The sequence below is a fragment of the Cervus canadensis genome, chromosome 7 (assembly GCF_019320065.1).
Source record: "Cervus canadensis isolate Bull #8, Minnesota chromosome 7, ASM1932006v1, whole genome shotgun sequence".
Taxonomy (NCBI): domain Eukaryota; kingdom Metazoa; phylum Chordata; class Mammalia; order Artiodactyla; family Cervidae; genus Cervus; species Cervus canadensis.
This window is the reverse complement of record NC_057392.1, coordinates 13,578,085-13,699,980: the sequence shown is the minus strand read 5'-3', so window position 1 is coordinate 13,699,980 and position 121,896 is coordinate 13,578,085. Positions and strand designations below refer to the sequence as shown.

General features: G+C 44.0%; 1 protein-coding gene and 1 non-coding gene across 3 annotated transcripts; one reads left to right on the top strand and one right to left on the bottom strand.

Annotated features, from left to right (window-relative positions):
• Nucleotides 1-404: 404 nt before the first annotated feature.
• Nucleotides 405-73,097, top strand: BFSP2 (beaded filament structural protein 2). Of its 2 annotated transcripts, none has more exons than XM_043474388.1 (7): nt 405-963; nt 49,046-49,128; nt 54,013-54,169; nt 55,132-55,293; nt 68,133-68,264; nt 70,438-70,690; nt 72,830-73,097. In XM_043474388.1, exons 1-6 carry the CDS (start codon nt 475-477, stop codon nt 70,681-70,683), a joined length of 1,269 nt encoding a protein of 422 aa, XP_043330323.1. In that variant the 5' UTR covers nt 405-474; the 3' UTR covers nt 70,684-70,690; nt 72,830-73,097. The 2 variants fall into 2 exon arrangements, with proteins under 2 accessions (XP_043330323.1, XP_043330324.1); XM_043474389.1 differs by having other exon boundaries at nt 406-963; nt 70,438-70,658.
• Nucleotides 73,098-112,445: 39,348 nt separating this feature from the next.
• Nucleotides 112,446-112,579, bottom strand: LOC122445656. Its single transcript, XR_006270615.1, has one exon. It is a non-coding gene; the product is annotated as a U8 small nucleolar RNA (small nucleolar RNA).
• Between the last annotated feature and the right edge of the window lie 9,317 nt (nt 112,580-121,896).

Genomic DNA, 121,896 nt, shown 5'->3' with positions numbered 1-121,896 from the left:
ACAGCGCAGGTAAGGCTGGTGAGCCCTGACGGTAGCCCTGATGCACCTGGAGTCAGTCCTGGCCCAGCCGCTCTCTCTACTTCTGATCTAATGGCCCTGAGCTTCAGTTTTGTCATCCGTGAAATGGGACTGCTGGGTGCTGGCCTTGCCCTCTTAGGTAGTGAAATACACAGGCCCAGATGAGCCACCCCCACGGCCTACACGGATCCAGCCTCCCCACCACCCGCAGAAAAATCTAGGAGGTCAGGCACATGATCCTGCTGAGAATGCCTGAGCGCCTCTCTGCACACAGCCCTGGGCGGGCCGCTTCCCTTTCAGCTTGGTGAATGGTGGAAACTCATGGAAAACAGCAGACAAAGCAGCCCTGGCACAGGGAAGCTTCCAGAGAGGCCCAGTCACGGGGATGCTGGGGCTGGAAACCAAAAACCACTGGGCTCTGTTAGTCCACCAGGCACAGCAGAGGCAGAAGGGGAGATGAGCACTCGGCGGGTGGTGGTGGAAGCGCCCGCGGGGGCCGGCTCCAGCATGCCTCTGCAGAGGCACAAGGTCTCCTTCAGGGCAGCTCAGTCACCGTCCTCCCTGGACGGCCTCCCAGCTTCCAGGACCATTGCCGTGGGTGGTCTTGTCCGAACACCCAGGGTCTACGTAGGGATGACACCCAGTGGGCCCACAGGTGGCCTGGGCGCCCGCGTGACCCGCAGGGCCCTGGGCATCAGCAGCGTCTTCCTGCAGGGCCTGCGGAGCTCAGGCCTGGCCACAGCACCCGCTCCCAGCCTGGAGAGGGACCTCGGTGCAGTCGAGGACCTGGGGGGCTGCCTGGTGGAATACATGGCCAAGGTACACGCCCTGGAGAAAGTCAGCCAGGAGCTGGAGGCACAGCTGCGCATGCACCTGGAGAGCAAAGCCACGCGCTCAGAGAACTGGGGCGCCCTCCGGGCCTCATGGGCCAGCAGCTGCCAGCAGGTGAGTGCCTGAGAGAGGAAGCTGACTGGCTGCCTGCTGCCCCATCTCTGGGGGGCATTAAAGAGAGCAAGGGTGCTGAGGCGCGGTGGGGGTGGGGGACAGGGAAGTGAGTGGCCTGAGGCCAGAGAGACTGACCATAACCCCTTACACTTCCATGCTAAAAACATTAATGACCATGATAAAAATAATCAAAGGGGGCACTATTTATTAAGGTGCCCTCAGGGCCGGGCCCATGCCAGACCCTCTGCAGACACTGTCTCCTCTAGGGTTCAAAGCAGTACTGTGCAGAGAGGATCGTTCACTGGTTGCATTTTTAGACGAGAAAATTGAGGCACAAAGAAGTTATGTGCCCCAAACCACATAGCCGATGGGGAAACAGAGCTGAGATGGGAACCTAAATTGTCCCAGCTCCAAAGCTTGGATTTCTCCCCTCAGCCTAGGCTGACTCTGTAACTTTGTGTTAAGAAAGGGTTTTTACAGCCATCATCAAGCGGAATGGTTTTTACAGCCATCGTCAAGCCATCATCACCACCAAATGGCTGTGGCATTAGAAACGATGGCTAAATGGAGGCGTGTTCCTACTTGCATCAATTCAGGGCTGTCCCTTGGAAATCTGAGCCATGCAGGTCATTGACAAATTTACTACCCATGGTAATAAAAGTAAAAAGAAACATGTGAGGCTCATATTAGTATACTTTATTTAACTCATTATATTTTAAATGTTATTTCAACATATAATCAACACTAAAATTATTACTGAGATAAGTTACATTGGGATAGAAGTTCTGCAATGATGGAAATGTACTGTATCCATACCACCTAGTTATCTCTGGCTGTTGAGCACTTGATGTGTGGTTAATGAGACTGAGGAACTGACATTTCTCTTTTATTTCATTTTCATTCCTTTAAATTTAAACAGCCACAAGTGGCCAGTGGCTACCTTATTGACCAGGGCAGGGCACAGAGGTTTTCTCCTTGCTTGGTCAGGACCTCTCCAGGGTGGTTCTGCAGGGCGCTGAGATCATCAGTCACATCTGCTTGCAGCCTGCGGTTCTGACACTGGGCCCGCAGCCAGCTTTGCACATTTCATCTGTCTCTTTGTGGGTGGCTGGCTTCTCTGTTTTCCTCCTCCCACAAATGCTGTCCTTGGCATCCCTCTGAGCTAAATCAGCCTCTAGCCCAGCCAGGAACTGCCAGCTCAGACCCCTTGCACCCTGGGGCTCAGCACACAGCCCACAGCGGGACGTCACAGACCTTCATTCGTGTGTGACTGGGTGATGCTGGGCAGACACACTCAGGCGCTCCTCATTTGCCCCTCTTGCCTCCCACTTCACCCCCTAGAGGCTTCTCCACTGCCAGCTGGTGCCCGCAGACAGCACAGTACACACGACACCCAACACTGTCCTCTTGGCTCTTCCTCAGAGCTGCTGTTCCGCTCACATCCATCTGTGTTGTGAGGAGAGCCATCTCAGAGCAGCCTGGGGCCTTGAAGCTGACAAATCTCAGCCAGCCATTCCTCCAGGGTTCTCTCCAACAGTAATAATTCCAAATATTTGTGTCCTACAAGCCACCAGAATGCCCCTATTCCAATATTTCTTTATTGGAATATTCCAATATTTCAGCTCCTGCCAGATAATTTCTTGCACTCAGCTGCCACACAGACTTTTTATAAGTCAAATGTCCCAATTCCTAAGTCAAAAAGTACAGTGACTAAACTTAGTCCGTGTTCAACAGAGACTGACTTATTCTGGCTTCAGAGGCTTCAGCAGGTTGCCCAACTTCTTTGAGCCTCAGTTTCCTTATCTGTAAAATGGGTATAATAATGCCATGGGTATTCCAGCAAGTCCATAGATAAATAAGTTGCATAGGTCCTGCCCATAGGTAGACTACAGATCAGAAAAGTGCATACTGAGAGTGTACAGGTACAGTGCTGTGGGCTGGACACCAAGACAGTCAGCCCCCAAATAGAGGTCATTTTCATTTTAAGTGACTTGAGATTCTAGCTATGAATATAGAGTTCCCTTTTTCCTCTTTTACGAAACACAGACTTGAAGATACAGTTAGAACAACCTGTAAAATGGAATTATTTCTGTTCCACATGGCCCAGTCCTCCAGCCATATCTAGCTCTGTTTCATCTACAAAAAAAAAAAAAAAGAAAATCCTACATATCTGAGAAAGACACACAGTTTTTCCTCTGCTGCTGTTGCAAAACTGACCCATGTGGGCGATCCGACTCCAGGCCTCCGCCTTCAGCTTTACTAACACCTTCTCTCCACCTCGTATTCTCCACCCCATCACCAGAGTGATCTTTTGGACACATGCAATCCATAATGCAAATTCTGCATTATGACCCTGCCTGAACCCTCTGGGCTTCTCCTCACCGATGGACTAAATCCACAACCCTGAGCTCAGTCCACAGGGCCCTCCAAAGTCACCTCTGTCCCAGCCACACCACCCACCCGGGAGGCCATGCACACACCACGTGCCCTCGGCCTGGCTCTGCCTCTGTGGCCCCGTGACAGCCTGCACACACATCCACTGCGGCGGTTGCCATGTTGTCCTGTGTCATTTGTGTGTCTAGGCCCTCACATACTAGGCTCACTGAGGCACATGGAAAGGTCAGGGGAACCTGAATTTGGATGTTGGCTCTGCTACCTTCCAGCTGGGTGGCTTTGAGTCAGTTACGTAACTTCTCTGAGCTTGTTTCCTCATTTGCAATTTGGGCGTCACTGTATCTACTGTGTGGAGCTGTTAGGGGGTTAACTGAGTGTCATGTACTTAGTAAAATCAGCTACTAATAGCCTAGAAAGACAGTTTCATTCCTGGCACTGCAGATCCCTAGAGGCACATACACAATCGAAGGTCAACACTGAGAGGGACCTGTTCCCTTCAAATCCTGGCTCTGGTTCGTCCATGTGAGGGGCACATCCACCCCACACCTCCCTTTCCCTGTCTTTGAGATGGATGAACACCTCACCAGTGGAAAGGGGCCACTATGAGCATGAACTGAAAGAAGATATGACAGGGAGCTGCATGGATTATGAAGGGCTGTGTGTCCTCAAAGAGGACCTGCCCCCCTGGGAGCTGGGCCACGGGCCCTGAGGTTGCTATGGGGACCATAGCCCCCTTCAGGGCCTTAAAATGACCTCTTACTCCCCCATCCCCAAGCAGTGTCCTCATCACCCAAGGGCCGCGGGAGATAGCTTCCTCCTAAGCCCCATCTAGCCCCAAACAGCAGGCCCAGCTTCTGGGCGCTGAGAAATGACGCCTTTCCCTCGGGGAGTGGGGCCCACTGCCTCCCTGGGTGCAGGTCATGGAGCCCTAGACTCCCACCCGCCAGTCCCCATAGAACTCAGGAGGGACCCATCCCCCAGGCACTGTCCCCCTTCTGGCCTAGAGATCAGCCCCCCGCAACCTCCACAGTCCATTTATTTCAGAGTGTGCCGCCTTCTCCTCGTGGGGGCTCAGAGGCAGCCACGCATGCCGAGTGCTCCTGGGCTCCTCTGCCCTCACTTGGATTTCGTGGCCTGGAGCTTCCTGCCTGTCTCTCCAAACACCTTTTCCCAGCATTCCCGACACTTCACAACACTCCCTTACCCTCTCCCCTTGGCAGCCCACTCTCCTCCATCTGCAACCACTTCCTCCCCTCTGTGCCCCTCCTCATCCTTCATGTCTGTTTCAATGGCACCTCCGCTGTGAAGCCCTCCCTGATCCTCTTTGGCTCCTCATGACCAGCACTGTGCTTGAGGCCTGGGGTCAAGCTCTCAGTAACTGAACACTAAAGGGGCTGAATGGTGGTTGGATACCTAGAGAAAAATGTCACCTTCTCCCTAGCCTGGGCCCCCAACAGAACCCAACATGGACCCCTGTCACCCAAGAGTAGGTTGGGCTGGGAAATCCATTTCAGTGACACTTTCTCAGACTCACCTATAGGAGCAGTGGAGAAGTTCAGAGCAAGGACCAAGCATGATTTCATGTCCAACACTTCTATAGCTGTCTGAGAAGGAAAAAAAAAAAAAAAAGATTGAGAAGGGATAGTGTTAATGGAGAGCTCCCAGAGCGTTTCTGGGAAGAGGCCCCTCTGCCCCGGAGCCTCCCACGCCTCTCCACCTCCACCAAGAGCTTTCACCACCAACCTTGAGGAGACACAGGCGTACTTTCAGAAGAACCAGGAAGAGGGCGAGGGGGGAAAGAGAGTGCTGTCCCTGCAGACAAAGCCCCAGCATGGAACGTGACCCAGGACGGGTCTCAGGAGTTCACACCAAAGCAGTCCAGCGAGCAGCCTGGGGAGATTGTCTCCCTCCCCCTTCACTGTGTAAGTTTATCAGCCTTGGAAGAACTCATGGCGGCAGGCCCACTGCCGCACTATGGAGCCCAAACTCTAATAGGCCCCAAAGTTGAGGTTTAAGGCTCAGTAGCTGCTATATTGAAACTTTCACTTGCTGTTTCTTTGAATTCGTGTTTTGTAGGTGAAGTCCAATGGCACAGTGAAGCGTGTGTCAGGGACTTGGAGCCTCGGCTCCCCTGTCTCTCTGGGACAGCCAGGTCCTATGACCCCTTGCAACTCAAGGCCTCTTCTGACCTCCCCTTCTTGTCCCAACCCCCAGCAGAGGCCTGATCACAGGGGCAGGGAGGGTCAAGGTGGCATCTCAGGGGGACAGATCTGGGACCGGCAGCACCACGGTGCATTCAACAGGCAACTGACAGGAGACAGGTGAGCCTTTCACCCACCCTTGATCCAGGTGCATACAGAGTAGTACTGAGGTTCAGTACTCTTAGGGGTCCCTTGTCCTCCATGTTAGGGTAGCCAGTCAATAGAACGGGAGATGCCTGGCTGGACTTCCCCACCCCTGGCCAGGACCTAGCACATCAGTCCGGTAGCTGGCAGGAAGGGCAACCCTTCAGTAGTGGGCCTCACAGCACCCCCAAATCACAGGGCACGGTCCCCTGGGTGCCTGTGAGGGTTGCATCTGTGCCTTGATTACACCTGTACTTGAAAGATTACAAAATTAAATCATTTTAAGATTAAATCATTTTAAGATGAAAAATGAGCATGACAAGTCAAGAGAAAAACCAGAAAGAAAGGAAAATTCTAATACCTTTCAAGGCACCCCTTTTCCTGCTTTTTGAAAGCAGGAAAGCACAGGGAGCTCTCTGCTTTCATTTTGCACCGGGATTCACAAAGTATGATGCCCGTCCTGGTTACAGTCAAATGTATGTGAAGTTCTTTTTCATGTTCAAACCTCTCTCTCAGTGACTCAGCTGTGTTAGAACAGAAACTCTCAGCTCCTTCTGCTCAGCAGTAAAACAGATGGAAGCACTCCCAGCTGGCGGCCAAGAGGTCAAGGAGGACCTGGGCACCAGCTCAGGCAGAAGGTGGTCCTCTCCCTCTCTGCCTTGGCTTAGCGCTCTGACTTTTCTTGCCAAGTGAATAATGCTGATAACAAGTTCTGGCGGCAACATCAGGCCCCTTCATCCTCAAATAAGCCAACCGCAAGCTTGGAATTAGGCAGTCTGCCTGCCTCAGAGCTGCTCCTGAAAGAGGAGTAGGAGCAGAGGTGGGGCAGCCGCAGAGTCAAAGACAGGGAGTGAGCAGAGGCCAGGGCTGTGGAGAGGCTGCGGGGGGAAGAAAGGGGACCGTCTCCACAGAAGTCTCCACCGAAAGTAGTGGTCTCCATGAGACAAAACAGCGGCTTATACCTCCAACGGCAAGGGCTGTCAGCTGGGGGAACGGAGAAGTCAAAACTATCGAAAGACAAAAGGATTCAAATTTCAAATGGGCCTGATTTTAATATTTTCCCCATTCTCACAGTCTCTCTTTCTGTCCCTTGCAGAGAAAGAGTCCATACTCTGAGGATCTACCTATTTGGGGAAATTACCAGAAACAGGGACTCTAGATTCAGGCCAGGTTTCTCTCCTCACAGCACTTGTGGTCCTAGCAGTTTTTGTTTTGTTTTGTTTTGTTTAAAAAAAAAAAAAAGATATGAGAAGAACCCTCCCCACTGAATAAATGAAAGACCACAGGGTCACTGTTGTGAGTGACTACCTTACTGGTTAGTCTTGGGTAAATGTCCCTGAAAGGTGGAGAGAGGAAGAACCTGAGCAGTTTTAGAACCTATAAAAGCTTGAATACATTTACCCAAGACAAACCATTCAGTCTGTTTCTCGATAGATACAATTTCTGAAGTGACAGCAGGCCAGTAAGGTAGTCACTCTGTTAGCAGATCTATAAGGGACACTGAAGTATCATTAGAAATGTAACTAAAGAGAGAGAAATACATTGAGAGTTCCTCTGAGGGAGAGTGATGTGTAAGATTGGGAAAATTCCCTGGATGGAGCAGGCAAGGGGAAGGAGGCCTGAGGCTCTTGAGTAATATAGGTGGTCAGTAACTTGCTTTCTAAGAAAAGTTGTTTTTAATTTCTTGGGGGCTCTTCTTTTGCTACATAGAGTCTCTGAGAGGGAGCAGAATTGCTGAAGAAAATAAGGGAAGAAACCGAGTCCTGTCATTTGGGGCCTCTGGGCCCTTCCCACACACTAAGTTTCAGTTCAGTTCAGTTCAGTCGCTCAGTCGTGTCCGACTGTTTGCGACCCCATGAATCTCAACACACCAGGCCTCCCTGTCCATCACCAACTCCCGGAGTCCACTCAAACTCATGTCCATCAAGTCGGTGATGCCATCCAACCATCTCATCCTCTGTCGTCCCCTTCTCCTCCTGCCCCCAATCCCTCCCAGCATCAGGGTCTTTTCCAATGAGTCAACTCTTCGCATGAGGTGGCCAAAGTATTGGAGTTTCAGCTTCAACATCAGTCCTTCCAATGAACACCAAGGACTGATCTCCTTTAGGATGGACTGTTTGGATCTCCTTGCAGTCCAAGGGACTCTCAAGAGTCTTCTCCAACACCATAGTTCAAAAGCATCAGTTTTTCAGTGCTCAGCTTTCTTCACAGTCCAGCTCTCACATCCATACATGACCACTGGAAAAACCATAGCCTTGACTAGATGGACCTTTGTTGGCAAAGTAATGTCTCTGCTTTTTAATATGCTATCTAGGGTAGTCATAGCTTTCCTTCCAAGGAGTAAGCATCTTTTAATTTCGTGGCTGTAATCACCATCTGCAGTGATTTTGGAGCCCAGAAAAATAGAGTCTGTCACTGTTTCCCCTGTCTCCCCATCTATTTCCCATGAAATGATGGGACCAGATGCCATGATCTTAGTTTTCTGAATGTTGAGCTTTAAGCTAACTTTTTCACTCTCCTCTTTCACTTTCATCAAGAGGCTCTTTAGTTCCTCTTTACTTTCTGCCATAAGGGTGGTGTCGTCTGCATATCTGAGGTTATTGATATTTCTGGAATCTTGATTCCAGATTGTGCTTAGTCACTCTTAAATCTCTTAAGATCTGTTAAAACGTCAGGTCCATGTTGAGGAAGCGGGCAGAGGAGTCTAGATAATGAAAAATAGGGTTGTGCTGCAAAGCCTGGGGATTATTAAGCCGGGGAGACTGAGGCCCCACAGACCTGGAGGCAAGTTCTTCCTTGATCGCTCTACATCTCAATTCCTCATCTGGATAATGAGGATATTTGGACACTTTCTTCAATGATAAATTGTCTCTAAGAAGAAAACACTGGTAGCCTTCCTGCAGAAATTAAAAAAAAAAGGATGAGTACTATCTCTACTACTGTGTAACACTGGTCAAAGGTAGTAGTCAATGTGATCAGAAAACAATTGGAAAGCACCAAGAATTTGAATACAAGAGGGAAAATGTTAGTCTTTCTGGAGTATCCGAAAGGTTCCATGTGAAAACTTTACCACAAACAATAACATAGCCTGGGGTCGCACAGGGTCGGACAGGACTGAAGCGACGCAGCAGCAGCAGCAGTAAAGTACCAGGTTACTAAAAAATTAAAAGTCAATGCTATTGTATCTATAAATAACAAAAAAGATACAATGAAAGAGAAAAATCTTACTTATGATAGCGAAAAATAAAATGAAATGCCTTTAAATGAACTTAACAAGAAATGTCCAAAACCTATATAAGACCACCATAAAACCCTCCTGAAAGACCCAAATGGAAAGAAGTACCATGCACTGAAATATAAAGACTTGAAAGCATAAAGATGCCAGTTCTCCCTATTGATTTATAAATTTAATGCAATTTCAGTTTTTAAAATAGTAACATTGCTTTTTTAGAGCTAGATGGGTTCATTATAAATTTCATTTGTAAGAGGAAAAAGGCAAGAAGAGCCAAGAAGAAAAACTAAAAAAGAAGAAGAGAAAGCTCTTCCAGATAATAAAACATACTAGAAAGTCTTGATCATTAAAGTAAACAAAGGATAAAAAGGCCACTGAAACATAAGACAAAATTTAAAAGTAAGCCCCACTGCATATGGAAATTAGTATTGATCAAGGCAGGCTTTGAAACCAAGCCTTTTCAGTGAGTGGTATTCAGGAAACTGGATAGTCATAAGGAAAACAATAAAATTGCATCCATCCCTCACTATATTCTAGGATCAATTCCAAATTCATTCTATATTTAAATGTAAAAGAGGAAGCCATACAAGGCTAAATTCTTTATAACTTGGCTCTGGGGACATTTTTTCTTGATATAATTCAAAATCTAAAAGCAAACTTATCGATCTTTTAAAATATTGATAAATTTGATTACCAAAAATTTTTTAAATTTTGCATTCTCAAACAACAACATAAGCATAACTGAAAAATAAATGGCAAACTAAAAAATAAGTCTTTGCAACTTAGAATATAAAGGGTTAATATCTCTATTATATGGACAGCATTTAAAATTTGAGGATTAAAAAAAGTCAGCAACACTCTTATTTTTAAGTGGGCTAGAGATATGAACAGACCGTTTACATAAAAAATTAAAAGAAAAAATTTTATAGTCAATTAATTTCTTTTAATTGGAGGATAATTACTTTACAATATTTTGATGGTTTTTGCCATACATCGACATGAATCAGCCACGGGTGCACAGGTGTTCCCCCATCTTGAACTCTCCTCTCTAAAGTTAAAAGAAAAATTTTTTAACCACATAAAAGAATGCTCAATTTCAGTCATAATAGTAAAATACAAAAAAATAAAACAAAACGAAAACCTCCCTGAGATACCATTTACATCTATCAGATTGGCAAAGCTCCACAAATGTGTCGTCTATTTTGTTGGTGAAGCTCCGTGCTGTGCGCGGCTCAGTCCCTCAGTCATGTCTGACTCTGTGCGACCCCATGGGCTATAGCCCGCCAGTCTCCTCTGCCCGTGAGATTTCTTGCAAGAATACTGAAGTGTGTTGCCATTTCCTACTCCAGCGGATCTTCCCAACCCAGGGATTGAACCCGCATCACTACGTCTCCGACATTGTCATGAGGATTCTTTACCCCTGCACCACCTGGGAAGCCCAGGTGAAGCTCTAGGGAAGTTCACATAATACTGATGGGAATAGAAAATATTGCAACCACTTGTGAAGAAGGATTTGGCAGTATCTATACAAATTTATATGCATTTATGTATATTGAATTTGATCCAGCAATCCCACTTCTAAGACTCTCTCCCAATGACACACTGGCAAAAACATGAACAAGAAGTATGCATAAGGCTATTTGTTTCACTTCTACGAATAATGGCAAAAAATTGGAAGCAACCCAACTACCTATCAGTAGGGGACTAGTTGAATAAGCTTTGAATGATATGTCCACAAAAGAAATGAGAAATAACTCTGTAAACTATTATGGAAAATCTCCAGGATATATTGTTGGGTTAAAAAGCAAGGTGGAGAGAATATGTGTGTTATTTACCACTTGTCTAAGAAAGAGGAAGGGATATGAGTACATGCATACATATTCCCTTATAATTGAAAAAACAATTTTTTTAACATGCTTTTAAATGATCACTTACAGGAAGCAGGTAGAGGGAAAAGAAATAGACACTAGAGTTGTTTTAATTTATCTTGTTATGTGGAGATGACTTTGGGACCATGCAAATACTTTAGAGAATTATAAAACAAAATTAAATCTTAAAGAGAAAGCTCTAAAAATCAAAAAGAAAAAGAAACAAATGAATCCAACTATGTTTCAAATTTATGGTATAATCACACAGAGAAGAACTATTCCAAGTGACTTTTGAAATCACAGTAATCCCTAGTGGGGATGCAGAAGAGTACTGCAAAAAGAATTTCAAATCATTTCAGTAATCATGTTGTTGGTTGTAGGTCAACATAAAATAAATATATACCCATTTCCTAACACTGATCAGTGAAAAGACTTAGAAACTATGGCCAACCCAGTGGTACTGAGCATTTTTAGCCTCTGGTTTTGGTCTCTAACCACCATCTTTCACTATAAGAACAGAAGCTCCTTGGAGAAATGGCTGGATCCAGGTTTGGGGGCAATGAGTCTGAGAAACCAAGGAAACTATAAAGAACTACTAGAGTCACAGTAAAAGACTTCATAGCCAATTTGAATAAACTCCCACTAACCAAAGATGGCTAAATACCAATAAGAATATTAACTATAATAGATTGAAATACATAAAAATGTTTAAATCTATGCATTCAGTATTGTACTGTTACCCTTCAAAAGCCACCTTGGAGTCTGCTGGGGAACCAACTCAGTTTTTTGAAAACTGGTAGATAATGAGCCAGACATTTTTCCTGACTTTCCTATAAGAACTGTAGGTATATCATGGTTATAATTTAAAAAAAGAAGAAGAAAAGAGGAAGCATCATTTTGTAGAAGTATTACAGTTAAAAAACAAATAAGAATGTAATTACTAATTTTATTTGTATATCATAAAAGTCATTCTTAAAACAGAATTTGAATATCACCACTTTGCAAATAATGTATCTAGGCAATAACAATTATCAAATAGCTACTAATCTCACAACAAAAGACCAGCAGACTTGTACCTTCTGATGGAGCATGCAATACCACCTATGAGTAGTCTTGCCAAAAAAAATAAAGAGACAAACAAAAAAGAAAATTGCAAGTGGTTAAGTCTCAAGAAAGAACTACGGGAAATACAGAGGTCAGATGAACATGTTAACTGACACAATGGGGATGAAGTCAGCAAATCCAGACAGTAGGGGACTGCAGGGCTAACCATCCAATTTTTTCAACAAGCAAAAATTACCAGGGGAAAAAGGAGAGATGGGGGGATCTATAAGTTAAAAGAGATTCAATTGACATATCAACCCATTGAAATGGACTTTATTTGGACCACTATTCAAAGAAACCGTAAAAAATATATCAAACATTTGAAGAAAGAGGAACTGGATATTTGGTGCTATTGAAGAATTGTATTTACCTTTTAGATGCTATGTATTTTTAGATTTGTAGAAGTTATGTGGTTTTTTTAAATGCATGTTTATAATTTAGCAATACCATACTGAAATATCTGAAGAAGAAATAATATCCAGGATTTGTTTAAAACAATCTGGGACAGAATGGAAATGTGAGGGGATATTGGTATAACAAAAGAAAAAAAAAAAGCCATGTGTTTATAGTCATACTGGTGATGGGTATATGGGGATCCATTATACCATTCTCTTTTTATGTATGTTTGACATTTTCATAATAAAAATGATTGATCCATAGGTATAACATGAAATAATGTATGTACATTACTGGGAGCATACTTAATACCCAATTAAGTTTATAGAATTGAATAAATGAGAAGATACAGACATTAAGTGGGTGGTAACATAAACAACTATGTTTACATGAAAGGTTCAAACCACAGACACTGCAGGAGTTTAGAGAGGAGTGGGGTGCTGACTAGCCCTCAGAGGTACCCTCCAAGAAATGGAGACCAAATGTGACACCCAAAGAACCTGCCAGAGGGTGACCCTTCAACCCAGGCCCAGCGTGGACCAAGCTGGGAGTTAGAACCAAGTGTGACCGACTGCAGGGCAATCTGCACTTGGAGCTGGCCTCCCAACTGTCAAAGGGAAGGTCTGTATTAGACATTTGTTAAAATCAGCAAAACAGGTTTTATTAATATTCAGACTACGGCAGTAGGAGAGAGAGACTTCAGAATAGAACTGAGCTCAACTCCACTGCAACAAAAGGTAGGAGGCTTTTTAAACGCTCTTGTGCTAAAGGAGAACACTGAAGGAGGTTGAGGAGGGTAGTCTAGGTGATTTGGCCATCCATGTTCCAAATCCATGGCTTATCCAAAGGAGAAGCACAAATCTCACATCTTTACGACAGGAACAGACTGGAGCAAGGAGCCCCCCGAAATTGGCATCATACCCTCCCACAGGAACCAGGAGAGGGGGAGCTATGTCCCCAGATGTTTGCATTTCACAGAGATGGCACCTAGGTCCTAGAGGAAACATTCTAGGTTGTAGGAGAGTCATATCTCAAAAGAGTAGAGAAAAGATTTACAGTTTCATGTTTCCCAAAGTAATAGTCTAAGAAAAGGTAGAGCAGGGACCTGTTGTCAGGCTGGAACAGTAAATTCTTCAGGGAGCTTGAGCCCTCTCAGGAAGGCATTTTAAGAGGGCTGGGGTCATCCTAGGGACATGCTCTGATGCAGATGGAAGCCATGCTAGAGTTTTGTCAGGTCCCCTAGTTGGAGGGTGGTGGGGGGTGGAGAGTGTCATGCAGTTTGCAGGTCTCACCTCCAAGTGCCAAGCTCTCCCAGGCTGTGTCCTGCTCTCTAGTCCAAGAGTGGGTGCAACACAGCACACAAAAGGCAGCCCACAAAGGGTAGGGCAGTGAGGGCTGAATACAGAATCAGGCAGTCTAAGGTTTCAAATCAGAACCCTGAAGTGAAATGCTAGAAACAGCCCAATTGCCCCATAAAGCTAAGTAATGCAGCAGACTCCTCTGCAGTTATAAGAAAGAAAGAAGGAAGCTTGTTAAGTACTAATAAGAAACTATGGTGCATGCTCAGTACCTTAGTTGTGTCTGACTCTTTGCCACTCTATGGACTGTAGCCCGCCAGGCTCCTCTGTCCATGGGATTTTCCTGGCAAAAATACTAGAGTGGGTTGCCGTTTCCTTCTCTAGGGGATCTTCCCAACCCAGGGATTGAACCTGCATCTCCTGCTTGGCAGGTAACTTCTTTACCACTGAACCACTGAGAAACTAAATATATGTATTTTTTTAAAAAATTAAAAGGCAGACTGTAAAACCTATCTATGTTATGCTACTGTTTGTGTTTAATGCAAAAGAAAGAGAGAGAGGAAGAAAGAGAGGGAGGTCCTTAAGGAAGGAAAAAGAGGGGAAGGGAGGAAGGAAAGAAGGGAAGGAGGGAGGGAGAGAGGAAGGAAGGTGGGGGTGCAGCCCGTCCCTGGAAGCATACACAAAGTGGTGGCAATGGGTGCTTCTAGTGTGGAGCTGGGTGACTGGAGACACAGATAGGAGCAGGCTTACTTTGGGCTCTTGCACCAATTGAATGATTTATCTTAAAAGAAAATAAAGTTATAAATAAAACTACCAATGACTTGGGGCGAGTTCCAGTCAGGTCCAGGGCTGGTGAAGCCCCCACAGCCTCAGAGAAGTACCAAACCAGGTGTGAGGGAAGAAAACTTTTCTCAACAGCCTCCTCTCAAAACAAAACCCCAAGAGCAATGGGAGAGACCCTCTACTGATCTACAGTCTCCAGAAGAACTAAATTAAACCAATCCAGGCAAGTGCCAAGGACAAATGTGGTGCCTCTTTCCAGGGAGTTATTAAAAAAATGGTTGAACCCGGCAGAATGTAATCCATGCCCACCACTCCCCCAAAGGGTTTATGCTGATCTACCAAAGATGAGGACTCAATTTAGGAAAATAAAACCTAGTTTATCGCTGTCTGGCTAGAGAAAAGCACATAAAGGCTCATTTACCTGGTTGTAAATGAGATGGTAGAGCAGAGTGTCACAAATACATGATTTAGCAGAAATGAGACGTTATGTCAGCCATTATCAGTAAGTAATGAAAAGCAGTGTGCACAGAGTGGAAAACCATCACAAAACCTACCAACTGGTAGTTTTTATTTATCTGTTTAAGGGATCAATGAACAACCATCTAAATAATTCTTAGGGGAGACATGGAGAGAGAAGTAAAGTTAAAAGGGGCCCCCTCTCAGCAGACGCTGGGCAAAGTTTCACCCGAGGCAAAGACCCCTCACCGCCCACACCTGCTGGAGCCCTGTCCCCCAGCACCAAGGACCAGAGGCCCCGCCCCCGGCACCCAGGCCCCGCCCTCCCTTGCTCTCCCTGGCTGACCAGAGTACATCCAGGCCTCACCCCCAGCCTTTAATTGTGTTATTTCTTCATCATCTCTGACCACTTCAGGTAAGGGCCCTCTGCTCAGGCCTGCTCCCAGCTAACTCTGAGGAGGAAGGTTATCTGATAAATGAATTGACTGTTACTTGGGGAGGGATGTGACTCAACTTACTAGCGCTGGTTTGTGCTCCTAATAAAGGTGGAAAGGCTCTTTGCCCATGGGTGGCTGTGAAGTGTGAATGAGACAAGGACGACAGGTTCCTGGCCTGTCCCCAGGAGCACCGCCTGCAGAGTGAATTGCACCTGGTGGGATTTTAGCTCCCGCAGGCACCTGGAAGCTCAGCCAGGGCCAGCCAGACCAGGCCTTCACTGCAGGGGGCACCCCTGGGCAACCCCCACTTGCCAGGTGGTTCACCCAGGTCCCAGATGCCCTCTGGAGCAGGCATAGGTGCCCTGGGAGTTCTATACGATTCCCACCTGAGAATCCTGCTCTCTGATAAAACCCATGGAGATGAACTGTGTGCACTGTCACTATGTGCCGCTCAGGTAGTGCCTTCATGTCAGTGTGACACCTGCAGATAGTAACAGGAGCTTTTATTCACTGTCTCAGTGGGTTCTCTCAACGGTGTCTGTGTCACCCAGAAAAATGGAGGTCTGCCCACTTGATCAGTCTACCAGGGCTGCCATAGAAAATTACCACAGACAGGGTGATACTGGGTGGCTTAAACAACAGAAACTTGTTCTCTCACAGTACTGCCGGCTGGAAGTCCGAGGTCAAGGTGTCTGCAGGATTGTTCCCTCTGAAGCCTCACTCCTTGCCTGGCAGGTGGTCGTCGTCTCCCTGTGTCTCCACATGGTCTTCCCTCCATCTGTTCAGTTCAGTTCAGTTCAGTCGGTCAGTCGTGTCCGACTCTTTGCGACCCCATGAATCACAGCACGCCAGGCCTCCCTGTCCATCACAAACTCCCGGAGTTTACTCAAACTCATGTCCATCGAGTCGGTGATGCCTCTATACCTGTGTCCAAATTTCCTCTTCCTATAAGGACCCACTGATATCAGACTACCGCCACCTCATTTTAACTTAATCACCTCTTTAAAAGCCCTTTTCAAATGCAGTCACATTCTGAGGTACTAGGGGTTGGGACTTCAACACACACATTGGAGAGGGGGACACAATTCAGGCCATTAACACCCACTTTATAGACAAAGAAACTGAGGTCCACAGAGATGAAGTTTCTCCTGGAGTTAGTGCCCTGGTCAGGACCAACTCAGTGTTGCCTGCCCAACAGGCAGTGTTGTCCCCCCCTCCCCAAATTATGAAAAGCCTCCTATTAAACTCACTGAAAAGATCCCAGGGACTTCCCTGGTGGTCCAGTGGTTAAGACTTCGCCTTCCAACGCATGGGGTGAAGGTTTGCTCCCTGATGGGGGAGCTAAGATCCCCCCATGCCTCACAGCCAAAAAAACAAAACACAAGACACAAGTAATAGTGTAACAAATTCAATAAAGACTTAAAAAAAAAAAGAATAAATAAATAAGAGACCCCAGACCCTGAAGGGTAAACTGGCCAGTGATCCCCTGAGTGCCCACTGTTTGATAAGATGGAGTCATGGTCAGTGACAGCCCTTCTCTGAGAGGAGATTAAACTCTGGGATATGCTTCCTTTTTCTCTGCTTTTCTGCCTCTTCTAATTTGGGAAGAACTGCCAGAAACAGTGATTGATCCTTACCCAAGCTCGCTCTAACTGGAACGAACTGCTTTAGCGAGGACGCACGAGGCTGGGTGCCTTCCAGCTGTCAGGCCGCTCAGTACTGGGACTTGAAAGTTTAATAGCTTGGCTGTCGGGGAATGGTGCGGCCCCCCAGGGATTTCTATTTTTCTTCTTCAGTGATTTTTTAATGCTTAGAAAAATGTGTTGAGCAGTCGGCCCTGAAGGCTGAACCTCTTTATCTGAATGGAGCCGAGGAGCTCCGGGGGGAGCCTGTGGGGGAGGAGAGGGGGTGCTCCTTGGAAAACGCTCTCCCACATCAGAGGTTTCCACAGACTGCGGGGGTGGAGCCACAGTCTCCCCTGCGGGGGTGATGGCTGCCACCACACCTAGGTCCAGGGGGCCCCTTGAAGTGCTGAGGGGTCTTCCCGGGAGGCGAGAGGCCACGCCCAGTGGGAGGAGCCCCAGGGACCTGGGTCTGGGAGTGAGGCAGGCACCAGTTACAGCCAGGCTGACCACCAAGAGTACACAGATAGGGGGACAAAGTCAGGTGGATCACTTGCTGAAGCAGGAGAGAAACACTCTGAGGGAACCTGGGACATCTCAGGAAGAGGGATTGCAAGGAGCTTGTTGTGAGGTGTAGGCTTGTACTGGGCAATTTGGGGGGAGTTAAGAGCAAGGACTTGTTCTGTGTTTGATGCTGTCAGGAACCAGGGGCTCTTGGATGATGGGGTAGCTTACAGTTTGGACCTAGGGAACAGGGTGCAGCAGGCCTAGAGCTGTTGTGAGTAAACAGTGGTCCCTCACAGCACTGACTGGAAGGCGCCCATTGAGTTTATGTGGTTGTAGAGCATTGACCTTGCCTCTTAGTTCAGATACGATCATGCGGAGGCCTTGTCTCTGTCCCCTCCCACCAGGATCACAGAGCAACACTCTGGTGGTCGCTGATACCCTGTGAACGTTTGTATGCAGGTGACCGTACCACGGCCCAGCTGTTAACTGCAGCTGCCTGCTGTCAGGGCCAGGGTTTTACATCCTCCACCCAAACGGGGCCTCCTGAGCAGCCCGACCTCAGTGGGGGAAGGAGGGACTTGAGACAGAGCTGGCAAGCCGAGATCTCTGCCTCACATGTGGCTACGCAGGGCTCTCCAGGCTGGGCCAAGGCGTGGTTTCTTTGGGAGACAGGACTCTGACCTCAGAAATGCTGGGGGCCCACACCCCTGCCTGTCTCACCTTCTCCCTGTAAATGAGGTGGAACAGAGTGACAGAGACCAGGCCCAACTTTGTCCTTCCCTAATGTGAGGCCCTTATCTCAAGTTGAGGGGGGATGACCCTATTTCATAGAATTGTGAGAATTCTGGGAGATAATGCAGGGAAACTAGAAGCTTCCAGAAGGCAGGAACTTGACTTCTCTACTCACTGATCTTTCTCTGGCACCCTAGACAGTGCCTGGCACATAGTAGATACAAAATGAACATTGATTAAATCGACAGACAAACATGACCCACAAAGTAACTACTTAATAAGAGGTTTTCTATTATATTTGTTTGCTGGCTGCCAGAACAAAGCACCACAAAGAGAGTGGCTTAAACAACAGAAATGGACTGTCTCCCACTTCTGGGGGCTGGAGTTGGAAATTTAGGTGTCAGTGGAGTTGGTTCCTCCTGAGGGCTCTGAGAGAGGATCTGTTCCAGGTCTTCTTCTACCTTCTGGTGGTGGCCCGCCATTCTTGACCTTCCTTGGCTTGTAGATGTATTACTTCAGATTCTAACTTCCTTTTCCCCGTGTGTCTGTGTCCAATATTCCCTCTTATAAGGACACCAAGTCACACTGGCCTAGGGTCCACCCTAATGACCTCATCTTAACTTGAATGCATCTGTAAAAATCTTATAATTCCAAATAAGGTTGCATTTACAGGTACTTCAGCATGTCTTTTGGCTGGTACACAGTTCAACCCATAGCATCAACTATTGTTTTTATCACACTGTATTCCTGATTTCCAACATTTTATCCTGTTTCCTCAAATGTCATTTAAAGGTTCTAGAAATGCCAATATTTCCCCACCTATTTCTCTCACTTCACCCTCACTTCCTTTTGCACTTGAAATCAGATCCCAAATCTGTGTGGTGTTTGAAACTACACACATGGTACAGAGAACCCAAGAGAGTATTATTTATGTATTAGAAACACAGTAAGTGTCACTAAGTTGCTGTTTGATCTTGGACAAATCATTCCACATCTCTGAACCTCAGTTTCCTCAACTGTTAAATGAGATTGGGTCAAACTGACATCTTGCAGACACACAGGTAATAGGTCAGATTCCATTCATATCACTTCAATCCATGGACACGAAGACAAGTACAGGTGACTCCCATGTCTGTCTTCACTTCAGGGCTAAAGGGCTGTGTGCCCTGAGGCAAACCCATTTCACTCCGAGTTTCCTCACTTACAACAAGAGAGGGTGAAATTCTCTGATCTCCCAAGCCTTGGCCCTAGACCTTCTGTCACTGTTCCTCATTATCCCCAAGCCATAGAGGACGCCTAAGAGAAGAAACCGCCCTCCCATGAGCCTGGTTCCCTAATCTTTCGTGGCTCTGCTAGTTGGCCAGCTGGGATAGGACTGTTCAGTATATGTTGACCACCTGCTTCATTTTCAAGGGTCAAGTGGTGTCTGTGCTCCAGTACTGATGAATCAGTTTTATTGACCCCCACACACACACACCTGCCAGAATATTTCAAAGGTCTTGCTAACTGACAGTGAGGGGAGAAATTGGCTTATTGAGAGAGCACAGAGTCCACACCTGATCCATGATCACAAAAACCCAGATTAAATGTAACCAATAGACACCTTGAATTTTCAGCTTGAACACCCCTCAGCATCATGCCTGACCTAAAGGTGGTCCTGGATACAAGTGAATATTTTTCCTGTTCTCAGGCAGATGGGAATCACGCTCCCATGGCCCACTGCTGTCATTCATCCCCAAGAGCAGAGGTTTAGTCCAACAGGTCCTGAATCTAACCCCTGGGACAATGCCAGGTACAGCGAGCAGAGGAGAGAGGGCAGGAGGGCAGAAGGAGACAGAGCCTCACAGTGATTGACGGTACAAACTACAGAGTCCAAAAAGAACCGCATTCAAATTTGACTTTGCAATTGACCGGACTTGTGATGGTAAACAAGTTTATTTGCCTCTCTGAATTTCAACACATCCTCATCTGTAAAATGTGGATAATAATATATACCCTACAGGACTGTCATGGGAATTAAATAATTCACTTAAAGCATTTAGCTTAGTGTCTAGCCAGGCACGTGCTCAATTAACTGTAGTGGTCGTTTATGTCATTGTGTGTAGTGGTTAAAATGATAATAACTGCCTGGATTGCAAGGCCTTCCCGTTACCATCTGCTCAGCTAACTCTTCAGTACTGCAGGGGGAAGGAATTAGCAGTTGCACAGGGGCAATCAGAGAGGAATACCTTTTATGGGTGTCAGTTCTAGAAGGTCTTTAAGTCCTCATAGAACCATTCAACTTCAGCTTCTTCAGCATTACTGGTCGGGGCTTGGATTACTGTGATATTGAATGGTTAGCCGTGGAAATGAACAGAGATCATTCTGTCATTTTTGAGATTGCACCCAAGAACTGCATTTCAGACTCTTTTGTTGACTATGAGGGCTACTCCATTTCTTCTAAGAAATTCTTGCCCAAGTAGTAGATATAATGGCCATCTGAGTTAAATTCACCCATTCCAGTCCATTTTAGTTCACTGATTCCTAAAATATCAATGTTCACTTTTGCCATCTCCTGTTTGACCACTTCCAATTTACCTTGATTCGTGGAGCTAACATTCCAGGTTTCTATGCAACATTGCTCTTTATAGCATCAGACTTTACTTACATTAGTAGTTACATTCACAACTGAGCGTTGTTTTTGCTTTGGCTCCATTTCTTCATTCTTTCTGGAGTTATTTCTCCACTTTTCTCTAGTAGCATATTGGGAACCTACCTAGGGTGTTCATCCTTCAGTGTCATATCTTTTTGCCTTATCATACTGTTCATGAGGTTCTCAAGACAAGAATACTAAAGTGGTTTGCCATTCCCTTCTCCATTGGACCATGTTTTGTCAGAACTCTCCACCATGATCCATCTATCTTGGATGGCCCTACATGGCATGGCTCATAGTTTCTTTGAGTTGGACAAGACTGTGGTTCATGTGATCAGTTTGATTAGTTTTCTGTGATTGTGGTGTTCATTCTGTCAGCCCTCTGACATATAAGGATAAGAAGCTTATGGAAGCTTCCTGATGGGATAGCCTGACTGTGGGGGTGTTGCTCTGATGGGCAGGGCCATGTTCAGTAAATCTTTAATCCAATTTTCTGTTGATGGGCAGGGCTGTGTTCCCTCCCTGTTGTCTGACCTGAGACCAAACTATGGTGCTTGGAGATAATGAAGATAATAGCGACCTCCTTCAAAAGGTCCCAGGCACCCACCACCACTCTCAGTGGCACTAACCCTGCAGCAGGCCACCGCTGACCCACACCTCCTTTCTGAGACTCCTGGACACTCACAGGCAAGTCTGGGTCAGTCTCGTGTGGGGTCACTGCTCCTTCTCCTGGGTCCTGGTGCACACAAAGTTTTATTAGTGCCCTCCAAGAGTCTGTTTCCGCAGTCCTGTGTAAGTTCTGGTGGCTCTATAGTGAGGTTAATGATGACTTCCTCCAAGAGGGCTTATGCCACACCCAGGTCTGCTGCACCCAGAACCCCTGCCCCCTGTGGCAGGCCACTGCTGACCCACACCTCCACAGGAGGCACTCAAGCGCTCAAAGGCAGGTCTGGTTCAGTCTCTGTGGGGTCTCCTGGCATGCACAAGGCTTTGTTTGAGCCCTCTGAGTGTCTCTGGCAGGTATGGGGCTTGATTCTAAACGTGATTTCACCCCTCCTACCATCCTGCTGGGGCTTCTCCTTTGCCATTGGGCATGGGGTATCTTTTTTTGGTGAGATACACCATTCTTCTGTCGACAGTTGTTTAGCAGCAAGTTGTAATTTTGGAGTTCTCACAGGAGAAGATGAGCTCACGTCCTTCTATGCTAGAACTAACACCCAAAAAAGATGTCCTTTTCATTATAGGAGACTGGAATGCAAAAGTAAAAAGTTAAGAGATACCTGGAGTAACAGGCAAACTTGGCCTTGGAGTACAAAATGAAGCAGGTCAAAGGTTAACAGTTTTGCCAAAAGAATGTACTGGTCATAGCAAACACCCACTTCCAACAACACAAGAGAAGACTCTACACATGGATATTACCAGATGGTCAATACCAAGATCAGATTGATTATATTCTTTGCAGCGAAAGATGGAGAAGCTCTATACAGTCAGAAAAAACAGGACCACGAGCTGACTATGGCTCAGATCATGAGCTCCTTATTACCAAATTCAGACTTAAATAATGAAGAAAGTAGGGAAAACCACTAGACCATTCAGGTATGACCTAAATCAAATCCCTTACGATTACATAGTGGAAGTGACAAATAGATTCAAGGGATTATATCTGATAGAGTGCCTGAAGAATGGAGGTTCATGACATTGGACAGGAGGCAATGATCAAGACCAGTCCCAAGAAAAGAAATGCAAAAAGGCAAAATGGTTGTCTGAGGAGGCCTTACAAATAGCTGAGAAAAGAAGAGATGCTACAGGCAAAGGAGAAAAGGAAAAATATACCCATTTGAATGCAGAGTTCCAAAGAACAGCAAGGAGAGATAAGAAAGCCTTCCTCAGCGATCAATGCAAAGAAATAGATGAAAACAATAGAATGGGAAAGACTAGGGATCGCTTCAAGAAAATTACAGATACCAAGGGAACAGTTCATGCAAAGATGAGAACAATAAAGGACAGAAACAATATGCACCTAACAGAAGCAGAAGATATTAAGAAGAGGTGGCAAGAATACACACAAGAACTATACAAAAAAGATCTTCATGACCCAGATAATCACAATGGTGTGATCACTCACCTAGAGCCAGACATCCTGGAATGCAAAGTCAAGTGGGCCTTAGGAAGCATCACCACAAACAAAGCTAGTGGAGGTGATGGAATTCCAGTTGAGCTACTTCAAATCCTAAAAGATGATGCTGTGAAAGTGCTGCATTCAATATGCCAGCAAATTTGAAAAACTCAGCAGTGGCCACAGGACTGGAAAAGGTCAGTTTTCATTCCAATTCCAATGAAAGGCAAAGAATGTACAAACTACCACACAATTGAACTCATCTCACATGCTAGCAAGTAATGCACAAAATTCTCCAAGTCAGGCTTCAACAGTACATGAACTATGAACTTCCAACTGTTCAAGCTGGATTTAGAAAAGGTAGAGGAACCAGAGGCCAAATTGCCAACATCCGTGGGATCATAGGAAAAGCAAGAGAATTCCAGAAAATCATCCACTTCTGCTTTATTGACTACACCAAAGCCTTTGACTGTGTGAATCACAACAAACTGTGGAAAATTCTTAAAAGAGATGGGAATAGCAGACCACCTGACCTGCCTCCTGAGAAATCTGCATGCAGGTCAAGAAGAAACAGTTAGAACTGGACATGGAACAACAGACTGGTTCCAAATCAAGAAAGGAGTAAGTCAAGGCTGCATATTGTCATCCTGCTTACTTAATTTATATGCAGAGTACATCATGCAAAATGCCAGGCTGGATGAAGCACAAGCTGGAATCAAGATTCCTGGGAGAAATATCAATAACCTCAGATATGCAAATGACATCACCTTTATGGCAGAAAGTGAAGAGGAACTGAAGAGCTTCTTGATGAAAGTGAAAGAGGAGAGTGAAAAAGCTGGCTTAAAACTCAACATTCAGAAAACTAAGATCGTGGCATCTGGTCCCATCACTTCATGGAAAACAGATGGGGAAACAATGGAAACAGTGACAGACTTTATTTTTTGGGCCTCTAAAATCACTGCAGATGGTGACTGCAACCATGAAATTAAAAGATGCTTGCTCCTTTGAAGAAAAGCTATGACCAACCTAGACAGTACATTAAAAGGCAGAGACATTACTTTGCTGACAAAGTTCAGTCTACTCAAAGCTATGGTTTTTCCAGTAGTCATGTATGGATGTGAGAGTTGGACCTTAAAGCTGAGCACCAAAAAATTGATGCTTTTGAACTGTGGTGTTGGAGAAGACTCTTGAGAGTCCCTTGGACTGCAAGGAGATCCAATAAGTCAATCCTAAAGGAAATCAGTCCTGAATATTCATTGGCAGGACTGATGTTGAAACTGAAACTCCAATACTTTGGCCACCTGATACGAAGAACTGACTCATTGGAATAAACCCTGATGCTGGGAAAGATTGAAGGCAAAAGGAGAAAGGGATAACAGAGGATGAGATGGTTGGATGGCATCACCGACTGGATGGACATGACTTTGAGCAAGTTCTGGGAGTTGGTGATGGACAGGGAGGCCTGGCGTGCTGCAGTCCATGGGGTCGCAAAGATCCAGACACAACTGAGCGACTGAACTGAACTGAATCAGAGATGTACCCTTGGTGTCTCAAAAGCATCTCACTTTGTGGTGGAAACCCAACAGTAGACTCCAGGCCAAATTAGAGCGTCCAGACTCCCTTGTAGGCGAGGCCGGGGGCGGAGGACCGGCGGGGTCCCAGGCTGCTGCCTGTGACCGGATTATCTTGGCAAGTGGCGCCACCTTCTGGCTTCTCTAGGAGCTGACTTGAACTCCTAGTCACCCAGCTGCAAAATCTGATTTGTCCAAGTTCTGGATGCCTATAATCATCCCTTCATTGCTAGAGCCACCCTGATCCAGAGAGGCCAGCCACACACTTCATACCGCCCCTCAGTCAGTCCATTCATGTCAGCATTTCCATGACAGCTGCCAATTTCCTGAGGATTATAAATCAATCATAAAATTGCACTTTGCCCTGAGACTTTGCATATTATTATCTAGCAAGTCTGTTCTTATTCTTTCCTGCTTCCATTTGTGGTGGGAGAAACCACCCCCTCCTTTTCTCTTTCAGTTGCATTCTCTGTGGCTTTGGGTTTTAGGTGAGAGCTTCAGTTTGCAGTAGGGGTCCTGAGTCCCACCTGGTCTCAGCTCACCAAAGACTTTGCCTGGGTCCCTAGTCTCTCCACCTTCATCTTCTCATCTACCAAAGGACAGACAGAACTACACCTGCCATCATGGCCCCAACTCTTTTGAAACTGGAGGAGAATAATATGAGTAGGGGAAACGCCCTGTCAGTGTCAGAGATTAGGCTGCGGCTCCTCAGCCTGTGGGTGTAATTAGTGTCACACGTAAGTACAGAATCTTAGTGACAATGGCGCGTGCTGGCCCCACCCCTTCCTCAGCCGCGGGCTCCACAGTGTAACCTTTGTCATGGTGGCGGCTCTGGAGCCGGCACAGAACTCATTTTTATTCTGTTCATTCATCAGGCACTGATGGGTCTACTCTGCACCAGGCACTATGGGATTCAGATATTAAAGGGTCAAAATTCTTGGCCTCTAGGACCTGGAGAGCCAAGAGGGATGAGGAGTGAATAAATGAATCCACACATTGTTGAGAGCCTGCCGTGTGCCAAAGCATACCGCAGGGTGTGTGATGGATGTCACCGGTGTGTGAAACAGGAGGGCCTCGTGAGGTCCGCTTACAAAGGCAGCTTTGGTTTGAAAGGGACCTCTTCCAAGGTCCCTTTCAATGTATTCAGTGGGAGGTAAAGGCTGTCTCCTGCCCCTTGTAGAAAACATGAATGGTCTCAGGATTTTTCTGATCACTTATAGGTGATTAAAAATTCCATGCTTATTTTAAGTCCCAAAACACTTTCTCAATCCAGTAAACAGCATGACTGGTCAATATGTTATTCAACCCATGGACCCATGTTTTCCCTCCTCCCAGGTGGGCACCGCCCCCCGGCCCCGCCCTGCCCTCCTCTCTGCTGTTTCTGATGCAGTCAATGTAAGCAGGAAGGAAGGAGAGGAAGGGATGGCAGGAAGGAAGGAGAGGAAAGGATGGCAGGAAGGTTCTTCCTTGAGAGACACTGTTATAAGGTGGCTTCACAGTGTCTGGGTGTGGCTGGAGTTCAGACCAGGTTTCTTCTCCTGAGGACACTTTTCTTAGCTCTTCTGAGACTCCCTTCCCCCTCTGCAGGACTAGCTGCAGGGAGAGGCCTCTCCTCTGCTGGTGCCCCCCACAGCAACCCCACCCCCAAAGGTGCCCTCTGGTAGACCCCTCTCAGAGGAGCCCAGGCTGCCACAGCTTCACAGGTTCTGCCTCTGCTGCTGGGGCAGGTGCACCCCCGGCACTGAAAGAGGGGTGAGCAGCTTCCCTGTCTGGGCTCAGACAATTTGACCTTCTGTTACACATGCACGTCATTTAGTCCTCTTGCTACTCTGGGGAGAAAGTTTCCTTATTCCCATTCTACAAACAGGGGCTTTTAGAGCATCACACATCCCCAGGTGACAAAGGCGGGGTTTGAAGTCCTGTCTCTCCGATCAAGGCCATGTTTCTCCCATGAGTCCTTGCCATGGTCACTAAAGAGTGGAGGGACCGGCCATCACACACTCTGGGCCTTGGTTCTTCATCTTGCATGATCTCCAAGAGCCCTTTGCATTCTAAAACTGCATCATGAAATGTCTGAGTTGAGGTTTCCTGCAAGCTGTTGGCAAAGAAATCTGCAGGGCCTCAACCTCCAGTGTGGGAGGCAGCACAGCTCAGCGCTCCACTTCCTGCCCTAAGGCCCCACGTGTCCTGCACCTTAATCAGTGCAGGGAGAGACAAACCCCTTTTAACTGGTGCTGGCCTTCTTCTCCCTCCGTGAGAATGTGCCCTGTACTGAGCATGAGATAAATTTGCTTCCTCTTCCACAGGCTCAGTTCCCACCCCCTCTCCTGCTGAGAAGGTTCTACCTTGCTGAGCAGGATGCCGTGTTTCAAGAGAGGAACTTTCCAGATAGCATAGCTCTTCTTCTAAATCAGCTATCTCATCTGGAGAAAAACCCCGGCTGTCCTGGATGTGTTGGTTGTCGGTTCCCCAAATAGTGTCCTCCTAAGGGAGGACTCTTGAGAGTCCCTTGGATTGCAAGGAGATCCAACCAGTCCATCCTGAAGGAGATCAGTCCTGCGTGTTCATTGGAAGGACTGATGCTGAAGCTGAAACTCCAATACTTTGGCCGCCTCATGTGAAGAGTTGACTCATTGGAAAAGACCCTGATGCTGGGAGGGATTGGGGGCAGGAGGAGAAGGGGATAACAGAGGATGAGATAGCTGGATGGCATCACCAACTCGATGGGCATGGGTTTGAGTAAACTCTGGAAGTTGGTGATGGACAGGGAGGCCTGGCGTGCTGCGATTCATGGGGTCACAAAGAGTCAGACACGACTGAGCGACTGAACTGAACTGAATTGAAGGGATTTCCAAAGTTAATCTGGGCTGTGCAATGGCCCTGCTCTCCTAACACTTGCTTTGGCGCCATCTGTAGGAATCAGGGCACAGCAGTGCACGGTACCTGGCATGTTCCCTGCTCTGTCTCCACAGATCCTCACAGCCTCTCTGTGGAGTCAGATCCGGTGTAATTACCTCCTGTTACTGATGGGGAAACTGAGGCTCAGAGGTGAGAAATACGTGCCTGGTGAAGGCCAGAGCCAGGACTGGAACCTTGATTTCCTATTCCAAGTCTAATACTTTGAGTTCTGTCCTCTCTTTTTTGCTGGTGCCCTTCTGTAATTGTCTCTTTATCAAATCCCATTCCTGGACACAGAGTCCAAACCCACCTTCCTGCTCCTCAACCAGCCCCGGGGTTAGAAGGTGAGATGGGATCTCAGACAAAGGAAGGGTGAGGATTCTTCTATAGTTCTTTCAATGGACTAGTAGCCACATCCACCCTGCCAATCTACTGACCTGCCCATCCTACACCATTGTAATAAATTGAGGTTTTATGTCCATGTAACAGAGGAGGGTTTGTCTCCTTCATTAAATTAGCCTGGGTGTTCAGACCCAGGTTCAGGGGTAAAGCATATTAATTCCTGATTGCCCTTAAGTTCTAGTGGAGGGTAACAAAGCTAACGTTTATTGCGCACTTACCATATGCCAGAATTTGTTCTGAGGTTCTTGCATCTCTTAAGCCATTTGACCTGACAACAACTCTATGTGGCCCACACTTTTATAATCCCCTTTTTATTTTATTTATTTTTTTCATTTATTTTTATTAGTTGGAGGTTAATTACTTTACAATATTGTACTGGTTTTTGCCATACATTGACATGAGTCAGCCATGGATTTACATGTGTTCCCCATCCTGATCCCCCCTCCCGCCTCCCTCCCCATCCCATCCCTCTGGGTCATCCCAGTGCACCAGCCCTGAGCACTTGTCCCATGCATCCAACCTGGACTGGTGATCTGTTTCACACTTGACAATATACATGTTTCAATGCTATTCTCTCAGATCATCCCACCCTTGCCTTCTCCCACAGAGTCCAAAAGTCTGTTCTATACATCTGTGTCTCTTTTTCTGTCTTGCATATAGGGTTATCATTACCATCTTTCTAAATTCCATATATATGCATTAGTATACTGTATTGGTCTTTATCTTTCTGGCTTACTTCACTCTGTATAATGGGCTCCAGTTTCATCCATCTCATTAGAACTGATTCAAATGAATTCTTTTTAATGGCTCAGTAATATTCCATTGTGTATATGTACCACAACTTTCTTATCCATTCATCTGCTGATGGGCATCTAGGTTGCTTCCATGTCCTGGCTATTATAAACAGTGCTGCAATGAACATTGGGGTACACTTGTCTCTTTCAGTTCTGGTTTCCTTGGTGTGTATGGCCAGGAGTGGGATGGCTGGGTCATATGGCAGTTCTATTTCCAGTTTTTTAAGAAATCTCCACACTGTTCTCCATAGCGGCTGTACTAGTTTGCATTCCCACCAACAGTGTAAGAGGGTTCCCTTTTCTCCACACCCTCTCCAGCATCTATTGCTTGTAGACTTTTGGATAGCAGCCATCCTGACTGGCGTGTAATGGTACCTCATTGTGGTTTTGATTTGCATTTCTCTGATAACGAGTGATGTTGAGCATCTTTTCATGTGTTTGTTAGCCATCTGTATGTCTTCTTTGGAGAAATGTCTGTTTAGTTCTTTGGCCCATTTTTGAATTGGGTCATTTATTTTTCTGGAATTGAGCTTCAGGAGTTGCTTGTATATTTTTGAGATTAATCCTTTGTCTGTTTCTTCATTTGCTATTATTTTCTCCCATTCTGAAGGCTGTCTTTTCACCTTGCTTATAGTTTCCTTTGTTGTGCAAAAGCTTTTAAATTTAATTAGGTCCCATTTGTTTATTTTTGCTTTTATTTCCAATATTCTGGGAGGTGGGTCATAGAGGATCTTGCTTGATTTATGTCGGAGAGTGTTTTGCCTATGTTCTCCTCTAGGAGTTTTATAGTTTCTGGTCTTACATTTAGATCTTTAATCCATGTTGAGTTTATTTTTGTGTGTGGTGTTAGAAAGTGTTCTAGTTTCATTCTTTTACAAGTGGTTGACCAGTTTTCCCAGCACCACTTGTTAAAGAGGTTTTTTTTCTCCATTGTATATTCTTGCTTCCTTTGTCAAAGATAAGGTGTCCATAGGTTCGTGGATTTATCTCTGGGCTTTCTATTTTGTTCCATTGATCTATATTTCTGTCTTTGTGCCAGTACCATACTGTCTTGATGACTGTGTCTTTGTAGTAGAGTCTGAAGTCAGGCAGGTTGATTCCTCCAGTTCCGTTCATCTTTCTCAAGATTGCTTTGGCTATTCGAGGTTTTTTGTATTTCCATACAAATTGTGAAATTATTTGTTCTAGTTCTGTGAAAAATACTGTTGGTAGCTTGATAGGGATATAATCCCCTTTTTAAAGATAAGGCAACTCACAGACTTAGAAAAAAAACTTATGGTTACCAAAGGGGATAGGGAGGGGAGGGATAAATTAGTAATTTGTGATTAACATATACATACTACTATATACAAAATAGATAACAAACTAGAACCTATGATATAGCACAAGGAATTCTACTCAGTATTTTGTAATAACCTATAAGGGAAAAGAATCTGAAAGACAACATATATGTAACAGAATATATATATATAAAAGACTATATGTAAAAGAATATAAACATATATACAACTGAAAGACTGTGCTGTCCAGCTGAAACAACACTTCATAAATCAACTCTACTTCAATGAAAAAATAAAACTTAAAAAATAAAATAAAGATGAGTAAACTGAAGCACAGAACAGTTAAGTAACTTTTGCAAGGTCACACAGCTAATAGGTGATAGAGACAAGTCTTTCAACTTGGGTAGTTTGATTCTACAGCCTATGTGCCCAACAGCCCACTAGACAGCTTGAGGTATCCTGACCCCAGAGAGTTTCTGGGATGAGAAGAACGCTTGTCTTAGATGGATGCCCTAGAGGCAGAGCCCAAGTCTAGGGCTCTTCAGCAGGTGGCATATTATAGAGGTGTTCCTGGAAAACCTGTGAGGGAGAAACAAGCAAGCAAATCATCTCAGCTTCAGGGGAACTCAGGAGGGGAATTTCTACTCAAAGTTGTCCTAATCCCAATTGAGGGAGCTGGGCTTCTGCACCCCACGCCTGTCAGTCATTCCCAAAGGACTAGCCCGGGGAACTGAAGAGTGGGCTCTGCTGGCCTGAGGGCCCTGCTCCAAAAAGAGTCCCAAGCACAGACTTTGGGAAGTGAAAGCACAGGAAACCCACAGGCGCAGAAAATGGTGGAAAAAACAATCCAAGGGGATGTGGCCGAACGCCAACAATGTCTGCTCCAGCAGCCACACTGAAATAGGGAAGAAGAACTTGCAATTCAGTTTAAGCCTCAACAAGTCCCCAGTGTATTTCAGAGCAACACAAATTTCTCTGATGTTGGCAAGATCTCAGGAAACAACTCTTGTCAAAGGGAAGTAGAGGATAACTATTAATATTTCTGCAAGGCCTCCTCCAGGTAAACACAAAGTGCCCCTCGGAGAGCCCATGCAACCATGACCATATCCACGTGGCTGACCCATGCCTCTGCAGCCACCTACCCCAGCCTCACCCACACAGACCACACTGCTTTACCCCACTCTCCCATGCCAAGTCCTCCTCATCTTCATCCTTGCTGCCCAGAGGCCTCTTCTGGAGTTCTAGAGGTCCCCATTGCCCTCTACCTAGTCATCTCCCACCACCCCGATCTGCCTTCTCTACCCAATTGTCCCAGCCACTCTTGCTCTACGTTTTAGGAGCATGGGCATGCCATCCACTGCACTGACTTTCTTTCCCTTGTTGTTGTGTGGTGTTGTCTCATTCTTCTTAATTTATAAAATATGTCAGATATATAAAACGGATACCCAGCATCCGAAATTGTCCACCTTAATGTTATTTGCTACAGACTTTTTCTAAAAAACACACAATCAAAGATTTCAGATACAGCTGAAACCCCCTTTTGTGCTTTATCCTGATTCCATTCTCCTCTCCAGAGGCCACCACTCCTCTACATTTGGCATTTATCATTCCCACTAAGCTTTTATCAATTTTACTATGTGTGTGTATATGTATCATTTATAGGATTGTTTTGCATGATTTTAGACTTTATATTCAATTGTACTACATTGTGCATTAGGGTTCTCCAGAGAAACAGAATCAATAGGATGTTTCAAGGAAACATTTTAAGGGATTGGCTCACACTATAATGAGGCTAGAAGTCCAAAATCGAGATGTCAACAGGTTAGACACCTGCGCTGCTAAGTCGCTTCAGTCGTGTCCAACTCCGTATGACCCCATAGACGGCAGCCTACCAGGCTCCTCCATCCCTTGGATTTTCCAGGAAAGAACACTGGAGTGGGTTGCCATTTCCTTCTCCAATGCATGAAAGTGAAAAGTGAAAGTGAAGTCGCTCAGTTGTGTCCGACTCTTTGCGATCCCATGGACTGCAGCCTACCAGTCTCCTCCGTCCATGGGATTTTCCAAGCAAGAGTACTGGAGTGGGGTGCCATTGCCTTCTCCAAGTTAGACACCTAGGAAAGAGCTTTTGTTCCATTTCAAGTCCAGAAGCCAGTAGAATCCCTTCTTCCTCTCGGGACCTCAGTCTTTGTTCTATTCAGGTCTTCAACTAATTGAATGAGGTCCTCTCACATTGTGGCAGGCAATCCACTTTACTTAAAGTCACCAATTCAAATGTTAATCTCATCCAGAGTAATGTTGGACCAAATATCTGGGCACCACGTTAGTTAATCGCTCAGTCGTGTCCAGCTCTTTGCGACCCCATGGACTGTAGCCTGCCAGGCTTCTCTGTCCATGGAATTCTCCAGACAAAAGAATACTGGAGTGGGAAGCCATTGTCATCTTCAAGGGATCTTCCCAACCCAGAGATTGAACCTGGGTCTCCTGCATTGCAAGCATATTCTTTACCATTTGAGCCATCTTGGCACCATTTGTTGTTGTTGTTGGGTTGCTATGTCCAACTCTTTGTGACCCCACAGATTGCAGCACACCAGGCTTCCCTGTCTTCCACTATCTCCCGGAGTTTGCAAAATTCATGTCCCTTGGTTCGGTGATGCCATCCAACCATCTCATTCTCTGTCACCCCCTTCTCCTCCTGCCCTCAATCTTTCCCACCATCAGGATCTTTTCAATGAGTCCCATCAGGTGGTCAAAGTATTGGAGCTTCAACTTCCTTATCAGTCCTTCCAAAGAGTATTCAGCGTTGATTTCCTTTAAGACTGACTGATTTGATCTCCTCACTATCCAAGGGACTCTCTCAAGAGTCCTCTCCAGCACCACAGTTTGAAAGCATCAATTCTTTAGTGCTCAGCCATTTTTATGGTCCAAATTTCACATCCATACATGACTACTGGAAAAACCACAGCTTTGACGATATGCACCTTTGTCAGTAAAGCAATGTCTCTGTTTTTTAATACACAGTCTAGGTTTGTCATAGCTTTTCTTCCAAAGAGCAAATATTTTAAAAAATTAACTTATTTATTTTAATTGGAGGCTAATTACTTTACAATATTATAGTGGTTTTTGCCATACATTGACATGAATCAGCCATTTCATGGCTGCAGTCACCATCCACAGTGATTTTTGAGCCCAAGAAAATAAAATCTGCCACTGTTTCCATTTTTTCCCCATCTATTTGCCATGAATTGATGAACCTGGATGCCATGATCTTAGTTTTCGGAAGGTTGAATTTTAAGCCAGCTTTTCCACTCTCCTCTTTCACCTTTGTCAAGAGGTTCTTTAGTTCCTCTTAGCTTTCTGCCATTAGGGTGGTATCATCTGCATATATGAGGTTGTTGATATTTCTCCCATCAATCTTGATTCCAGCTTGTGCTTCATCCAGCCCACATTTCACAGCTCAACTCTGCATAGAAATTAAATAAGCAAGGTGATAATATACAGCCTTGATGTACTCCTTTCCCAATTTTGAACCAGTCCATTTTTCCATGTCCACTTAGAACTGTTGCTTCTTGACCTGCATACAGGTTTATCAGGAAGCAGGTAAGGTGGTCTGATATTTCCATCTCTTCACGAATTTTTCAGTTTGTTGTGATCCACAAAATCAAAGGCTTTAGTGTAGTCAATGAAGCAGAAGTAGATGTTTTTCTGGAATTTCCTTGCTTTTTCTATGATTCAACGGACATTGGCAATTTGTTCTCTGGCTCCTCTGCCTTTTCTAAACTCAGCTTATACATTTGAAATTTCTCAGTTCCCCTACTACTGAAGCCTAGCTTGAAGGATTTTGAGCATTACCTTGATAGCATGGGAAATGAACACAGTTGTACAGTAATTTGAGCATTCTTTGACATTGCCCTTCTTTGGAATTGGAAAGAAAACTGACATTTTCCAGTCCTGTGACCACTGCTGAGTTTTCCAAATTTGCTGACATATTGAGTGCAGCATTTTAACAGCATCTTTTAGGATTTGAAATAGCTCAGCTGGAATTCCATCACTTCCACTAGCTTTGTTCATAGTAATGCTTCCTAAGGCTCACTTAACTTCACACTCCCGGATGTTTAGTTCTAGGTGAGTGACTTCACCATTGTTATCCAGGTCATTAAGACCTTTGTACAATGCTTCTGTGTATTCTTGCCACTTCTTCTTAATCTCTTCTGCTTCTGTTAGGTCCTTGTTCTTTCTGTCCTTTATTGTGCCCATCTTTGCATGAAATGGCCTAGCCCAACTGACACTGTTATATAGTGTTTCCTTAAGCAACTTGCTTTCTTAACTCTCCATTTTGATTTTGAGATTTATCCTTGTTGATGCATGTAGCATTTCATTGTATTTACATCATAGGTTATGAATTTTTCTGTCGATGGATAGAGGTTGCTTCACTGTCGAACCGAAGAGGTTGCTTTGGTTTACTGTCACAAACAGGAGGGGCATAAACTCCACAGGGGAGATTCTTTCTAGATCTGAGGTGGGCAAACTACAGGCAGGCCAAATCCAGCCAGGCATCTATTTTGTAAATAAAGTCTTACTGGAACACAGTCACACCTGTTCATGTGCTAATTGTATACTAATTGGCTGCTTTCACACTCCCAGGCAGAGTTGTGGATTTGCAACAAAGACCACAAAGCCTAAAGTATTTCCTCCCTGGCCCACTAGAGAAAGGGTTTCTGGGAATTCCCTGGTGGTCCAGTGGTTATGATTCTTCACTGTCCCCACTGAGAGCCCCAGTTCAATCCCTGGTCAGGGAACTAAGATCCCACAAGCAGCCACAGCACACACACACACACACACACACACCCCAAAGAGAAAGGGTTTCCTACTGGACTCCAGGTTGGTACCAAGGAGCAGCATGGGCTCTGCCTATCATCAGCTTTTATCCAACATTGCCAAATGCCTCCCCAGAGTGGCCACACAAACTTACCCTCCCAGAAACAGACCATGAGGCCCCCCTTCTTCATATCCTCTACTTCCAAAGGTTTGCCAGCCTGATGCTTGTGAACTGGTTTCTCATTGCTATTTCATGTTTGGCTCTTTAAACATGTATCACTTATTCATTCAACAAACATCTATTAAGGGATCATTGTGGGCCTGGTACTATCAAGATAAAGCTGCTCCCTTTGACAAGAGAAAAAACTAAGCTACTCAGTGTTAGAATCACGATTCAAACACGGTGGGTGGTGAAGCAAAATGGTTGTGTGTGGGTGGTGCAGGCATGCCCTGGAGAGGGTAGCACCATGAAAAATGATCAAACAGCTGACTGTTCTGCAGGCCTGAGGATGCTCAGTTGAGAAATAAAGCAACAATTTGGCTCTCTGCCCACAGCTCCTCACAATCAGGGGCACTGCCATCATAATTCTTAGCAAAAAGGACCTGTAGTTCACACAGGCATCATTAGAGTTGTTTAGTAATTAAACTGGTTTCCTGTCTTCTCTTTTGACCTTAGACTATAAAACATCTGCAATTATAAGAGAAAGAGTGAATTGAGAAAGAAACTGTCCATAAATGATACAGCAAGACATACAGCTTTATTATTTAAAGTTACCAAGAGAGCCAATAAATAAAGGAACGTGGAGGTAGAGTGTGAGAGCAGTAAATCTTCATATGTCTGCAAGGAAGTCAATAAATAATGCCTATGGCTCAGAACTCAAGCAATCAAAAAGTCTGTAGAAAGATGGGGCAAGCTCTAGACAGACAAACAGCTGGGGACTAGGACATGAGGTGAGAAAAATGTGGGCCTGGGAGTGCTTTTTCTTTACAAACCTTTATAAGCATTTCTTTTTAGTACTGTTTAATTTTTAAACTAGTGCATGCATGGCTTTGCTAATATTTAAGTCGAAGTACAAGAAGTACAAAAGAGAGTTTCTGAATAATTACAGATGAAGTGACATATGTATAACAATCTGAGATAAGGAGTAGGGGTCAGTGGAAATGGAGGCTTTTTTCACTAGGCATGAGATTTTAATTGTTGAAGTGAGGAGCTGTGTCTCTTTCTACCTTTATATGTAGTTTTATGTAGTTGAAATTTTCCATAATAAAAAATTTTTTAAAAAGAAAAAGGGACAATGAGCTATGAGTCAGACATATAAGGATTAAATACAACATGGATGCCTAGTCTTGTAGGCAAGTTCCTGAACTCTCTGGGCCTCAGTTTCCCCATTGGGAGGCTGGGTGGCCTGGTTTGGTCATGGCATGCAGAGGTAGCAGTGTGAGTCAAGGTCTGGAACCTGAAAAGGCCCTCATCTGTTCAGGAAAATAATTTAACCCACAGCGGGGGAGAGGAGAGAGAAAGCCAGAGTGAAGGACAGGGTCAGGTTGCAGGGTTTATTTAAGAGTACACCCCTGAATAAATTCAAATTTGCTCTTAGTACGTTCATTCCAGTAGAAAAGGGAATGGGAAGTTGGAAAGCATTTGTTTCAAATGTAGAAAGTGGAGAGACACAGAGAGAAGTCACAGAGGGAGACCAGCTGGCTGCCCAAACAGAGCCTCCCAGAGTCACCATATCTTCAAATGCTTGGTGCTCAAAACTCCGATTTTATTAGGGCATCTGTAGAAACTAGGGCCAGTTCATGACAAAGAAACCCTTCTGACATGTATACCCAGGATCACATATTGCTATACTGTGATGGTTAAACTATTTGCTCAAAGCAAGTCCAAGGTAACTGAGGCAGGACGTTGGGGGGTGTGGAATGAAGGAGCCCTCTGGGGAGGGTGAAGACAAGGGAATTCTGTCCTCCCATGACAGAGGGCAGCCTCTAGGGACTAGGAGCTCCGATTGCCCAGCACTGTGAACACCAGCACGAACTATCAGCCTCTCGCTCCGCACTCCTCCAACCTCTTCTATTAAGATGGACTGCAGTGTAATGATGAGGTCAAAATTCACATGCAGTACAGACTCAGGAGGGTTCCCCCAACCTCAACTTCCCCAGAAAGACCAAAATAAGCCCTCAGTGCCCCTGATTCTCCCTGGATGCCCAGTGGCCGTGACTATGCTTGGGATGAGCTGTCTGGGAGGTGACACCTTCTCCACTAACCTGATGACATGTTCCCTAACTCCACCTGCAGGTGCAACCTTAACTCACTCTGTGGGCTTCATATTTTCCATCTACAGGTAACAACTATCAGGCTGAACTAGCAAAGAGATGATTAGGACTCAAACCAAGCTGGATAAGGGATGGGAATGGAGTGAAGCATGTCAGTGTAGGGAACTGTTATGTTTGACTTGGGAGTGAGGGGAGATGCCAAAGGTGATTCTCAGGTTGGAACTAGGTACAAACCTGGCTGTGCCTTGAGGGGCTCCCCTGTCTGGCTGTTAGGGTTAGGGTTAGGGTTAGAAGCAGCACCATTTCTGGGCTCATTTATCCATCTCATCCTGTACCAGGCACTGCGCTGGGGATGGAACAACAGCAGAACAGAAAAGCAGTGCCTGGCCTCAAGGAGTTTATATTCTGGCAGAAAATACACAGATAGCAACTAATAAACCAAGAAACAAAAATTGGTAATAATTATAAGCTGTGATGGGCTTCTCTGGTAGCTCAGCTACTACAGAATCTGCTGCAATGCAGGAGACCCGAGTTCGATTCCTGGGCCCAGAAGATCCCCTGGAGCAGGGATAGGCTACCCACTCCAGCATTCATGGGTTTCCCTGGTGGCTCAGACAGTAAAGCATCTGCCTGCAATGTGGGAGACTTGGGTTCGATCCCTGGGTTGGGAAGATCCCCTGGAGGAGGGCACTCCAGGGGATTGCCCACTCCAATATTCTCCTGGAGAATCCCCATGGACAGAGGAGCCTGGTGGGCTATGGCTAATGGGGTCACAAAGAGTCGGATGTGACTGAGCAGTTAAGCACACATAGCTGTGATAAGTGTTTTAAAGGAAGAGAACAAGGCAGAGAGAAGAAGAGCAAAGAGCCTGCCTTAGGTGGGGTGATCACAAGAATGGAGCCACCCACACAAAGAGGGGAGAGCAGCAGTCCAGGCTGCAGAGTCACCGCCCGCCAAGGCCTCGAGGCAGGAGGGAGGCCAGCATGGTCCCTGAAACCAATACCAGCAGGGTTGAACCTGCGAGCAGTGGGAAGATCGTCACACCTGCAGGGCCTTGAGGGCTGCTGACAGGAGTTTGGGTTTTATTCTAACCAAAATAAACTCTGCAGAAGAGTTTTTATTTAATTGAATCACAGCAACATGATCTGATGTGAAGAGTTGAAGAAAATCTCCCTGGGAGCAGGATGAAGAACGGACTCAAGGAGAGGAGGACAGATGGACTAGGAGGATGGTGCCTTGGGGTCAGAGAGCGTGATGGGATGTACACCAGGGTGAGGGTGGAAATGTGAGATGTAGATGGATTTTCAGTACATGGGGGTAGGAGTGGGCGTAAAACTGACTAACCTTGGTGTTGGATTAGATGTGGCAGATGAGAGAAAATGTGATGTCAAGACTCTGGTCTTTGGGTAGACGTTGGTACTTTTACTGGCATGAGAAGTGAGGGGCGGTATTTGAGGGAAAAAAAAAATCCGTTTTAGTCATGTTAAGTTTGTTAAGTAGAGAAGATGTCAAGGGGAGAATGGTATACAAGCCTGAAATAGAAAGGAACGTTCTGGGCTAGAGATAAAAATACAGAAGTCGTCGCATATACATTTCAATCCATGCAAATGAATCAGATCACTTATAACTATAAAGAACAAACCCAAAGACCCAATCCTGAGAAACTCTAGCATTTAGAGGTCAGAGATGAGAGAAAAACTTCATGAAGGAAAAAGTCAAAAGCTGGCCAAAAAGTAGAAGGAAGAGTCGGGGAGAGTGGCTCAAGGGAGCCAAGAGAGCAAAGTATGTCTTGTGACAAATTCAGTGAGCAGGTCAGGATGAGCACAGGGATGCATCTGTTCGGCTTGGAGATATGGTGGCCTTCACCATCTTGGTAAATTGCAGTAAGAGTGGGGTATAGGGACAGATGATGATTTCTTGTTCATTTATTGCTGAAAACAAGTCATTGTTGCTGTTGTTCAGTCACTAGATCTTGTCTCACTCTTTATGACCCCATGGACTGGAGCACAACAGGCTCCTCTGTCCTCCATTATCTCACAAAATTTGTTCAGATTCATGTCCATTGAGTCAGTAATGCCATCTAACCATCTCATCCTCTGTCACCCCCTTCTCCTTTTGTCTTCAGTCTTTCCCAGAATCAGGTTCTTTTCCAGCGAGTCAGCTCCTCACATCAGGTGGCCAAAATTTTGGAGCTTCAGCTTCAGCATCAGTCCATCCAGTGAATATTCAGGGTTGATTTCCTTTAGGATTGACTGGTTTGATCTCCTTGCTGTCCAAGAGACTCTCAAGAGTCTTGTCCAGCACCACAGTTTGATAGCATCAATTCTTAGGCTCTCAGCCAACTCACATCCATACATGACTACTACAAAAAAACTGTAGCTCTGACTCTGCAGACCTTTGTAAGCCAAGTGATGTCTCTGCTTTTTAATAACGCTGTCTAGGTTTGTCATAGCTTTCCTTCCAAGGAGCAAGGTCTTTTAATTTTATGGCTGCAGTCACATACACAGTGATTTTAGGGCCCAAGAAAATAAAATATGAAACTGCTTTCACTTGTCCCCCATCTATTTGCCATGAAGCGATGGGACTGGATGCCATGATCTGAGTTTTTTAATGTTGACTTACAAGTCAGCTTTTTCACTCTCCTCTTTCACCCTCATCAAGGGGTTCTTTAGTTCCTCTTCACTTCCTGCCTTTATAGTTCAGTCACTCAGTCATGTCTGACTCTTTGCAACCCCATGAATTGCAGCTTGCCAGGCCTCCCTGTCTGTCACCAACTCCCCGAGTTTACTCAAACTCATGTCCATCGAGTCTGTGATGCCATCCAGCCATCTCATATTCTGTCGTCCCCTTCTCCTCCTGCCCCCAATCCCTCCCAGCATCAGGGTCTTTTCCTATGAGTCAACTCTTCGCATGAGGTGGCCAAAGTATTTCTGCCTTTAGAGTGGTATTATTTGCGTATCTGAGGTTGTTGATATTTCTCCCAGCAATCTTGATTCCAGCTTCTGACCAACCCTGACATTTCACATGATCTACTCTGCATAGAAGTTAAATAAGCCGGGTGACAATATACAGCCTTGTCATACTCCTTTCCCAATTTTGAACCAGTCACTTGTTCCATGTCCAGTTCTAACTGTTGCTTCTTGACCCACATACAGGTTTCTCAGGAGACAGGTGAGCATTTATTCTAAATTTGAAAGTCAAACAAATGTGAGAAATGTTTCCAGGGCTCTTACATCTGCTACTGCACCAGCTGAGTCTCATCTCCTGGGGCCCAGTCTTACCCACCTCCTCCCTTTCTGCAGCTGTCTGCTGGGATGTCAATATCATTAACTCCAAATAAAGCATTCATTATACCCTTGAGCCCAAATAATAAACCCTTTAGAAAATGTTGCTCATCCTTGCCCTTTTTGAAACACAATGATAGTCAAATCCCTCACCTGCCCTGCTTCACGTGAATCAGCTCATGTGATTCTCCCAACTACCCCAGGAGGCAGAGCATGGCATTATCCACATTTAATGGATGAGGAAACTGAATCTTAGATCACTTATCCCAGCAACTGGCCCAAACTGGTGAGGGAGGAGCTGGGGTCAAGAATAGGCCAACACGTTCATTGCCTACACACCATTTACACTGTGTGGAGAGTCGCAGATGTGATCACCAGAGAGTGGGGGAAGGGGATTGACTTAGATGTAGGATAATCCAAGGAGGAAGGAAGGGAGGCAGCAAGGGCCAGTTTGGTTTTTTGTTTTTTGTTAGTTGCTCAGTCGTGCCCAACTCTTTATGATCCCACAGACTGTAGCCTGGCAGGCTCCTCTGTCCATGGAATTCTCCAGGCAAGAATACTGGAGTGGGTAGCCATTCCCTTCTCCAGGGGATCTTCCTGACACAGGAATTGAACCTGGGTCTCCCACATTGCAGGCAGATTCTTTACTGTCTGAGCTACCAGGGAAGCCCCCAGTAGCTCCACCTGAAAGCCTAGGGTTCATCATTAATTCCTCTCTCTCATGCTCCCTGCAACTGCTCCATCCCCACCTCCTCCCTAGTCAAAGCGCCATCACCTTTCCTGGGTGAATGCAGAAGCCCTTCAGCTGGGCCCTCGGCATGGCCCCCAGTGTCCTAAGCTCCCTTCCTGCAGGAGTCAGAGGGGTCCACTTACCATGGGGGTCACCCATGTGCCTGTTCACAAGCTTCCAGTGACTTCCCAGCAGAGGCCATCTCCTTTCCACACTTCCCAAGACCTTCACCCTGAGATCTGGCCTCTGCCTGCCTTTCTAACCATGTCTCCTACCATACCTGCTGATTCCCCAAAACCAGCACATAGCCAGCACAGAGGAAATCATCATCACGTGCTGGAGACATAAAGGCAGGAATGAGTGAGTGAATAAAGCAGCCTCATAGACGAAGCCATGTTCAAGATGAGCACGAAAGTGGGGAAGAGTTTCTCAGGTGGCCAGGTTCGGGGCGGAAGACCAGGTGTTCTAGGTAGAGACCACAGTGTGGGCCAGGACAGCAAGGAGGGCCAGGGGCAGCTTGGGGGCAGCCTGAGCAGGACTGGAGGCAGGTCTGTGCAAAGCAGAGGCTCTTTAAGTCCAATGTGCATTGTAATCCCCTGGAAAGCTGGTTAAAACAGAGATCATTAGGACCCACTCCAGAGATTCTGACTCAGACATGGGAGGTGAGGTCTGAGAATTTGCATTTCTCACAAGTTTCAGGTGATGCTGATCCTGCGGGTCCAGGGACCATACTTTGAGAACCACTGGGGTAAAGTCTGCTAAGGAAGCCTCCACGTGGAGGCGCAGAGGAAGACAGGTCCAGGGATGTCAGATGAGACAGCTGCAGGCCACGCCCAGAGCAGCTTGAACCCACACAGCCAGTGGGCAGCCCCTCCCACCAGCACCATCCCTCACAGAACACCCCTGCCCACCTTGACCTCTGACTGCCATTTCCCTGCTAGTCAACCCCAGCTACTCTCATCCACAGCATTTTAGGCTTTGCAGTTGACTTTTGTTTTTGCTTCTAGCAAAACCAATGAGTCCTAATCCCTCAAAACCAGCTAATCTCACGTAGCAATTTGTCCTATTGCTGCTATGATGGTGTTTCTTTTAACAGAAGTGGTGTTAAGTTACATGGCCTTGATGGTAGGAGTCCCAGCTCTGGGCAGTGGGACAGTGAGAAGGAAAGGATGTCACCTGCTACTGTCCCCAGCATACCTGGGGACAAGCTGCCAGGCTGCCCTCCCTTAAGTCTGCCCTTGAGAGTCACTATTACATACGTTTATGTTATACTTTTCTCCTACTAGAAAAGTGGACAGGTATGGCCCCAGGGTCATGAATTGCATTCCCAGCATCAGTCAAGGACTGTACATCTTAGTGTGTGGTATTTTTATTGCCTTCTCCCCAGAAAGAAAAGGTGATTGGAGAAATGAGGTTAATTTGCATCCACTATAGCCATAAATCCAAGAGGACCAGATAGCTAATGCACGCCTCTTGCAGTCTTAAATACAAATGACCTCTGCTGTCTGGGGCCTGACAGCAAAGCATGTAGCCGCACAAGCCGTCTGGGCCTTCAGAGTCAGACCATAGACTGCCTCAGCTCTTCCCAGCTTACAGAGCTCAGAAATGAAAGCTCAGGGACTTAGGGTGGGAGATGGCTTGGATTGATTCGCTAGCATTCTCACACACGTAGGGAAGATGTCTCTTTGTCTTCATGATGGAGTCCAAATAGGAACTGGGAATCCTGACTCTTCTGTGTTAGAGCGAAGACAGAAAACAGTCCTCCACAACACGGTCTCTCTTAATTCTGATGTGTCTTTTGGTTTCCAAAACTGATGACAAAGATTTGCACACTTTCAAGTCACATTAACCTGGCTTGGCCTTCTCGCTCTGCCACATTCCAGCTATGCCATTGGGGCAATTAATATATGCCTTAGCATCCCCATCCGTAAAATGGGTGTGTTGATATCAGCATGGGGGCGATGGCAGGGGCGGGGGGCGGGGCATGAGCATGTAGTGAAGTTATGAATGTAAGTACTGAGTGGGAGGTGGGGCCCTGTTGGTGAGCTGAGATCTGTTTAATAGCTGGCTCTCCATGGATAAAAGGTTCTGGGGCACAATATTTGCCAGTCTCCCTAGTGAAGCTACTCTCACGCAATGACATCAGGCTACACACACAGACACAGAGCTAGGAAGAGAGGCATGTAGGACAGTGTTACACAGTTTCACCTGTCTGTTAAAGAAAGATGTGCAACCTAAGAGTTGAGGATTAAATTTTATTTGGGGTCCTACTGAGGATAATAGCCCAGAAGACAACCTCTCGGATAGCTCTGAGGAACTGCTTGGAAGAGGTAAGGTAAGCTGCAGGATATAGGAGTTTTATGCTAGAAAACAAACATCAAAAGATTACTGCTAATCATTAGAAACTGACATCTCAAGCTGATGATTGCAGTGCTTTTATATATAAAGGGAGATGAAGAGTCTGAGTTCATTGAAACTATTCCTTCAATATGCATCTTAACTATCTAAGGCCAGTATCCAAAGCACAGAAGGCTTCCTGTTTTCCTCCATCCTGGGTTCTCAGGGTGCACCAAGGGGGTAGGGGGCAGCTGCAGTGGCTGATGGCTTGGTCCTTGTAGAACTATTAATAGAATGGCAGGCAACATTCTTTGTTTACTGGAATGGCAAGCAATGTTCCCTGTCCACACATCACTATAGACACAATAGAAACAAATAACCTCAAAAGCAGAGATGACAGTCAAACATAGTAAAACAATTTGGAACTGATGAGTATTCATTACTTTTGTATTCTGAGTCTTTATTACTTTTGTTTTTAATATAATTATGTAATTGTAGGGCTTCCCTGGTGGCTCAGATGGTAAAGAATCTGCCTGCAACGCAGGAGACCTGGATTCAGCCGCTGGGTGGGGAAGGTCCCCTAGAGGAAAGCCTGGCAATCCACTCCAGTATTCTTGCCTGGAGAATCCCCATGGCAGAAAAGCCTGGGGGGCTACAGTCCATGGGGTTGCAAAGAGTTGGACACGACTGAGTGACTAAGCACAACACAGCACTTGTAAAAGTTCACATAATTAAAATTTTCGTGATGGCTATGTTTAACAACCGGCTCACAAAACTCCTGAAATAGTTAACAGTCAGCCCTGGCGAGCCAGTCCAAGCCAGCACCAGCAAAAGGAGCCAGCAAAAGGCGGGGGGCGGTGGGGCGGGGCGCACACTTGTGGATGGGCAGCAAGTCCGACTTCCCCTCCTCTTCCTTTTCTGTCCTCAGCCCCAGAGAAGATGGTTTTCCCAGATATAGAGACAAAGATGGTCCCTGTTCCACTGCAGGCTCCATGCTTACTTTTGGCCTCGGCCACAATCCCAGTCCTCAGCCTGTGCTAAACCTCAGCTGAGTCCCCGCCCTGGACCGGCCTCCCGGCCCTTTCCTGGCTGCGGGCGCTGAGCCACCAATGACACCCAGAGGCCGTGGCCTCTGCGGGTCTGACGGACCACAGAGGAAGGCTCGCCGTGGCTCAGGCCTGGCTGGAGGTCTATTTTAGGATCCCGGCTGTGGACATGGGGTAGCACCGCCAGCCAACTGTGCTTTGGCAAGTGGGGACCTATAATTAGCCTCTGCCTGAGGCTGGAATAAACCCCTTGTTGATACTAAACAACAGTGAAAGCAGGAAGGCCCCCAGCTTCCCGGAGCCCAGCGCTGCCCAGCCTCCTCGGACAGAACCACTTCATCTGCTGGGCAGCGTCCAAACAGTCCCAGGCCGCCTCGGGTCCTCATCCGGGGTGAGGAGGAGAAGCAAGGGCAGTGTCCCAGCCTTGCCTCCTATCAGCCGGCACCTCTTACCGACTCCTGCGCCGGGGCTCCTGGCAGCCTCCTACTTAGAGTCTGCAGTCCATCAGGCGGACGTCACTGATTCCCACAAGCCGCGCCCCAGCCGTAACGCAGCACATGTAAGAACTAGTGTGTTTATTCTGGACAACCAGACATGGGCGACTGCATCCCCAGGCATCTTTCTGCTTTTCCAGATTTGTGTGCCTCTGAGCATGGTACACACATACCGCCACTCATGCCCCAGGGTTGAGTTTTGTTTTTAACTTTTTCTGTCCAACCCCTCTTCCCCACTTTTAAAAGCAGACACAAAATGAAGCTGTACCCAAGAGAACAGTTTAAACCTGGAGCTCCCTCAGTGGCACGCCCGACCTTAGTCTTTATACATGTATATATACTTATCTATTTATGGCTGCACTGGGTCTTCCTTGCTGCCCAAGGGCTTCAGTAGTTGCACACGGGCCCTAGAGCTTGTGGGCTTCAGTAGTTGTGGTGCACAGGCCCAGTTTCCCCGCAGCACGTGGGATCTTCCCAGACCAGGGATCGAACCAGTGTCCCTTGCATTGGCAGGTGGATTCTTAACCACTGGAACACCAGGGAAGTCCTGCATAAATCATTGCTTTATTCCTTTTCTTAAAGGTGGTCTTCCAAATGGTACAAGCTGCAGGCCTGTCCTGCCCACATCAGCCCCACATGGCCACATAGTTTAGAGCACTTCTGAAGCCATCTTCTCTGTATCAGGGTTTTTGAGCCCACAATCTGGACACCTTCTATGCCTCGAGGTCCCATACCAGGGTGGAATATTTGCCAGGGGTACAATTGTGATAAGATGAGCAGAGTGAGTGCCCTGAGCTTCAAATTCATCATCTGCAAGATGGCATCACTGAGCATCCAGAGACAAGGAAAGGGACTCCTGATATGGGGGTGGCAGTGTGTGAAGAGGATGAAGAGAGGGCTGGGTCAGAGCTGCCAGAGATAGTCCTCAGAGGCCTCACTTAGCCAGAGCCCTTGAATGAACTATATTCAACAACATAACTATGTCTTCTTATTGTCTGTATTCTTGATGCTCAGACAGCTGGGGCCTCCTTGACAGGCAGAGACTGCGCTTTCACGGGGCTAGCAAATCCTAGAGATAGTAACTACTTACCTGGGAGAATGCCTTCGAGATGCAAATCAGCCCCTTCTGAGTCAGTACCCCAACCTGACTCCTGTTGCTGGCTCTCACCTTCCAGGAGGCAATATTCCTCTGCTCCGACCACCCAGGGCTAGGTGCCAGAAAACTGGGGACCACCACTGTAGCATAGAGACCACTGAAATTATTTAAACCAGCCAGTCCCACCTGCTTACCTTGCCATGCCCATTTCTTCCCATGAAAACCACGATAAAACCTTTACCCATGCTTTCCCCTCACCCCTTCCTGACTAACCCTGGTGCTTCTCCAGATGTTGATGGAATGGGCACCACAAGCCAGAGCTTGGGGACACAGCAATGAACAAGGGGCTGACCTGAGGAGGGCTACTTCAGCACGGTGAGATGAGACTTTGCTGGGGAAACAGGACACACAGGGTGGACCAAGTCCCAGCTCCAGGTGGAAAGAATGGTGCTCTTCTGATCCAGTAGGGTCATCCTGTGTGGTTTGTCCACGTCATTGATTTTCCCAACAGCAACCTCATCTTCTCACTGCTCCAGCCCTACTCTGACACACACAGGGGAGAAGGAAACTGGTGTCTGTCTCCTTCTCCCCATTCTTTCTCATTTCACTCCAGTCTCTGACCTCTGGTGCTGGAAGTCCTCCACCAAGTGAGCAAAGAACTTGCAACTCACTAACTGTTCAGAGCAAAGGACTGATAAGAGCCTAAAACAGTCATTTGCATCATTTTAGTTTTTCAATTTTACATATTTTTATTAAAGATAACTTGTGCTGTGCTTAGTCGCTCAGCCGTGTCCAACTCTTTGTGACCTCGTGGACAGTATCCCTCCAGGCTCCTCTCTCCTGGGATTCTCCAGGCAAGAATACTGGAGTGGGTTGCCATGCCCTCCTCCAGGGGGTCTTCCCAACCCAGGGACTGAACCCAGATCTCCCACATTTCAGGCAGACTCTTTACCATCTGAGCCTCCAGGGAAGCTGAAAACTTAACTTACATATAGTAAAATACACAAATCTGTAAGGTACAGCTTAACAAATTTTTACCTATTATGTGTGTTAATCACTCAGTCATGTCTGACTCTTTATGACTCCATGAACTAGAGTCCACCAGGCTCCTCTGTCCTTGGAATTCTCTAGTCAAGAATACTGGAGTGGGTAGCCATTCCCTTCTCCAGAGTATCTTCCCAACCCAGGGATCAAACTCAGGTCTCCTGCATTGCAGGCAGGTTCTTTACCATCTGAGCCACCAGGGAAGCCCCTTTACTTATTATATATCGGTGTAATCATCAGATCCAGATATGGAACATCTGGGTTTTTTTTAATTTAATTTATTTATCTACTTTTGACTACATTGGGTCTTTGTTGCTTTGCACAGGCTTTCTCTAGTGGGGGCTACTGTTCATTGCAGTGCAAGGGCTTCTCATTGTAGTGGCTTCTCTTGTTGTGGAGCACAGGCTCTAGGCACTCTGGCTTTGTTATTTGTAGCACATGGGCTCAGTAGTTGTGACATGTGGGCTCTAGAATGTGCAGGCTCAGTAGTTGTGGTCCACGGGCTTCGCTGTTCCCTAACATGTGGAGTCTTCCCAGATCATGGATCAGATTCATGTCCCCTGCATTGGCAGGTGGATTCTTTACCACTGGGCCATCAGAGAAGTCCCTGGAACATCTTCATCACTCCAGAAAGTTTTCTCAGGTTTGCTTCCATTTTTAAAAAATGTTATTATTTATTTTTATTTTTGGCTGTGCTGGGTCTTCATTGCTGTGTGAGCTTTTCTCTAGTTGTGGCAAGCAAGGGCTTCTCTGTTGCAGTGTACAGGCTTCTCATTGTGAAGGTTCTCTTGTTTCAGAGCATGGGGCTCTAGGGCACACAGGTTTCGGTAGTTGCAGTTCCCCGGCTCTAGATCATGGGCTCAGTAATTGTGGCACACGGGCTTAGTTGCTTAGGGCATGTGGGATCTTCCTGAATTAGGAATCAAACCTGTGTCTGCTGCATTGGCAGGCAGATTCTTTACCACTGAGTCACCAAGAGAGCCTCTTGCCTCCTTCTTTTAAAATACCAGTTAGTTTATCCCCCAGCCCAAACTGAAGATTATACAAAAGTCAATATGTAAAAAAATATGTTTTTTAAAAGAAGTTTCTCAGGTTAAAAAGAGGACCGTCCCCCTAATTCCCACCTGTGGGGATCTTGAGAGGTATTGTGGTCCAAGTTTGAAAAACCATTCTTCTCCATGAAACCTCTGAACTGTATACAATGTTTATGTTCATATGTATGTTTTCAGAGTGGACAGAATTCTAGAGCTGTCCATCATATGCTGCTGCTGCTGCTAATTCACTTCAGTCGTGTCCGACTCTGTGCGACCCCATAGACAGCAGCCTACCAGGCTCCTCCGTCCTTGGAATTCTCCAGGCAAGAACGCTGGAGTGGGTTGCCATTTCCTTCTCCAATGCATGAAAGTGAAAAGTGAAAGTGAAGTCGCTCATTTGTGTCCGACTCTTCACAACCCCATGGATTGCAGCCTACCAGGCTCCTCCGTCCATGGGAGTTTCCAGGCAAGAGTACTGGAGTGGGTTGCTATTGCCTTCTCCATGTCCATCATATATTTAAATATAAATAGTTAAGTTTAAATAAAATTGAATGCTCCCCTTCTGCAGTTGCCTTTACCACATTTTGAGTGTTCCATAGCCACGTGGGGCCACTTGTTGGCCCACGCAGTGTAGAACAGTTCCAACATCACAGAAAATTCTGTTGGACAGCACTGGTCTAGAGAGTTCATCAGCTTCTCAAGGCGTCCATGACCAGAAAATGTTAAGAGACACTAGGTTGAGCCAGTGAAACTTTGTTTAAGGAGCCAGAAATTTCTCTGGAGAGCCAAAAGCTCATCGTTGTGAAAGAGGCTATGGACAAGTCTGCCTTAACTAATCTTTTTGCTCCAAAATCCAACCCTACAAGCCCTTAAAATAGATTCAGATTTTAGACTTTAGTGTTTATCTCCTCCTCTCTTAAAGAGCGACACTTGAATTCTAAAAATACTTGCCATGAGAAAAGTGCTCTCAGTGCCCCAAAGCCTCTGTGCCCAGCATGAGGCCCAGTGGGAAGTGGGAAGACGTGGCAGTGACCTTGTCCTTCGGTGTGTGGTCGTTCTAGGTGGGCGAGGCGGTCCTGGAAAATGCACGGCTCATGCTCCAGACAGAGAATATCCAGGCGGGCGCGGACGACTTTAAGGAGAGGTAACACTCTGCAGCAGAGGGGACTGTCCTTCCACACCCAGGACTCCTGGGCCACTTGGGTAATGTGTCTGCAGCACACACCTCAGTGTCACAGAAGGCTGGGTGGGATAACAGCGGTCCTGGGAGAATCCAGAACCAAGACCACCCCGCTCAAGCGCTCCTTGTCGACACAAATAGGTCTAAGGCCTCAGAGATTTCACGAGTGTCACTTGGTTTACAGCAGGGGTGTCAAAACTCATTGAATATTAGAATCACCTGAGAGGCTGATAGAACACACAGATGGCTGTGCCCACACTCAGAATTTCTGATTCAGTAGGTGGTACCTAAAATTCACATTTCTAACAAGGTCCCAATGATGCTGATACTCTGGTCCTGGAAACACTCTTTGAGAACTACTGGTTTGGATCTATGCTTCTCAATTCCAGCTGCAATGAGAATTATCTGGGCACTTGAAAGTGCCAGTACAAAAGCCCCACAGGCTAATTAAAACAGAGTCCCAGGGATGGGGCCAGGCCTCTGTATCTTTAAAATTCCCCAGGCTTTCTTGATGTCCATCCAGCCTTGAGAACCACCTCTTTGGAGTCTAATACAGTATTTCCAGAAATGTGGCTGATTAAGATCATTTTAAGTGGTATGAAGATTAACATTTTATTTTTAATGGTCATTGATGTTTATGTTACCTTCTATTTATGGCCCATGAAACTGTCTTTCCACTATAGTGCTACCATTTATAGTATCAATTTAAAATTTATTTAATATAAAGAGCTTTTAAAGTTTGTTGATTTAAGGTTTGCTCTTTAAGTAGATGAACTTGAGGAACAATAAAAAGTAAATAATGATAAAGGAGATAAACATTTAGGGCAAAATCATGGAGGAGAATGAGTTTTGCAAAACACTGGCCTAATGGAGAAGCAAAATGAAGATGCCCTTTCATGGATGAGCATAGTGATTTTGAGAATATTTTGTGGGAAAGGTATCCTGGGAGGTGAGCAAATGGGTGAGTCATGGGATTGTTATTCCATAAAATGGCAAAGATGAAGAAGAAAGGCATATAGTTGGGAGTCTGTAGGGAAGACCATGATCCCACAGTCATTCTTATCTTAGGAATAAGAAGGGTGTTGTGATGAAACTCCAATACTTTGGCCACTTGATGCGAAGAACTGACTCCTTGGAAAAGACCCTGATGCTGGGAAAGATTGAAGGCAGAAGGAGAAGGGGACAACAGAGGATCAGATGGCTGGATGGCATCACCAACTTGATGGACATGAGTTTGAGCAAGCTCCAGGTGTTGGTGATGGACAGGGAAGCCTGGCATGCTGCAGTCCATGGGGTCGAAAAGAGTTGGACACTGAGGGGCTGAACTGAACTATGATGAAAAGGGAAATCCCCACCATCTCCTCAGATCCCTAGTCTTTTCCTTTCTCTGACACCAAGCTCCTCTACCTGCTAAAAGGCCTCCATTAGTGGCCACTCTGGAGTCAAAGAGACTCTCAATCAGCCAGGGTTGCCATTTACTCAGCACTGGTAGCCAATGTTACAGGCACACAAAGAAGTGGATCCATCATCCAGTCACGATGACTCAGTGTACAATTAAGGACAAACACCAGTAAATAGCAAACCATTCACACTAAATTTAATGTGGAATTTAATTAAGTGTGATAAAGCAGGATCTGACCGAAATGTCTTTCATTCATTTATTCCTTTTGGCATTAATTCATTCATTCACACATTTATACCTACCTTTGTCCTGCCACTCAACAGAATAGAATGTAAACTCACTGAAAGCAGCGGTTTGATCTATTTTGTGCCCCATTGTATCACCAACTCCTAAAACAGAGGACATGAAATAGATGCTCAACAAACATTTGTTGAATGAATGAGTTCAACATGTCTTTGAATGTCCGCTTATCCCAGGCCCTTTGCCAAGTGCTGGGAGTGAAGTGAATCAGGCATGGTTCCTGACCTCAGTGAGCCCATAGTTTAATGTCAAAGACAGAGGAATGAGCAGACAGTGGTCTCGCTGAGCCTATATGCCATCACTGAGATGAGCCCAAATGAGGGAAGGTTGGCAAAAGAGGTGATACCTGATTTGGATCCTGAACTCGTGTAGAAGTTGACCAGGAAAATAAAGGACACATGATTTTCCAGGCAGAATGAGCAGCATGTGCCAAATTGGGAGGACATGAGAAGACACGGTGTGTTAGCGGAATTCCAAGCAGCTTGGGAGACTGGGATATGTAGAGCAAATGATCCTGGAGGACCACATCAGCCATTCCAAAGGGCTCAGACATTATCTGAGACCAGAGGAGACCCTCAGAAGGGGTCTGAGCGGTGGCCCATCATGACCAGACTTGAGCTTTAAAGGAAGCTTTGTAGTAGTAGAGAGAAGAGGCAGGCAAATGAGTAGGAAACAGTGGGAGTGAAGGGTCTGGATTGGGACAGTGGTTGGAAAGTCAGTTTATCAGATTATTGAGGAGCCAGAGGATGTGACAAGCCATCTGAGCAGAGAGATAACTCACTGTGGTTAAGTACAGTCACTCTGCAGGCAATGCTGTGAGTCTGGGAAGACTCGAGAAGGCAGGTGTAGTTCAGGGCTGGCCTGGGATGGTAGTAGTGGGCAGACTTGAGTGATGGGTTGAAGAACTAACTGGCTGGATTTGAAAATTGTCTACTTAGCCTGAAGAGAGAAAGTTAAAGGTAAATTCCAGGCTTTGACCTTGAGTAATTTAGAACACTGGTGATTCTTTGAATGAAATGGAAAATTGGGGAGGGAAAGCTTGTCTAAAATTCAGGCATTGATAATGAGTTTGCTTTTGAGGAAGCTGAGTTGAGCTGATGGTGGAGCAGTCAAGCAGAAGTGATGAGATGCCATAGACACCGTCATGTCAGGGAGGCCTGCAGCTCAAGGCAAGATGGGTCTGGGTGCCATGAGCACCCAGGGGTTCTAACTGAAGCACCACTCAAATTAGGGTGGTAAAAAAGGCTACAAGTTTAACACCAGCCTTGGGGGATGTCACAGAGATATTTCAAATCCTCAGAGGACTTCCAAAAAAATGGTCTGTAGGGGACCAAAACCTCCAGTAATGCTGAATGGATCATGTGCTGGAAGGGACCAGGCTCCCTGGACAGGTGAGCAAAACAGGATTGATGAGGCACATGAGGGGTTCTTCCAACTTGGGTCAAAAGGGACCATTCCCCATTATATGAGTGGCTTTCCATTTCAGCTGGAGGGACAGTATTTGTCTCCAAAGGGACTAAATGTTAATAAGAATACAGTCCTTCAAAAAACAATACATTTGGGTAGAAAATGTAATCCCATATATAGAACACAGACAGATGCTTCAGAAACTATCCTTGAGTGTGGATTCAAAGATACAGGTCCAGCTCTGAAGGAAGTCTCTGGTGGTATGTCACAGGGCTCTGTCCTCAGACTTCTCATTTACTACTTTTAACTGCAAGGTACTTGAAAGCAGATGTGACAAAATGACCAACGATCCAAAGCCAGTAGGGGTGGTGAAGAGTAGGCTGACAGAATCATGATTCTAGTCACAATATATTGGAATAATAGACCAATGAAATTGTAAGAGGATTGGCATGAACTCCTATTTTGTGATTCAAATACTAGGTGCACTTAGAGAAGACAGGAAAACTGGGTTTCAAGCAGCTCTTATGAAAAATGTTCAGGGGTTCTCCTTGTTTAGTCAGCAGCAAATACAGCTGGTCAAACTGAAACAAACAAACACAAACAAAAACTCACAATGCAAATCTTAGTGTGTGTGATGAATAAAATTAAAGGGTTTAAACAAAGGAGCAGACAGTCCCACAGGACTCTGAACTGATCAGAGTGTGTTAGTGTGTTAGTCACTGTGTGTTAGTCACTCAGTACTGTCTGACTCTTTGTGACCCCATGGACTGTAGCCCACCGGGCTCCTCTATCCATGAAATTCTCCAGGCAAGAATACTGGAGTGAGTAGCCATGCCCTCCTCCAGGGGATCTTCCTGCAGGCAGGTTCTTTTCCATCTGAGCTGCCAGGCAAGCCCCGTGTTATTGCATAGTTTGCATATAAATCCAGGTCTCCAGTTTCTGTAGAAGACAAAGGCACGCCCCTTCTGATGCTGCAGTGTTGGGGAGGGGATGGGCAGCAGGGCCCCTGTTGCTGAAGCATGTGTGTTCCTAGGCGCATCAATCCCCACTTCTCACTTTGGCCCGGACCTCGCCCTCATCACTCATCTGTATACCCTCTTGGCCCTTGAAGGCATCTGGGTTTGCAGCCACAGTCCTGAAATTTTACATGGGCTCTTTGGAGAGAGGAACACACTCTTCATTTTGAGATTATTAACACATAGCTTGGTAATCAGCAGATTCTCAGTAATGTTTGTTAAAGTATCCTCGGTTAAAAGGATGACAAATTAGAACAATGATGACAGTACTGGTCTCCTTACCTGGAAATGGTCTCTTGGAGAAGCTTTCCCTAGAACTCCTTGCTTCCAGTGCTCCATGAGGCTCATACTTTGTTAGCCCAGGTGCCCTGTTTTCAGCAGTTGTCTGCAATCATTTTTATTTTAATAAATCAATATGTAACAATTGCATTAACAGTGCCCTCAAACCCACTGAGGAGAAGGAAATGATGACCCACTCCAGTACTCTTGCCTGGAAAATCCTGTGGACGGAGGAGCGTGGTAGGCTACAGTCCATGGGGTTGCAAAGAACCAGACATGACTGAATGACTTCATTTTCTTTTCTTCCTTTCAAACCCACTGAAACACTGACTTTTAATATTCATTTCCTGACTATCCCATAATTAGCCTGTTGGTCACATTTACAATCTGATTGTTTTTCCTTGGGGTTATCCACTCCTGCTGATTAGATTCTTTTACCTACAGGTATGAAAATGAGCAGCCATTTAGAAAGGCAGCAGAAGAGGAAATTAACTCTCTGTATAAAGTCATTGATGAAGCAAATTCGTCAAAAATGGATCTGGAGAGTCAAATAGAAAGCCTGAAAGAAGAACTCGGCTTTCTGTCCAGGAGCTATGAAGAGGTAGGTGGGGACTGGGCTGTCTACAGATCCAGAAGCCCTCACCTGTCTGGCTGAGCTTCACAACGCAAGTGACAACAGCCTTTCTGTGTCACTTGCCCTGGGCTATGGGTAAAATACCAATAAAATATTTCAGATTCTTATAGTGGGTGAAGTTATTGTGAGTCTCAAACTCAAATTGCTTCAGGGACCAGGCAGGTACATAAATGGGGAGGGAGCAGGTCCAGGCAGCGGTGAATGATGGAATGTGTGTTGAATTAAAGGGAGCATCTCCCAAGGTTTCTAGCTAGGACCTTTTTTCAACACTGGACAGAACAAACGAAATAACTCTGAGAGTAGATCCAGGCTGTAGCTTAGTCACACTTTATAATAAAATTAGGTCAGATCAGAGTGACAAGACCAAAGGGGCCCACCAAAGGTGATGTGGTCCAGTGTCCTGCAGAACTGCACTGATTCTAAACTACATCACACCTGTCACTGATCTAAGATCTAAAATGCTTGCAGTTGAAAAAGTGAAAACCCACTTAACCATGTTCACATTGGGAAGTTACTTCTTTTGTCCAACCTTAAGCTAACCACTTCCTCCTGTTCTTAGTTCCATGTTTGTTACCCTTTTTAAAAGGTACCCCTTTTTAAAAATTTCACAGTTATCTTTAACTTTCTTTCCGCCTACTCTGACTTTATGAAGTTCATAAGTTTCATCTTGCTTTTGTTGCTTACTCTGTGTTGTGATTTATTTTGAGTTTTGCTTTGGGTGGGTCTGGGATTGTGAAGACCAACCTAAGAAACGCATCCTAGGGAAAAGAGAATATGGTGCCCAAGCTGCCTGTCTCTGTGGAGCCCCACAGTTGGCAGCAGCAGACTGAGAAGCCAAGTATCGCTCATGGAGCTGGGCTTTGGCTGCTAGAACTTCATATCTTTCCTTCTCCTCTTGAACTCACTGAGGTGTGTGTTGTCATTTTCAGGATGTGAAAATGCTGTACAAACAGCTGGCAGGGTCTGAGCTAGAACAACTGAATGTTCCCATTGGCACTGGGCTGGATGACATCCTTGAGACGATCAGAATTCACTGGGAAAGAGATGTTGAAAAGAACCGGGTGCAGGCGGGAGCCTTGCTCCAAGCTAAGGTGAGAGACAAGACCAGCACCCTCACTCTGCCCTGTGCAGAAGGAGGCCGAGCAAAGGTGAATAGTAGCCAACATGTGAAAGAAGAAAAGCAACCATTTCAATCTCATTAGACAGATAAAAACATGCAGTTTACAGCAATAGTTTTTTGCTCACCTGTCTAAATGCAGAAAATGTTTAAAATGTTAATACTCAATGTTGGCAAGCATGTGGGTGCTCTACTGAGTTATTGAGAAGCACAAACCAGTCTGACATCTTTGAGGAAGGGATTTGATGGTATGTATTGAGAGTCTTAAAATGCCCCTACCTACCAATTGAATAATCTAGACCCCATCCTAAAGATATAATTGAAAATATAGATAAAGTTTACATCCATATATACCCACTGAAGCTTTGTTATTACAAGGGTGAAAAAATTGGGAGGAAAAACAGATAAACATTTAACAACAGGAGAAAGAGTAAGCCACAACCTGAGGATGCAATAGAATATCAGGCAATTATTAGAAATTAGATTTATGAAGCATTGACAGCAGTATGGGGACTGCTCAGGCAATAAGGTAAAATGGGAGTAATAAAGAGAGTACAGAATGCTATGTACCAGGGGTCAGCAAACTCGCTCTGTATAGAACAAGATAGTAAATACTGAGGCTTCTGGGCCAGAGGTCCTCTGTTGCAATACTCAGCTCTGCCACTGTGGCGTGAAAACTGCTGTGGACAGAAAGTACCAGTGAGCATGGCTGTGTTCCAATAAAACTTTATTTTCAGAAACAAGAGGTGAGTGGGCTCTATTTGGCCTCTGGACTGTAATCGCTGACCCCTGCTATACCCAGTAGGTAAACCATTCAAACAAAGATGCTAAGCCTCAAGAAAAAGTCAGAAGGAAGTTTAGTTTATTGTACTTCAATTATACCTTTATAATTATATAATTTAGGGCTTCCTTGGTAGCTCAACTGGTAAAGAATCCGCAATGCAGGAGACCCTGGTTCAATTCCTGGGTTGGGAAGATCCCCTGGAGAAAGGATAGGCTACCCACTCCAATATTCTTGGGCTTCCCTGGTGGCTCAGATGCTAGAGAATCCTCCTGCAATGTGGGACACCTGAGTTCAATCCCTGGCTTGGGAAGATCCCATGGAGGAGGGCATGACAACCCACTCCAGTATTCCTTCCTGGAGAATCCCCATGGACAGAGTAGCCTGGTGGGTTACAGTCCATGGGGTTGCAAAGAGTTGGACATGACTGAGCGACTTAAGCACAATTATACCTTAATTAAGCTAAAGGTATTAGTATAAGCAGTGGTTGTCTTTAAGTGAGGGACCCATTTCATGTTGTAGTGTTTTGTTTTTTTTCTTGTTTTTGAGTATTTCTCAAACTTTTCTTAAATAGTATGATTTATATTCGTGGAGGGAAAGCATCTTTTATTAGACCTCAGAAATAAGAAAGGAATTAACCAGAAAATATAAAGCACAGGGTTTGTTCTTCCCTCCTCCATCTCCCACCAATTCATGACTCTGGAATTCTGAGGCAGAGGATGAAAGAGCAGAAGAGGAAGGGAAGCAGAAAGGAAGTGAGAAAAATAAGATAGAATTTGAAAGAAGGCAAGAGGGTTGCTCTGAGATCTTGGTGACCATTGAGTGGGTCTCAATGCTGACTGCACAGCAAAATTATTTCAGAGCACTTTCAAAAATACCCAGACCCAAGACCAATTAAATCAGAAGGAGGAGAGGGACTTCCTGGCTTTTAAGTTCACTGATGATTCTAATACATAGCCAAGGTTGGGGACCATGGGTTGATCAAATCTACCAAAAGGAAATGAGGAAGGCCTTTTCTGTTCTTTCTTTTCTCAGCCCTCCTCAACCTCTGCCCCCACATATCAACAGGAAACTTCCCCACAGGGTCTTCACAAATGTGGACCTCCCCAAAGTTCTCCAGTCCAGAAAGTGTCTTCCACTCCCCAATTGTCTACCTTCTACCCCTTTCCAACACCTCTTCTTTCAACTCCCTGGGCCAGGTCACTACAAACAATTTCCACAGCAAATAGTGCCTAGTAACTCCATTGAAATACAGCCTCCACAACCGTGAGAGGTGAAACAACACAGAAAGGGAAACCAAAACATAGATTTGGTTTGGGTCTGTTGTTTCTTAGGGGACTCGTGAATATTTACAATGAATGACCCTACAGACCACCTGTCCCATTCCCTCATTTTAGAGGTGAGGAAATTAAGACCCAGAGAGGGCAGTTGATGTCCTGAGGTCACACAGCTGGTTGTAACACCACTGTTTAGCTCTCCTGACTCTGGGTCCAGGGACCCTTTCTCTGCACTGGGCTGTTACTTCTCTTTGGCCCTGTTCCCAAAGCTAAATCATACTGACCCAGCAGTTTGCAAACTTGCTTTTGTCCCAACACCCCCGGGGTCCTTGCCACACCATAGTGATTATCTCTCTGGGAAAGGGTGGAGGGGCACTGTAATTAACTGAAATAAATTGTGCATCGCATGAAAAATAAAAAATTTTTTCGCTATTATTCATCCCCTACCCTCTTGAGAATCATCATCAGCCCAACAGTCGTTCAAACACTAATTCTAAACAGATCCATTAGAGTTTTTTTTTTTTTTTAATAGAGTAATCTGAAAGCTACATCTCAGAGAATACAGACAGTATTTGTTTCAGTTTGGCCAATGCTTCCAGTGGGCCTCTCGCAGAGAGGTGGAGCCAGAAAATATTTGCAGAATGAGTGAATTCTTCTAATCATCCATAGCAATCAGAACTGACAGCCAAAAGTCCTCCAATAAATAGTTTTGTCAGTTGCCATCATGCCCTCAGGGGCTGACTTTTGTCCAGCCTGAACATCTCTTGTCGGTTTCTTGGCGGCAAAGCGTAAATGTGAAATAGCTTAGCACACACTTCTTTCAAAACTTTTGCAGAGAGAATACAGACATGTATTTAATTACCTCTCAGTCTGGAGAGGCTAAAAATTAATTGACATGATTAATTTGTCTTCATTTACATTCCCCCAGAAACTGATCCTGAGACAAATGTAGAAGTGTAGGTAGTTTCTTTGGAAGTTGCAGGAAGCAGAGAAGTGAACCAACGAAGAACACACTATCCAGCCAGCTCCCACTGTGAGAGACTGGAGCGTCCCCATGGTGGGTCAGGGGGACAGTAAAGAATATAATAGAGACAAGGAAGCTGGGGTAGTGATACCCTCTCCTGTCAGTCATCTGACATCTGCTAGCAGAGTGACCTTTCAGAGTCTTCAGAGAGAGCTCCCAGGTGCGGAATCTGGCAGTGGGAAGGAAGCTGGGGAGAACTAACGTGTCACCTAAGGAGTCAAGGTGGATGCTATCAGCATCTGCTACCACTTTCCTGCCAACTCTTAATCAGTAAAAGCTTGTAAAGAAGTTCCTGATGGGTTCTCTCTAGTCATGGTGTTATAGATGTTGGGAACCTCAGTGGCCCAGTTGTTTTTTTTTTGTTTTTTTTTTCCTTTATTTACTTTTAATTGAAGGATAATTACAATATTGTGTTGGTTTCTGCCATACATCAACATGGATCAGCCAAAGGTATACATATGTCCCCTCCCTCTTGAGCTCCCCTCCCACTCCCCACCCCATCCAGCCCCTCAAGGTTATCACAGAGCCCCAGTTTCAAGTCGAGTCATACAGCACATTCCCACTGGCTATCTATTTTACATAAGTTAGTTGCATCTCTGTCCCTTGTTCACTGCAGCTGGGTGATGTGCACAATAATCAAAGGCTTGCTTAATGTTGGGGGGGGGCGGGCGGTGCTCTGATGAATCCCTCGGGGGCAGGTACTCCACAATAAATAGATCACTCCCATGCCTTCTGCCCTGACAGTAGGCCACATTTGCCTCAGATCAGTTTAAGGCATTTGTGGTCAGAAACTCTATCTGCTCTGTAACCATCGTGCCTCAAATAGTCAGGATGACAGAGTGTGGAGACGGTTAAGAATGAAGAGAGGTGAACAGATGGAGATGAATTGTGAGGTTTCTGGTTGTTGCTAACTTAGATCTGGAGGAGACACTGAGATTGACTGGAATGATGTGCTGTGGTGAAAATGTCCGTGGGCAGGTGGGCGGAGGGGCTGGTCTGTAACCTGTGCAGCAGACCAATGAGGCAGCTCAGTCGAGTGTGGGTATTGAGCACCTGAAGTGTGCCTGACACGACTGAGAACCTGAACTCTTGATTTATTTTTTATTACTTACATAAATCACTATGTGTGGGCTAGTGGCTACCATACTGGACAGCATGGATCTAGATCTACCCATGAGCAGCTAGAAGCTTTGGATAACATGTCACCATGTCATCGGTATTCACAAACACTAGCTTGCCCTGTGAGGGTAGATATTTTATACAGGCTGCTGTGTCTGTGCCTTTTCTTTGCTTGCTTTTACCTGGAAGAGTCAATATTTTCTAGGGTATATGAACTTGGATTAAATGCATTTCTGGCACTCAACTGTCACCTGCTCTAGGCTGCAAGATGGGAAATTAGAAGCTCCATGTGGTCCTGCCATGATAGTCAACAGGGGGAGTTCCTTTGGGAGAGCAGACTCCGAGAGTATCTGTAATCTTGGGGTCTCTGTGTGCTGATGAGTTGGCTATAATCTCAATGGCTCTTCCGTGAAATAAGTCCTCACAGCAAGCACTGAAGAGGAGTCATGTCGTTTCTAAACTTCATAAAAACACCACAGAGTTAGCTTTGAAAAGAGCCCCAGCTTACTTTTATTTCTTACTTTATTTATTCATTTTAATATCTAATACCCTCACTTGGTTCAAAATTCAAAATATACAAAATAATAAACAGTGAGAAGTGTCACTTCACCCATGTCCCAGGCACCCAGTCTTTGTTGTTGGGTCAATAAATGTTATCCTTTTCCTATGTGCCCTTTCAGAGACATTTTATGCATATACAAGAAAATATGTACATATTTTATCTCTTTCTACACAAATAGTATTATTTGGAACATACTGCTTCTTAGCTGCACAATATTGTACCACAGAGGGCAACAAAGCTAAATATGGCCCACAAGCAATATCTGACCTGCTGCCTATCTCTCCACAAATAAAGTATTATTGGAATGTAGCCATGCTCATCATTTACATATTGTCTACAGCTGTATTTGCATTATACCAGCAGAGTTGAGTAGTTGCAGCAGAGACCATATGGTCTGCCAAGCCTAAAACATTTACTTTCTGGCCCTTTACAGAAACATTGCCAACCTTTGTTCCAGCTAATGTGTATCCCAGGGTTTATTTAACCTGCACCCTGTTGATGAATGGTGGCTTCCAATCTTTCCTATAATATTATAAATGATTAGTCACTAACTTTGTATGTCCCTCCTTTCCCAATATAAAAATGTATCTGTTGGATAAATTTATAGACATGGAATTGCTGGAGCAAAAATTATGTGCAATCAGTAATTTTGATAAACATTGCCAAATTACCTTCCATAAAGGTTATAACAATTCTCGTTAGAAATGTTTGAGAATATATATTCCCTGCATCCTCATCAAGACTGAGTTCTCACACTGTGATCTCTTTGTGATCTTTGCCAATATTATAGGTAAAAATGGTTTTTCAGTATATGTTTATTTTGCCTTTGTCATATTATGAGGAAGGTGGAGCATCATGGCTGAATTTCATCCATAGTTGCTTTTGTGTATTCTATCAGATCATATCTTTTGCCCATTTTTATTAGGTCTTGGACTCTATTACTGGTTTGTAGTGGCTATTTGTATGTTAGAGAAATAATTAATTCTCTTTCCATGATATAAGTTGCAAATATCTTCCTAGCTTGTCACCTGTCTTTTTTTTTTTTTTTCTAGCCACATTGCATGGCTTGCAGGATCCTAGTTTCCTGACCAGGGAATAAACCAAGCCTTGGCCGTGGAAGCACAGAGTCCTAACCACTGGACCACCAGGGACCTCCCTGTCACTAGTCTTTTTACTTTTTTTTTTAATTTATTTTTATTAGTTGGAGGCTAATTACAATATTGAAGTGGGTTTTGTCATACATTGACATGAATCAGCCATGGAGTTACATGTATTCCCCATCCCGATCCCTCCTCCCACCTCCCTCTCCACCCAATTCCTCTGGGTCTTTTTACTTTCTTTATGGTGGTTCCAGCTAGCTTTCAAAAGCTGTCGTTAGCCTGTAAGGAAGTGTTAGTATAGGAGCCAGGGGCCAGAATTTGGTTCCTGCAGCTGTGTGCTGTGGTGGTGTGACCCAGCTGGTGCATCTGGGGGCAGGTGTGGAGAGTCAAGAGTAGGAAAGATGAAGAGACTGTCTCACCCTTCTCTTTACCTGACTACCCAGCATAATCACAGGTGTTGTCAAGGGCGCGCCCAGGTCCTCACCTCCTATATTGTGTTTTCAACCCCATGACTGGTCAACACTCAGTTGACTATCAGGGGATCACTCACTATTACAACCTTGTCCTCACACCTTCTACCAAGAAATCTTCACTCACTCACTCATTCAGACGCTGCTGTCAAGCACAAACCAGGCGCTAGGCCCCGAGCTTGGTGCTGTGGACACAAAGTCCCTGGCTTCAATTCTTGGCTGTTCCTGGCACCTGATTCTGCTGATCTCAAAGCTGTCTTGGATATTTCTTAACAGTAGCTCTTTCCCAAGAAAAGCATAGAGATCTTACTTCTAAACCAAGAGATCTGCAAAGACAAGACAGCACAAATCCCTGAGACATTAAGGTCGGGGGGCTTGTATTCAACATTTGGTCTCCTGGCAGGGACAGAGCGGAGGTGAGCCTTCTTAAGAATGGGGTGATCTCCATGAACCAGAGCAAAAGTGCTGTCATTCCAACTTTTTCAATAATTACTTTAGGAAGAAAAATTTATTTTTCTTCTCAGAATACTCCTCCTTCCTGAGCCTCTTCTTCCTTTCATCAGCGGGCGCGCTTGCCCGCTACCAAGAAGGCAGGGGTCTGCCAGACCACGTGCCCCCATGGGTTTCCTTTGGCAGCTTCAACTGAGGCTGCACATTTCTCCTGTACCCTAAAGAGAGAACCTTCAGCAGCCAAACAGCTCTCACGTAAATTCAAGGAGATATTTGGCTCAGCCAAGCCAGGCCAGCTCTTCTGCCAGTGTTGATGTTTCACTGAGGGAGACGAGAATTTCTTTTTAATTCCCACTAAGGAGAACCCACGTCCTCCTGGGTGGCATCCAGCCTTCTCCCTAGTAAATCCTACATCTGGCTGGGGTAGCTGCCTGGCAAAAGCTTTCCTCAGCTAAATAGCATTTATATGACACTTGTGACGATGAAGTGCCTTATAATCATAATAATGACAGCTAGTCCTCCTAATGAAAAGGAGATTTAATTCCATTCCTGGTAGATCTTCCTCTTACTGTAGTCCCAAACCTGTGCCTGGGACACATTGTTGACCTTAAATAAAGGTCGCTGGGTATGTTCTAGGGGTAAAAACCAGTTTAGGTGCCTGAGGTGGAAGTTGAGGAGTGAGTAAGATGTTGTCCTTGCACACAAGGTGCTATCCTCAAGTGTGAGGTTGGCTGGGGAGCAGCTCTGAGGCAGTGGACAGAAAGACCACTCTTCCACAAGACAGAGTGAGCCGAGCCAGGAAAGCAGGAGCTTACTAATGGTTTACCAAGTGCCAAACCGTGTCCAGAGCACTTGACAGGCCTGTTCTTATTTCATCTTCCTAACCCGAGATAGCTACTGTGATTTCATCCATTATATAGAGAAGGAAACCGAGGCACAGAGAGGTTAGATAAATTACCCAAGATCACAAAGTTAGGACATGGCAGAGCTAGGATTCAAACCATGTGTTCTAACTATAGAATCAACATTCTTTACTGTTAGGCTGACCCAGACAGATCACATGGAGTGGGTGGGGAGCTGGGGAGCAGGGAGACCTTGATTCATCCTCTTTTTTAAGGATGAGCACAAGTGACATCATGTGTGAGGTTGGGAGGGCTTTGTCTTGAGGAACCAAAAGGTTACGCCAGGCTTCTGTCAGGATCTTTCCAGACCACAATTCTGTGCCTTTCCTGTGGATGTGAAAATGAAAGTGTCTGTTGCTCAGTCATGTCCGACTCTTTGAGAGCCCCATGGAGTGTAGCCCACCAGGCATAAGATTCTTCTGTGGAGCAAGATCAGAAACCCCTGCTTCTCCAAGGAACCCATTGCTTTCCCTTCCTCCATGAAAGTGACCATAATGAGGTTGAGCAAGGACGTGGGCAGAGTGATGCTCTCATAAAGCTGTTCCCCAGCTGCAAAACCCAGAGAGCTTGTGACACTCCGGAGCCCACGCAGCAACTGCTCAGGAAAGGCAGACTGCACACGTCCACCCTCGGGCGCTCGGCCTGGACCCGTGTTCAGCGCTCGGCCTGGACCCGCGCCGCTGCTCTCCATACTCTGCCCCCTCTTAGACTCTCACTCTCCCCTCACACCAGACAATCACCACTTCCAAGTCGCCTTTCCCAGTGCCCGGGGTTTTTGGAGGAACTGCAGCCCTAATCAGCAAAGTGGGTGGGGTGTGGAGATGGCTCTTTTCCCCTCCAATGGGATGGCTCTTTACCATCCAGTTCTTCATGCTGACTTCCTTGACAGCCTGCTGCTCTTTTTCTCTCACATCCATCCTTCATGTGCAACACCATGCCAATTTGTAAAAATTAATTTGAATTTTTTTTTTATCACATTTCTAAATGCCACTATGCTCTCCTGCCCCAGAAACATTGCTGGAGTGCAAACATGAGTAGCCCAGCTCCTGCACAATGGAGCCAAGGTTTCAAGCTGGTTTGCAAGCCTAGGGACCAACATATTTGAATCTCAGCACACATCCCAGCAATGGCCCTGAACCACAGATCAAGGTCCCCCCTTCCCATGCTCAGTGGCTAGAAACACACACCAGCTGTTTGGTGTGTGAGGAGAAATCTGGAGGTGTTGGGTCAACATAAATCTAAAAGCCATTGGAGAAGAACATGTTATACTTTTAGGTGAGTTAAAACAATTGACTGTCCCCATATGAAGGGCCGGAGAAGGCAATGGCAGCCCACTCCAGTACTCTTGCCTGGAAAATCCCATGGACGGAGGAGCCTGGTAGGCTGCAGTCCATGGGGTTGCAAAGAGTCGGACACAGCTGCAGTGACTTAGCAGTAGCAGTATATGAAGGGCAAGTATCATTTGTGGCAAGCTGGTTTAAGAAGGTCGTCATTATTGTTCAGTCGCCAAGTTGTGTCCAACTCTTTGTGACCCCCGTGGAGTGCAGCACAGCAGGCTTCCCTGTCCTTCACTATTTCCTGGAGTTTGCTCAAACACATGTCCTTTGAGTCAGTGATGCCATCCAACCATCTCATTCTCTGTCACCCCCTTCTCCTCTTGAGAATGTTGGAGATGTGATATAAAACAATATTTAAACCCATAGGGATCAAATTAGTTTATTTTTCTTTCCACCTTAATTTAAAAAATGGTGCAAGAAAGTTTCCATTTAGTGCTGGGATGTCACTAACACTTCTCTTATATTTATTAATTCCACCTTTCAACAAAGAGAAAGCCAGCTTTGAAATTCAGCAGCTTGGCAAGCAGCATTTGTTAAAATGTAATACAGTGGCTTGTTTTCATTTTATTGGTTTTTCAGTTATCTTTTATCTTTGGCAAGTAATACAGTTTTATAAGTTTCCGTAACAACCTAGAACTTTGCTTCCATGGACCAGGCGTCACATGGAAGTTTTAAATGCACATTCCTGGGCCCCACTCAGGATCTCCTGACCCAGAATCTGCATTTTCACAGGGTGTCCCAGATGATGCAGCCACACGTTAATATTTGAGAACTTAACCACAGATCACATTTTTAAAGACACTTAGTTACAAAGAAAAAGTGAATTGACTCAAATAAAAACAATTTGAATAAGTATTCATATATGTGACAAACCATGCTAGTTGTCTAAGAATACTTGGGAAACATTTGGGTACAGCATTTTGCTAATAAAACCGAGACATGGGGATTAATCTCTCCAGAGACCAGTGTGTACCACTGAACCACAGACTACATTAACTGAGTGGAGGAGAGGGACAGTTCATTCCTTGGCCAGCAGCTTTACCCCAGACCTGCCCACCAAGGAAATGAAATGTGTCTCCATGGGACTGGACTTCCCCTCGTGCCCAGATCTAACTCATGCTGTGCTGGTGACATTTCCCAACTACTCTCTGCAGGGAAATGTAAACACATATATTTATGTGCCAGTCAAACTCATATTACTACTTAGAGGTAACATAAAAGTTTCTGTTGATATTTTCTTTATGTTATTTTAGAAATGACAAATTTTAGGATAAAATACTTTGTTTTTCCATTAGAAACTATAGCTTCAGTGTGACTTGCTATTTCTTACAAAATCTGCCAGCCATTTTAATAATTCTCTCATCAACTGTAGTGTCACAAAATCAGAAAAGTGCTTGATTATTAATATCAAATTAAACAAAAAGTCACTCACATCATATGAATGAGGACAACTCTGCTATGAATTTTGGTTGATATTTCCATTGACTTTATGAGTTCATTAATCAGTGCTATGACTGACTTCTTTGTGAATCACATAGTAATTTTCAAATACTGGAAGAATAGCCCCTCTAATTTTTGTGACATTATCAATGCAATAGCTATAGACATGACCCACTTTTAAGTTTAATCTGCATTATTAACACTTTCTGCATCCCTTTCTTAAGTCTGCACAATCAACAAAACAATAATTCAATCCCTGATTTGTAGTGTTTGCCAGTTTCCATGGTGTAAGTACTCTCACCATGGCTGATTTCAAACTACTGTATAGCTCAGTCATGTCTGACTCTTTGTGACCCCATGGACTGTAGCCCACAAGGCTCCTCTGTACATGGAATTTTCCGGTCAAGTATACTGAACTGAATTGCCATTTCCTCCTCCAGAGAAGCTTCCCAATCTAGGGATCAAACCCGAATCTCTTGTGTCTCCTGCATTGGCAGGTAGATCCTTTCCCACTGAGCCACCTGGGAAGCCCATTAGTTATCATTAGGAGTATTCAACTATAGTGACTTTTGCAAACTCATTTGTTAGCTACTATTCCTTGTTACATATAGAAAATACACAGAGCCAATATTTGCACACTTTTAAGGTTCTAAAAACCTCCACATGCATAACTGATGGGAGTCTCACAGTGACCCCAGGAGGTAGTCATCATATGATTATCATTCCCCACTCAACATCATCTAAGACTGGAACTCAGAGAGGCTGAATAATGGGCCAGAGACACATAGCCATGGGCCAACCAGTCAGAGCTGGGCCCACAGATTCTGCTGTCCTTCAGCTGCTCCCTGGCATTTAATGGACATCTTTTTTGAGCTCTTAATAGACCTCAAATAGCAAGAATTGGCAGAACTGCTACTGAGATGTGAGCCTTTGGATTTGGGATCTTTTAGCCACTCAATTAGGTTGGACTATTTGGAATTATTCATATGTAGTAAAGATGGGAAACTCAGAAAGCCAGTAACCTAGGAGAGAAAGCAGTTTATTTTCTCCTACGTCATTGACTTGGAGACCTTTCATCGGACTGCATTGAAGAAACACAAGGGAGAACTCTGGTGTTTTCCCTTTTTCTCCAGCAAAGAGGAGTAACAGTGACCCGCTCCCTCGAATGTTGGAGAAATCAAAATATGTCCATCTTGCTCTGGGGAGAAACACAGATCTTCCCCCTATATTCACAGTGGTGGTCAGATGGATTTTTACAGGAAAACAGCAGCTATCAGGTCGAGTTGGTTCACCCTTTGTCGGAGGAAGGTGTGGGACAATTGCAAAGCTGGAGGGAGTTCAAATTTCCAAAGTTTATCATGGTTACAACGCCTACTTTTTTTTTTTTAATCCTTCCTGATGACCCCTTAGCACTGGGTTTTTTATTATCAATTAATTAATTTTGGGGGGTTGCACTGGGTCTTCATTGCTGCACACAGGCTTTCTCTAGTTGTGGCTAGTTGAGGCTTCTCTTCGTTGTGGTGCACCACCTTATATTTGCAGTGGCATCTCTTGTTGCCAAGCATGCGCTCTAGGCACACAGACTTCAGTAGCTGCAGCATGTGGATCAGTATTTGTGATTCACAGGCCCTAAAGCACAAGGGCTCCAGTAGTTACGGTGCATAGGCTTGGTTGCTCCCCAACATATGGAATCTTCCCGGACCAGGAACTGAACCTGTGTCCCCTGCGTTGGCAGGCGGATTATTAATCACTGAGCCACCAGAGAAGTCTGAAATGCCTATGTTTTTGACTCAGCAGTTTCACTACAGCAATTTACCCCTCAGAGATCCCCCCATGTATGGAAAATGAGGGATTGCATCATTGTTCATAACAGGCCAAGACTGGAAACAAGGTAAGTGTCAATCAGTGGGAAACTTCCAAATAGTCACAGTACTTCCAAGCAAGGTAATATCATGCAACCCTTAAAAAGAATGTGATTGATCTACATGTACTGCTATAGAATAGTTTCTAAAAATGTATTAAGTGCCAAAGCAAGGAGGGATACTCATATGCATCTGTTTATAAATGAATGAAATAGCTCTGGTAGGAGATATAAGAAACTAGAAACAGAATGAAGTAATTAGGGCAAGGAAGAAAAGGCGACTTTCTACTATATATCCTTTAGAAGATCTTTTGTATTTTGTTCTATTTGCATGCATTATATGTTCAAATTAATTAAGTGTTGGAATGCAAGTTCATGTGGGTACCTATTAAAAAAAAAGTGATTTAAATCAAATGGCTGTTTCCAAGAGGGTGAGAGGGAACGACGAGTTCAGGCCATGGCTCCTCTGCTCACTCCTGACTCTCCACAGCAACAGGCAGAACTGGCTCGCAGGGCCCAGACCCAGGAAGAGAAGCTGGCTGCAGCCCTCAGGGTGGAGTTGCACAACACTTCCTGCCAAATCCAGAGCCTGCAGGCTGAGACAGAGTCCTTACGAGCTCTGGTGAGTAGGCCAGGAACAGTCCTGGCCTTTCCTGTGTCAAGTTTAACTCTCGACTGTCTAACTGTAGTCATATGGGTTTCCTGTCTCACAGCACGTGAGAGTTTTGAGGCCTGCAAAGAATCATCTGATACGGAATGCCAAGTGTAGTAGGTAGAGTTAGCACCCCAGATCTTACCAGCAAATAATAACCAGATCAGACACTGATCTACGTTTATTTCTACTAATCACATTTTGCTACCTGTAGACATACCTAGGATGGGAATCTGACTCAACATTCTCATATCCTGTAAAGTTAGGAAGGTTTAAATAAGATAACATGGTGGCCTCTGCTTAACAGTAGTCATGATTCAAGATGACATCTTGACCAAGAACCTTCCATTTCAGTCACAATGGTCAAAAGAGAGTACAGAAACCTGTTTCAACAAGACTCAGTCCAATTTAGAAAGATATTTGTTTCTTATGTGTCATATAAAAAGCCAGATTCTAAATTATAGAACTATATAATTAGAACTACTAAAAACCTTTAAAGAGATGCATACCATTTTTTAAAGGTGTTTACTGGTCAGTAAAGCCCTACAGTTTGCAGGGCTTGGTATATGGGAAGATGAGAAGAAAGTTTCAGTCTAGTGGGGAGATAGGGCAGTAAGTGTAACCATAATACAAGTGCTGTTATCTAGGCAACACACACACACACACCCCTGCTCTGTATCAGGTCCCGTCTTGTCTCTGGGGTTAAAGAGACCAGGTTCGTGCTCTCAAGGAGCTCAGCATCTGCTAGAGGAGACGTGCCCCTAAGAAGCTCTGCCCACTTCCAGGGCGTATGTGTGCTTGGGAAGCTGTGATACCCAGAGAAGGGACCCCCTAATCCAGCCTATTGGTGGCAGGCACAAGGGGTTTCCTAAGAAAGGTGACCCCTGATCTTGGACATGGGGTGAATAGGAGTCAGCCAGGTGAGGAGGAGGGGGATACAAGCAGATTTGGGCTTTAGACAGCACATGGTGGCTGCTATTAGTGACGGGGTGGGGGCGGGGTGGGGCTGCAGTGGGAGGAGGAGGAACTACAGTCAGGGGAAGTGAGCTGGGAGGCCACGAGCTTCCTCCAGATGAGAGGTGATAAGCATCCATCCAGGGTATTGGTGGCTGGAGCAGAGGGGCACAAATGGGAAAATGTTTCAGAATATACAAGAGGCAGGACTCTGATAATTGAATCTGGGAGGCAAGCAGGATCAGGGGCATCTCTTTCCCTGGTTTCTAGCTCCCGTTGAGTTCACCAGCTCAACAGGAGCAGAGGGGCCAGCAGGTTTGGAAGGAAGCCAATGGCTTCATTTTGAACACCTTGATTTGAGGTGCCCACAACCTGTGTATATTTCTAGGAAGAGAACCTCAATAGCAAGTCTGCATGGGTGGGGAGAAGTCTGTGCTGGACACATCAACACAGGAGTCAGTCCCAGAGATGACCAAGTCGTGAGTCTGGTAGAGACCAACCGGTGCGGCTCAGCTTAGAGAGAGGTGGGCTAAGGGTGGGGCGGAGGGGCAGCTGGGGAAGAGGAGCTAGCACAGTGAGCTACCGAAACGCTAAGGCCAGACATGCTGAGGGTATAGAGACCAGCAACGTTGTTTCTGACTGGGGAATGTGGGAAGCGTGCAGGGGGAGACAGCATCCCAGCAGGACGGTGAGTGGGGGTTCACAGAGGAAGGAAAGGGCCCGGAGGGTGAGCAGTCAGGAGCAAAAAGGCTTGGAGGTGGTTCAGGGAGAAGACTGCAAAATTTCTTTGAAGAAACACCTGCAGACTGCCTCCTGTGTGTGTGTGTGTGTGTGTATTTCTCTTTCCTTTTATCTCTCTCCTTCTCTCACTCATCTCCCCCTCATTTTCTCTCATCATTCTGTCTCATAGGCCCTCCCTCCTGGCCTCCCTCCTCTCTTTTTCTTCCTCATCTCCCTCTCCACCTCCACCCCCAGAGGAAGGATCAGTGAATTAGACTAAACAAGACTCTGGCCTCCCCAGGAGGATTCAGTACTTCCCCACTGACCTCCCTCAGTCGGTCAAGGTAATCGTCCTGGCAGAAACGGACAGACCAGGCCGAAGCCAGCCCCTCCCACTGCTCTGCCCACCTCCCTCTTCCCAGGGCCCGACCGTGGGCCTCGAGCTTGGCCCGCGTTCCCTCTCTTGTAGAAACGAGGCCTGGAGAACACCTTGCACGACGCCAAGCACTGGCACGACATCGAGCTGCAGAACCTGGGGGCGGTGGTCAGCAGGCTGGAGGCGGAGCTGAGGGAGATGCGCGCGGAGGCGGAGCAGCAGCTGCAGGCCCGGGAGCACCTGCTGGCCCACAAATGCCAGCTGCAGCGGGACGTGGCCTCCTACCACGCGCTGCTGGACCGCGAGGAGAGCAGGTGCGTCTCTGCTCCGCTTTGCTAGGAGAGGGGTAGGTACTCGTGGGTTTCGATTCAACATTTTCTCAAATACTATAAAAGTAATTAATGTAAAAAGGAGAAATCACCGCCCAACACATCCCCTCAGCTCCCACAGCCTGACTGTCCTCCCAGGACTTTTCCATTCATATGTACGTAGATACACAAGTATTTGTCTCCCCTGGTGGCTCAGTGGTAAAGAATCCACTTGCCAAGAAGGAGACAAGCATTGGATCCCTGGATAGAGAAGATCCCCTGGAGAAGGAAATGGCAAGCAACTCCAGAATTTTTGCCTGGAAAATCCCATGGACAGAGGAGACTGGGGCTACAGTCCATGGGTTTGCAAAGAGTCAGACACGACTTAGCAACTAAACAACACAATATATAGATGAATATATAGTGTATACTTATGTGTGTATACATATATGTGTGGATGTCAGTATATATTCATGTATACAGACATATAGACAGACACCTATAGACGCACCTATATGGTTCACACACACCTCATACTACGTGGTAGCTGTTAGCAGTGCTTTCTGCTGCATGTAGCAAGTCCTAATTAATGAAGCTATAAACCAGCACTCCTGAAACATGTCAAGCCTGGGCATCTTTTTAAAAATGCAGATTCTGCTTCTGTAAGTCTGAGACAGGACCTGAGACTCTGCATTTCTGACAGAACTCTCCGGTGATGCCTGTGCTGCTGGTCCACGGACCACAAGTTGAGCAGCAAGGGCATAAACCGTGTTCACCTGAAAGTTTCAGAAATGAGGTAGGCTAGGCCGCTCGTATTGTCAGTCAGGTCCCCAGCTCATTTCATCCCTCTGATTTACCATTCCTGTCTTCAATTTTGTCACCCATGGTTGCCAAATGCCTACCACGGCTCCAGACAGCATAACTTCATGCATGGCAAGAAGGAGGAGGGAAGAGGGGACAGAAGAAAGGATTTTCCCTGCATGACTCACTCCTTTCAGTGAAGGGAAAATGTTTTGAGAAGGCCTCCAATCGACTTTCTCTTTTATCTCATTAACCAGAGTCTGCTCACATGATTAGACCTACCTGCAAGGGAAGCTGGGAAAGCAACTATTTAGCTTTTCCAACCTCCATAGTGGACAGAGGTGAGAGGTTGGGAATGACATGTGTACGTCAATGTACATATATGTGTGTATATGGTATATATACATTTATGTGTGCGTGGTACATATATATATATAACATACATACACATATATATATATGTGGTATATATACATATACACCAAGCACATATATATGCATATAGCAGTACTTTTTTAATGGGTAAGTACACCCTGAAGCATAGGCATGAGGCTTGGGGCTCAGCTTCCTTGCCAATTCTTTAAGGAAATTCAAGCCTTTCTTTCATCATAATTCTATATCTTCATGCCCTCCAAGGTCCATTCTATGGCACACATTGAATGAGAAATAGAATAGCAGGGCTAAGAGACAATTTGTTGATTATGTAGTACAATGGCTCATGATTCCAGAGAGAAGAAGTCCAGAGCAGAAAAAGATTTTCCCATGGTCACCCGGGCAGGCAGAGCTGGACTGGATCCCAGGTGTCCTGGCTCTCACTGTGCTCTGTACATCCCCTTCTTAGAAGGTAAGAGGGCCAGGAAGCAACCTAACACTCACTCCTTTCTAAGGAAAAACATGTCATCCAGCTCCTGTTTCCAACTGTCTTTTTATTAGATTGATTTCTGTTGATTATAAAAGCTAGATGTTTGTAACAATGCTAATTTTTTCAGGTGCGTATGAATAACTGAAACACAAAAGTAACAAGATAGGTTAAATTTACTTCAAAAACTCCATTCAGTGAGTGCCTGCTATGTGCCAGCACAGTCTCAAGCTCTAAGCTATCTTCATTTCAACTCAAAACTCTGCCAGAACCACATCATTATCCCCATTTTACAGACAGGAAACTAAATCAAAGAGAGCTTAAGTCATTTACCCAAGGTCACACAGCTAATAACCATGGAAGTAGGAGTTGAAACCCAAACTGTCTTGTTCCAAAGGCCAAATTCTTTCTGTGAAACATTTACCTTTCCTGTAAACCTATTGTGATTTCTTTACTAATTTTCATCATCTATGGCTTTTCTCACTCAAATGTGTTTTGGGGGTTTTGTTTGTTTCAGCTAATGGAGAAATATCCTCTTTTCATGAAGAAAATGCTGCCTTCCTCACCAAGTGACCAACGAAGTTCCCTGAGGAATTCTCGCCCCCAACCCCCATCTCCCCTCACCCTTCCCACTCCCCACCCCAAGCTGGATTTCCTGGTTGGTTCAGCTTGAGCTGAAAAGCTTCCTGGAAATGGAGAGGGTCCTGCTGCCTTAATTCAAGTAGTCTATAGCTCGAGCAACCTCCCTTGCCCCTCTCAAATAAATGCTTTGTGTGTGGCTTCCAGTCTGCCCACCTTGTTCAACCCACTATCAGATAGAGATGGATATCAATTTACCTACCTGGCCTTACCTCATGGGTCCATTCTTAAAGGCTTCTGGAAGGGTCCTGGAGCATGATGCCATCTTCCTCATTATGCAAGGGTCAGCTGCTCTTGGGTTTATCAACATAAATGTGCTTCTGGGGTGAGAGTTGTGCTCAGCAAACCAGAATGCCACCACTGGAGGGAAAAACAATGTTCTTGCTAGAGGGGGTCTAGCATGTAGCATGATCACAGAGCATTCAGGTGTCTTTAGCGTGCTCTGCATGAGTAGTTATGCGCAGACACCCGCATTTCACTGCTCTTGGCAGAGTATCTCTCTCAATCAGTTTAAAGGGAACTTCAGTTTAAATCTGTGGGAGATGAATTAGGTTGTGACTGTGGTTGCCTACAATTGCAGCCTCAGAACATTCTTCCAGGGTCCTTCCCCAGCCCTCTCAGGGCCCAGGCCAGCCAAATATAGTTCATGAATCTGCCGCCTACCCATTCGAGACTCCCCTGCCTTCTGATTAAAACTGAAACCACCACCTGTGTCCTAGCACAGGCTCTCAGTGCCTCCAAAACCACACACACACACACACAACCCAGACTTAATTTCTTAATTCCTCCCCCAAGCTCCTGTCAGCACACCTGTCACACAAAATTACAGACCAAAATTAAAAAACTATCCAAGCTGAGTCTCTGTCCTCACATAAGCAGCTAATCCAGACAGGGCAGTGTGTCCAATATGGGCACATTCGAAGACCCCCTCCTTCAGTTCCTGGGCTTCCAAATAGTCAAGGTCAACATAAACAAATGGAATCTTATTTACCTTTAAGAAAGTTAGAAAGAGAAGCGAGGCAAGACATGGGGATCGCCTGGTTGAAATCGCTCCAACTGGTTTCCCTTTTGGCTTCCAGGATCAGAGGAATTGCATTAATAAGTCAGGTGGGCAGGACAGCTATTTACAGTTTGTGTGGCACCTTTGCATGATTCCCTTTGTTGTCTGAAGCATAGAAACAGTCCAGACACCACCTACAGCTGCATTTCAGAAAGCACTGATCTCCTGCACACCCAGGGGTGCCCATGACTGAAGCCCTGGGTACCAGGGCCTCCCCAGAAGAGTGTGCAGCCAACTTTATAGAATGCCCGTTCACTGGGATCTGCTGCTTTTCTTTCTTACTTATTACGGTGAATTTTTGTTCCCCAGCCACGATCTAAATCCCTAACTTAAACACAGCTGGAGAGCCTCAGAAGGCCGGCCATCAGAATGAGGTACTTCTGGATCTGAATGGCTGTGCATTTCCCAGAACCTGGAAGCTAGGAGAGAATGGGTTGTACACCCTCCCGAGCTTCCACCAGACAGCACACTGTGCCGGCCGCACACACTCAGTCTCCTCGGCTCTGTAATCTCAAAGGGCAGCTGCCGTAAATCATTAAGTTAATCATCCTTTGGCAAGGAGAGCCCAGCAGACTGGTGCTTCGAGTTCTCAGCACGGTTTCTTGCTGTTTCTAATGAGGCTTCATTAACAGGTAAGAAAAGGCACTGCTGGCCCTGCTGAAGCCTCATTTAATTCAGGCTTCCTCTCACAGCATCCGGTACAATTACACTCTGGCAGCAGTTCACTGACAGGTGGCAGGGAGGCTGTTGCTTGTGTTGGCCTCAAGGATGGAGCACTTGTTCTGGGGCAAACCAGAGAAGGGCTTTCGACAGACTCCTCCGAAAGCGCAGATGGGCTCTATTTCCAGACTCCACTGACCTCTGGCCTGGTGCCTGGGTCACAAAACTCCCACTGAGACGGTTAGAATATCCATTGGATTTCAGACCAAGGTAAGTCTCCCTTTCATTGTCATGTATCACACTTCCAAGCATCTGCTGGTACTCAGACATTTTGTTGGACTTTGGGGATCCCAGTAAAAAGAGGACACAGTTTCTGCCCTGTTGGGTTTGCAATCTCATTGAGGAGTTCATATGGGCACATAAAAGGGGAAACAGAGCAAAGAAGGCAGAGCAGCACATTACAATTTGCCTGACTCCTTTAACATAGTTCAGTTTATCATAGAAAATGTGAACACAGACACTCAGATCTGACCTCTGTTGGTTTCAGTAAGATGATTCAGCAGGAACCACCAAACACCATGCTGGTCTCTGATTATCTCCATATAGCACACAAATATTTTTTCCAGATTTATTAAAACTGATGTGCAACACCATGTAAGTTTAAAGTATACAGCATAATGACTTGACATATTGTGACTGATTACCACAATAAGTTAACATCCATTATCTTATATCAGTTCAGTTCAGTTCAGTCACTCAGTCGTTTGGTGACCCCATGGACTGTAGCACGCCAGGCCTCCCTGTCCATCACCAACTCCGGGAATTTACTCAAACTCATGTCCATCCAGTCGGTGATGTCATCCAACCATCTCATCTTTGTTGCCCCCTTCTCCTCCTGCCTTCAATCTTTCCCAGCATCAGGGTCTTTTCAAAAGAGTCAGTTCATCGTATCAGGTGGCCAAAGTATTGCAGTTTCAGCTTCAGCATCTGTCCTTCCAATGAATACACAGGACTGATTTCCTTTAGGATGGACTGGTTAGATCTCCTTGCAGTCAAAGGGACTCTCAAGAGTCTCCTCCAACACCACAGTTCATCAATTCCTCAGCACTCAGCTTTCTTTATAGTCCAACTCTCACATCGATACATGACTACTGGAAAAACCATAGCTTTGACTAGACCGACCTTTGTCGGCAAAGTAATGTCTCTGCTTTTTAATATGCTGTCTAGGTTGGTCATAATTTTTCTTCCAAGGAGCAAACGTCTTTTAATTTTTTGGCTGCAGTCACCATCTGCAGTGATTTTGGAGCCCCCAAAAATAAAGTCTGTCACCATTTCCACTGTCTCCCCATCTATTTGCCATGAAGTGATGGGACCAGATGCCATGATTTTAGTTTTCTGAATGTTGAGCTTTAAGCCAATTTTTTCACTCTCTTCTTTCACTTTCATCAAGAAGCTCTTTAGTTCTCCTTCACTTTCTGCTATAAGGGTGGTATCATCTGCATATGTGAAATTATTGCTATTTCTCCTGGCAATCTTGATTCCAGCTTGTGCTTTGTCCAGTCCAGCATTTCACATGATGTACTCTGCATATAAGTTAAATAAGCAGGGTGACAATATACAACCTTGATGTACTCCTTTCCTGATTTGGAACCAATCTGTTGTTCCATGTCTGGTTCTAACTGTTGCTTCCTGAACTGCATACAGATTTCTCAGGAGGCAGATCAGGTGCTCTGGTATTCCCATCTCTTTAAGAATTTTCCACAGTTTGTTGTGATCCACACAAAGACTTTGGCATAATCAATAAAGCAGAAGTGGATGATTTTCTGGAACTCTCTTGCTTTTTCGATGATCCAATGGATGGTGGCAATTTGATCTCTAGTTCCTCTGCCTTTTCTAAATCCTGCTTGAACATCTAGAAGTTCCCAGTTCACATACTGTTGAAGCCTGACTTGGAGAATTTTGAGCATTACTTTGCTAGTGTGTGAGATGAGTGCAATTGTGTGGTAGTTTAAACATTCTTTGGCATTGCCTTTTTTGGGATTGGAATGAAAACTGAACTTTTCCTGTTCTGTGGCTAGAAAAAAATCTTCATGACTCAGATAATCATGATGGTATGATCACCTGCCTAGAGCCAGGCATCCTGGAATGCAAAGTCAAGTGGGCCTTAGGAAGCATCACTCTGAACAAAGCTAGTGGAGGTGATGGAATTCCAGTTGAGCTATTTCAAATCCTAAAAGATGATGCTGTGAAAGTACTGCACTCAATATGCCAGCAAATTTGGAAAACTCAGCAGTGACCCCAGGACTGGAAAAGGTCAGTTTTCTTCATTATAATTTGGATATTAACCCCTCAGTAGATGTATAATTTGCAAATATGTTTTCCCAATCCATGGGTTGTCTTTTGTTGGTTTTTGTTTGTTTGTTTTTGCTGGGCAGAAGCTTTTTAGTTTGATGTCGTCTCACTTGTTTACTTTTTATTTTGTTGCTTGTGCTTTAGGTGTCACATCCAAAAAGTCGTTTGTCAAGACCCATGTCACAGAGCTTTTTCCCTATGTTTTCTTCAAGGAGTTGCATGAGTTCTCATCTTACATTTAGGTCTTTAATTCATTTTGAGTTAATTTTTGTGAGTAGTATAAGATAAGGGGTCAAGTTTCATTCTTTATGTGATATCCAATTTTCTCAGTTATTGAGGAGACTGTGTTTTCTTCATTGAATATTCTTGGCTCCCTTGTCAAATATTAGTTGACCATATATACCTGAATTTACTTCTGGGCTCTCAGTTCTGTTCCATTGATCTGTGTAACTAGTTTATGCCAATATTATACAGTTTAATTACTGTAATATTATAGTATGGCTTGAAATCAGGAAGTGTTATGCTTCTCTCTTTGTTCTTCTTTCTCAGGATTGTTTTTGCAATTCATGGTCTTTTGTGGTTCCATGTAAATTTTAGAACTGTTTTTTCTACTTCTGTTAAAAATGCCATTGGACTCTTGATAGAAACTGCATTAAATTTCTAGATGGCTTTGAGTAGAATAGACATTTTAACAATATTAATTCTTCCAGTCCATGAACACAGAATATTTGTGTCTTGTTTGTGTCTTGTTTGTGTCTTGTGTCTTGTTTGATTTGTGTCTTGTTTGATTTCTTTCATCAATGTCTTAACGGTTTTCAGTGTAGAGATCTTCCCCTCCCCGGTTAAACTCATTCCTAACTATTTGTTTCTGATGCTATTGCGCTAAAGGTGTCCTTTCTTAAACACATCATCTTTTTGTTTGAGAAACGGTAAAAGAAAGTGGTGGCTCTTTGGGGCCATTGTAGCATCTTATCTAGAGTTGCTGGACTTAGTGAATAAATATATAGGACGCCTAGGTAAATCTGAATTTCATACAAATAATGAATAATTTTTAATAGAAGTATGATATGTCCCACATATTGCATGAGACATACTCCTACCAAAAAATTATCTGGCAGCCCTAATCATATCAGACAAAAACACTCCATACTTCATATTCCCCACATAGTATCTGACCTTAAATGATATAATGAAGGTTTATCCAGCATTTCTAGCTTGGATATTGGAACACAGGAAAAGGGGAAAAGGTGATCCAGGCCATGTCCTTGCCCGGTCTTGATTGAAAACTCAGTCTCCTGACACAGCAGCACAGCAGTTCCAGTCATGTTCAAGAAATTAATCTGCTTGTTGAATGATGAAATAAAGCAAACTATTTTATCTGCTGAAGCGACTGGCTTAATTAGATCATATAGACTGGTTATTTTGAACAATAGGTTGAGCAGGAACCGGAGTAGATCCCACCATAGATGTGCTGTGTTGCAGAGTCAACAGAAAACCCTCTTGTCCCTGTCAAGCATAAGAGAAAACATTCCATTTTCTCCAGCTCCTCTTGAAAGGGAAAGGTAATTCACATCACAGAGAGTCAGGCTTTCAGTGCAGTACAAGATTGGACACAAAAGCCATGTTGAGAACTTCCCTGGTGGTCTAGTAGTTAAGAATTCACCTCCGTGCAGGGGACCAGAGTTCAATCCCTGCTCCAGGAAGATTCCACATGCCACAGGGCAACTAAGCCTGTGCACCACAATTACTGAGTCCGTATTCCACAAGAGAAGCCACTGCAATAAGAAGCCAGTGCCCAGTAACTAGCAAATAGCCCCCACTCACCGGCCATTCACAGCAACAAAAACCCAGTGCAACCAAATAATTTTTTTTAAGCCATGTTGAATTTTAGGGGAAGAGGCTTCATAAAGTGGATAAGCAATAAACTGCCTAACTTCTTTGGACAAATCACAGGTATTTGTTGTTTTGTTTTGTTTTCTGCGGCTGAATTTCTTACTGAGGGCCTGGACAGGAAATGCATATGAATGAGGTTCACAGTTTCAAACTTAAAAGCCTACTTGGCAAACCAGACTAGAGGCAGTTCAATTCAGTTCAGTTCAGTCGCTCAGTTACTTCCAACTCTTTGTAACCCCATGAATCACAGCACGCCAGGACTCCCTGTCCATCACCAACTCCCAGAGTTTACTCAAACCCATGTCCATCGAGTTGCTGATGCCATCCAACCATCTTATCCTCTGTCATCCCCTTATCCTCCTGCCCCCAATCCCTCCCAGCATCAGGGCTTTTTCCAATGAGCCAACTCTTCACATCAGGTGGCCAGAGTACTGGAGTTTCAGCTTCAGCATCAGTCCTTCCAATGAACACCCAGGACTGATCTCCTTTAGGATGGACTGGTTGGATCACCTTGCAGTCCAAGGAACTCTCAAGAGTCTTCTCCAACACCATAGTTCAAAAGCATCAATTTTTCAGTGCTCAGCTTTCTTCACAGTCCAACTCTCACATCCATACATGACCACTGGAAAAACCATAGCCTTGACCAGACGGACCTTTGTTGGCAATGTAATGTCTCTGCTTTTTAATATGCTATCTAGGTTGGTCATAACTTTCCTTCCAAGGAGTAAGCGTCTTTTAATTTCATGGCTGCAGTCACCATCTGCAGTGATTTTGGAGCCCCAAAAAATAAAGTCTGACACTGTTTCCACTGTCTCCCCATCTATTTCCCATGAAGTGATGGGACCAGATTCCATGATCTTAGTTTTCTGAATGTTAAGCTTTAAGACAAGTTACTGCCAACTCCCTTCATAATAATCAGTGATGCTATAGGAGCTTTGGGAAAAAATCAAGGGGCAGTGGTGGGGCAGGAATCAATAGACCAGTAGTAGATTCAACACTTCATCATTTAGCTAGTGGTGACCAAGAGAAAAGATGTTAGAGAAACATGGAGAGTATAAGCTCTCCTGGGAAAGTGAAAGAGTGGCTTTACACATTATTTTATGAATTCAGTCTTAGCAGTTTACCTGAGCACCCATCATGCTCAGCTGTAGAAAACTTGCTCCAAGATTAAACCATCTTCCTCAGTGACCATTTATGTAGCCCTGTTACATGTCACTGAGGCTATGGATAAGGACAAAATGTGGACCTGCTTTCAGATAATCTAGATCAGCACTGTCCAACAGAAATGGAATGCAGGGCTTCCCTGGTGGTATAACAGATAGGAATCTGCCTGCCAATGTAGGGGACATGGGTTTGATCCCTGGTCTGGGAAGATCCCACATGCCACAGGGCAACTAAACCCATGTGCCACAACTACTGAGCCCATGTGCCTAAAGCCTGTGCTCTGCAACAAGAGAGGCCACCTCAATGAGAAGTGTGCACACCACAACTAGAGAAAGCCCTCTGCAACAGTGAACACCCAGCACAACCAAAAATAAAGAAATAACTTCTTTTAAAAAATAAAGCTCTCTTTTAAAAAAAGAAATTGATGCAAGCCACATATGTCATTTTAAATTTTTTAATAGCCACATTTTTAAAAGGGAGTGGGGGACCAATGAAACTAATCTTAATGACTTATTTAATCTTGCTATATCCAAAATCCTATCATTTCAGCACACAATTGATGTTATGTTTTATAATTATTCATTAGAAATTTTCCATTCTTTTCTTGGTACTAAATTTTCTAATCCGGCTTATATTTTGCCCTTCTTTTCCATCTTGATTTGGATACTAAGCTTTTATCTGAAGTATTTGATCTGTATTTAGCTCTCATAAAATTTCTAGTTGGCAAGTAGACTCACAAACCCAAGTTATTCCAAACATACTTAGAAGTTTTCCAATAACTGAATTGAGGACCAAAAAATTGTTTTCCTTCGATGTTTACAACTATACTGACCATTTATATTCACCTTTTTCAGAAGAATTTATGTAACTTTGAAGCAAAAGCATGTCAACTTCAAAATCACACCTAATCAAGTTAAGTAAATCCACTGACTCTTATGTTTAATTATTAATATCACATTTAAGGAGGTATTGCACAAATTGAAAATCAATTCTAAATCTATAAATTTCAAAATGAAACATGTTTCAATTTTCTTGTAAGTTTTACAGGACAAATATTCTATATACCTTCCATTTTTAAATTAAAATTAAATAACATTTCAAATTCAGTTCCACAGCCACACTATCCATATTTCAAAAGCTCAGTAGACACACATGACTAGTGTCTACCATATTGGACAGTGCAGATTAAAGTTGAGTAGAGGTGTATGGGATGTACCATGGGCTTAACTACCTTCTGAAAACAACTAAGGTCATATTTGCAAGCTTATTTGTAAGAAGTCCTGCTTAATTTCCCCAAATATGTCTGAAGTGCCTGGCAGGGAGGTATCCCTGAGTATCCTGGTGCTGCTGCTGCATCCTAAATTGAGTGACTGCCATTCCAACAGTTTCACCGGCTTCCTCCAGGTAATCCTTCTTCTCCACTACACTGCTTCCCATAGCTAGCTCTTTTGGAAGGAGTTCCCCTGGCAGAGTGCTTGGCCTCCTGTGACACAGGTCTTTCGTTTTATGCCACATCCCTCTCCTCCTTACTGCACAGGCCCTGGAAGGGGTAATAAATCAAAAGAGGCTCATATCTAGCCCCTACTTGCTCAGCTGAGCCATTCTGCGAGTTCTCACTCCCTCATAGAGGTCCCATAGCCTCTCCCTCAGTCTAGTTACATCCGGACTCACCTCCAACCATTTCAGTTCCTCAGACAGATTTGAACCCCACATCTGGGCTGAATTCATATCCTTTCCTCAGCCCCACACAAACCAGGATATGTGACCAGGCATTTGTTTCAATGTCCCCACATATTTCTTGAGTTTTAAGAAACTCCTGAACTGTCCGTTGTAGTTGAGGGAGGGGAAGCTAATCTCCCCAGACCACAAAAGGAACCTCTAGGAAACAGAGCTGTCCAACTTCACAGGCTGGCCCCCTGGATCTCAGCTGGCCCATCCTGAGTGTCCTATTACACACTGTTCATGGAACTTAAGGCATCACTGATTATAAAATACATCATTATTGAACATAACACTAAGAAATAAAGCCACTGCCAATGGAAGTCTGCTACAAGACCCCCAGATAAAGAGACACTAAAGGCCATGGCTTAGGGGTAAATGAGAAATATACAAAAAAGAAATAGCAAGAAAAAGACAAGCAGAATGACACAAGAGAAGCTTCAGCCAGAGCCTGAAGTTTATGCAATTTGGGCCATCTTTAAGAAAATGAATATGAAATATCTTATTCTTACAAATTTTACAAAACCAGATGATCATGTGAAACTGTGACTCAGGCCCCTTGCAGGGCCTTGGAAGAACCACACAAGAGAGGGACCTTGAAGTTTTAGTTTCATTGGTTTTGAGTACACCTAACTCTGCCCACAAGGGACTGGCAGAAGCAAACAGAAAGCCTCTGTGAATGCACTCAGTTTTAATCCAACTGAATAGCAGTAACACATCATCAACTGTTATCAAATCTTGATTTCAGGGACTTTAATGTATAAAGCAATGTGCTCCTTAGGACCAGTGAAATATGGTACTTATAAAGGAAAGGGGTAATCCAAATGTTGACCCTGCTTTGCCTTAAACAATAACAATGACAAAACGACAACAATTATGATGATGGCTACCATTCTTCAAGCCCCTTCAGTGTGCCATCCTTCTTATAATGCTTTTCTCTTTCCCCATGAGAGCTTAATGCTACCACCAAAGACTTGAAGATGCAGGGTAGTGGTTCCCACCTTATCCACAACTAACTCACCTGTGTGTGGTCAGCACACGGTCAGGTGGGTCATGGAGAAGGATCAGAGAGGAAGCAGATGCTGAGGTGAATCACAGCATGACAGCAGGGGTGGTATTTCCCCCCGGAGCAAAGCCACACAGCCCTGGCACCCGGAGCACCACTACTAACCCAGCAGATGCTTTTCTCCCCATCCTACCCTGTCCCTCTGGCAGGAACAATGAAATACCTTTCCTGTCTTGCCTCAGGCCATGTCTTCTCCCCTGTACATGGTCATAATGTATTCTAGAAGGACCGAAGAATACCAAGATCATCCATTATAGGTTTTCATCATGCTAACTGGACTTGGTGGGCCCAAGGAGCCAGCACGTAGGTCCCTCTGTAAGCCAGATGGGGGAGATAATCCCTGAGAACATGGGTGGAGCCTCTAAGGGTCCAGTGGTCTAGAGCTGTTGGTACAGACCTTCTAAAGTGAGATACATGTTGTACTTTACACACCAGCCACCACAAGGAAAGAAGGGCCAAGCTAGATTTTCACACAAACAGTATTTGGCTGTGAACTAAACTCAATAACACATAAGGCTGCAAGGTTTGACCTTTGAGGATTTTTTTTTTTTTTACTTTTTATTTTGACATAATTGCAGACATACAGGAGTCAAAAGAATAAATTTCAAAGAATTCCCACATATCCTTCACTCAGATTCCACAATATTAACATTTTAGATCAATAAACCATCCCAAAATTATTAATATAGCTTTAAGCTTTATTAGCTTCAGAAGTATAAATGCTATGAACTTATAAGAAATTATTGTTTTAAAGTTTTAATTTCTTGTACACTTATCTATTAATTGTACACTTATCTATTATAATATATTAATAACTTGAAAGTTTTTGACTGGCAACACTGAGACAAAAGCTTTACATTTTAGATTTTTTATTTAAAATTTATAAAATGTTGTAAAAATTTTTAATTAGTTGACTTTATATTTTACAGTGGTTTTAGGCTTACAGAAAAACTGAGCAGATTGTGCAGAGAGCTCGTGTATACTGTCTCTCCCACACAGAGTTCTCTCTAAAGAGACAGTTAAAAGATCAGTGGTTTCCAGGGGTTCCAGGAGAAGGAAAGGATGAATGGGTAGAGCATAGAGGGTCTTTAGGGTCGTGACAGTATTATCCATGGTACTATTATGGTGGATACATGTCATTATACATTTGTCAACCCAAAGAATGTACAACACAAAGAGCAAGTCATAATGTAAATTATGGACTTCAGTTAATAATGATGCATTAATACTGGTTTAATTAACCTCTGGTTGGGTCAAACACAGGTCTCCCACATTGCACAGACTCTTTACAGGCTGAGCCACAAGGGAAGCCCAAGAATGCTGGAGTATGTATCCTATCTCTTCTCCATCGGATCTTCCTGACCCAGTAATCGAACCGGGGTCTCCTGCATTGCAGGCAAATTCCTTACCAACTGAGATATCAGGAAAGCCCCTCTCTATTATTAACAACTTGCGTTAGTGTGGTATATTTGTTACAACTGGTGAACCAATATTCAAGTCAGTCACTCAGTCGTGTCCGACTCTTGGCGACCCCATGGACTGCAGCATGCCAGGCCACCCTGTCCATCACCAACTCACAAAGATTGCTCAAATTCATGTCCATCAAGTCGGCAATGCCATCCAACCATCTCATCCTCTGTTGTCCTCTTCTCCTCCTGCCTTCAATCTTTCCCAACATCAGAGTCTTTCCAAATAAGTCAGTTCTTTGTATCAGGTGGCCAAAGTATTGGAGTTTCAGCTTCAGCATCAGTCCTTCCAATGAATATTCAGGACTGATTTCCTTCAGGATGGACTGGTTGGATCTCCTTGCAGTCCAAGGGACTCTCAAGAGTCTTCTCCAACACCACAGTTCAAAAGCATAATTTCTTTAGCACTCAGCTTTCTTTATAGTCCAAATGTCACATCCATACATGACTACTGGAAAACCATACTTTGACTAGGTGGACCTTTGTTGGAAAAGTAATGTCTCTGCTTTTTAATATGCTGTCTAGGTTGATCATAGCTTTTCTTCCAACGAGCAAGCATCTATTAATTTCATGGCTGCAGCCACCATCTGGAGTGATTTTGGAGTCCCAAAAAATAAAGTCTGCCACTGTTTCCATTGTTTTCCCATCTGTTTGCCATGAATTGATGGGACCAGATGCCATGATTTTAGTTTTCTGAATGTTGAGCTTTAAACCAGCTTTTTCACTCTCCTCTTTCACTTTCATCAAGAGGCTATTCAGTTCCTCTTCACTTTGTGCCATAAGTGTGGTGTCATTTGCATATATGAGGTTATTGATATTTCTCCCGGCAATCTTGATTCCAGCTTGTGCTTCATCCAGCCCAGCATTTCGTGTGATGTACTCTGCATACAAGTTAAATAAGCAGGGTGACAATATACAGCCTTGACACACTCCTTTCCTGATTTGGGACCACTCTGTTGTTCCATGTCCAGTTCTAACTGTTGCTTCTTGACCTGCATACAGGTTTCTCAGGAGGCAGGTCAGGTGGTCTAGTATTCCCATCTCTTGAAGAATTTTCCACAGATTGTTGTGATCTACACAGTCAAAGGCTTTGGCATAGTCAATAAAGCAGCAGTAGATGTTTTTCTGGAATTCTCTTGCTTTTTCGATGATCCAATGGATGGTAGCAATTTGATCTCTGGTTCCTCTGCCTTTTCTAAATTCAGCTTGAACATCTGGAAGTTCACCATTCACATATTGTTGAAGCCTGGCTTGGAGAATTTTGAGCATTACTTTGCAAGTATGTGAGATGAGTGCAATTGTGCAGTAGTTTGAACATTCTTTGGCATTGCCCTTCTTATTAATGCATCATTATTAATTGAAGGCCATAATTTACATTATGACTTGTTCCTTGTGTTGTACATTCTTTGAGTTTTGACAAATGTATGACATGTATCTACCATAACAGTACTGTAGAGAATAGTGTCACTGCCTAAAGACCCTCTGCGCTCTACCCATTCATTCTTTCCCACCCACCCCCCCAGAAACCCCTGCCAACTACTGATCTTTTTACTGTTTTTGCTTTTTCCAGAATGTTATATAGTTGGAATCATATAGCATGTAACCTTTTCAGATTGCTTTCTTTCACTTATCACTATAAATTTAAAGTTTCTGCATGTCTTTTCGTGGCTTGATCAATCATTTCTTTTTATTGCTGAATACTGAATACTATTCCACTGTGTGAATGAAATATGAAAAACCAATTTGTGTATCCACTCATCCATTGAAAGAATCTTGGTTGCTTTCAATTTAGGGCTCTTATGAATGAAGCTGCTCTAGACTTCCGTGTGCAAGTTTTGTATAGACATAAGTTTTCAACTCATTTGGTTACAGTATTGTGTATTACTTTAAATTACATGTTTTGGGGACTTCCCTGGCAAAAGTAGGAAGTCAAGAAATACCTGGAGTAACAGGCAAGTTTGGTCTTGGAACACAGCATGAAGCAGGGCAAAGGCTAATAGAGTTTTGCCACCAGAACATGCTGGTCATAGCAAACATCCACTTCCAACAACACAAGAGAAGACTCTACACATGGACATGACTAGATAGTCAATACCAAAATCAGATTGATTATATTCTTTGCAGCCAAAGATGGAGAAGCTCTATAGAGTCCAAAGAAAAAAAGACCAGGAGCTGACTGTGGCTCAGATCATGAGCTCCTTATTGCCAAATTCAGATTTAAGTTGAAGAAAGTAGGGGAAACCACTACACCATTCAGGTTTGACCTAAATCAAATCCCTTACGATTATACAGTGAAGTAACAAATAGATTCAAGGGATTATGTCTGATAGACAGAGTGCCTGAAGAACTATGGACAAAGGTTCATAACATTATACAGAAGGTAGTGATCAAGACCAGCCCCAAGAAAAAGAAATGCAAAAAGGCAAAATGGTTGTCTGAGGAGGCCTTACAAATAGCTGAGAAAAGAAGAGATGCTACAGGCAAAGGAGAAAAGGAAGAATATACCTGTTTGAATACAGAGTTTCAAAGAAGAGCAAGGAGAGATAAGAAAGCCTTCCTCAGTGATCAATGCAAAGAAATAGAGGAAATAGAATGGGAAAGACAAGAGATCTCTTCAAGAAAATTACAGATACATAGAGAACTTTTCATGCAAAGATGAGCACAACAAACGACAGAAACAGTATGGACCTAACAGAAGCAGAAGATATTAAGAAGAAGTGGCAAGAATACACAGAAGAACTACACAAAAAAGATCTTCATGATCCAGATAAACACGATGTTGTGATCACTCACCTAGAGCCAGACATCCTGGAATGTGAAGTCAAGTGGTCCTTAGGAAGCATCACTACGAACAAAGCTAGTGGAGGTGATGGAATTCCAGATGAGCTATTTTAAATCTTGAAAGATGATGCTGTGAAAGTGCTGCACTCAATATGCCAGCAAATTTGGAAAACTCAGCAGTGGCCACAGGACTGGAGAAGTTTAGTTTTCATTCCAATCCCAAAGAAAGGCAATGCCTATTGCACTCATCTCACACACTTGCAAAGTAATTCAAAATTCTCCAAGCCAGGCTTCAACAATATGTGAATGGTGAACTTCCAGATGTTCAAGCTGAATTTAGAAAAGGCAGAGGAACCAGAGATCAAATTGCTACCATCCATTGGATCATCGAAAAAGCAAGAGAATTCCAGAAAAACGTCTACTGCTGCTTTACTGACTATGCCAAAGCCTTTGACTGTGTAGATCACAACAATCTGTGGAAAATTCTTCAAGAGATGGGAATACTAGACCACCTGACCTGCCTCCTGAGAAACCTGTATGCAGGTCAAGAAGCAACAGATAGAACTGGACACAGAACAACAGACTGATTCCAAATCAGGAAAGGAGTACGCCAAGGCTGTATATTGTCACCCTGCTTATTTAACTTGTATGCAGAGTACATCACACAAAATGCTGGGCTGGATGAAGCACAAGCTGGAATCAAGATTGCTGGGAGAAATATCAATAACCTCAGATATGCAGATGATATCACCCTTATGGCACAAAGTGAAGAGGAACTGAATAGCCTCTTGATGAAAGTGAAAGAGGAGAGTGAAAAAGCTGGCTTAAAGCTCAACACTCAGAAAACTAAAATCATGGCATCTGGTCCTATCAATTCATGGCAAATAGATGGGGAAACAGTGGAAACAGTGGCTCATTTTATATTTTGGGGGGCTCCAAAATCACTGCAGATGTTGACTGCAGCCGTGAAATTAAACGATGCTTGCTCCTTGGAAGAAAAGCTATGACCAACCTAGACAGCATAATAAAAAGCAGAGACATTACTTTTCCAACAAAGGTTCGTCTAGTCAAGGATATGGTTTTTGCAGTAGTCATGTATGGATGTGAGATTTGGACTATAAAGAAAGCTGAGTGCTAAAGAATTGATGCTTTTGAACTGTGCTGTTGGAGAAGATTCTTGAGAGTCCCTTGGACAGCAAGGAGATCCAACCAGTCCATCCTGAAGGAAATCAGTCCTGAATATTCATTGGAAAAACTGATGCTGAAGCTGAAACTCCAATACTTTGACCACCTGATACAAAGAACTGACTCATTTGAAAAGACCCTGAGGTTTGGAAAGATTGAAGGCAGAAGGAGAAAGGAATGACAGAGGATGAGATGGTTGAATGGCATCACCGACTCAGTGGACATGAAGTTGAGTGAGCTATGGGAGTTGGTGATGGACAGAGTCACCTCGCATGCTGCAGTCCATGGGGTCACAAAGAGTTGGGCATGACTGAGTGACTGAACTGAACTGGCAGTCCAATGTTTAAATCAGTGCTCCCAGCGCAGGGGGCACAGGTTTGATCCCTGGTTGGGGAACTAAGATCCCACATGCTACACAGTGTGGCCAAAAATAAATAAATAAATAAATAAAATGCATTTCAGTTTTTTTGTAGTATCAGTTTGCTCCACTAGAAAAGATGCACTTGTTAGCACAGCCTTTTCTTTTTTCCTTCTCTTTCTCTCTTAGTATTTTTTTTTTTGGCTCACATCATTTTTATTTAATCAAGATTTGCAGTGTTCACATTTTTTCTCTGAAAATGCAAATCCTTTTGTTGTCAGCCTTGGTCTGTCTATATTTAGCTATGAGTACTTTAACCACAGCTTTTTCATTCCTAGATTCTTTATTTTGTTTCATCTCTTGTTTGAATCAATTTATCTTTAGTGAATTTCCTAAGTGCTGGTGGCTGATAGGTACTGGACTTCTTGACTTCCTTCATGTTTGAGCATGTCTCACTGGTTCTGTTACATCTGGATAAGAATTGACTAGGTACAGTGTTCCCAGGTCACATTTTGTTTCCCTCAGAACTTGGCAGACTTTACTTCATAGTCTTTGGCTTGGACTGTTGTGGAAAAGTCTGAGGCCAGTCTACCTCCCACTGCTTCTTCCTGAACACTTGAATAATTTGTCTTCATTTTTCAAGTTCTTAAATCAGACTGCAGATCTGCTCTGATCACCATCATTTTTAATCAGTTTTTACAAGCATGTGATATGCCCTATCTGCCTAACAATTTTATCCTTCTTTCATTTTAAGGTAAATTTTTTTTTTATATTACATCTCTGAATACATATTCTGTCCCATCCGTGAGAGTTCTACTTCAAAGCCATCAAAGAGTCATCTTTGCCCTCTTCATGTCTATCATCTCCTGACTAATTTTTTATTTTTTTCCCTTTTCTCCACATTCATTCTGATTATCTCAAGACTCTCCACCAAAATTTGACTTTCAGTTATATCTATTCATAGCTATTAATATATCAGGTTTATTTGTTATATACCAAATAGTACTAACTTTTATTTAGTTCTGAAATATCCTCTTCAACCCATTCTGCTGGTCTTAGCTTATTCTCTCATAGATATTATTATATTAAATTAAGAATCTATATGTTCTCTTAGTGCAAAATACTTATGGAGAATATGTCCCTGCCTAAGGGTGCATGCTGGTATCTTTCTATGTTATTTATATTTGAATCATTTGTTTGACATAGATTTAAGTACCTACCACTGTAAGACAGTGTTTTGGTCTCTGGGAATACCACAAAGCAGAAAAAGTTCTTGCTTTAATGGTACTTATGTTGTTTGGGTGTGCTTGCATGTGTACACAGAATATGTCTGTGTACTTGGGTTTGTTATGATATGTTTATGTAACAACTACATCATTTTTTGCCATTTTACTGATAGTTAACCTGGTCTGTGCTACACAGATCCTTCATTTCTCTAATGAAGTGAGATTGAATTTTCCTTGACATTTATTGTTTTCTTATTCTCTAGAACCAGATTGAATTCCCTTCAGTGCTTCAGATTAAATTATCCATGTTGATTTTAATCTACTTTTCTGTAGCCTGAGGATAGGATTGTTGTGATTAAATTTATGGACTTCAACTTTACAAAAGGGAATTCACTTTGTTGTCATAACAAACTTTTCTTTATAAATTTAATTTTACTTACAAATCATATAACTACAGTTTCAAAAAGCTGGAAATGAATAACATCACCTGTACATGTTTATACTTGACAACAATTCATATGATTTTTGTTTTTTAGTAACTGGACCATTACCTAAAAATGAGTAAGCTGAGGAACCGATAGAAGAAGCCCAAGAGCTTCATGGTAACCTGTGCATCATATGAGTCTAAAAACTCCTCACTGACTATTTAGGAGCAAACCACTAAGCTTTTTTCCACACAAATGAGCAATCCTGAAGGTGTTCCATAGCTTGGTTGCATCTCATGACAAAAATAACCACAATATAGATATGATCCACGTGCAAGTACAATTTCATTTCTGTCCAAACTGGAAATACAGCTTTCACCGTCTTTGTGTTCCTTCCAGTCAAGAATTACATTTGTCTCTTGGGTGGAATAGGAAGGAATGGTGCCAAGTTATCAGAAATGAAATATGCCCTCTCTAGGTTGTCTCCAAACAAAAAAAGAAAAGAAGGCGAGAGGAAGGACCTTTGGCAAATTCAACAAACACAAAATTACCTTAAGCATTCACAAAGAAACTTTTCAAGGGCTGACACTCAAGGGAACAAAGTACAGAAAGATGGAACTAACTTAGCCTAAAGAACACTCCTGCCTACAATCATCAAATGTATATCTGAGTTTCCTGGCAACCAGGATGAAAATAAAAATAAAAATATCATACTTCTTTTTGCCTTATAAATGAATGGCAAGACTCCAGATTTTTCCCACTTTTGCACTCTTAAAGGAGAATTTTTACATGGATCTTTATCTATAGAATCATGAACAATGGAATAGACAACACTCTCAAAATATAAAGAGAGATCTACTTATATCATCTATGATCCCAGATATAAGAACATTAAAGGATGTAGTTTTATAAACTCAGTGCCACAAAAGGAATTCTTCAAAGTCCTGTCCAGACTAATGAATCCCTTGTGTGACTTTCTTCTTACTCAGTGTTCTATTTTCCATTGCTCTTGCCTTTGTGTATGTGTGTGTGTTGTTTTTTTTTAATTCTGTTTCTCTCTTGGGCATGAAAGCGTCATCTGTTGCAAACCATTGTTAAAACAAACATTCTGAAAGCCAGAAGAGAATGAGCAAGCTGCTGTCAGAGGCAGGTTGTGCTGAAAGCAGGAAGTGGGAACCATCCTTCTCTGTTGCTCTCTCACCTCTGCACTGCCCCCTGTATCCCTTGCCTATGGGGTGGAGGGTGGGGGTCCTCACTGATTTCTGGGCTTACAACTTCCCACTGCCATGTGCTATCCAGGCTCACCTCTCAAATATTGTCACAGCTTAAAGATTACCTCCTGTCTCTTTTTTAATTAGTTTACTTTATAGAAGTATAGTTGATTTACAAAGTTGTGTTAGTTTCAGGTGTAGAGGAAAGTCATTCAGTTATACATACATACATATTTTTTTCAGATTCTTTTCCCTTATAAGTTGTTACCAAATATGGAACAATGTTTAGTTCCCTGCACTATGCAGTTGGTCCCTGCTAGAGATTACCTCCTCACTTTATTTTCCATTAAAACCTCTCTGTCCTCAGGGCTGAGTGAAGCATCAAAAGGAAATTACGTGTATCAATCCGGGTCCAGTCAGGGAGGCAGAACCAAAGTGCACTCTGGGATAAGGAATTTGGAATTAAACCTTATGCAATTATGAGGGGAGCTTGGCAGTGGAAGTCAGAAAGGAAGAGTGAGAGGAGAGAGTTGCCAGCCTATCAATCAGAGAAGCACATCCCAGTGGGATGCGAAGGAGAAGCTGATAGAGAAGCTGTGGGCCCACAGCATCTGGTGATGGGCTTGCTGCTGCTGTTGGTCACCAGGGACACCACTGGGATAGAAGAGCTGGTTTCAGAGCTCAGGAGGGCCAGGGCTAGCCGGAATGCAATGGCGCCTCTTCGTATGGCACTGCCTCTAACCATGCTGACATCCAGAGAGTAATGGCTGCTTCCCTCTCACCTCCCCAGTTTGGGGCAAGTTCCTCTTTCGGGCAACTCTAACCTGAAACCAAACAGGAAAGGGATTGCGGAAACATAGTTCCTGTTTAACAGGGTTGACAATAGAACTATCCAGTGGAGTACGCTTAGATAAATTCACACTGAGTTACAAAGCACCTGATACTCTCTGTGACCTTGTCTGGAAAGGATACTTTCCAGGGAAACACTCCTTCAGAGAGATCTTGGGCAGGTAAAGAACATCCTGCGAACAGTTAAGATAGTTTCCACTAATCACCTGATTATAGATGACAGTAAATGTAGACTTTGGAGGACTAGGATCATAGCCCAAAGAAGTCCACCACAAACTCATAATTTCTTTCAAGTCTTCTCTTTTATTTCATTATTCTTGAAAATCCTGTGTCTTACTTTGCTTGTTTCAGTATCAAAATAAAATTTTAAGTTGCTTCCTGGGGATAAGTTTCTTTTTTCTTCTCAAACCAGTCACTTACATGTGGGGAGACGCACTCATTCATTCTGTGGCTTCAAAAGCCCCAACCACACCACCACCTATCCCCTGGCAAGCGCACATGCAAGACTGAGAAATATAGGCTTTCCCTTGAAAAGTGGTTCAGCTAATCAGCCACTTCCTGGCTTCGAATATTCAAAGGGTTCCAACCGCTCTCAGGGTCAAGTCCAACCTCTTGAGCCCATCATTCAACGCCTCCATGATCTGGGATGACCCACTTCTCCTGCCTCTCTTCTAATCTCAGCACCCACTCCTGCCTCCTAAAGTCTCCCTTCCAGCCCGTTCCTGACCACCCTGTGCTGCTGATGCTCCCACACCCTTCCCTGCGCTGTTTCCTCTCCTCTGCCCACTTCTTCAGCTGAAGAAATCTTTCTCAGGCCTGCAAGACCCCACTCGCCTGTCACATCCCTGAAGCACCGCCCCCCATCTTCGCACCATTAGGGCCACAACTACATACCATTAGCTGTTATTGTTTTGTCTGGCTTCCCAGGTGGCCTGTGAACACCTCTGGGCAGACACTGTCAGAAGCCTCCTCGACAGCCAGGCTCCTCTTCTGCCTTGCTGACGGAAGACCAGTCCTATTTGGAGGAAACGTAATTAAGCTAAACTAGTATGGCGATCCCACATTTCTCCACCAGTGAGGGTCATAAGTGTGGGCCCATGACTCATTTCTGGTTATCAGGGTGCCAAGAGGAGATACAAAGGCCCTCTCCCACTGTGTCTCACTCTCTATCTCTCTCCCATGTACACAGCAGAAGGTAGCCACTTGTCAGCCAGGAAGAGAGTTCTCACCAGAAACTGAACCCTGCCAAACGTTGACCTTGAACATTCAGTCTTCAGAACTATGAGAAAATGAATTTCTGTTGGTGAAGTCATCAAGTCTATGGCATTTGTTATAGCAACCCCAGCTGCTAGTTGATTCACGCTTAAACAGCTGAGATTTGCGAAGTGCTTGCCGTATACTAATCACTGTGCTTCTACTTAGTCACTCAATCCTGTCTGACTCTTTGTAACCCCATGAACAGTAGCCCATCAGGTGCCTCTGTCCATGGGATCTTCAGGCAAGAATACTGGAGTGGGTTGTCATTTCCTTCTCCAAAACACTGTTCCAAGTATTTTTTAAGCAACATTTCATTTAATATTTACTACTGTCCAGTGAAGTAGGTACAATTACAATCTTCTCCACTGTACAGATAAGAATCTGAGGCACAGAAAGTCTGAGTACTTAGCTCTAAATCATAAAGCTAAGAAGTAGCAGAGTTGGGATTGGAACAGTTGCCGTTTGGCTCCACATTCACTCTTACCCACTGTGATATTCTACCTCTTCTCAAGGGCTGGCCTTGTCTGATTCACCTTACAAAATTCTTCAAGGCCAGCACAGTGCCTACCCTTGGTAAGGCATTTACTGAGCATTGATGTACTAGGCAATCTGCCAAGCTTCGTCAACAATCATCTAATTTCAGCTTCACAACAAGTCTATCAGCATGGTAGCTGAGAGTCCTGTCTGCTTATGGCTGAGGGGGTTCATGGGATGCAGGACTTTCTATTTAAAACTGTGGTGGATTGGTCACCTTACCTATTCAGAGTGTGTTACAACTCTCATTGGCCCAGGAATTTTTGCTTTTGAGGGCACCTCCCACGAAGTAGACTTTGGTGGACCTTAAAAAATTTGCTTTTTTATTACATGAGAAAAAAATGTAAAATATCTTCTTCAGCCCTAAAGGTTTATTTTTTTTTTCTTCTGGTTTTAAAAGAAATCAAACATTTTAGTAGGCTCCAAAAAATATCATGTGTGGCTTCCCAGGTGGCTCAGTATTAATAAAGAATCTGTCTGCCAAGCAGATGTGGGTTTGATCCCCTGGGTCAGGAAGATCCCCTGTAGAAGGAAATGGTAACCCACTCTAGTATTCTTGCCTGGAAAATTCCATGGACAGAGGAGCCTGGTGGGCTACAGTCCATGGAGTCACAAAAGAATCAGACATGGCTTAGTGACTAAACACCAATAGCCAAAATATCATGTACCTCGTGTTTATGCCCAGGTCCTCCAAGGCCTAATGGATCTGTCATAATTCCCATTTCACAGAGAGTTTAAGTAATTGCCCAGTAGTCATACATCTAGAAAAGTGATGGAGCCAGGATTTGAATTCATTCTAACTCCAGAGTCTGTGCTTTTTTTAACCACTCTATCAGTGTTTTCAAACATTTTTGATGGTGACTCACAATAAGAAATAAGTTTTATAGCACATTGTCATATTCACTCACATTTATACACACACACATACATGCACACAGAGAGGAATCAAAAGGTGAATGTAACAATATTTACCCTTACTGCACATAATTCATGCTGATGGTTCCTGTTTTATTTGGTTCTGTTTCATTTTTTAAAATGCCAACTGCAGCCCAACACCATTCATGACCCATCAGTATGTTGTGACCCACAGCTCGAACCCTGTACTCTAATATCATCAATAAGTACTTGTAGAATGAATGTCTTGGGTGTAGAGACAGGATAGGGACATCACCCAACAAAAATATTTTCAGCCAAGTAACTATCAGTTTCATCTGTCTCTTTAACAACTGAAATAACACGAAAAGGAAACGTGTTATTTTAGAAACACAATGCCAGTGGTTGAACATTTTAAAATATCTGCTTCCTAGAAAGAATGTGGTGAGAACTTTGATTTTACGTGGTTTTGTCTTGAATAAGTCTTAACTCTCAGCATTCCATTCTTAAGACAGGGCATGTGCTTCCCAAAACTCATGAACTAAGGATTAAAATGAGACAGCTTACTCTCCTGGGTGTGTGCGTGCCTGAACAGGGTCCTTGGTCACATCCAACATGAACATTTCACCAGTTTCTTTAACTGTGTGCTAAGGGAAAATGTGAATTACAAGCTGGCTAGGTAGATAAATAATGATTACTAAACTAGATCAAAAATGAAAATCAGGCCATGTAAATAAGCTACTGGGCAAATTTTAAATCATTCTGAAGCCTGTAAGACTTCTGAACTCCCAAACGAAGATGTTATTACTACTGATATTAATTAGAAATTCTCAGGTGACCCTGAGGGGCTGACACTTCTGTCCTTCTACATTTGGGGACTCTTCTTTTTTTAATTATGTATTATTTATTTATTTTTGGCTGTACTGGGTCTTCGTTGCTGAGCACAGGTTTTCTCTAGTTGTGGTGAGCAAGAGCTACTCTCTCGTTGTGGAGCACGGGCTCTGGGGCATGCAGGTTCAGTAGTTAAGGCTCATAGGTTCAGTAATGATGGTGCATGGGCTTAGTTGCCCTGTTGCATGTGAAATCTTCCCAGACCAGGGATCAAACTGTGTCCCCTGCACTGGCAGGCAGATTCTTAACCACTGGACCACCAGGGAAGTCCTGGGAACTCCTCTTGATAACAAAGAATTTTCATTTACTAGGACCCTCTGTTCGCTAGCTGTATACTTAAGTGTCCAGACAGGACCTGGGTACCAAATAACGGTTGACCACTGATGGATGAATAAAGGCCTACATGAAGGAATGAATGAGTGTTGGCACAACCTCAAATTAAAGAAGTTTAGACCAAGAAGCTATAAAACACAAGCTCTCAAAGTAGGGATGGTGAGGCAGGAGGAGAAAAGTCAAAGAACAGTTGAGGACACAAGAATCTTAATGGAAGGTAGGTAAGGGGTGTAGTTTCTGTCAATTTTGGTGTCTAGCTTTCAGCATGATAGTGATGATAGCCTTCACTTTTTTGACCTTCAGTATCCACAACAGTGAATTGAGATGTCTCTATCCAGTGACATTAAATGTTCCTTTCAGCACTCAAATTTCAGAATTTTCAGAACACTAAAGGTCTTGACTTAGATATTTTGATGTTAGAAAGAGCTCTCATGCCCAAAGAGATTGGGACCCCTACTCACATCTTTATTGAATGGCATTGCTTTCTTGGGGTTGGGCTTGGGAATTCCTTCACTGACTTGCCAGCTAACCAAGGAGAAGCCCCATCATGCCCTGTAGCCTTTCTTGGTGTTGGTTTAGTTGCTAAGTCATGTCAAACTCTTTGTGACCCTATGGACATAGCCCAGCAGGCTCCTCTGTCCATGAGATTCTCCAGGCAAGAATATTGTAGTGCATTGCCTTTCTTTTATGTTCCTAATTATAAGTAAAATTGTGCCAAGCATTGGGCTAAATTCTTTCTGTGCACAAGCTCATTTTGTCTTCACAGCAGCCTGTGAAGTAAGGAACTCTGTGCTATAGGTCCCCGCCTGAGGAAATTTCATTTTCTCTCTTTTCTGTTCTTTCCTACTTCCAGCTTTCAAGATCCTGACCCCTGAATTTGATTACACTTCCTCCTTCTTGGTTACAATGACAATGGAAATCTCACAAGATTCTATTACTTAATCCTTTGGTATTCGTTATCCAAGCTTTACTATGTAGTTCTTTGTGTTGAGTTATTCTTATTGGTTTCAGAATTTGACCTGTGGTGTTTGCTCCTCTTCGTAGCATACGCTGCCAGTTTTCTTGAATGATTTTAAAATTAAAATCGTTAATGGGTTCCTCACCTTTGCACCATATGAAAAAGGCTTTCTACACTGTCAACATGAATCATCTCACCCCCTCCTGAGAATGCCTCACCGGCTTCAGGAAGGAGACTTGGCATCCATTTTGACACCAGTGACCTGGCCCCTCCCTGACCATAGCTGACTGAACCAAAAAAGAATCGGTCAATTTTCTCCCCAAAATGTAAATTGGGCCTAAAATAAGAAAGTCCATTTTTGTTGGTTACTTGATTGAAAGATGGGCCAGCTCAGAGGCTGTGGGTGGGCAGAGAAATCTAGATGCCTAGTCTATTGAGGGGAAGACCCAAAGCAGATGTGCAGAGAGAAGGAGAAACAGAGCAAGTTTTGGAGAGTCAGATACCTGTACCTTGGCTCTTAGAGTCTGTAGAGTTCAAGGCCATGGCAGATTCTGATTTCTGTGGGTCTCAGAAAACTATGCGATCCATAAACTTATCCTTTTTGCTTTAAACTAGCTTCCATGTGACCAATACCAGGGATCCTGCAAGACTAGGAACAAATGTTCCTTGCTAGGAGATGCCAACCAGACCCTTTCCTCAGAGTGAACATTTCTTCCTGGGATTCCTGTACTACCACAGTCTACCTGTATACTACCATAGTCCTCCTGTAAACTACTACAGCCCTCCTGTATACTACCACTGTCCCCCTGTATACTACGACAGTCCTCCTGTATGCTACCACAGTCCTCCTGTACACTACACATTCCTCCTGTACACTACCACAGTCCCCCTGTATACTACCACAGTCCCCCTGTATACTACCACAGTCCTCCTGTATACTACTGTATACTACCACAGTCCTCCAGTATACTACCACAGTCCTCCTGTACACTACCACAGTCCTCCAGTATACTACCACAGTCCTCCTATATACTACCACGTCCCCCCTGTATACTACCACAGTCCTCCTGTACACTACACATTCCTCCTGTACACTACCACAGTCCCCCTGAATACTACCACAGTCCCCCTGAATACTACCACAGTCCTCCAGTATACTACCACAGTCCCCCAGTATACTACCACGGTCCCCCTGTATACTACCACAGTCCCCCTGAATACTACCACAGTCCTCCTGTATACTACCACAGTCCCCCTGTATACTACCACAGTCCTCCAGTATACTACCACAGTCCTCCTGTATACTACTGTATACTACCACAGTCCTCCAGTATACTACCACAGTCCCCCTGTATACTACCACAGTCCTCCAGTATACTACCACAGTCCTCCAGTATACTACCACAGTCCTCCTGTACACTACCACTGTACCCCTGTATACTACCACAGTCCCCCTGTACACTACCACATTCTTCCTGTATACTACCACATTTCCCCTGTATACTACTACATTCCCCCTGTATACTACCACAGTCCCCCTGTACACTACCACAGTCCTCCAGCATACTACCACATTCCCCCTATGTACTACCACAGTCCCGCTACTACCATAGTCCTCATGTATACTACCACATCTCTCCAGTTTACTACCACAGTGCTCCTGTATGCTACCACATTCCCTCTGCACACTACCACAGTCCTCCTAGATACTACCACAGTCCCCCTGTATGTTACCACAGTCCTCCAGTATACTATCACAGTGCCCCTGTATACTAACACAGCCCCCTGCATGTTACCACAGTCTTCCTGTATACTATTACACTGCAGACCCTCTGTATACTACTACTGCCCTTGTACTACTATCACACTCCTATCACTGCCCTTGCACCCATGAGCATCATCTGATTTCTCATCAACTAGACTTGAGCCCTCACATGGCAGTTACGGTGTCCACTTCAAGCCACTTCTCTTATGCTTAGAACAGCTATATAGTAGATGCTATATAGATTTTTTTAAATTTAATTTATTTTTGGCTGTGTTGGGTCTTTGTAGCTGTGCATTGGCTTTCTCTGTTTGCTGGGAGTGGGGCTTCTCTTGTTGTGGAGCACAGGCGTTAGAGCGCGAGGGCTTCAGTAGTTGTGGCCTACAACCCTTAGTTGCTCAAGGATTGTGGGATCTTCTTAGACCAGGGATCAACCCATGTTCCCTGCACTGGCAGGCAGATTCCTAGCCACTGGGCCACCAGGTAAGTCCCTAATTTTTTTTTAATTTTTAAATTTATCTATTTTATTTTTGGTTGTGCTGGGTCTTTGTTGCTGCCCGGACTTTTCTCTAGTTGTGGCGAGTGGGGCCTACTTTGTAGTTGCTTCTCATTGTTGTGGCTTCTCTTGTAGAACACTGGCTGAGGGCACATGGGCTTCTGTAGTTGCAGTTCCTGGGCTCTAAAGCACAGGCTCAGTAGTTGTAGTGCACAGGCTTAGCTGCTCCAAGGCATGTGTGGTTTCCTGGATCAGGGATCGAACCCAGATGTCTCCTGCATAGACAGGCAGATTCTTTATCACTGAGCCACCAGGGAAGCCATAGATATTAGTGAATGAAACAGTGAGACAATTAATTTATGAGTGGGAAATCACTTGACTATTATTCAATGACTCTCATTCAATACTGGACATTTCAGATTTTTTTCAGCTGCTTATGAGAATTAGACACAAGCACTACAAGAGCAGGTGCTTTCTGTTTATAATAGCCAGGACATGGAAGTAACCTAGATGCCCATCAGCAGATGAATGGATAAGGAAGCTGTGGTACATATACACCATGGAATATTACTCAGCCGTTAAAAAGAATTCATTTGAACCAGTTCTAATGAGATGGATGAAACTGGAGCCCATTATACAGAGTGAAGTAAGCCAGAAAGATAAAGAACATTACAGCATATTAACACATATATATGGAATTTAGAAAGATGGTAACGACAACCCTATATGCAAAACAGAAAAAGAGACACAGAAGTACAGAACAGACTTTTGAACTCTGTGGGAGAAGATGAGGGTGGGATGTTGCGAAAGAACAGCATGTATATTATCTAGGGTGAAACAGATCACCAGCCCAGGTGGGATGCATGAGACAAGTGCTCGAGCCTGGTGCACTGGGAAGACCCAGAGGAATCGGGTGGAGAGGGAGGTGGGAGGGGGGATCGGGATGGGGAATACATGTAAATCTATTGCTGATTCATGTCAATGTATGACAAAACCCACTGAAAAAATAAATAAATAAATAAATAAAGAGCAGGTGCTTTTTGTCCTGGCCCCTCTGTGTTCCAGCACCCCACACAGTGTCAAGTACAGTGGACACTCAGTAAATGTTTGTTGAATGAATGATTTAGCAGGTATGGGAGGGAAGAGAAGTAGTGGGTGTTTGGGCCACAAAAACTCTAAATCTTAACTTTCTGCAAATCCTTACCCACAGATGTTAATTTTCTAAAGACTACCCATAATTCTTGCCCTATTATTTTCATTCCTTGTTAAAGAAAACCTACAGAAGGAAATGAAGTGCTCTCATCAAAAGGAGCCCTAGACCCCTGTTTTGGCTGACTTCCTACCTCCTTACTGCATTCCTGAGCAAAGGCAGATGGTCCCCCGGAAGTTCTGCTGTTTTCTCTTCCTATTCATCATCTCATTTGATGAGGAAAGGAAGATATCATATTTATAACAGTAACTCACCTTTACTGCTGATGACATCTCCTCTCTTCCTTTCTCTGTCTTACTCTCTCATCCTGTACTTCCTCCTTCTGATGAGCCCAAGCCCTGAATTTTCTTCCCCCACTTCTCACCATTCATTGTAATCAGAAGCTCCTGGTAAATTCTTTGCTGAGGGAGGACAAAAAAAGGAAGTGTGACCATTGATTCCCATAACAGATGTTAACTGAGTGTCCATGATGTGTCTTACATATTCCAGAGTCATTGGGCATACAAACCAAGAGTTTACAGTCTTGGTCATCAAATAGCTTAGTTTTATGGAGAAAACAGATATGCAATTCCCATGGGATTAAGAACACTACCCTTCCCCAAAAAATACGGCTAAATGGGGTTTTAAAGTGATCTCTCAAGTCGTTATGGATATACGCACAGATTTAGATAAATTTAGACACACCTAAGATACTTATAACAACTTGATGCTAATTTGCTAGGGCTGCCATAACAAAGGCCCACAGACTGAATTACTTAAGCAATAGAAATTTATTGTCTCACAGTTTATTGTTCTGGAGGCTGAAATTCCAAGATCAAACTGTTGGCAGACTTGTTTCCTTCTGAGACCTTTCTTGGCTTGCGAATGGCCACCTTCTCATCATAGCTCATGTGGTCTTTTCTCTCTGTGCACAAGCTTCCCAGTAACCCTTTGTGTGTCCAGACTTCCCCTTCTTTTACAGACACCAGTCAGATTGGATTAGGGCCCTGTCTAACAGCATCAGTCAGTTTAGTCACTCAGTTGTGTCCAGCTCTTTGAGACACCATGGACTGCAGCATGCCAGGCCTCCCTGTCCATCACTAACTCCCAGAGTTTACTCAAACTCATGTCCATTGAGTTGGTGATGACATTCAACCATCTCATTCTCTGTCGGCCCCTTCTCCTCCTGCCTTCAGTCCTTCCAGCATCAGGGTCTTTTCCAGTGAGTCGGTTCTTCACATCAGGTGGCCAAAGGATTGGAGTTTCAGCTTCAGCACCAGTCCTTCCAGTGAATATTCAGGACTAATTTCCTTTAGGGTTGACTGGTTGGATCTCTTTGCAATCCAAAGGACTCTCAAGAGTCTTCTCCAACACCACAGTTCAAAAGCATCATTTAACTTAATCAAATCTCTAAAGACCTGTCTCCAAATAGTCACATGCTGAGGTATTGGGTTAGAGCTTCAACAAATGAATCTTGGGGGGACACATTTCACCCCATAATATTATAGAATACTAATAGCTAAACACATTAGAACCAAGTGAAATATCTAATGATAGGATAATGATGAAACTCATCCAACAAATATATACTGAGTGCTTGCAGGGCCAGGTACTACTCTGTTTGCTGAGTTCCTGTCCACAGTCTAGTGGGAGCAGGAGATTAATAGACAAATCATAAGAGACTCAGCCAAGAATGATACTCATGTGCACAGACTCTGGATGTAAACTTCCTTGCTCCCCCACTTACTAGCTGTATGACTGTGGGTAAGCTGTTTAACTTCTCTGTACCTCAGTTTCCTTATCTGTAAACAGGTCTGTTTTGATAATTAAATATTTATAAAGTACTTAGAATTGTAGCTGGAACATAGCACTACAAGTGATCAATAAATAAATTTGTGAACATTCCCATGAGTCTGGCATTGAAAATGAGGTCTGTCGTAGACTGCAATCTTGGCTCCAATTTCATCTCCCTCCTTGTATCTAGGGCCTTTGCCATGTGACTGCAACTCCTCCACAGGTGGAGGAATTTGTTTCTTTGACTTTTCACTTCAAGCTGGCCCATGTGATTTGTTCTGGCCAATGGAATGTTAGCAGATGTGAAATTAGTAGAGATGTGAAGTGTGCCAGTGGGGTGTGTCCCCTTGTGTTTCTCTCATCATTATGAGAACTTGCTGGAACTAATCTACTGATCCTAGTGGCAGGATGGAGACATATGGACCAGAGTCACCCCAACTGACCAGAAAACATTTAAATGAGAACCAAAGCTAACTGTTTTGTACTGAGAATTCTAGGTTACTTGTTACCTAGTAGTAACTAATAGGATGTTGATTGAGATTATTTCATCAGGAAATGTTCCCAGTAAATTACATGATGGCAAAAGTTGATTACCAAACATTTCATACAGTAAGATCCTATTTTTTAATTTTAAATAAGTTTGTTTATGTGTTTTTGTGTATCCCTGAAAAAAGTGTAGACCAAAATGTTAGTCAGTGGTTTTCACTGATGGGTGGTAATTTTTATTTTGTATGTATTTTTTCCTATGCTTCAAGTAAGCTAAATGACCATGTTTGGATTCTGTGTTTAGATGGGTGGAGAGATGCATGGTAGTTGGGTGGATAGAAGCAGCCCTCCCTGGTGCCTGTTCTCCCAGATTGGTCTGAACTCATCTATGGTGATCAAACACACACTGCAGCAGGGCTGGAGGCCACACAGAATGTCTGTGATTATAGCAGTTTGGAAAATGATTTGTAAGATAGACTTTCAAGGTGAGACAACTTGTTAAGATTCTTCCAGGCCCTCTGAAAGATTCCTGTAGGGCTTGGAACATCATGTTTAAATGCATTTGGACATATGCCAGGTCAGGATGAATTAGAGGTTAACATTTAGTTTAAGAACAAGACAAAAGAAGGCCTGCAAAGCAAGCTTGAAATACCTGTTCTACTTGCAGAAGTTACTTCATTTTAGGGCACACTGTCCCACACCATTTCCTTGGTCTCCCCAGAGTGATCAGCCCTGGTAGATGACGCCTGGGCATATGGGCCTTGACCTCTCCAGCCAGAGCAGGACACACTGTAGCCGTCACTCCATCTCACTATGGATTCAGAATCCACAGTGGCACCACAGTGGGTTCTAAGCCTTGGTAGGAGAGAATTTTGGTTTGTTGTTGTTTTTTTTTTTCTTTTTCCTGATTTTTTAAAATCAGTTTTGTTGAAATAAAATCCATCCATTTTAAATGTACAGTTTGAACTTCCCCGATGGTACAGTAAGTAGGAATCTGCGTTGCCAATGCAAGGGGCACGGGTTTGATCCCCGATCCAGGAAGATCCCACATGTCTCGGAGCAACTAACCCTGTGCACCACAACTACTGACCCCAAGCTCTAGAGCCTGAGAGCTACAAATACGGAGCCCATGTGCCTAAAGCCCGTGCTCCACAACAAGAGAAACCCCTGCAACAAGCCCATGCACGGCAACTAGAGAGTAGCCCCCGCTTGCCACAACTGGAGAAAGCCCAAGTGCATCAACAAAGACCCAGCACAGCCAACTAAACAGGCAAAATTTTTAAAAATAAATAAAATATACAGTTTAATGAGCTTTGACAAATGTACACCCTCTTGTAATCAAGATACAGAATTTCGCCATCACCCTCTCAGGTTCCTGCCAGTCCCTTGGTAGTCAATCCCAACTTGCATTCCCAACTTCAGGCAACCACTGATGAGCTTCCTGACTGTACATTAGGTCTGCCACTTCTAGAATGTGACAGAAATGAATTCACACAGCATGCACCCTTTTGTGTCTGGCTTTCTTTTCTCAGTATAATGTTTCTGAGATTCATCTAAGTTGTATGACACCTTAGCTTTTTTCTTATTGTTTCTAAAGAGTATCCAGTTTATGGATGAACCACAGTTTCTTTATTCATTCAGCTTTTGATGGACATTTGGGTGGTTTCTAGTTTGGGACTATTATAAATAAAACTTTTCTTTCCTTTTTTGAATTTCAACTATACTTTATCCAGTAGCTTCTATGGGACTCGCTACAAAATGAACAATTTTCCCTGAAGCTTGCTTTTGCACTAAGAAAAAGTATCTGTGATCAAACAACTTGATAGTTCATTATTTCATTCAACCAAGCACTCATTTAATGAGCCATTTATCCAGTAAACATTCACTTACCACCTACTGTTATTACTAGTAATAATTTAGTAATATATTGAGTGCTTAATAAAGTGCACCATGCCTCAAATACAGGGATTATCACATTCATTTCTCACAACTGTCCTACCAGCTGTGACTGGTCTCAGCTTAAGGTGTTTCTTAAACCATAAAGTGCTATGCAAATAAACTTGCCTTTTCTAAACAAAAGAATTTTCTGTGCATCTTTGGTTTTTCATTTATTTGTTGGCCTGCCCTCCTCTCTCTCTCTCACTCCACTTGAGTTTTGTGAGATTTTATGGCGTTGCTTCTTTAATCAGGACCAAATGACCTATGACGTTGCTCATGCCTTTATGTTTATTGGCTGACACCAAAAGTAAGACATTATACTCTGACATCCCTGGGGTCATACACAGATTGGTATTCACTCCAGGCACACAGGGAACACTTCATCTTTCAGAGACATGATTGAGCCAAGGTGCTACATAAGTCAAATAAATAAGTATAGCTCTGGAAAGCCAAGGGCAGCTCTGTCCTTTGTGACACGTGGAAATACAGTTAACTTTCTGAGTTCCACTGAATGCTAACATGAACCAGGAACTTTGGAAAAAGAAAAAGAAAAGATGAGACAGAGAAAGACTCTCTTAACTCTTGACAAGTTTAATTAGTATGAGAGCCAAGAATAAGCCAAAAGAATAGTTTTCAAGAAAGCATAAATAATGGGAGAAAACTAATATGTCTTGAGCTTCTACCGTCTGCCAAAGAATGTGCTAATCCATGTGCTCCAACGTGGCAGGTCCTCATGATCCCCTAGGAGACTTGTGAAAACATAGATTACTGGGCCTTACTCCCAGAGTTTCTGATTCTGTAGGTCTGGAGTTGAGCTCAAGAATTTACATCTCTAGCAAGTTTCTAAGTGCTATTGATGCTACTGGTCAAGAGACCACACCCTGAGATCCACTCAGAGTTGATAATATGTGCTAGACCCACATATTATCACATTTAAACACCCCAAGAGCACCATGAAGTAGGTCTCATTGTCCCCAATTTGTATGTGAGGAAAGTAGAGTTCAGAGAGAAATTCCACAATTGTACCCTGAGTCCATAGCTAGTGAGCAGCACAGCCATACTTTGAAGTCACAATTGTCTTACTCTAAAACCTATGGTTTTCCCACAATTTCAAACATCCCCCAGACTCTTCCTGGAAAAGCAGACCTAGAATATTATCTGAGCTGTTCAATGTTGTCAGAATCTCCAGTGCTTGAGAATAAACAGGCACAGTGGCATTATTTAAGATTACATGCTTCCAAAGTAATAGAATGGTTTGGAAAGGATCCAGAATGCAGGAGTCAATGACCCTGACGAAAACTATGTGCTTCTTTGAAGCAACTCAGTATGCAAAAAACTTCAAGGTGACCTATCACTCTTGCTTCCTCCTTTCATAAAGACAGAGCCTGGTTACAAATCAGATTTATATCTGACTGTCTCCCTTCTGCTTCCCATAAGCCTCCTGCTGCATTAATTCAGCATAAGGAATAACTCTATAAAATTTATAAAAGCAAATACTTCAAACACAAGTAGATTTTTCTCATATGAACAAAGAAATTCTGTCTTCCCTGTTGAATTTTTATCCTCTAAAAGACTTTAATTCAGGGATTTCCCTTGAAGTCCAGTGGTTAGGACTCCATGCTTCCAATGCAGGGGGCATGGATTTGATCCCTGGCCAGGGAACTAAGATTCTACGTGCTACAAGATACAGCCAAAAAAAAAAAAAGACTTTGTTTCAGACACAAATTACCAATTTAAGAAATGAGAGAGGACATCACTGAAGAGTCTACAAAGATTAAAAAGATGATAAGAGATGCTTATGGAAAATTTTATGCCAATAAATTTGACAACTTAGATGATATGGATGAATTCCTTGATAGATACAAACTACCAAAGATTATGAAAGAAAAAATAGATAACCTGAATATCATATCTATTAAAGAAATTGAATTTATAGTTTAAAACATTTCTACAAAGAAAACTCCAAGTTCATATGGCTCTACAGGTAAATTCTACCAGACAAGTAAGGGAGAAGTAATATAAATTCTATACAAATTATTTTAGAACCCCACACCCTGTATTGAAAGTGCAGATGCCCAGCCACTGGACCACCAGGGAAGTCTTCCCGTGGAGCTTTTATAAGACCGAGGATTCCATTTCATCTGGCATTACCAAAATTGCATTTTTTCTCCCCTTAATATTAAGTGCAGTCTTTGGTCTGGAAGTAAAGTCTTTGAATTTCAGTGTAATTTTAACTTAATAGTTAATTGGTAAATAACTTCTTCTCTTCAATTTTCTGGGCTTCCTTGGTGACTCAGACAGTGAAAAATCTGTCTGCAATGCAGGAGACCCAGGTTCAATCTCTGGGGTGGTGGGGGGACTAATATACTACATGCCTCATGGCACAGACAAAATTGGAAAAAAAAAAAAAACTCCAGGAAGTAAACAAGATTCATGTGTGTCCTTGCTTTGCAGATAAAAAAAAATCGGCCAAGGAAACAGGGTGGGGGGAGTTTGACCTACACACCTCCCCTCTGGTGGTAGGGAAGGCAGAGATAGGAGGGCACACAAAATAAGCTATTTCACAATTTCCCAATGGATGAGATTAGAAAAAATTCAAAGTTGCTAGAGAATAAAAGAGATGGTTCTTAGAGAAGGAATCCAGAAGAAATGGCAACCCACCTCATGAGAAGATTTTTTTTTGGCGGGGGGGGGTTGCTTGATCACATGGCTTACAGGATCTTAGTTCCCCAATCAGGGATTGAACCCAGGTCCCCTGCAGAGGAAACACAGAGTCCTAACCACTGGATTGCCAGGGAATTCCCTAAACTTTATTTCAGAGAATTTCAAACTTACCTAAAAGAAAGTGAAAGTGAAGTCGCTCAGTCATGTTTGACTCTTTGCGATCTCATGGACTGTAGCCTACCAGGCTCCTCAGTTCATGGAATTTTCCAGGCAGGAGTACTGGAGTGGGTTGCCATTTCCTTCTCCAGGGGATTTTCCTGAACCGGGGATCAAACCCAGGTCTCCCGCATTGCAGGCAGACACTTTACCATCTGAGCCACCAGGGAAGTCCCAACTTACCTAAAGGAGATAGAATATAATGAAGTCCCATAACATTTACCCAGCCCCAAACAACAACCATCACCAAGTCCATGCCTCCAGACCTCCATCCATTTCCTCTGTCACATACAGATATCCCCCTTGTCTGTGGGAGATGCAAGACGCCCAGTGGATGTATGAAACAGTACTGAACCCTAGATGTATGATTTATTTTCTATACATGTTTGTCTAAAATACAATTATAAATTATGCACAATAAGAGATTAACAACAGTAACCAACAATAAAATAGAACAATTTTAACAATATACTGGAACGAAAGTGATGTGAATGTGGTCTCTGTAAAATGAGGGTTACTTGAACATGAGAACTGGGTTACCATGACAGTCAACAAGATAACCTAGATGGCTACTAAATGACTAATGGGCAGATATGCTGAACAAAGGGATGATTACATCCCAGGCAGGATGGAGTGGGATCCCATGGGATTTCATCATACTACCTTGAATGGTGTGCAAGGGACTTCCCTGGTGGCTCAGTGATAAAGAATCCACCTGCCAGTGTGGGAGATGGGGTTCAATCCCTGATCCAGGAAGATCCCATATGCCAAGGAGCAATAAAGTCCAGATACCACAACTTCTGAGACTATACTCCAGAGCCAACAACTACCAAGTCCACATGCTACAACTATTGAAGCCCTCATACCCTAAAGCCCGTGCTCTAAAACAAGAGAAGCGAGAGAATGGCATTGAAACATGTGTATCATCATATGTGAAACAGATCGCCAGTCCAGGTTCAACACATGAGACAGGGTGCTCAGGGCTGGTGCACTGGGATGACCCTGAGGGATGGGACGGGGAGGGAGGTGGGAAGGGGGTTCAGGATGAGGAACACATGTACACGCATGGCTGATTCATGTCAGTGTATGGCAAAATCACTACAATAACCAGCCTCCAATTCAAATAAATAAATAAAACAAGAGAAGCCACCACAATCAGAAACCCGCACACCACAACTAGAGAGTAGCCTCTGCTTACCACAACTAGAGAAAAGCCCTCACAGAAAGAAAGACCCAGCACAACCAAAAATAAATATTAAATAATTAAATAATTTTTTAAAAGAATGGTGTGCAACTTAAAATTTATGAATTGTTTATTTCTAAATTTTTCCATTTAATACTTTTGAACCAGAGTTGACCACAGGTAACTGAAACAGGGCAGAAAACAAAACTTCTGCTAAAGTGGGGGAGGGGAGGGGCACTGTGTTATTTTAAAGCAAATCCCACCCATAATATCACTTTACCCACAAATATTTCAGTTTGTTGTTGTTTAGTCACTAAGTAGTGTCCAACTCTTTGGTGACCCCACACACTGTAGCCCTCCAGATTCCTCTGTCCATGGGATTTCCTAGGCAAGAGTACTGGAGTGGGTAGCCATTCCCTTCTCCAGGGGATCTTCTAAACCCAGGGATCGAACTTGTGTCTCCTACTTGGCAGGTGGATTCTTCACCACTGCCCAAATATTTCAGTGTGTATGTCTAATATAGAGCCTCTCAATCTCAGCATCATTACCATTGTGAGCCAAGTGACTCTTTGCTGTGAGGAGCTGTCTGGTGCATTATAGGATGTTTAGCAACATCCATGGGTTCTACTCTCTAGAGCCTGGTAACACCTTCCCCCCAGTTTTGACAACCAAAAATGTCTCGAGATTGCCAAATATCCTAAGAAGCAAAATCTCAAAACTGAGAACCACTGCTCTAAAAGATGAAGGCTCTTGTTTAAAACATAGATGATACTACTATCATGTGATTTAAAATTAGTAGTTATTTCTTACTTTAACCAAATGTCCATTCCATGTTCACATTTCTAATTGTCTCATGAATGGTGGGTTCTTTCCAATAGTATTTTTTAATAAAATAAGGATTCAACTATAGTCCATACATTCTGATTGGTGGATATATCTTTTAGGTATCTTTTACACTGTTTCCCCTGCATCCTTTTTTTTTTTCACTTTTTCCTTTTTTTTAAAGAAAAGAAGCCATTTGACCTATATAGAGTTGCCCTCAGTCTGAATTTCATTGATTACATGTTCATAGTAGTTTAACATTTTCTCTGCACCTGAAATAAACAGACACTGATGATTGATGACATTACAATTCTACCATTCTGTCTCCATTTATTAACTGAATTCTTACATAAAGGGAAATTTGCCCTAATGAGCAAGTTCTTTACATGAGTAATGGCCACCTGTAAGACTGAGATGAATGATTCTGAACACTGGAAATTCAGCAGGTGGGTTACAGCCATAAACGTGCACTCTCCTAATCTCGAAAGCTAAACAGGATCAGGCCTGTTGGTACTTGGATGGAAATTCAGCATGTGATGGGACAGTGGTAGTGATTTCTATCCCTGATCTAATCTACTCCCTTCTTTGAGAATTGAAGGCTCAGTAGAAAGAAGTAAGATTACATACTTGAGGGCAGAGAGTTGAATATGATTATTGAGTCAGGATAGGCTCAGAATCAAAGGGGTTCTTTTTTCTTTTTTATTGATAATTCCCAATATTGACAATATGCAAGGAATGGCACTTTCAGACACTATTTGTAAGAACATAAACTAGTACACGGAGATGGCAATGGCATCCCACTCCAGTACTCTTGCCTGGAAAATCCCATGGATGGAGGAGCCTGGTAGGCTGCAGTCCATGGGGTTGCTAAGACTCAGACACGACTGAGCGACTTCACTTTCACTTTTCACTTTCATGCATTGGAGAAGGAAATGGCAACCCACTCCAGTGTTTTTGCCTGGAGAATCCCAGGGATGGGGGAGCCTGGTAGGCTGCCGTCTACGGGGTCACATGCAGTCGGACACAACCGAAGCAACTTAGCAGCAGCAGCAGCAGCAAACTGGTACAATTTTTCTGGAGGACATGTAAACTTGACAACATGTAAAAAAGCCTTTAAAGTTTGCATATCCTTTGACTGAGAAATTCTATTGCCATAAATTTATCCCAGGGATGTCCAGAAGACTCAGTGAAGTTTATTCACGATAAGTCTGTAATAATAAAACATTAGCCACAACCTAAATGTTCGCCTATAGGGGATTCACTAAAGGCAGTATGTTATGCCATTGATGGCCTTGCAGTCATTTGAATATTACAGAATATATCAAGGCATAGAAAGGTATCCAAGATATATTATTGAGTGAAAAAAACTCAGACCTTAAGTAATATAAGTTGGAATCAAGATTTCCAGGAGAAATATCAATAATCTCAGATACGCAGATGACATCACCCTTATGGCAGAAAGTGAAGAACTAAGGAGCCTCTTGATGAAAGTGAAAGAGGAGAGTGAAAAAGTTGGCTTAAAACTCAACATTCAAAAAACTAAGATCATGGCATCTGGTCCCAACAGTTCATGGCAAATAGATGGGGAAACAGTGGAAACAACAACAGACTTTATTTTGGGGGGCTCCAAAACCACTGCAGATGGTGACTGCAGCCTTGAAATTAAAAGACACTTGCTTCTTGGAAGAAAAGCTATGACTAACCTAGACAGCATATTAAAAAGCAGAGACATTCCTTTGCCAACAAAGGTTCATCTAGTCAAGGCTATGGTTTTTCCAGTAGTCATGCATGGATGTGAGAGTTGGACTATAAAGAAAGCTGAGCACCGAAGAATTGATGCTTTTGAACTGTGGTGCTGGAGAAGACTCTTGAGAGTCCCTTGGACTGCAAAGAAATCAAGTCAGTCAATCCTAAAGGAAATCAGTTCTGAGTATTCACTGGAAGGACTGAAGCTGAAGCTGAAACTCCAATACTTTGGCCACCTGATGCAAAGAACTGACTCACTAGAAGAGACCCTGATGCTAGGAAAGACTAAAGATAGGAGAAGGGGACAACAGAGGTTGAGATTGTTGGATGGCATCACCGACTCGATGGACATTAGTTTGAGCAAGCTCCAGGAATTTGTGATTGACAGGGAATCCTGTCATGCCGCAGTCCATGGGATCTCAAAGCAACTGAGAGACTGAACTGAACTAAGTAATATATAATCAGTAAATTCATGTTTCTATTTCTTAAAAAAGGAATTATGCATATAAACATATGCATAATGGAAAAAGAGGTCTCAACAAATATAATGAAGTATGAACAGCTAATATTTAAATATTAATATTACATGATGGTAAAATTAGGACTAATTTATATTTTCTTTCTTTTGCTTATAGGCTTTCCTTGTGTCTCAGCTGGTAAAGAATCTGCCTGCAATGCAGGAGACCTGGGTTCAGTCCCTGGGTTGGGAAGATCCCTTGGAGAAGGAAAAGACTACCCACTCCAGTATTCTGGCCTGGAGAATTCCATGGACTGTATAGTCCATGACGTCTCAAAGAGTTGGACACAACTGAGTGACTTTCACTTTCACTTTCCTTTTGCTTATCTGATTTTTCAAAATTTTCTGTAACTCATATTATTTTTTAAAAGAAAAAACCTTTAATAGCAAGTACTTTATTTTTTTATTTTTATTTTTTCAATCAGATAGGAGCAATCAGGGTGTTGCAAGTCCTGATTATGGAGAGCCCTTAATCATAAATCAATCAATCCAATCATCACGTTCTATTCTGCCCTCCAAAAAGAGGAATAAGTAAGGATTATCCTACCTGACAATAGCAAGTACTTTAAGTTAGAGTTGCCAGGTATCATGGGACATACTTACAGCAAAAAAAAATATTCATTGTTTAATCTGAGTTTTAAATTTAATGAGGTGTTTTGTATTTTTATTTACTAAATCTGGCAAGCCTATTTTTAATGTAAAGCAATCAAAGGAGAGACTTGGGTGCTGTCCCGTTTGAGGACAGAAGAGTCACTGATTGTATCCAGTCTTTTAAACCAGGAAACAGGATTTGATGGAATAAGACAGGAAGATAACTTTGGAAGCCACATAGTCCTTATCTGAAATCTGGACTCTGCTACCACCACCACTATCCCCACGCCCCACCCCAGCCCCATTCACCCCACAATCTGGATGTCCTGGGGTGAGTCACTGATCTCCTCTGAGCCTCATAATAATGCCTGGCTTGCCAGGATCAAATGAGAACATGTGTGTGAAGGTTCTTAGTAAACTGCAAGTGCCAAGCAGCACATTATTATCATGTTAACAAATTATACACACAAGGACCCGTCAAACAGGAACAAAACATCTGCCACAAGACAACTGCAGAATTGTTCCTTGCAACAGACTTTTGATGGCTCTCTGAGGTCAAAACAACTCAAGGTTTAGTCACTCCAGGACTGAACCCATACATTAATATCTATCCAGATTGTTCTTACGACCCTATTTATAGATACACTGATCATTAAATAGTTTGGAACACTTTGCAGCGAGTCGGTTGTTAAATTGCTTGGCGAGTGGCTCAGAGGAAGCCCGCATGGTTTATGAGTTTGGCAGCTCATAACTCCAGGCCCTCACCTTATCACCTTATCCTCACACACCAGGCTCAGTCACCTTGGAAACTGCCCTATTCTGGATGCAGAACACAGAACGCCTGACTGATGTGGAATTCCTCAGCAGTCGCCTTCTTGTCTGGTCTCTGTTACTAAAAAACTGTCGGTGCCTCTCAAGCCACTTTAGGGAGGATCCAACAGGGGAGTTTCAAGGATCTTCCAGGGGAAAATTAATACAGAGATTGAGGTTTATGACAATGTGGAAAAACAAGTTGAGAGAGGAAAAAATTAAGGGAGAAGGAAAGAGGAGAGGAGGGAAGGAAGAAGAAAATGGAAAAGTTCAGAAGAAAGAAAATGAGAGTATCATCCTATTTTACAGATGAGGAAACTGAGGCCCAGAGGCCCAAGGTCACATGACCAGCAAAATAGCTCCTCAGGGGAACCAGACACTCTGGAAAGAGCAACATGAAAATGCAGCTTGTGAGTGAAGTGCCAAGGCACAGGGGAGCGACAGCAAGAGGCAGCCACCCACCAGCCTTCACCAGACACCAAACCTGATGTGGGACTCACCAGCCTCCAGAACTGTGAGAACCAGATGCCTACTGTTTAAGCCCCCCAGCCCATGGTATTTTGTTACAGCAGCCCAAGACATTTGGCAGTTCTCTTTAACTGATGGAGGAACTGCCGAACTATGACTGCCCCAGTTTCCTTTCCCACCATCAGTGTCTGAGGTGGGGGTACCAGTGTGTGGTCCCATCGTCCCCAGCCCAGATCTTCACACTGCCACACACTCAACTGGGTGACCTCTTGGAGTCTCAATTTCCTCATTATAGAATGGGAACAACACACTTGAGGGAAGATTACACAGATGACGTACAAAAAGCTCCTAGTACATGGTGCTCAGCAAAGAGTGGTTTCCTGGTCAGTGTGCAGAGAATCAAAACATCTCAGTGTAGGAAGGAGCCTGACAGGTACAACATGTGATGCTACTTCCTGGATTATTATAACAAGGTCCCCTGGCCTGTGTCCTGCCCGAACGCTGCTCACTGTAGGGCATCAGTGGCCAGAACCAACTCCACAGGACATAAGGAGGCATTTCCCATTATTTCTTGGAAACCTGGCTTTCATGGGGTATAAATGAGTGCTATAATGCGAGAAGGAGGAAGAATTCTGAAGTCAAATAACTGGGAAAGACTGGATTGAACAACACCAAGGCAGATTTCTCTTCTGCAGGACTCCTTGGATCATTGAACAGAGTCATACACTGAAATCTCCAAGTAGGAATAGAGCATTTCTAAACCTCTCTGTCCTGTAAAATGAAAGTCTGCATCCAGACATAAGACATCTGTCCACACAGCAGGGAAACCACATACAACCACCAAGGTTGAGCTGTAAATACTCACCCCCAAACCTCTGTCTGCCCTGTAGCAATTCTCACCTTTCCTTCTTTATCCCAAATGACAACTTAAAAACTGCGGCCACTGCTACTCTGCTGTCTTCCTTAATGTCTCCATCCATCCCTGCTGCCTGAAGTCAATTTCCAAGTTCAAGTTCAAGGAGTTAGATAATCTTCAGAGGCTGAGCGAAGCGAGTCACCATGTGAGGATTGAGGGAGTTTGCCCTCCCCATCCCATGCTGAAGCAGATACTGAACACAAGTGAACAGAGCTAGGTTTCCCTTCTCAGCCAGGGTTCTCAGCTGAGATTAGAAAATTGCCAAAGAGCCAATTGTCTTGGGTCCTGCAATTGCCCTTTTGTATGTTTATGCACTTTTTAAAAACTCCATGATTTGTCTGGAGACTATAACTAAGGATGTAAGGAATGGTCAGGATGTGAGACAGAACAAAACCCTTAGCAATTTTTTGAAACCCTAGGTAAGAGGCTGAAGGGATTGTTCCAGAAGACCTGACCTCTAAAGTTCACAGTAATGCAAATGCAAACGAGTTATACCCTCTGCTGCCCCCACCTCCCAGAATGGCGAATAATTCCACCTCAGACGGCTACCCTGGGCTTCCCTGGTGGCTCAGCTGGTAAAGAATCTGCCTGCAATGCAGGAGACCTGAGTTTGATCCCTGGGTTGGGAAAATTCCCTGGAGATGGGAACGGCTACCCACTCCAGTATTCTTGCCTGGAGAATTCCATGGACAGAGGAGCCTGGCAGGCTACAGTCCATGGAATCATGAAGAGTTGGACACAACTGCATTGCAGGCCTGGAGAATTCCATGAACTTGAATTTTGCATCCATGGGGTCACAAAGAGTCAGGACAGATGGCTACCAGATAAACAACTCTCACTTTATGTACAACTTACCCTGAGTGGCACCAAGGAAAGTGAGGTCTTTTCCTGAACTTTTTTAAACAGAATGAAGACAGTCCCAGGATGACCACAAAACAGGGACAATTGTTGCCAGTGAATTTTTTTTTTTAATAATTTTATTGATTGATTGATTTTTGGCTATGCTGGTGGGCTGTGTGGGCTTTTCTCTAGTTGTGGTGAGTTACTCTATAGTTGCAGTGCTCAGGCTTCTCATTGCAGTGGCTTTTCTTGTTGTGGAACATGGGCTGTAGGGCACATGGGCTTCAGTAGTTGCATCTCCTTGGCTTGAGCACAGGCTCAATAGTTGCGGTGCACGGGCTTAGCTGCTCTGCAGCATGTGGAATCTTCCCAGACCAGGGATCAACCAGTGTCTCCTGTGTTGGCAGGCAGATTCTTTACCACTGAGCCACCAGGGAAGCCTACAATGAATCTTTATTAAGCACCTACTGTGGGATAGACGCATATGGTCCAATAGCCAGAGAGAACAGCCAACCACACAAATGTGTATGGCTGGAATAAATCCAACCCAGCCCTGGGAGCATCACCAGCTCCTCCAGACTCTCTGCCCAGCTGGAGTTTGGGAAGCTAAGCAATGTCTGTAATGTAAGGAATCTGATGCACCCAGCCCTTATCAGCCCCGTCCGAAGAATGCAGCTTAGCAAGTCCCCTAGGAAGATTTACTCAAGTATGAAGTTAGAAATGGGTTTGTCTTTCATCAACACACTTGACGGCAATAGGCACTGGTGACCGCAGAAGAAAGGCTGGCCCAGCTCTATGTGGGGTAAGGTGGACCTCTGCCTGGGAAGCAGGGGGCCTGGCTGCAAAAACTATGACGTGATGTGTGGCTCAGGACATTGCATGTCCCTGAATCTTAGCATTTTTGATAAGGGTTGGGGGTAGGAGACCAAGGATGTTGAGGAAGAGAGGCAGCCTGCTATGGCAGGCTGGGGGTCACCAGACTTGGCTGTAACTCTAACAGGCTGGGCGAACTCACCAAACTATTTCCCCTTTCTGACCTCAGCTACCTTATCAGTAAAAATAATAGTAATAATAATGAGATGACTGTTCTAGATCTGTTGATTGGGGTTTTTTTTTTCATTGCTGTATTTTGTAAAATTCTCATAACATAAAGCTTGTCATTACTGACATTTAGCACACTCACAATGTCGTGTGACCATCACCACTATCAAGTTCCAGGACATTTTCATCATCCCCCAAAGAAATCCTGCACTCATTAAGCAGTCACTCCACCTTAACCCCATCACCCTCATCTTTGGCAATCACTAATCTGCTTTCCATCTCTGTCCCTATGGATTTGCCTATTCTGAATATTTCATATAAATGGAATCATGAAATTATTTGGCCTTTTGTGACTGACTTCTTTCACTTAGCAGGATGTTTTCAAGGTTCATTCATGTATCAATACTTCATTCTTTTGTATAGTTAAGTAGTATTTCATTGTAGAGATATACTACTTTTACCCATTCATCATTTGTCAGTTATGGTCAAATTTGGGTTGTTTCCACCTTTGGACTGCTGTAAAGAGCCAAACATTTACAATAGAACTGTCAGAAATAAATGTCTGCAGTTTAATTCACCTTATCTATGGTATTTTGTTACAACAGCCTGAGCAGACCAAGACATATGGTAATCTCCATGTAACTTATTACAGAACCACCAACCACTTTTCTACAGTGGCTGCATCATTTTTCATTCTTACCACCAATGTTTGAGGGTTCCATTTGCTCCTCACCCTCACCAAACTATATCCTTATGCACGGAGGGAATTTAGTAGTAAAATCTTTTCTTCTAACACAATCTTTCTTGGAAACCTACTGTGAGAAAACAGATCAAAGAGAAACTGCTGTGGTTAGAAGTGATAGCACATCTGAGGAACCCCCTAGGGTTGGAAGAAACACAATTTGAAACCCGTTTGCTACAGGGTTTGTTATATCCTTCCTGGCTCAGAATCTGAATATCCCATCTTGATCCCCTTCCAAGGTCCATCCCGGTCTCTGGAGGTTTGGCTTATCGAGGACTCTCCCCATCTCTATTCTACACTTTTAGGAAAGGCCTGAGATGATAGTCCTCTTCAGCTTGGGGTATGGGGCCCACCAATGGAAGAATTAGCCAGTTCTTTTTCTTTTGGCCATGCACAGTGTCATGTGGAATCTTAGTTCCCCAACCAGGGATTGAACCCCCTGCGTTGGAAGCGAGGAGTCTTAACCACTAGACTGCCAAGGAAGTCCCAGCTGGTTCTCATTAAAATAAAAATTCTGGGATCCCACCCCAGACTTAGAGAATGGGAATCTTCAGGGAAGAACCCTGGACTTTTGCATTTTTTACATACTTCCCAGATGATTTTTATGCCCCCAGATTTGAGAACCACTGAACTAGAAGGGACTGAGAGGTGAGGGTTAGGAGAGTAAACACCTAAGGTTGGTAGGGCCACCATCTTATTGAACTGTTGTGAGCTTCTCTTCTGCTCTTTGGGAGAGAAAAGTTGGATTTTGCTTTGGCATCGAGTGCCAACTGGGGCTTTCCAAAGGTCAAACTGGCACCACCTCCAGCCCGCAGGACTGGGAAGCTCCGAAAGATAAGGATACTCCTGTGACCTCAGGAACTGCACACAATGTTCCAGAATTTCCAAGTGCTGCTTTTTTAAATGAGGGTTATTATGGTTGCTTTTTTGAAATTTGAAAATATAGCAAATCAGTCATAAAGCAATGACTGTTTATGTGAGTTTTTGTAGCACTAAGCAATGTCTTCTTTGTGCTGAGAATCAACATTATTTACTTTGGGAATCTTGCCCAGATTTCTGTCAACTTATTTATACACAGTTTCTCTTCCCAGATTTGTGATTCAGTGAAGATTTCCCCGTCTGGGGCAGGGAACAAACAAAACTATCATATGCAGATGCAGCCTAGGGCACTGAGCTTGTGAGAATCATCAAAGACCCCCTACTCTAGCGATACCCCCAGAGCAGTAACCCCCTCTCCAGACTCTGCTGGGATTCATCCAAGAATGAGTAGCTCCCCACCTGTTTTGGTTAGTCACTGTTACATAAAAAGTCTTGCCAAAACTCAGTGACTTGACACAAAAACTATTTCATTATTAGTTCTCACCAGTCTTTGGAGTGGCTGAGCTCAACTTAGCAGTTGTACTACTTGTGATGTTGGTTGGGGTTGTAGCCACCTGGGGTGTCAACTGGGCTGAAGAGTGAGCTGAAGAATTCAAGCTGGCTCACTCACATGGCTGGGAGCTGATGCTGGCTGCCCGCTGGGAGCTCAGCTGGGGCTGTTGGCTGAAATGTCAACACATAGCCTCTTCATGTGGCTTGGGCTTCCCACAGTATGGCAGCTGGGTTAGAGAGGGAATATCCTACGAGCAAGTATTCCAAGCACTGATTTGACTCTAAGGCCTCAGATAAATTACCTAATCTCTTGGAACCTAAGCTTCTCCATCTATCACATGATGATAATTTGTCAAAGATAATTTGATAAAGATAATTTATCAAATGAAGATGAATCTTCTCCATCAGATTAACGCAAAGACTAAGTGAGACAGTTTGAGTAAAGCCTTTCACACAGTGCTCCATAAACAGGAGCAGGTTATGATCATGGCCACACCAACACTTAATCCTGGAGCATCCTTGATAGCACACGATGCATCTCTCCAGACTTTCTCCCTGGCTCATACAAATCGCCAGGCTGCCACCTCTGACTTGAAGAAAAGGAGGATGTTGCCATCTTTAGTGGGTTTCTGTAGGACCAGATGAAGAAACTGTGGACTAGACATCAGAAATTATGACATAACTCCTTGGAAAGTATCTTTTTTTTCTTCCCATGGAGAAGGAAAGGGTAGCTTTATTAGTTTGCCAGGCAAAGGGAAACACAGCAGGCTAGCTCCATAAGAACTATCTACTTCCCTGCCCCAACCCCAACCAAACCCCATAAATAGGGAGAGGTTATACAGTCAGTTGGGATAAGGGCATGATAAGGATCAAGGCAGCAATAGTGTTTCCTTTGTTTGTTGTTTTTTTTGGGCTGTGCTGGATCTTCATTGCTGCAAGTGGGCTTTCTCTAGCTGTGGCAAGCAGGGGCTACTCTTTGTTGAGGTGCACAGGCTTCTCATTTCAGTGGCTTCTCTTGTTGCAGAGCACAGGCTCTAGGGAGCAGGCTCAGTAGTTGTGGTTTATGGGCTTAGTTGCTCCACGTCATGTGGGATATTCCCAGACCAGGGATTGAACCCACGTCCCCTGAATTGCAAGGTGGATTCTTAACAACTGGACCACCAAGGAAGTCGTGAAATGTATCTTAAAGGGAAAAAAATATCTTTCAAATATTCAAAGATATTTGAATGTTCCTTTAAACAATGTAAATAACATCTTATCAACAGAAACTTATCAACCTAAATGTCTATCAGTAAGAACTTTCGTATTCTACTGGATATTTGTTGCTTTTAGGGTATCTAGTATCTGACCACTCTTCCTTTAAAGAAGAAATTTAAAGATAAGAAAGAAGCACCCCTGCTTTCCACTATAGAAGCATTAAGAAGGCAAACATGCCCACTCCTTGCTCCCTGGAAGACAAGGTACAAGCATGTGAGCTGAGTGGCCAGTGTGTGAGCTCGTGCCTAAGGTTTTGCCCACAAAGACACAAGGACAGTTAGTGGTTTTCAAGACTCCCATGTTGGCAGTGGAGCCTAGGTTCCAGTGGCATAGTGGTGTCTGGTGGAGCAGAGCCACCTCAATGACTTAAGACTACTCACCTTAACAGTTACTCACTGTAACTGTTATGTGCAAGAGAAATAAATTTCCATATTTACTAAGTCACTGTAAATTGAACTTTCTTTGTTATGGTAGCTTAGATTATCCTAATTATGATAATTTTAGAACGTAGCCACAAATTCTTTTCTACTCCTTCCGTTGAGAAGTAGAGACTATGTCCCCTCTTTTGAATTTGAGCAGGCTTGTGACCACTTGGATCAATAGACTTTGGTGAAAGTGATTTCCAGGGTTAGGTCACAAAAGGCTGTGCAGCTTCCCCCCTGCTTGCTAGAATACCAGCTCCTGGAGCACTGAACCACCTTGTAAGAAGTCAGACTGCCCAGAGGCTACCAAACTGTGAGGAAGCCCAAGTCATATAGAGAGAGCTTGTATAGGCACTCTGATCAAGAGTCCCTGCCCAGCCCAGAGTTCAATTCATGGCAGCCCAGTCTCCAAACATGTGCATGAAATAGCCTCCAGATGATTCTATCACTCCACCCCCACCCCAGCCTTTCATCTCACTCTTAGTGTGAATTTTCCCAGCCAAGATCCCAGACATTGTGCATCATCCCTGCTGTGCCCTGTTAGAATTCCTGACCCACAGAATTTATGAGTATATTAAAATGATGAATGTTTTTCTACTAAGTCTTTTGGATTGTTACACAAAAGTAGCTAATGGAACTCTAAACTGACATAGCATAGATTCCATGGGCTATCCAATACTTTTCAAAATTCCTTTTTTGCTAAATAACCTAACCACAGTTTATCTCTGTTGTTGCTATCAACAGTCTTGGCTGGTAGATATGCAATGAAATACTATGCAACCCTTAAACTGAGGTAGCTCTATATTAACCATTACAGAAAGAGACTCACAATGTAGTTTTAGAAGAAAATGGCAGATTCAAAAATAGGAGGTTCAACATGGTTACATTTTTGTAAAAAAAATTATTATTTTTGCATAGTGTAAATTCTAAGATGCTATGTACCAAAATTACATGGTCTCTTAAGTATTGATTACCTACTTTTTCTATATGAACTTCATTACAGTTATGTGTATAAATTTTTAATTTAAAATATTTTTAAAAAATAAAGCCAGAAAAAAAAATAAAGCCAGGGTTATAGATTCAGAAATTTAAGAGTGCCTGGAATATTTCACCACCTCTGGAGATTTTGCACATTCACTAATGAGAAACCTTGAAGCACAATCTTTGGGTAGTGGTAGCCCCATTAGGCTGCATAGTAGCTACTAATAATCCCTCCCCTTACTACAAACATATGCTATTCCTCACATCAAGAAGTATGGTTTATTTCCCCTTTCCTTATATCTAGGCTGTCCCTGTGACTGCTTTGGCCAATGGAATGCAGTATAAGATGTTCAAGGGCTTCTGATTTCAAGTCTTAGGAAATTTGGTAGCTTCTGTTTCCTTCTGCTTACATGCATGTTCTTGGGATGTTCA

Bases quoted from the DNA above. Each gene is read 5' to 3' on its own strand.
- BFSP2 (XM_043474388.1), top strand. From the start codon at position 475: ATGAGCACTCGGCGGGTGGTGGTGGAAGCGCCCGCGGGGGCCGGCTCC. The intron at 964-49,045 runs GTGAGTGCCTGA...TGGTCGTTCTAG, and splicing joins GGGCCAGCAGCTGCCAGCAG to GTGGGCGAGGCGGTCCTGGA. The intron at 68,265-70,437 runs GTGAGTAGGCCA...CCTCTCTTGTAG, and splicing joins CAGAGTCCTTACGAGCTCTG to AAACGAGGCCTGGAGAACAC.